The following is a 143404-nucleotide window of genomic DNA, read 5'->3' as shown; positions in this document are numbered from 1 at the left end:
GAAATGTAGCGCTCCTCGAGGGACGGCCAGTGTGTAGCCCATCGCGCGGCACGCACAGAGGGCCTCCGGGGGTGGGGGAGTGGGGTCAACCAATGGGCCTCGAAGTTGCTCAGCCGCCCCACAGGGGTCTGGAGGTACTCGCTGAACTTGGAGGGCAAGTGATGCATACCCGAGAGGCCTAGGAGTCCTCCAAAGTGTACTACTTCCTTTAAAATAAAGCCTCTAAGCAACTGAGAACTCATGGAGACAGCTGCCTGCCTCCCTTTCTGCACGGCTACTAGGGGCCTACGCTGGAGGCAACTTGTCACGTTGAGGTTCCCTCTAGCTCTAGAGCTTGTCAGGCGGACCAGAGCCGCGGCCATGGAAGCACCTGGTTTAGACAGAGCAGACTCATAACGTTCCCCGAAGCACTCTGACAGGGCTAACAGGCCTGTCGAGAGCAGGGAATGTCAGGTAGCTTCAAGGCAGCATGAACGCAGCCTTCCAAACGGGAAAGCAAGGCTACTTGCAGCAGGCCCCCGTTTCCGTGGGCGCACTCAGCAGACATCCCCGTGGTTTCTAACAAGCCCAAAGAGACACAGGTCACCCTGAGTTTCCTTCCCTGAATCAACTTCTCGAAGTAGGGTGTTCTGCATCAAGCGAACTGCCTCAACCAAGGAATGCCGTAGCTGCTCCTCTGGGCCTGTGGCGATTCAAAGCCTGCAGTGCCACGGGAGGAAGGGGACTTACATGGCAGTAAGAACACAAGCCGACTCTCTCTGGGAGGCACGGTGACTTCAGGCAGGAGGTCCTAGGTGGAATGCGAAGCCGAGGGTTTCTCTGAGTTCAGCTCAGCCTCGGGTAATGCGTAAGACTTGGACGCCATGTGGGACGTGCCAGAACGGTGTCCGTGAACGTGTGCGAGTGTTGAGGACCTTAAGCTGCTCCCAAGGAGAGTGCAGCGCGTTTCCCTACGCTCGGCATACACAGAGGGGCTCTAAAGGGCTACGGGCCTGGATGTTGCTTAGCAGACCCAGGTGGGCCTGGCGGTACTCAGTGTTCCTGCCGGGAACAGGGGGCCCGCGCCAGCCTCCTAGGTGTCCAGAATACCCTGCTGCCGTTGAAGGTGCCCAGAGCCGAGGCCGCCGCCTCCTGGAAACCGCTGCACGCCTCCGCTTCTGCACGGCCACTCGGGGTCTTACTTCCAGGACTGTGTTCGTGCTGGGCGTGCCGTTAGCGACACGGCATGGTAACATGCTGGCTTTCTCCTCGGGCAGAGTGACTTCAGGTACGAGGTCCTCGAAGTATTCAAAGCACTGTGTTTTCCCATGGCAGCTCACACAAGGGCCATGACAAAGTCGGACTCACCCGAAATGCTGTCCTGAGGCTGTTCGAGGGCTCTGGAAATGTAGCGCTCCTCGAGGGACGGCCAGTGTGTAGCCCATCGCGCGGCACGCACAGAGGGCCTCCGGGGGTGGGGGAGTGGGGTCAACCAATGGGCCTCGAAGTTGCTCAGCCGCCCCACAGGGGTCTGGAGGTACTCGCTGAACTTGGAGGGCAAGTGATGCATACCCGAGAGGCCTAGGAGTCCTCCAAAGTGTACTACTTCCTTTAAAATAAAGCCTCTAAGCGACTGAGAACTCATGGAGACAGCTGCCTGCCTCCCTTTCTGCACGGCTACTAGGGGCCTACGCTGGAGGCAACTTGTCACGTTGAGGTTCCCTCTAGCTCTAGAGCTTGTCAGGCGGACCAGAGCCGCGGCCATGGAAGCACCTGGTTTAGACAGAGCAGACTCATAACGTTCCCCGAAGCACTCTGACAGGGCTAACAGGCCTGTCGAGAGCAGGGAATGTCAGGTAGCTTCAAGGCAGCATGAACGCAGCCTTCCAAACGGGAAAGCAAGGCTACTTGCAGCAGGCCCCCGTTTCCGTGGGCGCACTCAGCAGACATCCCCGTGGTTTCTAACAAGCCCAAAGAGACACAGGTCACCCTGAGTTTCCTTCCCTGAATCAACTTCTCGAAGTAGGGTGTTCTGCATCAAGCGAACTGCCTCAACCAAGGAACGCCGTAGCTGCTCCTCTGGGCCTGTGGCGATTCAAAGCCTGCAGTGCCACGGGAGGAAGGGGACTTACATGGCAGTAAGAACACAAGCCGACTCTCTCTGGGAGGCACGGTGACTTCAGGCAGGAGGTCCTAGGTGGAATGCGAAGCCGAGGGTTTCTCTGAGTTCAGCTCAGCCTCGGGTAATGCGTAAGACTTGGACGCCATGTGGGACGTGCCAGAACGGTGTCCGTGAACGTGTGCGAGTGCTGAGGACCTTAAGCTGCTCCCAAGGAGAGTGCAGCGCGTTTCCCTACGCTCGGCATACACAGAGGGGCTCTAAAGGGCTACGGGCCTGGATGTTGCTTAGCAGACCCAGGTGGGCCTGGCGGTACTCAGTGTTCCTGCCGGGAACAGGGGGCCCGCGCCAGCCTCCTAGGTGTCCAGAATACCCTGCTGCCGTTGAAGGTGCCCAGAGCCGAGGCCGCCGCCTCCTGGAAACCGCTGCACGCCTCCGCTTCTGCACGGCCACTCGGGGTCTTACTTCCAGGACTGTGTTCGTGCTGGGCGTGCCGTTAGCGACACGGCATGGTAACATGCTGGCTTTCTCCTCGGGCAGAGTGACTTCAGGTACGAGGTCCTCGAAGTATTCAAAGCACAGTGTTTTCCCATGGCAGCTCACACAAGGGCCATGACAAAGTCGGACTCACCCGAAATGCTGTCCTGAGGCTGTTCGAGGGCTCTGGAAATGCAGCGCTCCTCGAGGGACGTCCAGTGTGTAGCCCATCGCGCGGCACGCACAGAGGGCCTCCGGGGGTGGGGGAGTGGGGTCAACCAATGGGCCTCGAAGTTGCTCAGCCGCCCCACAGGGGTCTGGAGGTACTCGCTGAACTTGGAGGGCAAGTGATGCATACCCGAGAGGCCTAGGAGTCCTCCAAAGTGTACTACTTCCTTTAAAATAAAGCCTCTAAGCGACTGAGAACTCATGGAGACAGCTGCCTGCCTCCCTTTCTGCACGGCTACTAGGGGCCTACGCTGGAGGCAACTTGTCACGTTGAGGTTCCCTCTAGCTCTAGAGCTTGTCAGGCGGACCAGAGCCGCGGCCATGGAAGCACCTGGTTTAGACAGAGCAGACCCATAACGTTCCCCGAAGCACTCTGACAGGGCTAACAGGCCTGTCGAGAGCAGGGAATGTCAGGTAGCTTCAAGGCAGCATGAACGCAGCCTTCCAAACGGGAAAGCAAGGCTACTTGCAGCAGGCCCCCGTTTCCGTGGGCGCACTCAGCAGACATCCCCGTGGTTTCTAACAAGCCCAAAGAGACACAGGTCACCCTGAGTTTCCTTCCCTGAATCAACTTCTCGAAGTAGGGTGTTCTGCATCAAGCGAACTGCCTCAACCAAGGAACGCCGTAGCTGCTCCTCTGGGCCTGTGGCGATTCAAAGCCTGCAGTGCCACGGGAGGAAGGGGACTTACATGGCAGTAAGAACACAAGCCGACTCTCTCTGGGAGGCACGGTGACTTCAGGCAGGAGGTCCTAGGTGGAATGCGAAGCCGAGGGTTTCTCTGAGTTCAGCTCAGCCTCGGGTAATGCGTAAGACTTGGACGCCATGTGGGACGTGCCAGAACGGTGTCCGTGAACGTGCGCGAGTGCTGAGGACCTTAAGCTGCTCCCAAGGAGAGTGCAGCGCGTTTCCCTACGCTCGGCATACACAGAGGGGCTCTAAAGGGCTACGGGCCTGGATGTTGCTTAGCAGACCCAGGTGGGCCTGGCGGTACTCAGTGTTCCTGCCGGGAACAGGGGGCCCGCGCCAGCCTCCTAGGTGTCCAGAATACCCTGCTGCCGTTGAAGGTGCCCAGAGCCGAGGCCGCCGCCTCCTGGAAACCGCTGCACGCCTCCGCTTCTGCACTACCCCTCGGGGTCTTACTTCCAGGCCTGTGTTCGTGCTGGGCGTGCCGTTAGCGACACGGCATGGTAAGATGCTGACTTTCTCCTCGGGCAGAGTGACTTCAGGTACGAGGTCCTCGAAGTATTCAAAGCACAGTGTTTTCCCATGGCAGCTGACACAAGGGCCATGACAAAGTCGGACTCACCCGAAATGCTGTCCTGAGGCTGTTCGAGGGCTCTGGAAATGTAGCGCTCCTCGAGGGACGGCCAGTGTGTAGCCCATCGCGCGGCACGCACAGAGGGCCTCCGGGGGTGGGGGAGTGGGGTCAACCAATGGGCCTCGAAGTTGCTCAGCCGCCCCACAGGGGTCTGGAGGTACTCGCTGAACTTGGAGGGCAAGTGATGCATACCCGAGAGGCCTAGGAGTCCTCCAAAGTGTACTACTTCCTTTAAAATAAAGCCTCTAAGCGACTGAGAACTCATGGAGACAGCTGCCTGCCTCCCTTTCTGCACGGCTACTAGGGGCCTACGCTGGAGGCAACTTGTCACGTTGAGGTTCCCTCTAGCTCTAGAGCTTGTCAGGCGGACCAGAGCCGCGGCCATGGAAGCACCTGGTTTAGACAGAGCAGACTCATAACGTTCCCCGAAGCACTCTGACAGGGCTAACAGGCCTGTCGAGAGCAGGGAATGTCAGGTAGCTTCAAGGCAGCATGAACGCAGCCTTCCAAACGGGAAAGCAAGGCTACTTGCAGCAGGCCCCCGTTTCCGTGGGCGCACTCAGCAGACATCCCCGTGGTTTCTAACAAGCCCAAAGAGACACAGGTCACCCTGAGTTTCCTTCCCTGAATCAACTTCTCGAAGTAGGGTGTTCTGCATCAAGCGAACTGCCTCAACCAAGGAATGCCGTAGCTGCTCCTCTGGGCCTGTGGCGATTCAAAGCCTGCAGTGCCACGGGAGGAAGGGGACTTACATGGCAGTAAGAACACAAGCCGACTCTCTCTGGGAGGCACGGTGACTTCAGGCAGGAGGTCCTAGGTGGAATGCGAAGCCGAGGGTTTCTCTGAGTTCAGCTCAGCCTCGGGTAATGCGTAAGACTTGGACGCCATGTGGGACGTGCCAGAACGGTGTCCGTGAACGTGTGCGAGTGTTGAGGACCTTAAGCTGCTCCCAAGGAGAGTGCAGCGCGTTTCCCTACGCTCGGCATACACAGAGGGGCTCTAAAGGGCTACGGGCCTGGATGTTGCTTAGCAGACCCAGGTGGGCCTGGCGGTACTCAGTGTTCCTGCCGGGAACAGGGGGCCCGCGCCAGCCTCCTAGGTGTCCAGAATACCCTGCTGCCGTTGAAGGTGCCCAGAGCCGAGGCCGCCGCCTCCTGGAAACCGCTGCACGCCTCCGCTTCTGCACGGCCACTCGGGGTCTTACTTCCAGGACTGTGTTCGTGCTGGGCGTGCCGTTAGCGACACGGCATGGTAACATGCTGGCTTTCTCCTCGGGCAGAGTGACTTCAGGTACGAGGTCCTCGAAGTATTCAAAGCACAGTGTTTTCCCATGGCAGCTGACACAAGGGCCATGACAAAGTCGGACTCACCCGAAATGCTGTCCTGAGGCTGTTCGAGGGCTCTGGAAATGTAGCGCTCCTCGAGGGACGGCCAGTGTGTAGCCCATCGCGCGGCACGCACAGAGGGCCTCCGGGGGTGGGGGAGTGGGGTCAACCAATGGGCCTCGAAGTTGCTCAGCCGCCCCACAGGGGTCTGGAGGTACTCGCTGAACTTGGAGGGCAAGTGATGCATACCCGAGAGGCCTAGGAGTCCTCCAAAGTGTACTACTTCCTTTAAAATAAAGCCTCTAAGCGACTGAGAACTCATGGAGACAGCTGCCTGCCTCCCTTTCTGCACGGCTACTAGGGGCCTACGCTGGAGGCAACTTGTCACGTTGAGGTTCCCTCTAGCTCTAGAGCTTGTCAGGCGGACCAGAGCCGCGGCCATGGAAGCACCTGGTTTAGACAGAGCAGACTCATAACGTTCCCCGAAGCACTCTGACAGGGCTAACAGGCCTGTCGAGAGCAGGGAATGTCAGGTAGCTTCAAGGCAGCATGAACGCAGCCTTCCAAACGGGAAAGCAAGGCTACTTGCAGCAGGCCCCCGTTTCCGTGGGCGCACTCAGCAGACATCCCCGTGGTTTCTAACAAGCCCAAAGAGACACAGGTCACCCTGAGTTTCCTTCCCTGAATCAACTTCTCGAAGTAAGGTGTTCTGCATCAAGCGAACTGCCTCAACCAAGGAATGCCGTAGCTGCTCCTCTGGGCCTGTGGCTATTCAAAGCCTGCAGTGCCACAGGAGGAAGGGGACTTACATGGCAGTAAGAACGCAAGCCGACTCTCTCTGGGAGGCACGGTGACTTCAGGCAGGAGGTCCTAGGTGGAATGCGAAGCCGAGGGTTTCTCTGAGTTCAGCTCAGCCTCGGGTAATGCGTAAGACTTGGACGCCATGTGGGACGTGCCAGAACGGTGTCCGTGAACGTGTGCGAGTGCTGAGGTCCTTCCGCGGCTCCCAAGGAGAGTGCAGCGCTTTTCCCTACGCTCGGCATACACAGAGGGGCTCTAAAGGGCTACGGGCCTGGATGTTGCTTAGCAGACCCAGGTGGGCCTGGCGGTACTCAGTGTTCCTGCCGGGAACAGGGGGCCCGCGCCAGCCTCCTAGGTGTCCAGAATACCCTGCTGCCGTTGAAGGTGCCCAGAGCCGAGGCCGCCGCCTCCTGGAAACCGCTGCACGCCTCCGCTTCTGCACGGCCACTCGGGGTCTTACTTCCAGGACTGTGTTCGTGCTGGGCGTGCCGTTAGCGACACGGCATGGTAACATGCTGGCTTTCTCCTCGGGCAGAGTGACTTCAGGTACGAGGTCCTCGAAGTATTCAAAGCACTGTGTTTTCCCATGGCAGCTCACACAAGGGCCATGACAAAGTCGGACTCACCCGAAATGCTGTCCTGAGGCTGTTCGAGGGCTCTGGAAATGTAGCGCTCCTCGAGGGACGGCCAGTGTGTAGCCCATCGCGCGGCACGCACAGAGGGCCTCCGGGGGTGGGGGAGTGGGGTCAACCAATGGGCCTCGAAGTTGCTCAGCCGCCCCACAGGGGTCTGGAGGTACTCGCTGAACTTGGAGGGCAAGTGATGCATACCCGAGAGGCCTAGGAGTCCTCCAAAGTGTACTACTTCCTTTAAAATAAAGCCTCTAAGCGACTGAGAACTCATGGAGACAGCTGCCTGCCTCCCTTTCTGCACGGCTACTAGGGGCCTACGCTGGAGGCAACTTGTCACGTTGAGGTTCCCTCTAGCTCTAGAGCTTGTCAGGCGGACCAGAGCCGCGGCCATGGAAGCACCTGGTTTAGACAGAGCAGACTCATAACGTTCCCCGAAGCACTCTGACAGGGCTAACAGGCCTGTCGAGAGCAGGGAATGTCAGGTAGCTTCAAGGCAGCATGAACGCAGCCTTCCAAACGGGAAAGCAAGGCTACTTGCAGCAGGCCCCCGTTTCCGTGGGCGCACTCAGCAGACATCCCCGTGGTTTCTAACAAGCCCAAAGAGACACAGGTCACCCTGAGTTTCCTTCCCTGAATCAACTTCTCGAAGTAAGGTGTTCTGCATCAAGCGAACTGCCTCAACCAAGGAATGCCGTAGCTGCTCCTCTGGGCCTGTGGCTATTCAAAGCCTGCAGTGCCACGGGAGGAAGGGGACTTACATGGCAGTAAGAACGCAAGCCGACTCTCTCTGGGAGGCACGGTGACTTCAGGCAGGAGGTCCTAGGTGGAATGGGAAACCGAGGGTTTCTCTGAGTTCAGCTCAGCCTCGGGTAATGCGTAAGACTTGGACGCCATGTGGGACGTGCCAGAACGGTGTCCGTGAACGTGTGCGAGTGCTGAGGACCTTAAGCTGCTCCCAAGGAGAGTGCAGCGCGTTTCCCTACGCTCGGCATACACAGAGGGGCTCTAAAGGGCTACGGGCCTGGATGTTGCTTAGCAGACCCAGGTGGGCCTGGCGGTACTCAGTGTTCCTGCCGGGAACAGGGGGCCCGCGCCAGCCTCCTAGGTGTCCAGAATACCCTGCTGCCGTTGAAGGTGCCCAGAGCCGAGGCCGCCGCCTCCTGGAAACCGCTGCACGCCTCCGCTTCTGCACGGCCACTCGGGGTCTTACTTCCAGGACTGTGTTCGTGCTGGGCGTGCCGTTAGCGACACGGCATGGTAACATGCTGGCTTTCTCCTCGGGCAGAGTGACTTCAGGTACGAGGTCCTCGAAGTATTCAAAGCACAGTGTTTTCCCATGGCAGCTCACACAAGGGCCATGACAAAGTCGGACTCACCCGAAATGCTGTCCTGAGGCTGTTCGAGGGCTCTGGAAATGTAGCGCTCCTCGAGGGACGGCCAGTGTGTAGCCCATCGCGCGGCACGCACAGAGGGCCTCCGGGGGTGGGGGAGTGGGGTCAACCAATGGGCCTCGAAGTTGCTCAGCCGCCCCACAGGGGTCTGGAGGTACTCGCTGAACTTGGAGGGCAAGTGATGCATACCCGAGAGGCCTAGGAGTCCTCCAAAGTGTACTACTTCCTTTAAAATAAAGCCTCTAAGCGACTGAGAACTCATGGAGACAGCTGCCTGCCTCCCTTTCTGCACGGCTACTAGGGGCCTACGCTGGAGGCAACTTGTCACGTTGAGGTTCCCTCTAGCTCTAGAGCTTGTCAGGCGGACCAGAGCCGCGGCCATGGAAGCACCTGGTTTAGACAGAGCAGACTCATAACGTTCCCCGAAGCACTCTGACAGGGCTAACAGGCCTGTCGAGAGCAGGGAATGTCAGGTAGCTTCAAGGCAGCATGAACGCAGCCTTCCAAACGGGAAAGCAAGGCTACTTGCAGCAGGCCCCCGTTTCCGTGGGCGCACTCAGCAGACATCCCCGTGGTTTCTAACAAGCCCAAAGAGACACAGGTCACCCTGAGTTTCCTTCCCTGAATCAACTTCTCGAAGTAGGGTGTTCTGCATCAAGCGAACTGCCTCAACCAAGGAACGCCGTAGCTGCTCCTCTGGGCCTGTGGCGATTCAAAGCCTGCAGTGCCACGGGAGGAAGGGGACTTACATGGCAGTAAGAACACAAGCCGACTCTCTCTGGGAGGCACGGTGACTTCAGGCAGGAGGTCCTAGGTGGAATGCGAAGCCGAGGGTTTCTCTGAGTTCAGCTCAGCCTCGGGTAATGCGTAAGACTTGGACGCCATGTGGGACGTGCCAGAACGGTGTCCGTGAACGTGTGCGAGTGTTGAGGACCTTAAGCTGCTCCCAAGGAGAGTGCAGCGCGTTTCCCTACGCTCGGCATACACAGAGGGGCTCTAAAGGGCTACGGGCCTGGATGTTGCTTAGCAGACCCAGGTGGGCCTGGCGGTACTCAGTGTTCCTGCCGGGAACAGGGGGCCCGCGCCAGCCTCCTAGGTGTCCAGAATACCCTGCTGCCGTTGAAGGTGCCCAGAGCCGAGGCCGCCGCCTCCTGGAAACCGCTGCACGCCTCCGCTTCTGCACGGCCACTCGGGGTCTTACTTCCAGGACTGTGTTCGTGCTGGGCGTGCCGTTAGCGACACGGCATGGTAACATGCTGGCTTTCTCCTCGGGCAGAGTGACTTCAGGTACGAGGTCCTCGAAGTATTCAAAGCACAGTGTTTTCCCATGGCAGCTCACACAAGGGCCATGACAAAGTCGGACTCACCCGAAATGCTGTCCTGAGGCTGTTCGAGGGCTCTGGAAATGTAGCGCTCCTCGAGGGACGGCCAGTGTGTAGCCCATCGCGCGGCACGCACAGAGGGCCTCCGGGGGTGGGGGAGTGGGGTCAACCAATGGGCCTCGAAGTTGCTCAGCCGCCCCACAGGGGTCTGGAGGTACTCGCTGAACTTGGAGGGCAAGTGATGCATACCCGAGAGGCCTAGGAGTCCTCCAAAGTGTACTACTTCCTTTAAAATAAAGCCTCTAAGCGACTGAGAACTCATGGAGACAGCTGCCTGCCTCCCTTTCTGCACGGCTACTAGGGGCCTACGCTGGAGGCAACTTGTCACGTTGAGGTTCCCTCTAGCTCTAGAGCTTGTCAGGCGGACCAGAGCCGCGGCCATGGAAGCACCTGGTTTAGACAGAGCAGACTCATAACGTTCCCCGAAGCACTCTGACAGGGCTAACAGGCCTGTCGAGAGCAGGGAATGTCAGGTAGCTTCAAGGCAGCATGAACGCAGCCTTCCAAACGGGAAAGCAAGGCTACTTGCAGCAGGCCCCCGTTTCCGTGGGCGCACTCAGCAGACATCCCCGTGGTTTCTAACAAGCCCAAAGAGACACAGGTCACCCTGAGTTTCCTTCCTGAATCAACTTCTCGAAGTAAGGTGTTCTGCATCAAGCGAACTGCCTCAACCAAGGAATGCCGTAGCTGCTCCTCTGGGCCTGTGGCTATTGAAAGCCTGCAGTGCCACAGGAGGAAGGGGACTTACATTGCCGTAAGAACGCAAGCCGACTCTCTCTGGGAGGCACGGTGACTTCAGGCAGGAGGTCCTAGGTGGAATGGGAAACCGAGGGTTTCTCTGAGTTCAGCTCAGCCTCGGGTAATGCGTAAGACTTGGACGCCATGTGGGACGTGCCAGAACGGTGTCCGTGAACGTGTGCGAGTGCTGAGGACCTTAAGCTGCTCCCAAGGAGAGTGCAGCGCGTTTCCCTACGCTCGGCATACACAGAGGGGCTCTAAAGGGCTACGGGCCTGGATGTTGCTTAGCAGACCCAGGTGGGCCTGGCGGTACTCAGTGTTCCTGCCGGGAACAGGGGGCCCGCGCCAGCCTCCTAGGTGTCCAGAATACCCTGCTGCCGTTGAAGGTGCCCAGAGCCGAGGCCGCCGCCTCCTGGAAACCGCTGCACGCCTCCGCTTCTGCACGGCCACTCGGGGTCTTACTTCCAGGACTGTGTTCGTGCTGGGCGTGCCGTTAGCGACACGGCATGGTAACATGCTGGCTTTCTCCTCGGGCAGAGTGACTTCAGGTACGAGGTCCTCGAAGTATTCAAAGCACAGTGTTTTCCCATGGCAGCTCACACAAGGGCCATGACAAAGTCGGACTCACCCGAAATGCTGTCCTGAGGCTGTTCGAGGGCTCTGGAAATGTAGCGCTCCTCGAGGGACGGCCAGTGTGTAGCCCATCGCGCGGCACGCACAGAGGGCCTCCGGGGGTGGGGGAGTGGGGTCAACCAATGGGCCTCGAAGTTGCTCAGCCGCCCCACAGGGGTCTGGAGGTACTCGCTGAACTTGGAGGGCAAGTGATGCATACCCGAGAGGCCTAGGAGTCCTCCAAAGTGTACTACTTCCTTTAAAATAAAGCCTCTAAGCGACTGAGAACTCATGGAGACAGCTGCCTGCCTCCCTTTCTGCACGGCTACTAGGGGCCTACGCTGGAGGCAACTTGTCACGTTGAGGTTCCCTCTAGCTCTAGAGCTTGTCAGGCGGACCAGAGCCGCGGCCATGGAAGCACCTGGTTTAGACAGAGCAGACTCATAACGTTCCCCGAAGCACTCTGACAGGGCTAACAGGCCTGTCGAGAGCAGGGAATGTCAGGTAGCTTCAAGGCAGCATGAACGCAGCCTTCCAAACGGGAAAGCAAGGCTACTTGCAGCAGGCCCCCGTTTCCGTGGGCGCACTCAGCAGACATCCCCGTGGTTTCTAACAAGCCCAAAGAGACACAGGTCACCCTGAGTTTCCTTCCCTGAATCAACTTCTCGAAGTAGGGTGTTCTGCATCAAGCGAACTGCCTCAACCAAGGAACGCCGTAGCTGCTCCTCTGGGCCTGTGGCGATTCAAAGCCTGCAGTGCCACGGGAGGAAGGGGACTTACATGGCAGTAAGAACACAAGCCGACTCTCTCTGGGAGGCACGGTGACTTCAGGCAGGAGGTCCTAGGTGGAATGCGAAGCCGAGGGTTTCTCTGAGTTCAGCTCAGCCTCGGGTAATGCGTAAGACTTGGACGCCATGTGGGACGTGCCAGAACGGTGTCCGTGAACGTGTGCGAGTGTTGAGGACCTTAAGCTGCTCCCAAGGAGAGTGCAGCGCGTTTCCCTACGCTCGGCATACACAGAGGGGCTCTAAAGGGCTACGGGCCTGGATGTTGCTTAGCAGACCCAGGTGGGCCTGGCGGTACTCAGTGTTCCTGCCGGGAACAGGGGGCCCGCGCCAGCCTCCTAGGTGTCCAGAATACCCTGCTGCCGTTGAAGGTGCCCAGAGCCGAGGCCGCCGCCTCCTGGAAACCGCTGCACGCCTCCGCTTCTGCACGGCCACTCGGGGTCTTACTTCCAGGACTGTGTTCGTGCTGGGCGTGCCGTTAGCGACACGGCATGGTAACATGCTGGCTTTCTCCTCGGGCAGAGTGACTTCAGGTACGAGGTCCTCGAAGTATTCAAAGCACAGTGTTTTCCCATGGCAGCTCACACAAGGGCCATGACAAAGTCGGACTCACCCGAAATGCTGTCCTGAGGCTGTTCGAGGGCTCTGGAAATGTAGCGCTCCTCGAGGGACGGCCAGTGTGTAGCCCATCGCGCGGCACGCACAGAGGGCCTCCGGGGGTGGGGGAGTGGGGTCAACCAATGGGCCTCGAAGTTGCTCAGCCGCCCCACAGGGGTCTGGAGGTACTCGCTGAACTTGGAGGGCAAGTGATGCATACCCGAGAGGCCTAGGAGTCCTCCAAAGTGTACTACTTCCTTTAAAATAAAGCCTCTAAGCGACTGAGAACTCATGGAGACAGCTGCCTGCCTCCCTTTCTGCACGGCTACTAGGGGCCTACGCTGGAGGCAACTTGTCACGTTGAGGTTCCCTCTAGCTCTAGAGCTTGTCAGGCGGACCAGAGCCGCGGCCATGGAAGCACCTGGTTTAGACAGAGCAGACTCATAACGTTCCCCGAAGCACTCTGACAGGGCTAACAGGCCTGTCGAGAGCAGGGAATGTCAGGTAGCTTCAAGGCAGCATGAACGCAGCCTTCCAAACGGGAAAGCAAGGCTACTTGCAGCAGGCCCCCGTTTCCGTGGGCGCACTCAGCAGACATCCCCGTGGTTTCTAACAAGCCCAAAGAGACACAGGTCACCCTGAGTTTCCTTCCCTGAATCAACTTCTCGAAGTAAGGTGTTCTGCATCAAGCGAACTGCCTCAACCAAGGAATGCCGTAGCTGCTCCTCTGGGCCTGTGGCTATTCAAAGCCTGCAGTGCCACAGGAGGAAGGGGACTTACATTGCTGTAAGAACGCAAGCCGACTCTCTCTGGGAGGCACGGTGACTTCAGGCAGGAGGTCCTAGGTGGAATGGGAAACCGAGGGTTTCTCTGAGTTCAGCTCAGCCTCGGGTAATGCGTAAGACTTGGACGCCATGTGGGACGTGCCAGAACGGTGTCCGTGAACGTGTGCGAGTGCTGAGGACCTTAAGCTGCTCCCAAGGAGAGTGCAGCGCGTTTCCCTACGCTCGGCATACACAGAGGGGCTCTAAAGGGCTACGGGCCTGGATGTTGCTTAGCAGACCCAGGTGGGCCTGGCGGTACTCAGTGTTCCTGCCGGGAACAGGGGGCCCGCGCCAGCCTCCTAGGTGTCCAGAATACCCTGCTGCCGTTGAAGGTGCCCAGAGCCGAGGCCGCCGCCTCCTGGAAACCGCTGCACGCCTCCGCTTCTGCACGGCCACTCGGGGTCTTACTTCCAGGACTGTGTTCGTGCTGGGCGTGCCGTTAGCGACACGGCATGGTAACATGCTGGCTTTCTCCTCGGGCAGAGTGACTTCAGGTACGAGGTCCTCGAAGTATTCAAAGCACTGTGTTTTCCCATGGCAGCTCACACAAGGGCCATGACAAAGTCGGACTCACCCGAAATGCTGTCCTGAGGCTGTTCGAGGGCTCTGGAAATGTAGCGCTCCTCGAGGGACGGCCAGTGTGTAGCCCATCGCGCGGCACGCACAGAGGGCCTCCGGGGGTGGGGGAGTGGGGTCAACCAATGGGCCTCGAAGTTGCTCAGCCGCCCCACAGGGGTCTGGAGGTACTCGCTGAACTTGGAGGGAAAGTGATGCATACCCGAGAGGCCTAGGAGTCCTCCAAAGTGTACTACTTCCTTTAAAATAAAGCCTCTAAGCGACTGAGAACTCATGGAGACAGCTGCCTGCCTCCCTTTCTGCACGGCTACTAGGGGCCTACGCTGGAGGCAACTTGTCACGTTGAGGTTCCCTCTAGCTCTAGAGCTTGTCAGGCGGACCAGAGCCGCGGCCATGGAAGCACCTGGTTTAGACAGAGCAGACTCATAACGTTCCCCGAAGCACTCTGACAGGGCTAACAGGCCTGTCGAGAGCAGGGAATGTCAGGTAGCTTCAAGGCAGCATGAACGCAGCCTTCCAAACGGGAAAGCAAGGCTACTTGCAGCAGGCCCCCGTTTCCGTGGGCGCACTCAGCAGACATCCCCGTGGTTTCTAACAAGCCCAAAGAGACACAGGTCACCCTGAGTTTCCTTCCCTGAATCAACTTCTCGAAGTAGGGTGTTCTGCATCAAGCGAACTGCCTCAACCAAGGAACGCCGTAGCTGCTCCTCTGGGCCTGTGGCGATTCAAAGCCTGCAGTGCCACGGGAGGAAGGGGACTTACATGGCAGTAAGAACACAAGCCGACTCTCTCTGGGAGGCACGGTGACTTCAGGCAGGAGGTCCTAGGTGGAATGCGAAGCCGAGGGTTTCTCTGAGTTCAGCTCAGCCTCGGGTAATGCGTAAGACTTGGACGCCATGTGGGACGTGCCAGAACGGTGTCCGTGAACGTGTGCGAGTGCTGAGGACCTTAAGCTGCTCCCAAGGAGAGTGCAGCGCGTTTCCCTACGCTCGGCATACACAGAGGGGCTCTAAAGGGCTACGGGCCTGGATGTTGCTTAGCAGACCCAGGTGGGCCTGGCGGTACTCAGTGTTCCTGCCGGGAACAGGGGGCCCGCGCCAGCCTCCTAGGTGTCCAGAATACCCTGCTGCCGTTGAAGGTGCCCAGAGCCGAGGCCGCCGCCTCCTGGAAACCGCTGCACGCCTCCGCTTCTGCACGGCCACTCGGGGTCTTACTTCCAGGACTGTGTTCGTGCTGGGCGTGCCGTTAGCGACACGGCATGGCAAGATGCTGACTTTCTCCTCGGGCAGAGTGACTTCAGGTACGAGGTCCTCGAAGTATTCAAAGCACAGTGTTTTCCCATGGCAGCTCACACAAGGGCCATGACAAAGTCGGACTCACCCGAAATGCTGTCCTGAGGCTGTTCGAGGGCTCTGGAAATGTAGCGCTCCTCGAGGGACGGCCAGTGTGTAGCCCATCGCGCGGCACGCACAGAGGGCCTCCGGGGGTGGGGGAGTGGGGTCAACCAATGGGCCTCGAAGTTGCTCAGCCGCCCCACAGGGGTCTGGAGGTACTCGCTGAACTTGGAGGGCAAGTGATGCATACCCGAGAGGCCTAGGAGTCCTCCAAAGTGTACTACTTCCTTTAAAATAAAGCCTCTAAGCGACTGAGAACTCATGGAGACAGCTGCCTGCCTCCCTTTCTGCACGGCTACTAGGGGCCTACGCTGGAGGCAACTTGTCACGTTGAGGTTCCCTCTAGCTCTAGAGCTTGTCAGGCGGACCAGAGCCGCGGCCATGGAAGCACCTGGTTTAGACAGAGCAGACTCATAACGTTCCCCGAAGCACTCTGACAGGGCTAACAGGCCTGTCGAGAGCAGGGAATGTCAGGTAGCTTCAAGGCAGCATGAACGCAGCCTTCCAAACGGGAAAGCAAGGCTACTTGCAGCAGGCCCCCGTTTCCGTGGGCGCACTCAGCAGACATCCCCGTGGTTTCTAACAAGCCCAAAGAGACACAGGTCACCCTGAGTTTCCTTCCCTGAATCAACTTCTCGAAGTAAGGTGTTCTGCATCAAGCGAACTGCCTCAACCAAGGAATGCCGTAGCTGCTCCTCTGGGCCTGTGGCTATTCAAAGCCTGCAGTGCCACAGGAGGAAGGGGACTTACATTGCTGTAAGAACGCAAGCCGACTCTCTCTGGGAGGCACGGTGACTTCAGGCAGGAGGTCCTAGGTGGAATGGGAAACCGAGGGTTTCTCTGAGTTCAGCTCAGCCTCGGGTAATGCGTAAGACTTCGACGCCATGTGGGACGTGCCAGAACGGTGTCCGTGAACGTGTGCGAGTGCTGAGGACCTTAAGCTGCTCCCAAGGAGAGTGCAGCGCGTTTCCCTACGCTCGGCATACACAGAGGGGCTCTAAAGGGCTACGGGCCTGGATGTTGCTTAGCAGACCCAGGTGGGCCTGGCGGTACTCAGTGTTCCTGCCGGGAACAGGGGGCCCGCGCCAGCCTCCTAGGTGTCCAGAATACCCTGCTGCCGTTGAAGGTGCCCAGAGCCGAGGCCGCCGCCTCCTGGAAACCGCTGCACGCCTCCGCTTCTGCACGGCCACTCGGGGTCTTACTTCCAGGACTGTGTTCGTGCTGGGCGTGCCGTTAGCGACACGGCATGGTAACATGCTGGCTTTCTCCTCGGGCAGAGTGACTTCAGGTACGAGGTCCTCGAAGTATTCAAAGCACAGTGTTTTCCCATGGCAGCTCACACAAGGGCCATGACAAAGTCGGACTCACCCGAAATGCTGTCCTGAGGCTGTTCGAGGGCTCTGGAAATGTAGCGCTCCTCGAGGGACGGCCAGTGTGTAGCCCATCGCGCGGCACGCACAGAGGGCCTCCGGGGGTGGGGGAGTGGGGTCAACCAATGGGCCTCGAAGTTGCTCAGCCGCCCCACAGGGGTCTGGAGGTACTCGCTGAACTTGGAGGGCAAGTGATGCATACCCGAGAGGCCTAGGAGTCCTCCAAAGTGTACTACTTCCTTTAAAATAAAGCCTCTAAGCGACTGAGAACTCATGGAGACAGCTGCCTGCCTCCCTTTCTGCACGGCTACTAGGGGCCTACGCTGGAGGCAACTTGTCACGTTGAGGTTCCCTCTAGCTCTAGAGCTTGTCAGGCGGACCAGAGCCGCGGCCATGGAAGCACCTGGTTTAGACAGAGCAGACTCATAACGTTCCCCGAAGCACTCTGACAGGGCTAACAGGCCTGTCGAGAGCAGGGAATGTCAGGTAGCTTCAAGGCAGCATGAACGCAGCCTTCCAAACGGGAAAGCAAGGCTACTTGCAGCAGGCCCCCGTTTCCGTGGGCGCACTCAGCAGACATCCCCGTGGTTTCTAACAAGCCCAAAGAGACACAGGTCACCCTGAGTTTCCTTCCCTGAATCAACTTCTCGAAGTAGGGTGTTCTGCATCAAGCGAACTGCCTCAACCAAGGAACGCCGTAGCTGCTCCTCTGGGCCTGTGGCGATTCAAAGCCTGCAGTGCCACGGGAGGAAGGGGACTTACATGGCAGTAAGAACACAAGCCGACTCTCTCTGGGAGGCACGGTGACTTCAGGCAGGAGGTCCTAGGTGGAATGCGAAGCCGAGGGTTTCTCTGAGTTCAGCTCAGCCTCGGGTAATGCGTAAGACTTGGACGCCATGTGGGACGTGCCAGAACGGTGTCCGTGAACGTGTGCGAGTGCTGAGGACCTTAAGCTGCTCCAAAGGAGAGTGCAGCGCGTTTCCCTACGCTCGGCATACACAGAGGGGCTCTAAAGGGCTACGGGCCTGGATGTTGCTTAGCAGACCCAGGTGGGCCTGGCGGTACTCAGTGTTCCTGCCGGGAACAGGGGGCCCGCGCCAGCCTCCTAGGTGTCCAGAATACCCTGCTGCCGTTGAAGGTGCCCAGAGCCGAGGCCGCCGCCTCCTGGAAACCGCTGCACGCCTCCGCTTCTGCACGGCCACTCGGGGTCTTACTTCCAGGCCTGTGTTCGTGCTGGGCGTGCCGTTAGCGACACGGCATGGTAAGATGCTGACTTTCTCCTCGGGCAGAGTGACTTCAGGTACGAGGTCCTCGAAGTATTCAAAGCACAGTGTTTTCCCATGGCAGCTGACACAAGGGCCATGACAAAGTCGGACTCACCCGAAATGCTGTCCTGAGGCTGTTCGAGGGCTCTGGAAATGTAGCGCTCCTCGAGGGACGGCCAGTGTGTAGCCCATCGCGCGGCACGCACAGAGGGCCTCCGGGGGTGGGGGAGTGGGGTCAACCAATGGGCCTCGAAGTTGCTCAGCCGCCCCACAGGGGTCTGGAAGTACTCGCTGAACTTGGAGGGCAAGTGATGCATACCCGAGAGGCCTAGGAGTCCTCCAAAGTGTACTACTTCCTTTAAAATAAAGCCTCTAAGCGACTGAGAACTCATGGAGACAGCTGCCTGCCTCCCTTTCTGCACGGCTACTAGGGGCCTACGCTGGAGGCAACTTGTCACGTTGAGGTTCCCTCTAGCTCTAGAGCTTGTCAGGCGGACCAGAGCCGCGGCCATGGAAGCACCTGGTTTAGACAGAGCAGACTCATAACGTTCCCCGAAGCACTCTGACAGGGCTAACAGGCCTGTCGAGAGCAGGGAATGTCAGGTAGCTTCAAGGCAGCATGAACGCAGCCTTCCAAACGGGAAAGCAAGGCTACTTGCAGCAGGCCCCCGTTTCCGTGGGCGCACTCAGCAGACATCCCCGTGGTTTCTAACAAGCCCAAAGAGACACAGGTCACCCTGAGTTTCCTTCCCTGAATCAACTTCTCGAAGTAAGGTGTTCTGCATCAAGCGAACTGCCTCAACCAAGGAACGCCGTAGCTGCTCCTCTGGGCCTGTGGCGATTCAAAGCCTGCAGTGCCACGGGAGGAAGGGGACTTACATGGCAGTAAGAACACAAGCCGACTCTCTCTGGGAGGCACGGTGACTTCAGGCAGGAGGTCCTAGGTGGAATGCGAAGCCGAGGGTTTCTCTGAGTTCAGCTCAGCCTCGGGTAATGCGTAAGACTTGGACGCCATGTGGGACGTGCCAGAACGGTGTCCGTGAACGTGTGCGAGTGCTGAGGACCTTAAGCTGCTCCCAAGGAGAGTGCAGCGCGTTTCCCTACGCTCGGCATACACAGAGGGGCTCTAAAGGGCTACGGGCCTGGATGTTGCTTAGCAGACCCAGGTGGGCCTGGCGGTACTCAGTGTTCCTGCCGGGAACAGGGGGCCCGCGCCAGCCTCCTAGGTGTCCAGAATACCCTGCTGCCGTTGAAGGTGCCCAGAGCCGAGGCCGCCGCCTCCTGGAAACCGCTAGACGCCTCCGCTTCTGCACGGCCACTCGGGGTCTTACTTCCAGGACTGTGTTCGTGCTGGGCGTGCCGTTAGCGACACGGCATGGTAACATGCTGGCTTTCTCCTCGGGCAGAGTGACTTCAGGTACGAGGTCCTCGAAGTATTCAAAGCACAGTGTTTTCCCATGGCAGCTCACACAAGGGCCATGACAAAGTCGGACGCACCCGAAATGCTGTCCTGAGGCTGTTCGAGGGCTCTGGAAATGTAGCGCTCCTCGAGGGACGGCCAGTGTGTAGCCCATCGCGCGGCACGCACAGAGGGCCTCCGGGGGTGGGGGAGTGGGGTCAACCAATGGGCCTCGAAGTTGCTCAGCCGCCCCACAGGGGTCTGGAGGTACTCGCTGAACTTGGAGGGCAAGTGATGCATACCCGAGAGGCCTAGGAGTCCTCCAAAGTGTACTACTTCCTTTAAAATAAAGCCTCTAAGCGACTGAGAACTCATGGAGACAGCTGCCTGCCTCCCTTTCTGCACGGCTACTAGGGGCCTACGCTGGAGGCAACTTGTCACGTTGAGGTTCCCTCTAGCTCTAGAGCTTGTCAGGCGGACCAGAGCCGCGGCCATGGAAGCACCTGGTTTAGACAGAGCAGACTCATAACGTTCCCCGAAGCACTCTGACAGGGCTAACAGGCCTGTCGAGAGCAGGGAATGTCAGGTAGCTTCAAGGCAGCATGAACGCAGCCTTCCAAACGGGAAAGCAAGGCTACTTGCAGCAGGCCCCCGTTTCCGTGGGCGCACTCAGCAGACATCCCCGTGGTTTCTAACAAGCCCAAAGAGACACAGGTCACCCTGAGTTTCCTTCCCTGAATCAACTTCTCGAAGTAAGGTGTTCTGCATCAAGCGAACTGCCTCAACCAAGGAACGCCGTAGCTGCTCCTCTGGGCCTGTGGCGATTCAAAGCCTGCAGTGCCACGGGAGGAAGGGGACTTACATGGCAGTAAGAACACAAGCCGACTCTCTCTGGGAGGCACGGTGACTTCAGGCAGGAGGTCCTAGGTGGAATGCGAAGCCGAGGGTTTCTCTGAGTTCAGCTCAGCCTCGGGTAATGCGTAAGACTTGGACGCCATGTGGGACGTGCCAGAACGGTGTCCGTGAACGTGTGCGAGTGCTGAGGACCTTAAGCTGCTCCCAAGGAGAGTGCAGCGCGTTTCCCTACGCTCGGCATACACAGAGGGGCTCTAAAGGGCTACGGGCCTGGATGTTGCTTAGCAGACCCAGGTGGGCCTGGCGGTACTCAGTGTTCCTGCCGGGAACAGGGGGCCCGCGCCAGCCTCCTAGGTGTCCAGAATACCCTGCTGCCGTTGAAGGTGCCCAGAGCCGAGGCCGCCGCCTCCTGGAAACCGCTGCACGCCTCCGCTTCTGCACTACCCCTCGGGGTCTTACTTCCAGGCCTGTGTTCGTGCTGGGCGTGCCGTTAGCGACACGGCATGGTAAGATGCTGACTTTCTCCTCGGGCAGAGTGACTTCAGGTACGAGGTCCTCGAAGTATTCAAAGCACAGTGTTTTCCCATGGCAGCTGACACAAGGACCATGACAAAGTCGGACTCACCCGAAATGGTGTCCTGAGGCTGTTCGAGGGCTCTGGAAATGTAGCGCTCCTCGAGGGACGGCCAGTGTGTAGCCCATCGCGCGGCACGCACAGAGGGCCTCCGGGGGTGGGGGAGTGGGGTCAACCAATGGGCCTCGAAGTTGCTCAGCCGCCCCACAGGGGTCTGGAAGTACTCGCTGAACTTGGAGGGCAAGTGATGCATACCCGAGAGGCCTAGGAGTCCTCCAAAGTGTACTACTTCCTTTAAAATAAAGCCTCTAAGCGACTGAGAACTCATGGAGACAGCTGCCTGCCTCCCTTTCTGCACGGCTACTAGGGGCCTACGCTGGAGGCAACTTGTCACGTTGAGGTTCCCTCTAGCTCTAGAGCTTGTCAGGCGGACCAGAGCCACGGCCATGGAAGCACCTGGTTTAGACAGAGCAGACTCATAACGTTCCCCGAAGCACTCTGACAGGGCTAACAGGCCTGTCGAGAGCAGGGAATGTCAGGTAGCTTCAAGGCAGCATGAACGCAGCCTTCCAAACGGGAAAGCAAGGCTACTTGCAGCAGGCCCCCGTTTCCGTGGGCGCACTCAGCAGACATCCCCGTGGTTTCTAACAAGCCCAAAGAGACACAGGTCACCCTGAGTTTCCTTCCCTGAATCAACTTCTCGAAGTAAGGTGTTCTGCATCAAGCGAACTGCCTCAACCAAGGAACGCCGTAGCTGCTCCTCTGGGCCTGTGGCGATTCAAAGCCTGCAGTGCCACGGGAGGAAGGGGACTTACATGGCAGTAAGAACACAAGCCGACTCTCTCTGGGAGGCACGGTGACTTCAGGCAGGAGGTCCTAGGTGGAATGCGAAGCCGAGGGTTTCTCTGAGTTCAGCTCAGCCTCGGGTAATGCGTAAGACTTGGACGCCATGTGGGACGTGCCAGAACGGTGTCCGTGAACGTGTGCGAGTGCTGAGGACCTTAAGCTGCTCCCAAGGAGAGTGCAGCGCGTTTCCCTACGCTCGGCATACACAGAGGGGCTCTAAAGGGCTACGGGCCTGGATGTTGCTTAGCAGACCCAGGTGGGCCTGGCGGTACTCAGTGTTCCTGCCGGGAACAGGGGGCCCGCGCCAGCCTCCTAGGTGTCCAGAATACCCTGCTGCCGTTGAAGGTGCCCAGAGCCGAGGCCGCCGCCTCCTGGAAACCGCTGCACGCCTCCGCTTCTGCACGGCCACTCGGGGTCTTACTTCCAGGACTGTGTTCGTGCTGGGCGTGCCGTTAGCGACACGGCATGGTAACATGCTGGCTTTCTCCTCGGGCAGAGTGACTTCAGGTACGAGGTCCTCGAAGTATTCAAAGCACAGTGTTTTCCCATGGCAGCTCACACAAGGGCCATGACAAAGTCGGACTCACCCGAAATGCTGTCCTGAGGCTGTTCGAGGGCTCTGGAAATGTAGCGCTCCTCGAGGGACGGCCAGTGTGTAGCCCATCGCGCGGCACGCACAGAGGGCCTCCGGGGGTGGGGGAGTGGGGTCAACCAATGGGCCTCGAAGTTGCTCAGCCGCCCCACAGGGGTCTGGAGGTACTCGCTGAACTTGGAGGGCAAGTGATGCATACCCGAGAGGCCTAGGAGTCCTCCAAAGTGTACTACTTCCTTTAAAATAAAGCCTCTAAGCGACTGAGAACTCATGGAGACAGCTGCCTGCCTCCCTTTCTGCACGGCTACTAGGGGCCTACGCTGGAGGCAACTTGTCACGTTGAGGTTCCCTCTAGCTCTAGAGCTTGTCAGGCGGACCAGAGCCGCGGCCATGGAAGCACCTGGTTTAGACAGAGCAGACTCATAACGTTCCCCGAAGCACTCTGACAGGGCTAACAGGCCTGTCGAGAGCAGGGAATGTCAGGTAGCTTCAAGGCAGCATGAACGCAGCCTTCCAAACGGGAAAGCAAGGCTACTTGCAGCAGGCCCCCGTTTCCGTGGGCGCACTCAGCAGACATCCCCGTGCTTTCTAACAAGCCCAAAGAGACACAGGTCACCCTGAGTTTCCTTCCCTGAATCAACTTCTCGAAGTAGGGTGTTCTGCATCAAGCGAACTGCCTCAACCAAGGAACGCCGTAGCTGCTCCTCTGGGCCTGTGGCGATTCAAAGCCTGCAGTGCCACGGGAGGAAGGGGACTTACATTGCAGTAAGAACGCAAGCCGACTCTCTCTGGGAGGCACGGTGACTTCAGGCAGGAGGTCCTAGGTGGAATGCGAAGCCGAGGGTTTCTCTGAGTTCAGCTCAGCCTCGGGTAATGCGTAAGACTTGGACGCCATGTGGGACGTGCCAGAACGGTGTCCGTGAACGTGTGCGAGTGCTGAGGACCTTAAGCTGCTCCCAAGGAGAGTGCAGCGCGTTTCCCTACGCTCGGCATACACAGAGGGGCTCTAAAGGGCTACGGGCCTGGATGTTGCTTAGCAGACCCAGGTGGGCCTGGCGGTACTCAGTGTTCCTGCCGGGAACAGGGGGCCCGCGCCAGCCTCCTAGGTGTCCAGAATACCCTGCTGCCGTTGAAGGTGCCCAGAGCCGAGGCCGCCGCCTCCTGGAAACCGCTGCACGCCTCCGCTTCTGCACGGCCACTCGGGGTCTTACTTCCAGGCCTGTGTTCGTGCTGGGCGTGCCGTTAGCGACACGGCATGGTAACATGCTGGCTTTCTCCTCGGGCAGAGTGACTTCAGGTACGAGGTCCTCGAAGTATTCAAAGCACAGTGTTTTCCCATGGCAGCTCACACAAGGGCCATGACAAAGTCGGACTCACCCGAAATGCTGTCCTGAGGCTGTTCGAGGGCTCTGGAAATGTAGCGCTCCTCGAGGGACGGCCAGTGTGTAGCCCATCGCGCGGCACGCACAGAGGGCCTCCGGGGGTGGGGGAGTGGGGTCAACCAATGGGCCTCGAAGTTGCTCAGCCGCCCCACAGGGGTCTGGAGGTACTCGCTGAACTTGGAGGGCAAGTGATGCATACCCGAGAGGCCTAGGAGTCCTCCAAAGTGTACTACTTCCTTTAAAATAAAGCCTCTAAGCGACTGAGAACTCATGGAGACAGCTGCCTGCCTCCCTTTCTGCACGGCTACTAGGGGCCTACGCTGGAGGCAACTTGTCACGTTGAGGTTCCCTCTAGCTCTAGAGCTTGTCAGGCGGACCAGAGCCGCGGCCATGGAAGCACCTGGTTTAGACAGAGCAGACTCATAATGTTCCCCGAAGCACTCTGACAGGGCTAACAGGCCTGTCGAGAGCAGGGAATGTCAGGTAGCTTCAAGGCAGCATGAACGCAGCCTTCCAAACGGGAAAGCAAGGCTACTTGCAGCAGGCCCCCGTTTCCGTGGGCGCACTCAGCAGACATCCCCGTGGTTTCTAACAAGCCCAAAGAGACACAGGTCACCCTGAGTTTCCTTCCCTGAATCAACTTCTCGAAGTAGGGTGTTCTGCATCAAGCGAACTGCCTCAACCAAGGAATGCCGTAGCTGCTCCTCTGGGCCTGTGGCGATTCAAAGCCTGCAGTGCCACAGGAGGAAGGGGACTTACATTGCCGTAAGAACGCAAGCCGACTCTCTCTGGGAGGCACGGTGACTTCAGGCAGGAGGTCCTAGGTGGAATGCGAAGCCGAGGGTTTCTCTGAGTTCAGCTCAGCCTCGGGTAATGCGTAAGACTTGGACGCCATGTGGGACGTGCCAGAACGGTGTCCGTGAACGTGTGCGAGTGCTGAGGTCCTTCCGCGGCTCCCAAGGAGAGTGCAGCGCTTTTCCCTACGCTTGGCATACACAGAGGGGCTCTAAAGGGCTACGGGCCTGGATGTTGCTTAGCAGACCCAGGTGGGCCTGGCGGTACTCAGTGTTCCTGCCGGGAACAGGGGGCCCGCGCCAGCCTCCTAGGTGTCCAGAATACCCTGCTGCCGTTGAAGGTGCCCAGAGCCGAGGCCGCTGCCTCCTGGAAACCGCTGCACGCCTCCGCATCTGCACTACCCCTCGGGGTCTTACTTCCAGGCCTGTGTTCATGCTGGGCGTGCCGTTAGCGACACGGCATGGTAAGATGCTGACTTTCTCCTCGGGCAGAGTGACTTCAGGTACGAGGTCCTCGAAGTATTCAAAGCACAGTGTTTTCCCATGGCAGCTGACACAAGGGCCATGACAAAGTCGGACTCACCCGAAATGCTGTCCTGAGGCTGTTCGAGGGCTCTGGAAATGTAGCGCTCCTCGAGGGACGGCCAGTGTGTAGCCCATCGCGCGGCACGCACAGAGGGCCTCCCGGGGTGGGGGAGTGGCGTCAACCAATGGGCCTCGAAGTTGCTCAGCCGCCCCACAGGGGTCTGGAAGTACTCGCTGAACTTGGAGGGCAAGTGATGCATACCCGAGAGGCCTAGGAGTCCTCCAAAGTGTACTACTTCCTTTAAAATAAAGCCTCTAAGCGACTGAGAACTCATGGAGACAGCTGCCTGCCTCCCTTTCTGCACGGCTACTAGGGGCCTACGCTGGAGGCAACTTGTCACGTTGAGGTTCCCTCTAGCTCTAGAGCTTGTCAGGCGGACCAGAGCCGCGGCCATGGAAGCACCTGGTTTAGACAGAGCAGACTCATAACGTTCCCCGAAGCACTCTGACAGGGCTAACAGGCCTGTCGAGAGCAGGGAATGTCAGGTAGCTTCAAGGCAGCATGAACGCAGCCTTCCAAACGGGAAAGCAAGGCTACTTGCAGCAGGCCCCCGTTTCCGTGGGCGCACTCAGCAGACATCCCCGTGGTTTCTAACAAGCCCAAAGAGACACAGGTCACCCTGAGTTTCCTTCCCTGAATCAACTTCTCGAAGTAGGGTGTTCTGCATCAAGCGAACTGCCTCAACCAAGGAACGCCGTAGCTGCTCCTCTGGGCCTGTGGCGATTCAAAGCCTGCAGTGCCACGGGAGGAAGGGGACTTACATGGCAGTAAGAACGCAAGCCGACTCTCTCTGGGAGGCACGGTGACTTCAGGCAGGAGGTCCTAGGTGGAATGCGAAGCCGAGGGTTTCTCTGAGTTCAGCTCAGCCTCGGGTAATGCGTAAGACTTCGACGCCATGTGGGACGTGCCAGAACGGTGTCCGTGAACGTGTGCGAGTGCTGAGGACCTTAAGCTGCTCCCAAGGAGAGTGCAGCGCGTTTCCCTATGCTCGGCATACACAGAGGGGCTCTAAAGGGCTACGGGCCTGGATGTTGCTTAGCAGACCCAGGTGGGCCTGGCGGTACTCAGTGTTCCTGCCGGGAACAGGGGGCCCGCGCCAGCCTCCTAGGTGTCCAGAAAACCCTGCTGCCGTTGAAGGTGCCCAGAGCCGAGGCCGCCGCCTCCTGGAAACCGCTGCACGCCTCCGCTTCTGCACGGCCACTCGGGGTCTTACTTCCAGGACTGTGTTCGTGCTGGGCGTGCCGTTAGCGACACGGCATGGTAACATGCTGGCTTTCTCCTCGGGCAGAGTGACTTCAGGTACGAGGTCCTCGAAGTATTCAAAGCACAGTGTTTTCCCATGGCAGCTGACACAAGGGCCATGACAAAGTCGGACGCACCCGAAATGGTGTCCTGAGGCTGTTCGAGGGCTCTGGAAATGTAGCGCTCCTCGAGGGACGGCCAGTGTGTAGCCCATCGCGCGGCACGCACAGAGGGCCTCCGGGGGTGGGGGAGTGGGGTCAACCAATGGGCCTCGAAGTTGCTCAGCCGCCCCACAGGGGTCTGGAGGTACTCGCTGAACTTGGAGGGAAAGTGATGCATACCCGAGAGGCCTAGGAGTCCTCCAAAGTGTACTACTTCCTTTAAAATAAAGCCTCTAAGCGACTGAGAACTCATGGAGACAGCTGCCTGCCTCCCTTTCTGCACGGCTACTAGGGGCCTACGCTGGAGGCAACTTGTCACGTTGAGGTTCCCTCTAGCTCTAGAGCTTGTCAGGCGGACCAGAGCCGCGGCCATGGAAGCACCTGGTTTAGACAGAGCAGACTCATAATGTTCCCCGAAGCACTCTGACAGGGCTAACAGGCCTGTCGAGAGCAGGGAATGTCAGGTAGCTTCAAGGCAGCATGAACGCAGCCTTCCAAACGGGAAAGCAAGGCTACTTGCAGCAGGCCCCCGTTTCCGTGGGCGCACTCAGCAGACATCCCCGTGGTTTCTAACAAGCCCAAAGAGACACAGGTCACCCTGAGTTTCCTTCCCTGAATCAACTTCTCGAAGTAGGGTGTTCTGCATCAAGCGAACTGCCTCAACCAAGGAATGCCGTAGCTGCTCCTCTGGGCCTGTGGCGATTCAAAGCCTGCAGTGCCACAGGAGGAAGGGGACTTACATTGCCGTAAGAACGCAAGCCGACTCTCTCTGGGAGGCACGGTGACTTCAGGCAGGAGGTCCTAGGTGGAATGCGAAGCCGAGGGTTTCTCTGAGTTCAGCTCAGCCTCGGGTAATGCGTAAGACTTGGACGCCATGTGGGACGTGCCAGAACGGTGTCCGTGAACGTGTGCGAGTGCTGAGGTCCTTCCGCGGCTCCCAAGGAGAGTGCAGCGCTTTTCCCTACGCTTGGCATACACAGAGGGGCTCTAAAGGGCTACGGGCCTGGATGTTGCTTAGCAGACCCAGGTGGGCCTGGCGGTACTCAGTGTTCCTGCCGGGAACAGGGGGCCCGCGCCAGCCTCCTAGGTGTCCAGAATACCCTGCTGCCGTTGAAGGTGCCCAGAGCCGAGGCCGCTGCCTCCTGGAAACCGCTGCACGCCTCCGCATCTGCACTACCCCTCGGGGTCTTACTTCCAGGCCTGTGTTCATGCTGGGCGTGCCGTTAGCGACACGGCATGGTAAGATGCTGACTTTCTCCTCGGGCAGAGTGACTTCAGGTACGAGGTCCTCGAAGTATTCAAAGCACAGTGTTTTCCCATGGCAGCTGACACAAGGGCCATGACAAAGTCGGACTCACCCGAAATGCTGTCCTGAGGCTGTTCGAGGGCTCTGGAAATGTAGCGCTCCTCGAGGGACGTCCAGTGTGTAGCCCATCGCGCGGCACGCACAGAGGGCCTCCGGGGGTGGGGGAGTGGCGTCAACCAATGGGCCTCGAAGTTGCTCAGCCGCCCCACAGGGGTCTGGAAGTACTCGCTGAACTTGGAGGGCAAGTGATGCATACCCGAGAGGCCTAGGAGTCCTCCAAAGTGTACTACTTCCTTTAAAATAAAGCCTCTAAGCGACTGAGAACTCATGGAGACAGCTGCCTGCCTCCCTTTCTGCACGGCTACTAGGGGCCTACGCTGGAGGCAACTTGTCACGTTGAGGTTCCCTCTAGCTCTAGAGCTTGTCAGGCGGACCAGAGCCGCGGCCATGGAAGCACCTGGTTTAGACAGAGCAGACTCATAACGTTCCCCGAAGCACTCTGACAGGGCTAACAGGCCTGTCGAGAGCAGGGAATGTCAGGTAGCTTCAAGGCAGCATGAACGCAGCCTTCCAAACGGGAAAGCAAGGCTACTTGCAGCAGGCCCCCGTTTCCGTGGGCGCACTCAGCAGACATCCCCGTGGTTTCTAACAAGCCCAAAGAGACACAGGTCACCCTGAGTTTCCTTCCCTGAATCAACTTCTCGAAGTAGGGTGTTCTGCATCAAGCGAACTGCCTCAACCAAGGAACGCCGTAGCTGCTCCTCTGGGCCTGTGGCGATTCAAAGCCTGCAGTGCCACGGGAGGAAGGGGACTTACATGGCAGTAAGAACGCAAGCCGACTCTCTCTGGGAGGCACGGTGACTTCAGGCAGGAGGTCCTAGGTGGAATGCGAAGCCGAGGGTTTCTCTGAGTTCAGCTCAGCCTCGGGTAATGCGTAAGACTTGGACGCCATGTGGGACGTGCCAGAACGGTGTCCGTGAACGTGTGCGAGTGCTGAGGACCTTAAGCTGCTCCCAAGGAGAGTGCAGCGCGTTTCCCTATGCTCGGCATACACAGAGGGGCTCTAAAGGGCTACGGGCCTGGATGTTGCTTAGCAGACCCAGGTGGGCCTGGCGGTACTCAGTGTTCCTGCCGGGAACAGGGGGCCCGCGCCAGCCTCCTAGGTGTCCAGAAAACCCTGCTGCCGTTGAAGGTGCCCAGAGCCGAGGCCGCCGCCTCCTGGAAACCGCTACACGCCTCCGCTTCTGCACGGCCACTCGGGGTCTTACTTGCAGGACTGTGTTCGTGCTGGGCGTGCCGTTAGCGACACGGCATGGTAACATGCTGGCTTTCTCCTCGGGCAGAGTGACTTCAGGTACGAGGTCCTCGAAGTATTCAAAGCACAGTGTTTTCCCATGGCAGCTGACACAAGGGCCATGACAAAGTCGGACGCACCCGAAATGGTGTCCTGAGGCTGTTCGAGGGCTCTGGAAATGTAGCGCTCCTCGAGGGACGTCCAGTGTGTAGCCCATCGCGCGGCACGCACAGAGGGCCTCCGGGGGTGGGGGAGTGGGGTCAACCAATGGGCCTCGAAGTTGCTCAGCCGCCCCACAGGGGTCTGAAGGTACTCGCTGAACTTGGAGGGCAAGTGATGCATACCCGAGAGGCCTAGGAGTCCTCCAAAGTGTACTACTTCCTTTAAAATAAAGCCTCTAAGCGACTGAGAACTCATGGAGACAGCTGCCTGCCTCCCTTTCTGCACGGCTACTAGGGGCCTACGCTGGAGGCAACTTGTCACGTTGAGGTTCCCTCTAGCTCTAGAGCTTGTCAGGCGGACCAGAGCCGCGGCCATGGAAGCACCTGGTTTAGACAGAGCAGACTCATAACGTTCCCCGAAGCACTCTGACAGGGCTAACAGGCCTGTCGAGAGCAGGGAATGTCAGGTAGCTTCAAGGCAGCATGAACGCAGCCTTCCAAACGGGAAAGCAAGGCTACTTGCAGCAGGCCCCCGTTTCCGTGGGCGCACTCAGCAGACATCCCCGTGGTTTCTAACAAGCCCAAAGAGACACAGGTCACCCTGAGTTTCCTTCCCTGAATCAACTTCTCGAAGTAAGGTGTTCTGCATCAAGCGAACTGCCTCAACCAAGGAATGCCGTAGCTGCTCCTCTGGGCCTGTGGCTATTCAAAGCCTGCAGTGCCACAGGAGGAAGGGGACTTACATGGCAGTAAGAACGCAAGCCGACTCTCTCTGGGAGGCACGGTGACTTCAGGCAGGAGGTTCTAGGTGGAATGCGAAGCCGAGGGTTTCTCTGAGTTCAGCTCAGCCTCGGGTAATGAGTAAGACTTCGACGCCATGTGGGACGTGCCAGAACGGTGTCCGTGAACGTGTGCGAGTGCTGAGGTCCTTCCGCGGCTCCCAAGGAGAGTGCAGCGCTTTTCCCTACGCTCGGCATACACAGAGGGGCTCTAAAGGGCTACGGGCCTGGATGTTGCTTAGCAGACCCAGGTGGGCCTGGCGGTACTCAGTGTTCCTGCCGGGAACAGGGGGCCCGCGCCAGCCTCCTAGGTGTCCAGAAAACCCTGCTGCCGTTGAAGGTGCCCAGAGCCGAGGCCGCCGCCTCCTGGAAACTGCTGCACGCCACCGCTTCTGCACGGCCACTCGGGGTCTTACTTCCAGGCCTGTGTTCGTGCTGGGCGTGCCGTTAGCGACACGGCATGGTAAGATGCTGACTTTCTCCTCGGGCAGAGTGACTTCAGGTACGAGGTCCTCGAAGTATTCAAAGCACAGTGTTTTCCCATGGCAGCTCACACAAGGGCCATGACAAAGTCGGACGCACCCGAAATGCTGTCCTGAGGCTGTTCGAGGGCTCTGGAAATGTAGCGCTCCTCGAGGGACGGCCAGTGTGTAGCCCATCGCGCGGCACGCACAGAGGGCCTCCGGGGGTGGGGGAGTGGGGTCAACCAATGGGCCTCGAAGTTGCTCAGCCGCCCCACAGGGGTCTGGAAGTACTCGCTGAACTTGGAGGGCAAGTGATGCATACCCGAGAGGCCTAGGAGTCCTCCAAAGTGTACTACTTCCTTTAAAATAAAGCCTCTAAGCGACTGAGAACTCATGGAGACAGCTGCCTGCCTCCCTTTCTGCACGGCTACTAGGGGCCTACGCTGGAGGCAACTTGTCACGTTGAGGTTCCCTCTAGCTCTAGAGCTTGTCAGGCGGACCAGAGCCACGGCCATGGAAGCACCTGGTTTAGACAGAGCAGACTCATAATGTTCCCCGAAGCACTCTGACAGGGCTAACAGGCCTGTCGAGAGCAGGGAATGTCAGGTAGCTTCAAGGCAGCATGAACGCAGCCTTCCAAATGGGAAAGCAAGGCTACTTGCAGCAGGCCCCCGTTTCCGTGGGCGCACTCAGCAGACATCCCCGTGCTTTCTAACAAGCCCAAAGAGACACAGGTCACCCTGAGTTTCCTTCCCTGAATCAACTTCTCGAAGTAGGGTGTTCTGCATCAAGCGAACTGCCTCAACCAAGGAACGCCGTAGCTGCTCCTCTGGGCCTGTGGCTATTCAAAGCCTGCAGTGCCACGGGAGGAAGGGGACTTACATGGCAGTAAGAACGCAAGCCGACTCTCTCTGGGAGGCACGGTGACTTCAGGCAGGAGGTCCTAGGTGGAATGCGAAGCCGAGGGTTTCTCTGAGTTCAGCTCAGCCTCGGGTAATGCGTAAGACTTGGACGCCATGTGGGACGTGCCAGAACGGTGTCCGTGAACGTGTGCGAGTGCTGAGGACCTTAAGCTGCTCCCAAGGAGAGTGCAGCGCGTTTCCCTACGCTCGGCATACACAGAGGGGCTCTAAAGGGCTACGGGCCTGGATATTGCTTAGCAGACCCAGGTGGGCCTGGCGGTACTCAGTGTTCCTGCCGGGAACAGGGGGCCCGCGCCAGCCTCCTAGGTGTCCAGAAAACCCTGCTGCCGTTGAAGGTGCCCAGAGCCGAGGCCGCCGCCTCCTGGAAACTGCTGCACGCCTCCGCTTCTGCACCGAAACTCGGTGCCTTACTTCCAGGCCTGTGTTCGTGCTGGGCGTGCCGTTAGCGACACGGCATGGTAAGATGCTGGCTTTCTCCTCGGGCAGAGTGACTTCAGGTACGAGGTCCTCGAAGTATTCAAAGCACAGTGTTTTCCCATGGCAGCTCACACAAGGGCCATGACAAAGTCGGACTCACTCGAAATGCTGTCCTGAGGCTGTTCGAGGGCTCTGGAAATGTAGCGCTCCTCGAGGGACGTCCAGTGTGTAGCCCATCGCGCGGCACGCACAGAGGGCCTCCGGGGGTGGGGGAGTGGGGTCAACCAATGGGCCTCGAAGTTTCTCAGCCGCCCCTCAGGGGTCTGGAGGTACTCGCTGAACTTGGAGGGAAAGTGATGCATACCCGAGAGGCCTAGGAGTCCTCCAAAGTGTACTACTTCCTTTAAAATAAAGCCTCTAAGCGACTGAGAACTCATGGAGACAGCTGCCTGCCTCCCTTTCTGCACGGCTACTAGGGGCCTACGCTGGAGGCAACTTGTCACGTTGAGGTTCCCTCTAGCTCTAGAGCTTGTCAGGCGGACCAGAGCCGCGGCCATGGAAGCACCTGGTTTAGACAGAGCAGACTCATAACGTTCCCCGAAGCACTCTGACAGGGCTAACAGGCCTGTCGAGAGCAGGGAATGTCAGGTAGCTTCAAGGCAGCATGAACGCAGCCTTCCAAACGGGAAAGCAAGGCTACTTGCAGCAGGCCCCCGTTTCCGTGGGCGCACTCAGCAGACATCCCCGTGGTTTCTAACAAGCCCAAAGAGACACAGGTCACCCTGAGTTTCCTTCCCTGAATCAACTTCTCGAAGTAAGGTGTTCTGCATCAAGCGAACTGCCTCAACCAAGGAATGCCGTAGCTGCTCCTCTGGGCCTGTGGCTATTCAAAGCCTGCAGTGCCACGGGAGGAAGGGGACTTACATGGCAGTAAGAACGCAAGCCGACTCTCTCTGGGAGGCACGGTGACTTCAGGCAGGAGGTCCTAGGTGGAATGCGAAGCCGAGGGTTTCTCTGAGTTCAGCTCAGCCTCGGGTAATGCGTAAGACTTCGACGCCATGTGGGACGTGCCAGAACGGTGTCCGTGAACGTGTGCGAGTGCTGAGGTCCTTCCGCGGCTCCCAAGGAGAGTGCAGCGCGTTTCCCTACGCTCGGCATACACAGAGGGGCTCTAAAGGGCTACGGGCCTGGATGTTGCTTAGCAGACCCAGGTGGGCCTGGCGGTACTCAGTGTTCCTGCCGGGAACAGGGGGCCCGCGCCAGCCTCCTAGGTGTCCAGAAAACCCTGCTGCCGTTGAAGGTGCCCAGAGCCGAGGCCGCCGCCTCATGGAAACTGCTGCACGCCTCCGCTTCTGCACCGCCACTCGGGGCCTTCCTTCCAGGCCTGTGTTCGTGCTGGGCGTGCCGTTAGCGACACGGCATGGTAAGATGCTGACTTTCTCCTCGGGCAGAGTGACTTCAGGTACGAGGTCCTCGAAGTATTCAAAGCACAGTGTTTTCCCATGGCAGCTCACACAGGGCCATGACAAAGTCGGACTCACCCGAAATGCTGTCCTGAGGCTGTTCGAGGGCTCTGGAAATGTAGCGCTCCTCGAGGGACGTCCAGTGTGTAGCCCATCGCGCGGCACGCACAGAGGGCCTGCGGGGGGGGGTGGGGTCAACCAATGGGCCTCGAAGTTGCTCAGCCGCCCCACAGGGGTCTGGAGGTACTCGCTGAACTTGGAGGGCAAGTGATGCATACCCGAGAGGCCTAGGAGTCCTCCAAAGTGTACTACTTCCTTTAAAATAAAGCCTCTAAGCGACTGAGAACTCATGGAGACAGCTGCCTGCCTCCCTTTCTGCACGGCTACTAGGGGCCTACGCTGGAGGCAACTTGTCACGTTGAGGTTCCCTCTAGCTCTAGAGCTTGTCAGGCGGACCAGAGCCGCGGCCATGGAAGCACCTGGTTTAGACAGAGCAGACTCATAACGTTCCCCGAAGCACTCTGACAGGGCTAACAGGCCTGTCGAGAGCAGGGAATGTCAGGTAGCTTCAAGGCAGCATGAACGCAGCCTTCCAAACGGGAAAGCAAGGCTACTTGCAGCAGGCCCCCGTTTCCGTGGGCGCACTCAGCAGACATCCCCGTGGTTTCTAACAAGCCCAAAGAGACACAGGTCACCCTGAGTTTCCTTCCCTGAATCAACTTCTCGAAGTAGGGTGTTCTGCATCAAGCGAACTGCCTCAACCAAGGAACGCCGTAGCTGCTCCTCTGGGCCTGTGGCGATTCAAAGCCTGCAGTGCCACGGGAGGAAGGGGACTTACATGGCAGTAAGAACGCAAGCCGACTCTCTCTGGGAGGCACGGTGACTTCAGGCAGGAGGTCCTAGGTGGAATGCGAAGCCGAGGGTTTCTCTGAGTTCAGCTCAGCCTCGGGTAATGCGTAAGACTTGGACGCCATGTGGGACGTGCCAGAACGGTGTCCGTGAACGTGTGCGAGTGCTGAGGACCTTAAGCTGCTCCCAAGGAGAGTGCAGCGCGTTTCCCTATGCTCGGCATACACAGAGGGGCTCTAAAGGGCTACGGGCCTGGATGTTGCTTAGCAGACCCAGGTGGGCCTGGCGGTACTCAGTGTTCCTGCCGGGAACAGGGGGCCCGCGCCAGCCTCCTAGGTGTCCAGAAAACCCTGCTGCCGTTGAAGGTGCCCAGAGCCGAGGCCGCCGCCTCCTGGAAACCGCTACACGCCTCCGCTTCTGCACGGCCACTCGGGGTCTTACTTGCAGGACTGTGTTCGTGCTGGGCGTGCCGTTAGCGACACGGCATGGTAACATGCTGGCTTTCTCCTCGGGCAGAGTGACTTCAGGTACGAGGTCCTCGAAGTATTCAAAGCACAGTGTTTTCCCATGGCAGCTGACACAAGGGCCATGACAAAGTCGGACGCACCCGAAATGGTGTCCTGAGGCTGTTCGAGGGCTCTGGAAATGTAGCGCTCCTCGAGGGACGTCCAGTGTGTAGCCCATCGCGCGGCACGCACAGAGGGCCTCCGGGGGTGGGGGAGTGGGGTCAACCAATGGGCCTCGAAGTTGCTCAGCCGCCCCACAGGGGTCTGAAGGTACTCGCTGAACTTGGAGGGCAAGTGATGCATACCCGAGAGGCCTAGGAGTCCTCCAAAGTGTACTACTTCCTTTAAAATAAAGCCTCTAAGCGACTGAGAACTCATGGAGACAGCTGCCTGCCTCCCTTTCTGCACGGCTACTAGGGGCCTACGCTGGAGGCAACTTGTCACGTTGAGGTTCCCTCTAGCTCTAGAGCTTGTCAGGCGGACCAGAGCCGCGGCCATGGAAGCACCTGGTTTAGACAGAGCAGACTCATAACGTTCCCCGAAGCACTCTGACAGGGCTAACAGGCCTGTCGAGAGCAGGGAATGTCAGGTAGCTTCAAGGCAGCATGAACGCAGCCTTCCAAACGGGAAAGCAAGGCTACTTGCAGCAGGCCCCCGTTTCCGTGGGCGCACTCAGCAGACATCCCCGTGGTTTCTAACAAGCCCAAAGAGACACAGGTCACCCTGAGTTTCCTTCCCTGAATCAACTTCTCGAAGTAAGGTGTTCTGCATCAAGCGAACTGCCTCAACCAAGGAATGCCGTAGCTGCTCCTCTGGGCCTGTGGCTATTCAAAGCCTGCAGTGCCACAGGAGGAAGGGGACTTACATGGCAGTAAGAACGCAAGCCGACTCTCTCTGGGAGGCACGGTGACTTCAGGCAGGAGGTTCTAGGTGGAATGCGAAGCCGAGGGTTTCTCTGAGTTCAGCTCAGCCTCGGGTAATGAGTAAGACTTCGACGCCATGTGGGACGTGCCAGAACGGTGTCCGTGAACGTGTGCGAGTGCTGAGGTCCTTCCGCGGCTCCCAAGGAGAGTGCAGCGCTTTTCCCTACGCTCGGCATACACAGAGGGGCTCTAAAGGGCTACGGGCCTGGATGTTGCTTAGCAGACCCAGGTGGGCCTGGCGGTACTCAGTGTTCCTGCCGGGAACAGGGGGCCCGCGCCAGCCTCCTAGGTGTCCAGAAAACCCTGCTGCCGTTGAAGGTGCCCAGAGCCGAGGCCGCCGCCTCCTGGAAACTGCTGCACGCCACCGCTTCTGCACGGCCACTCGGGGTCTTACTTCCAGGCCTGTGTTCGTGCTGGGCGTGCCGTTAGCGACACGGCATGGTAAGATGCTGACTTTCTCCTCGGGCAGAGTGACTTCAGGTACGAGGTCCTCGAAGTATTCAAAGCACAGTGTTTTCCCATGGCAGCTCACACAAGGGCCATGACAAAGTCGGACGCACCCGAAATGCTGTCCTGAGGCTGTTCGAGGGCTCTGGAAATGTAGCGCTCCTCGAGGGACGGCCAGTGTGTAGCCCATCGCGCGGCACGCACAGAGGGCCTCCGGGGGTGGGGGAGTGGGGTCAACCAATGGGCCTCGAAGTTGCTCAGCCGCCCCACAGGGGTCTGGAAGTACTCGCTGAACTTGGAGGGCAAGTGATGCATACCCGAGAGGCCTAGGAGTCCTCCAAAGTGTACTACTTCCTTTAAAATAAAGCCTCTAAGCGACTGAGAACTCATGGAGACAGCTGCCTGCCTCCCTTTCTGCACGGCTACTAGGGGCCTACGCTGGAGGCAACTTGTCACGTTGAGGTTCCCTCTAGCTCTAGAGCTTGTCAGGCGGACCAGAGCCACGGCCATGGAAGCACCTGGTTTAGACAGAGCAGACTCATAATGTTCCCCGAAGCACTCTGACAGGGCTAACAGGCCTGTCGAGAGCAGGGAATGTCAGGTAGCTTCAAGGCAGCATGAACGCAGCCTTCCAAATGGGAAAGCAAGGCTACTTGCAGCAGGCCCCCGTTTCCGTGGGCGCACTCAGCAGACATCCCCGTGCTTTCTAACAAGCCCAAAGAGACACAGGTCACCCTGAGTTTCCTTCCCTGAATCAACTTCTCGAAGTAGGGTGTTCTGCATCAAGCGAACTGCCTCAACCAAGGAACGCCGTAGCTGCTCCTCTGGGCCTGTGGCTATTCAAAGCCTGCAGTGCCACGGGAGGAAGGGGACTTACATGGCAGTAAGAACGCAAGCCGACTCTCTCTGGGAGGCACGGTGACTTCAGGCAGGAGGTCCTAGGTGGAATGCGAAGCCGAGGGTTTCTCTGAGTTCAGCTCAGCCTCGGGTAATGCGTAAGACTTGGACGCCATGTGGGACGTGCCAGAACGGTGTCCGTGAACGTGTGCGAGTGCTGAGGACCTTAAGCTGCTCCCAAGGAGAGTGCAGCGCGTTTCCCTACGCTCGGCATACACAGAGGGGCTCTAAAGGGCTACGGGCCTGGATATTGCTTAGCAGACCCAGGTGGGCCTGGCGGTACTCAGTGTTCCTGCCGGGAACAGGGGGCCCGCGCCAGCCTCCTAGGTGTCCAGAAAACCCTGCTGCCGTTGAAGGTGCCCAGAGCCGAGGCCGCCGCCTCCTGGAAACTGCTGCACGCCTCCGCTTCTGCACCGAAACTCGGTGCCTTACTTCCAGGCCTGTGTTCGTGCTGGGCGTGCCGTTAGCGACACGGCATGGTAAGATGCTGGCTTTCTCCTCGGGCAGAGTGACTTCAGGTACGAGGTCCTCGAAGTATTCAAAGCACAGTGTTTTCCCATGGCAGCTCACACAAGGGCCATGACAAAGTCGGACTCACTCGAAATGCTGTCCTGAGGCTGTTCGAGGGCTCTGGAAATGTAGCGCTCCTCGAGGGACGTCCAGTGTGTAGCCCATCGCGCGGCACGCACAGAGGGCCTCCGGGGGTGGGGGAGTGGGGTCAACCAATGGGCCTCGAAGTTTCTCAGCCGCCCCTCAGGGGTCTGGAGGTACTCGCTGAACTTGGAGGGAAAGTGATGCATACCCGAGAGGCCTAGGAGTCCTCCAAAGTGTACTACTTCCTTTAAAATAAAGCCTCTAAGCGACTGAGAACTCATGGAGACAGCTGCCTGCCTCCCTTTCTGCACGGCTACTAGGGGCCTACGCTGGAGGCAACTTGTCACGTTGAGGTTCCCTCTAGCTCTAGAGCTTGTCAGGCGGACCAGAGCCGCGGCCATGGAAGCACCTGGTTTAGACAGAGCAGACTCATAACGTTCCCCGAAGCACTCTGACAGGGCTAACAGGCCTGTCGAGAGCAGGGAATGTCAGGTAGCTTCAAGGCAGCATGAACGCAGCCTTCCAAACGGGAAAGCAAGGCTACTTGCAGCAGGCCCCCGTTTCCGTGGGCGCACTCAGCAGACATCCCCGTGGTTTCTAACAAGCCCAAAGAGACACAGGTCACCCTGAGTTTCCTTCCCTGAATCAACTTCTCGAAGTAAGGTGTTCTGCATCAAGCGAACTGCCTCAACCAAGGAATGCCGTAGCTGCTCCTCTGGGCCTGTGGCTATTCAAAGCCTGCAGTGCCACGGGAGGAAGGGGACTTACATGGCAGTAAGAACGCAAGCCGACTCTCTCTGGGAGGCACGGTGACTTCAGGCAGGAGGTCCTAGGTGGAATGCGAAGCCGAGGGTTTCTCTGAGTTCAGCTCAGCCTCGGGTAATGCGTAAGACTTCGACGCCATGTGGGACGTGCCAGAACGGTGTCCGTGAACGTGTGCGAGTGCTGAGGTCCTTCCGCGGCTCCCAAGGAGAGTGCAGCGCGTTTCCCTACGCTCGGCATACACAGAGGGGCTCTAAAGGGCTACGGGCCTGGATGTTGCTTAGCAGACCCAGGTGGGCCTGGCGGTACTCAGTGTTCCTGCCGGGAACAGGGGGCCCGCGCCAGCCTCCTAGGTGTCCAGAAAACCCTGCTGCCGTTGAAGGTGCCCAGAGCCGAGGCCGCCGCCTCATGGAAACTGCTGCACGCCTCCGCTTCTGCACCGCCACTCGGGGCCTTCCTTCCAGGCCTGTGTTCGTGCTGGGCGTGCCGTTAGCGACACGGCATGGTAAGATGCTGACTTTCTCCTCGGGCAGAGTGACTTCAGGTACGAGGTCCTCGAAGTATTCAAAGCACAGTGTTTTCCCATGGCAGCTCACACAGGGCCATGACAAAGTCGGACTCACCCGAAATGCTGTCCTGAGGCTGTTCGAGGGCTCTGGAAATGTAGCGCTCCTCGAGGGACGTCCAGTGTGTAGCCCATCGCGCGGCACGCACAGAGGGCCTGCGGGGGGGGGTGGGGTCAACCAATGGGCCTCGAAGTTGCTCAGCCGCCCCACAGGGGTCTGGAGGTACTCGCTGAACTTGGAGGGCAAGTGATGCATACCCGAGAGGCCTAGGAGTCCTCCAAAGTGTACTACTTCCTTTAAAATAAAGCCTCTAAGCGACTGAGAACTCATGGAGACAGCTGCCTGCCTCCCTTTCTGCACGGCTACTAGGGGCCTACGCTGGAGGCAACTTGTCACGTTGAGGTTCCCTCTAGCTCTAGAGCTTGTCAGGCGGACCAGAGCCGCGGCCATGGAAGCACCTGGTTTAGACAGAGCAGACTCATAACGTTCCCCGAAGCACTCTGACAGGGCTAACAGGCCTGTCGAGAGCAGGGAATGTCAGGTAGCTTCAAGGCAGCATGAACGCAGCCTTCCAAACGGGAAAGCAAGGCTACTTGCAGCAGGCCCCCGTTTCCGTGGGCGCACTCAGCAGACATCCCCGTGGTTTCTAACAAGCCCAAAGAGACACAGGTCACCCTGAGTTTCCTTCCCTGAATCAACTTCTCGAAGTAGGGTGTTCTGCATCAAGCGAACTGCCTCAACCAAGGAACGCCGTAGCTGCTCCTCTGGGCCTGTGGCTATTCAAAGCCTGCAGTGCCACGGGAGGAAGGGGACTTACATGGCAGTAAGAACGCAAGCCGACTCTCTCAGGGAGGCACGGTGACTTCAGGCAGGAGGTCCTAGGTGGAATGCGAAGCCGAGGGTTTCTCTGAGTTCAGCTCAGCCTCGGGTAATGCGTAAGACTTGGACGCCATGTGGGACGTGCCAGAACGGTGTCCGTGAACGTGTGCGAGTGCTGAGGACCTTAAGCTGCTCCCAAGGAGAGTGCAGCGCGTTTCCCTACGCTCGGCATACACAGAGGGGCTCTAAAGGGCTACGGGCCTGGATGTTGCTTAGCAGACCCAGGTGGGCCTGGCGGTACTCAGTGTTCCTGCCGGGAACAGGGGGCCCGCGCCAGCCTCCTAGGTGTCCAGAAAACCCTGCTGCCGTTGAAGGTGCCCAGAGCCGAGGCCGCCGCCTCCTGGAAACTGCTGCACGCCTCCGCTTCTGCACCGAAACTCGGTGCCTTACTTCCAGGCCTGTGTTCGTGCTGGGCGTGCCGTTAGCGACACGGCATGGTAAGATGCTGGCTTTCTCCTCGGGCAGAGTGACTTCAGGTACGAGGTCCTCGAAGTATTCAAAGCACAGTGTTTTCCCATGGCAGCTCACACAAGGGCCATGACAAAGTCGGACTCACTCGAAATGCTGTCCTGAGGCTGTTCGAGGGCTCTGGAAATGTAGCGCTCCTCGAGGGACGTCCAGTGTGTAGCCCATCGCGCGGCACGCACAGAGGGCCTCCGGGGGTGGGGGAGTGGGGTCAACCAATGGGCCTCGAAGTTGCTCAGCCGCCCCTCAGGGGTCTGGAGGTACTCGCTGAACTTGGAGGGAAAGTGATGCATACCCGAGAGGCCTAGGAGTCCTCCAAAGTGTACTACTTCCTTTAAAATAAAGCCTCTAAGCGACTGAGAACTCATGGAGACAGCTGCCTGCCTCCCTTTCTGCACGGCTACTAGGGGCCTACGCTGGAGGCAACTTGTCACGTTGAGGTTCCCTCTAGCTCTAGAGCTTGTCAGGCGGACCAGAGCCGCGGCCATGGAAGCACCTGGTTTAGACAGAGCAGACTCATAACGTTCCCCGAAGCACTGTGACAGGGCTAACAGGCCTGTCGAGAGCAGGGAATGTCAGGTAGCTTCAAGGCAGCATGAACGCAGCCTTCCAAACGGGAAAGCAAGGCTACTTGCAGCAGGCCCCCGTTTCCGTGGGCGCACTCAGCAGACATCCCCGTGGTTTCTAACAAGCCCAAAGAGACACAGGTCACCCTGAGTTTCCTTCCCTGAATCAACTTCTCGAAGTAAGGTGTTCTGCATCAAGCGAACTGCCTCAACCAAGGAATGCCGTAGCTGCTCCTCTGGGCCTGTGGCTATTCAAAGCCTGCAGTGCCACGGGAGGAAGGGGACTTACATGGCAGTAAGAACGCAAGCCGACTCTCTCTGGGAGGCACGGTGACTTCAGGCAGGAGGTCCTAGGTGGAATGCGAAGCCGAGGGTTTCTCTGAGTTCAGCTCAGCCTCGGGTAATGCGTAAGACTTCGACGCCATGTGGGACGTGCCAGAACGGTGTCCGTGAACGTGTGCGAGTGCTGAGGTCCTTCCGCGGCTCCCAAGGAGAGTGCAGCGCGTTTCCCTACGCTCGGCATACACAGAGGGGCTCTAAAGGGCTACGGGCCTGGATGTTGCTTAGCAGACCCAGGTGGGCCTGGCGGTACTCAGTGTTCCTGCCGGGAACAGGGGGCCCGCGCCAGCCTCCTAGGTGTCCAGAAAACCCTGCTGCCGTTGAAGGTGCCCAGAGCCGAGGCCGCCGCCTCATGGAAACTGCTGCACGCCTCCGCTTCTGCACCGCCACTCGGGGCCTTCCTTCCAGGCCTGTGTTCGTGCTGGGCGTGCCGTTAGCGACACGGCATGGTAAGATGCTGACTTTCTCCTCGGGCAGAGTGACTTCAGGTACGAGGTCCTCGAAGTATTCAAAGCACAGTGTTTTCCCATGGCAGCTCACACAGGGCCATGACAAAGTCGGACTCACCCGAAATGCTGTCCTGAGGCTGTTCGAGGGCTCTGGAAATGTAGCGCTCCTCGAGGGACGTCCAGTGTGTAGCCCATCGCGCGGCACGCACAGAGGGCCTGCGGGGGGGGGTGGGGTCAACCAATGGGCCTCGAAGTTGCTCAGCCGCCCCACAGGGGTCTGGAGGTACTCGCTGAACTTGGAGGGCAAGTGATGCATACCCGAGAGGCCTAGGAGTCCTCCAAAGTGTACTACTTCCTTTAAAATAAAGCCTCTAAGCGACTGAGAACTCATGGAGACAGCTGCCTGCCTCCCTTTCTGCACGGCTACTAGGGGCCTACGCTGGAGGCAACTTGTCACGTTGAGGTTCCCTCTAGCTCTAGAGCTTGTCAGGCGGACCAGAGCCGCGGCCATGGAAGCACCTGGTTTAGACAGAGCAGACTCATAACGTTCCCCGAAGCACTCTGACAGGGCTAACAGGCCTGTCGAGAGCAGGGAATGTCAGGTAGCTTCAAGGCAGCATGAACGCAGCCTTCCAAACGGGAAAGCAAGGCTACTTGCAGCAGGCCCCCGTTTCCGTGGGCGCACTCAGCAGACATCCCCGTGGTTTCTAACAAGCCCAAAGAGACACAGGTCACCCTGAGTTTCCTTCCCTGAATCAACTTCTCGAAGTAGGGTGTTCTGCATCAAGCGAACTGCCTCAACCAAGGAACGCCGTAGCTGCTCCTCTGGGCCTGTGGCTATTCAAAGCCTGCAGTGCCACGGGAGGAAGGGGACTTACATGGCAGTAAGAACGCAAGCCGACTCTCTCAGGGAGGCACGGTGACTTCAGGCAGGAGGTCCTAGGTGGATGCGAAGCCGAGGGTTTCTCTGAGTTCAGCTCAGCCTAGGGTAATGCGTAAGACTTCGACGCCATGTGGGACGTGCCAGAACGGTGTCCGTGAACGTGTGCGAGTGCTGAGGACCTTAAGCTGCTCCCAAAGAGAGTGCAGATGCAAAGCTCAGGGATAAGGGCTGACTGTATTTATCCAGTACTTACTGGTTAATTTGCATCATCAATTTCTTATTTTATTATTAATATTACTACAACCAATAATAATTAGAGTTAATATTTGTTGAGTCTTTGCTATAGTAAAGATGCCTTTCTTAATCCTTTACATATGTTATTTCAGTTACTTTTTATAACAATCTTATGAAATATGTATGACCACGGTTACATGGCTGGAAAGGGGGCTATGTAAAGTTCTTAATCTGAATGTGAGACTTTGAAACTTTGTCAGTGCCTTCAGTGTTTGGCCTTGGTCTAGCTGTGTAACTTTGGCACGTCATTCTGACTGTCAAATTTGCAGTTTCCTCATCTGTCATACAAAGATAGATCAAAATTACATGGGGATTGGGAGATTGGGATTGACATATATACACTATTGATACTATGTATAAAATAGATACCTAATGAGAACCTACTGTATAGCACAGGGAACTCAGTGCTCTGTGGTGATCTAAATGGAAAGGAAATCCAAAAAAGAGGGGATATATGTATAGGTATAGCTGATTCACTTTGCTGTACAGTAGAAACTAACACAGCATTGTAAAGCAACTATACTCCAATAAAAGTTTTTTAAAAATTACATGGGGGATTGTTTTGAACATTAAATGAGATAGTAAATGTGAAACTGCTTTGTAAATAATAATATGATATATAAATGTTTATTGTTCCCACTATTACCATGATTATTCTATGGTTGAATTAGGAAGAGGGAAACCTTTTTGATAAATTTGTAGTCAGAGAAGGCCTCTGACTATCATGATCAATGATGCTGATTTACAATCATGAGAGACATATCAGCCAGGCCTCTATTAGAGAAACAGAACCCTTGTGATTTATTATAGGGGTCTGACCTTATGCAATCATGGGACGTTGTTAAATAGGTTATGTAGTGTCTTCCCTGGTGGTCCAGTGGTTAAGATTCTGAACTTCCACTCTAGGGGGCATGGGTTCAATCCCTCGTCAGGGAACTAAGATCCTGCATACTGCAAGGCCAAAAGACAAAAGAAAAGCTAAAATCCATTGTGCAGGGAAAAAAGTAAAATGAGATGGGATGGAGAGAAGGAAAAAAAAAACATTTAGAAAAACTGTCTTAAAATAAAAAATAGGGCTTCCCTTGTGGCGCAGTGGTTGAGAGTCCGCCTGCCGATGGCAGGGGGGGTGGGGTGGGCGTGGGTTCATGTCCCGGTCCGGGAGGATCCCACGTGCCGGCGGAGCAGCTGGGCCCATGAGCCATGGCCACTGGGCCTGCGCATCCGGAGGCTGTGCTCCACAATGGGAGGGGCCACAGTGGTGAGAGGCCCGCGTACCACAAAAAAAAAAAAAACTTATGTATAAGTATGTCTCTTAGCTCAGTTTCAGGGGCTGCAGACAGAAGTCACTGGGGTTGGTGATCAGGGAGAGTCTGGGAGAGCTAACTGAAACCCAAGAAGATGAGGTGCAACCCATGAGGACAGGCTGGAACCTACATTGGTCACTCACTAACAATTTCAAGCGGTAGTATGAGTCACCACAGCCATACATGAACCTCGTACAGGATTTGGAGAAGCTACAGGAGGAGATGTAGTAGGATCTGGGAGAGCTGCAGTTCTGGCTGCTGTCCTGTCCAACAAAGTGAGCCAACAGACCAGCTAGTGAGCTGAACAGTGCTTGATCCAACACCTTTCAAATGTAAACATAGATGCTGGGTATTTCAGCCTTGTAAATCTCAGGCAGATTTCTCTATTGCCAAACCCTGACTCTGAAACATGCAGAAAAAGGAATTCTGGGAATTGTAGTTCCAATTTAGCTAAACTGACATAATACAAAGCTCCCACAATAGACTTATAGCAAAGGTAGAAAAATCAAATGCCAAGGGTCAAGTCATTAAAACTAATGGATGAAACAGGCTGGATTTAGGAAAGAAAGCACATGCTCCATCAAAAGGAAGCAGACTCTTTTTGAGGGCCGGGGCTCAGTAATTGATGTTTTTCTTGTTGGACCAAACGGGATTTGTGTCAGGTATGTAAGGCTGGTTCAACACTTGAAAATTAATTAATATAATCCAACCAAGACAAATAAAGGGAAAAAAAACATATAAACACATGTGGAAGAAGCATTTGACAAAATCCAGAGTGCACTCATGAGAAAAACTCTCAGTAAACTAGGAATAGAGAGGGACTTTCTTAACTTGATAAATACGATCTACAAAAAAACAATAGCTAACATCACACTTACTGGAGAGAAACTCAATGCTTTCCCACTAAGATTAAGCACAAGGCAAGGATGTCCGCCTTTATTAGAACTTTTCAATATTGTGCTGCAAGTCTTTGCTAATGCAAAAAGGCAAGAAAAGGAAATAAAAGGTGTACAGATTGAGAACGAAGACATAAACCTGTCTTTGTTCACAGGTGACAGGATCATCTATGTAGAAAATCTTAAAGAGTTGACCCCAAACTCCTGTAACTAATAAGTGATTACAGCAAGGTTGCAGGATCCAAGGTTAATATACAAAAGGCAATTGCTTTCCTATATACCAATAATGAACAAGTGGAATAGGTTTAAAAAAAAACCGACACTATTTACATTAGCATTGCCAAAAATGTAATACTTCTGTATAAATCTAATAAAATATGTACAACCTCTATAGGAGGAAAACTACAAAACCGTGATGAATGAAGTCAAAGAATAACTAAATAAATGGAGAGATATTGCATGTTCATGAATAGGAAGACTCAGTATTATCAAAATGTCAGTTCTTTCCGACTTAATCTATAGAAATTCAGTGCAATCCCAATCAAAATCCCAGCAAGTTATTTTATGGCTATTGGCAAACTGATTCTAAAGTCCATATGAAGAGGCAAGAGACCCAGAATAGCTATCACCTCATTGAAGGACAAAGTTGAAGGAATGACACTACCCAGCTTGAAGACTTATTATGAAGGTGCAGTAATCAAAGGGTGATATTGGTGAAAGAACAAACAGATCAATGGAACAAAGAGAATAAAAAGCCCCAAAATAGACCCACATAAATACAATCACCTGATCTTTGGCAGAAGAACAAAGACAATACAATGGAGGAAAGATAGTCTTTTCATCAAATAGTGCTGAAACAACTGGATGTCCATAGTAAAAAAAAAAAAAAAAAAAATCGAGACACACACTTTATATCCTTCATAAAAATTAACTCAAAATGAACCACAGACCTAAATGTAAAACACAAAACTGTAAAACTCCCAGAAGATAACATAGGAGAAAGCCTAGATGACCTTGGCTATGGCAATGACTTTTAAAATATAATACCAAAGGCACACTCCATGAAAGAATTGATAAGCTAGACTTCATTAAAATAGAAAATTTCTGCTCTGTGAAAATCACTATCAAGATAATGAAAAGACAAGCCACAGAGTGGGAGAAAACATTTGTAAAAGACGCATCTTGTTAGGGTAAAGTGGCAACTTGCAAGCTTCTTACATGTGTAACTGGTGTAATTTATTTTGGTATGTAGTGTGAGGTACAGACTTTAGTTTTAAATGGGTGTGTAGTTTTCTAGGCATCAATTTTAAAGATTATAACTTGACTTTATCACAATCAAACTTCCCAGACGTACTAAGAACTATTTGTGGATATTCTTTTCTGTTTAATTTGTACATGTGTTCATTCATGTAGTAATGCTACACACAATGTTTGAATTGTAGTGGCTTTATAGTTAAATTATATAGCTGCCTGCTAATTAACAGATACTCAACTTCTAATAAAATTTAGGGCTTGTACCTGAATGCCCCCAGACTATGTTCTTCATTCAGACTCTTTACTATTCACTCAATATAAATTCAGAGCTGATATACATTAAAACTGAACTAAAGTGGCTACCATTTTTCAGTTTTCATCTATATTCCTAGATTTAAAATATGAGAAAGTAATAGAATGCAACATTTCTTAAAACCTCTAATGACTCACATTTTCTATCTCTAATTAAAACAGAATACCCTGTGGAATATCTTTGCATCATTTACCCGGTTTCATTAATTCTGGCTGCTGATGTTAATTTAAATTCACTCTGGTAAAATGAGAGCTCAGTATAATGTTTTAGCATACTCAATGAGACTTACAAATAGTCATCTGCTAGGTGGTAAACAGTAAACAGTCTTGTTTATTGCAAATAATCTTAGCCAATAAATGTTATTTATGCTCCATTTAAGAATAAAGATGTTAATCTGAGATCACAGAAGGATCTTTTTGTTAAAGCTAAAAGCAATTCGCTTTGATTAGTTGCAAATGCAAATATTACCCAACTTCTTTCTCCTTCTTTGATAGTTGTATAGAAATAAAACTAAATATAAGAATGTCAGCCAAACCCACTACAAATAAAACTGCACTACAGACCCACTATCTTCAGTGATTTCTACATGATTTCTATGCTCAAACCTTCATTCTATCCTCTCTTCCTAAACAGAATTGTTTTGTGTTTTTTTTGGTTTTCAGTAACTTTTATTACACAAGAGATTCATATTTTTATAGAGAAATCATATAATCAAATAATCCAAAAATAGATTAAAAAGCAGCCATAATTCCACCTCTCAGATATATTATCACTGTATCTATTTTATAGTATAGCTTTCTTATATTTTTAACATCTTTATTGCAGTATAATTGATTTACAATGTTGTGTTAGTCTCTGCTGTATAACAGTGCATCAGCTATACGTATGTATATATCCCCATATCCCCTCCTTTTTGCGTCTCCCTCCCACCCTCCCTATCCCACCCCTCTAGGTAGTCACAAAGCCCCGAGCTGATCTCCCCGTGCTATTTGGCTGCTTCCCACTAGCTATTTTACATTTGGTAGTGTCTATATGTCCATGCCACTCTCTCACTTCATCCCAGTTTACCCTTTCCCCTCCCTATGTCCCTAAACAGAATTTTAAGAAGTTAGCCAAGATAAAATGAGAAACTGATTTAGCCTTAGGTCCCAAATTTACAGTTCAATGATTTAGGAAAATCCCTTGACAGCTATACTGAGCCTCAGTTTTCACATTTGTGAAAGGGTGAGGATTAAAAAAACTGATACTTCTGGAAATGCCTGTCATTCTGATTGGATATTTTTAAAATATTAACTGAAATTTAAATGTATAAATTATAAAAAGAAGATGCCAGAAAGGACTATTATCATTTTATTACCCAGATAAACCCTGGTGGCCCACTGATAGGAGAAGGGGCTTCTCTAAGTAGTTTTCTTCATCCTGATTTCTGGACACTCCCTTCTTTAATCTGCTTTTGGAGGCACTGGGTGACATTTTGGCAAGTTTTATTCAATTTCTTTATGCCTTGATTTTAGGAAAGAAGAATAGTAGCTGTGCTGAGCTGTGCCAGGTCAGATAGAATTTTTGGAGTATTCTTTCTCTCTCTTGTAGACAGCCACTGTCATTTGGTAAGCCATAAGCCTTCCTTTGCTTTGACTGTGGTTAGTGTGTTTGCTGGATTTCTAAAATATATTTTTAGTGTTTACTTGTTTAGATTGAAAAGATTGGGCTATATTTTTAAAAGTTTACCCCTCCATTTTGGAAGGTCTTTTAAGTTGTGATATTACATGCAAGAGAGCTAACGGAATTCTGGACTCCATATTTTCGTTTTTACCTTTTTTTTTTTCTCAAACTTTGAACCAACAATGGCTAAGAATGAGAGGAACTCAGACCCGAATATTTTTTCCCTTGTCAAGCACAGAGAATATGGGAAAAAATGAAATTGGGAAATTGTTTTGCTCATCTTCCTTTCCTCCTTTTTGGTCAGTTACCTTAGTCGTCCACCTCACTTTGTATTTCTAGTCTGGCTTCAGAAAGACCTGAATTTGATGAACTAGACACTGTTGTAGTAGTAGATTGCTAGAAGGAACCAAGACCTTAAATGGTGGCTTCATGGAATTATATTCAAGGATGGTCCAGCTAATTTCCTCACTTCCATTGTGAAAGGAGTTCCCTATTCCTAAGAAAATGGACCTATTCCGACTGACACAGAAGAGGGAGATTTATCCCAGTGCATTTATATATGTATATATATTAAAATTATGTATATATATATATATATATATATATAAAATGCCTAATGCAAATATCTCAGATGTTCTATTTTGTGTTTTTTCTTTAATTTTACTAATAAAATTGTGACCATTTTTTTACTCAAAAGAGGAGAACCTTAAAAATTAATTAAAAACACATTCTCAGTAGTCTAAGGTTCAGCGTGACTTGGCAGAGAATATTGCTGAATGGTTAGATAACAGTGCTGGTAGGCTTGGCTATTGTAACACTTTACATTTGAGCTTCTCTTCCTTGAAATTACAAGAACTATATGACTCAAGAGAAAGACTGATAATTAGGAGTATTCTGCTTGCTTTTTATATAGCCCATTGAAGAACATTTTGATTAATTATTTGGAGGTCATAGGAAGGTACCTTCATGATCTAACTTTTGAAAAAGTAGTGTTGCAACAAAAAGCCATGACTTAAAATTAAAAAGGAAATTTGAAATGACCTATTTCTTTTGGCATCTCAAGCCAGATATCTGTCAGTAAAATGAGTCACTTTTCAGTCAAATGGGTGGTCAGCAATATAAATTTTATTGGGAAGCTGAAAGACACCATTGCCAAACAGAACATCTGCAGCGTTCACATCTATATTTGAGCATCTTTCGTTTACCCAAGGGGTGCAGATGAGAAGAAGGAAGGCAGAGAAATGCACTTGCATAAAGCTTTTCAAGATGGATAGAAGAGACAGCATTCCCAGAGGCAGGTCAAGTTCAACCCAAGAACAGCTCTCTCAGTGCTTTCACAACTGGTTAAAATACAAGATCAGTAGTAACTCAGCTCTCAAATCAGTGCTGAAATCAAGCAGAAGTTTGTTAATATTCATACGGTTAACATACATCAAATAGGATTACTGAATTTTCTGAATCTAAAAGTTCTCCACAGTGTTGACATTTCCTTACTGAACTCCCAGGGTCGTTTGTTTTCAAAGGCTGTTGGGCTCAAGACGCATTTGGTTTTAAACAATCCTTCATAAAATATTCAACTTTCAGTCTAATATGATTGAAACCCAGCTTGAGTGTGTTTTATAATGCACTGAACTGGAAAGGCTATGGGCATTGAATTATTCAAAACATGGTAGGTGAAGGAGTGATATGTGGGGAGGAGTTGATCAAAGAAATCAGTGAGACTTGGTATGTCTTGTTATCTCATTTTATTTACCTTTTAGAATAGAACTCTTCCAAATACTAGAGGAAAGAAATCAATATCAATTTTCACCTGTCACGTTCCACACTTCAATTATTAATGAATGTCAAATTTGACCACAGTTTTCTGTACCACCTGCTCTGCAATAATATTTGAGCCTTTATTAAAAATGTAAAATTGTCATTGAATTTCCAAATATGATTTGCCAGTGGCTAATTCAGCTTGTTTTATTAATAAGCAAGTTCTGATGAGTAATACTAATTTAATACACCAGCATGTAAGGTTAAAGTGTGAATTATTCCTGCCAAAGGTGAGGAGATATGACTGCGATGTGGTGGTAGGGCACTCACCTTCCTGAACGAACCCTGCGAGCACACAGTTCCTGGGAGAAAGCAGAACTTCATATTGTAGCAAATCTGATATTATTTTGCATGTCTCCTGTAGCAGTGGAATGCACACACACAAACATCATGGGTGAAAAAACACACATGTGCACCTTAGATGCTTACATTAATTTCTGAATATAGTTCTCCAGAAAGAAAAAGCTTTAGTGATGATTTTTATTTTTATAGTTTATTATTTTATCCATACTAAAACACTTCATGAAATCACTTCCTATTTTGTTGTCCATGGAATGCTTTCAATTTTGAGATGCTAAATACAAATGGAAATGATGATTATAGTCCTTGGCCATTAAAGACTAAGTTACAGAGAACCCGGTGACTGGAGGTCAGAGCTGCCACGGAATTATTCTCTGCTCCACAACCATTAGAATATCACTGTGTACCCACTTAAGGATAGAATGCTGCTATTGAGAAACTAGCTCTTTTATTTTTACTAAAAGGAGAGAACAGTAGGGGACCTTGGCTGCCTGAGTGTATGAGACTTTCTCTGTTTTGTACAATAAGCCAAAAACAATACATGAAATAGCCTCGGGTCTTTTGTCTTTTGTACCCAGCTCCTTCCTGTATTGCTCCTGATCAATTACACTTAAATCAACAAGAGTTGCTTGAACATTTTGACAGTTATGCTCCCCATTCCCTGAAGCATTTTTAAAGGGTTACTGAGATAAAGCTATTTCAAAAAATACTCCCTCCAAATTTTTTCAGGGTGGCATCAATGAAAGTAACTTAGAGGAAAAATACTCCACCTTGAGTTCATGGCCTATCACGCTAAGGCCAGGCAAGCATAAACCTTCATAGCAAAACCTAAGTTTGCTCCAAGTTGAGAATTTGGTTTCCATGCTCTTATATAAAATGTATATGGAGAATTTAATTCCCTATAAGCCCTTTCCAAAGAGAGAATACAGTTCATCATTCATAAGAGATGATGAAAATTACAATTTTGTTGAATAGGTGGAATATATATTACATATAATATATATATTTATTTTTAATATATATATATAAAATATATAAAGTTACTATTCAGAGTCCTAAAAAATGGATTTTTCTTACTTACCAAGAATGAACAGTAACTTGATCTCTAAACAATAAAGCACCTGGTCATAAGAGAATCATAAAAAATATTTGATATCAGAATGAATTCACTGTTCAGGTGTAAAGAGGGAATAGCTTCAGTTTTCCTCTTTTGTGCACCCCATTATTGCATCCTGGACAGAGGGGATTTTCTTGATTTTAATCTAAAGGAGAAATGTTCACTTTTGTTGAGATGGAAATTGACAACCTCAGTAGGCAGAGGCACTGTTTTTATCTGGCTGAATTCATTTCTAGTGATAATTCAAGGTGTAATAGGGTTTTCTATGCCACTCCAAAATCTGAAAATGATAAGCATCTCACCAGAGTTTCAGGATGGCCCATTACCTATTCTGTGGAAAGGATATTCAAAATACCATGCTTCATCAATGTCTTCTTTGACTTATTAATCAATGGACAACTACTGAGTTAAGACAGTGTCTTATCCTTGCTTCAAAAAAATAAAAACAGGGCTTCCCTGGTGGCGCAGTGGTTGAGAGTCTGCCTGCCGATGCAGGGGACACGGGTTCGTGCCCCGGTCCGGGAAGATCCCACATGCCGCGAAGCGGCTGGGCCTGTGAGCCATGGCTGCTGAGCCTGTGTGTCCGGAGCCTGTGCTCCGCGACGGGAGAGGCCACGGCAGTGAGAGGCCCGCGTACCACAAAAAAAAATAAAATAAAAAAAATAAAAATAAAAAAATAAAAATAAAAACAAAAAAATCCCACAAACACAAAAAAACTGTTAACGATGAAAACTTATTATGCCAGGCCTTAGTATGGCCTGACTTGGAAATTTAGTTTCAGAGGCTTTTGTGAATATACCAAGGAAAGAGGACCTAGGTGTATCTTATTCCCACAGGCCGCCAAAAAATATTTGCTTAATGGAGAAAAAATTAATATAGGAGAGTATAGGAGAGAACCTGACAGATGCTTAACATTATTGAGTGACAGCAATGCCCAAACTCACCTGTGATCAAACACTATGAAAGTATCCTCCTAAGGATAAACTTACTACAAATAAGAAGTGAAAATTCAATTATGGAGATACTTTCCATTTCAGCTCTGATATGCAAAAACTTGGAAGTTGTCACTGTATCTTGTCCTTACAAGATAATGGGGTACAAAATGAAAATCAATGACTTTTCTCAGATGTGATTAATAAAACATGTAACTATGAAAGAATTTTAAAACTGTAATTATGTATGTGTATATATGTGTCTCTGAAAAATCTGTGTCAAAGAAAACTGAGGGTATCAGTAGAAACTCATTTAACTTCTATCTCTTCTTACCTTTATTTCCTCCCAAACTTACCAGTATCCAACCAACTCGAAGGATACAAGTGACTTTTATATACTGTGCAAGGTTTTTTTCTTATTCATATGTCCATGTTTCCCCAATTCTCTAAATTATTATCTACATCTTCAGGATCTCCTTTATCCGTTCCTTCATTTCAACATATAAGTCCTTCTCATTCTAAAAAAATCTTTTTTGCTAATTATTTTCTCTTTTCATCCAAACTCCTTCAGAGTAGCCTATTCCCAGTGTCTTCACTAGCCCCGCCTGGCCCCCACAGGCAGCCCTACACCCTCAATTTATTGCCATCTGGCTTTTTGTCCACCACTTCACTGAACTGCTCTAAGGTCACTGGGGACCTAACTGCCCAAATCCAATGGACACTCACATTCTCTGAAGGATGACACTGTCATCTACTTCCTCCTTCTTGAAACTTTATCACCTCACTCCTTCCCAGAATTCTTTCTCTGCTTATTACTTAAACGTTGTCAGTACTCACAATTCTCTGAAATCTCATCCATTTTCATGATTTTAATGACTGCTGATATGTGCTGATGACATTCAAATTTTTATCTTTCCATGTCTTCACGTGCATGTCCAGTTATCTACCAGTCTGTCTCCTGAATTCTACAGGTGCTTTACAATTCAACATGTCCAGAACTAAAGTCTTTTCCCAATTCAGTTCTTTATCCCCTATTCCCAAACTCAATGATACCACCACCCAACCTTAGTCACACAGATGGGGGTTCAGCCTCCGCCTCCTACTTCTTCCTTACTTCCCAAGATCAAGTCTTGCTTGTAATTTCCTAAATACAATTAGAACTTATTTCCTCCCTTCAACTATACCTTATTTCAGACCCCTTTCTTCTTGCTATTACCTGGTCTAGAAGTTACCAAATTGCTGTTTTGGTGGAACCAGCTGTTAGACACTTCTGTTAAAAAAGGACTCTAGAGTCAAATAGCTTTGAGGATGGCTGTGTACCATACACCTGCTTTGACGATCCAGAATGAACACTAGCCTACAGTAGCCCTGAGAAGCTGTACAGTAAAGAAACCTGATTAACTTTACTTAAGCCAGGTTCTCCCTTCTGCCGGCCTATAAACCTTTCAGTAGGGACTGGAGAGGAGGTGGCAGCGTGAAAGTCCCACTTGAAAATAAAAAACACTGCTCCTCAGAAGAGTGGGGCATAATTGTCTCCAGGCTTCTTCAAATTCCTCATCCATACTGACGTCAGTGGTCTAAAATGCCACCTGAACTTGTCCTTTCCATACTTAGCTGTTTTCTGAGGAAACCAGCTCCACGCACATGGGTGGTTAAGACCCGCTCTCCTCCTCCTCACGGCCTCCTTTAGGGGCACTTGCCACTGCCTGGTGACACTGCACTGATCCTCCAGAGCCTGTGCCTGTGGCTCCGTAACACACCCCTCGCACACTCACGGCTCTGGACTTCCGCTGTCCTCTCTGCCTTGAGTGTCCTTTCCCTTCACCGGCTGACTCACCAGTTTTTCACGAGTCCTTTAAGACTTAGCTTAGGGACTGCCTCTTTCGATGACTTTTCTTTGCCTCACAGCTCCCCCTCTTCTTCCACAAACACTGACCAAATGCCCTGAATATGCCCGTCACAGCATGTCATGTGCAGGATGAGACATCTGCTGTGCGTCTTCCCCTCTCACCCCACTGCTAAAGGGCCAACGCTACATCTTGCTCATTGTTTCACTGCTCTAACACCCAATCCATGACTAATGAACTAACTACTACTGTAGTAGCCCTCTTTGTAACAATCAGGCAGGAACTTCTAGAAGAAATCTGACACTCCAGCTGTTCTCTGCTCTCACCTTTCAGTCTGAATGAACTAAAGACTTATCTGTACATGTTTTACCAGGGAGACATAATTTAATCCAGAGATGTGTCATCACATACTCTTACATACTCTGCCGTTCAAAAATTCTGCTCACGATGGGGGAAGGAGACAGGTGTGCTTTCTGACAGTCCCACTGTTTTGCAGTTCTAGTGCTCACTGCCTTCTCTCTCAGTGCATTCCTTAAACCCTTCCTCTCTTAACAAGGAAACAGGATAACAAAGTAATTAAGAGCCTGGGTTCTGCCTATCTGTGAAACAGAAACATAACCAAGGACATAGAGAATAGACTGGTGGTTACCAAGGGGGAGGGGGTGGGAGAGGGTTGGATTGGGAGTTTGGGATTAGCAGATGCAAATTGGTGTATATACAGGATGGATAAACAAAAAGGTCCTACATGGGACTTCCCTGGTGGCGCAGTGTTTAAGAATACGCCTGCCAATGCAGGGGACACGGGTTCGAGCCCTGGTCCGGGAAGATCCCACATGCCAGAGAGCAACTAAGCCCGATGCCACAACTACTTAAGACCATGCACCTAGAGCCCGTGCTCTGCAACAAGAAAAGCCACCACAATGAGAAGCCCACACACCGCAACTAGAGAAAGCCTGTGTGTGGCAACGAAGGCCCAACGCAGCCAAAAATTAAAAAATAAATACATTTATTTTTAAAAAAGTGGATGTATTTTAAAAAACCTAAAAGGTCCTACTGTAGAGCACAGCAAACTATATATCCTGTGATAAACCGTAACGGAAAAGAATATGAAAAAGAATGTATATAAATGTGTAACTGAGTAACTTTCCTGTACAGCAGTAATTAACACAACACTGTAATTCAACTATACGTCAATAAAAAAATAAAATTTAAAAAAATTGCCATAAAAATAGTCACATAAGGGGGACTTCCGCGGTGGTCCAGTGGTTAAGACTTCGCCTTCCAATGGAGGGGGTGAGGGTTCGATCCCTGGTGGGGGAGCTAAGATCCCACATGCCTTGCGGCCAAAAAACCAAAATATAAAACAGAAGCAATACTGTAACAAATGCAATAAACACTTTAAAAATGGTCGACATCAGAAAAAAATCTTTAAAGAAGAAATTCACATAAATCAGAAACAAATGAAACATAATAAAGTCCATACATTAAAATAAATTCCATACATTAAAAAAAAAAATAGAGCATGGGTTCGGGTCACATCGCAGCTTCCCACTTACTTACAGCTGTGTAATTCTGGGCAACTCACATAATGTCTCCTCAGACTCCTCATCTATAAACGGGGATGGTAACAGTTCCCTACCTCAGAGCGTTGCTGTAGTCCATAAACACGGTAAGTGCCTTGGTAAATGTTTGAGGCTCTCTGGTTATTGTGAATTAAAATACCTCAATGGCTTCTGGCCATGTGATTTATAATAGTTTGATGTTTAACCAAATGGTAAAACTATTCCATTTATTATTCCCATATCTTTTTAACCCTTACACCCTGCTTTGTTGTTTATGTTTTCTCCCAACATAGAGTGCTAGTTCCAGGAGAGTAAAGGCTTTATTTTGTTCACTGCTGAAAGCAATAGCACCCAGAAAAGTACTGTACATATGAAGCCCTCAGTAAACACTAGCTGAATGAATGGTGCAAAGTGTCACAAGGAAAAGTACACCAAAACTTTCATTATAATAAAAAAGTATAGATAAATCTTTCTCTAATGGCTTCCAGTCAAGTAACTGAAACCACCATATGCTATAATAAAAACGTAATTTATTAAAATTTGAAGGCAAAAACATAATTTTAAATGATTTAGACCTATGTTAGGCGTGATAGAGTATGGATGCTTTCTTGAAATTCACAATCAGATCCAGGAGTATCACCTTCAGAATGTTCTAGTAGATTGAGTTTACTTTTAGTTGTCTTTGATGAAACAGTCACTATTCTACTCTCTTTAACAGAAATGTGTTTTTTTGAAGACTCACTTTTAATTGGTTTATTAACCAAAGAATTATTTTGCCCAATTCCTTTGCTTTTATGCTTTACAGGTGAGTCAGAGCAGGAATGCAGGTCCTTCCCAGGTTGTCTCCTAGCAGAGAATTTTTTGGTATATTCACGTGCTTTGCTCATTCTCTCTGAAGACGACCTGCTATTTCTAGATAATTCCTCTTCTTTGCTTTGACTTTCAGTTCCAGAAATGATGTCTGCTGAAGGGAGAACATGTTCTAGCAATGAACTCTTCAAAAGACTCCTGCCGCTGCTCTGTGACTGGGACCCCCAGGTTGTCTTTGGAAGTTTCTAAGGCCTCCTGAGTAGACACTGGGACATGGAAGGAGTCGAGAGGCAAAGGAATCCTAGCATCACCTGTAATTTTCTGAAACTGGACGGAAAAACAAAAGACAAGACAAAAATTCAGTGATGAACAAAGCCAACCATTAAAAAGTAGAGTTCAAAACTTCAGTGTTACTCTGTGACCTTATTATTAACACAGTCAATATTCAGAAGATTTCAGAGCCAGTTTTTTTCTAATTATATCTTGCCAAGTGATTCTCAGCTTAACCTAGCTATATCCAAGGCTATGTCCGCTACATTTTCAGACTTTGGTGACTGGGGTAGTTATTACCCATTTCCTTTCCCTCACTAAAAATAAAACCCTATTCTGTAAGATAATTAATTTCTTTCCTATCCTCCAGGCACATGCAAACAGTATATAGTTTGTGACCAAACTCTGTTCTCAAGCTGTCAGTTCCCAAGACCAGTCTGAGATTGGTTGATGGGGGCTCCAAGTAAGGCTAGAGGAAAAGCTGATAGGTTTTCCCCTCCCATTCCCAAAACCAGGTGATTCACTGTAATATGTTACCTATTAGCTATGTCTGGATTACTTATTTTAAAAATTATATCAGTATGTGTACCTTCATTAGTGTTCCTTCACTGTAAGCTGACTGCATACAAATAGAAACCTAGATAAAATATGAATAGAATAGACATTTATACAATTTAAAATCTGGAATATTTTCTCTAATGTTTTCTTTCTTCACTAAGGATAGTTTGCTTTAACTCATAAATTTTCTAAAGAACTTCCAGTCTCCTTATTTACAATAATACAGTATCATGAAATGGGCACACATTTACTAATCTCAGATTTGGAAAGGATTCCAGAATCTTATAGGTTCTGAGCATGTGAACTATTAGAGACTGATCGTTATTGTTTTCTCCCTGACTTGGTCATTTCCTTTTTGCTAATCACTCTTAGAATCATTAAGTGCTGTTCTGTCCACTTACTTGGATATTTTTCATTTGTCCTGGGGCACCCTGTTTTGATTCTGATTTTTCTTCTTCAAGTGCCTTCTTTTCTTCTTTACGTGGACTACTAACAGTAGAATTCATCTGGGGACGACCTAGTAAATGAAAATCTGACTGATCTATACCAGCCATTGTGGCCAGCTGCCCAAGCCTGGACCAGAGGAGGAAAGGAGAAAAGACAAAGGTTATTATAATCACATAAGAGCAGTTTAGATTTCCCCAGACCTACAATCATGAAATACTTCTAAAATCTTAAAAGCCAACATCCTACGCCAGACTACAAGCCTCTCTCTCCCCCAAATTCTCAGCCCTTTCCAGATTCATCCTCTAGGACACATCCCATCTCCTTACCTATTACCGCTCCATTTTAAACACTGTCTGACTAGCAGCTTCACATCTACCACGCACCTCGTCCACTACCTCTCACACCTCTATTCCCACACTTCTTTACCACATTTCCTCCAGTTTCCAAGAATGTGTTTGTTCCTTCCTTCCCAACACCAACACCAATTCATTCACTGACAAAACACCACTCCATCAACTATCAATCTCCACTTCCCTCTTCCAGCAAAATTGCTCCCAGTTGAGAACCACTGACCTATCTCCCCTGCAGATTAATAATAATTTTTATGTCTAAGGCAAAAATAACTTTAATTCACTTATCAAACAAGCAAAATAAGTGAAAGATAGGAAAATTCTTATGCATTCCCGAATATTTTCAATGAAAACTGCCTTCAATTTAGTCTTTACAAAAAACTACACCTACTAATTACTCTATCTACAGGTTACTCTTTTATAATGAGCTCCGCACTCTACCAAAGCACGCTTTCCTATTTGCATTTCTTAAAAAATTTAATTCCTCATTTTAAATAGTCAACTATATTACCTATAATTACACTAAATATGGCCACGGAAGTGATGAAAATTGCTCCAGTTCCTCAGCAAACTACCATCACAGTCGCAAAGAGAAGAATGCCATGAAGAGAAATGAACTAACCCAGCATCTTTAAGGAGATCCAAGAAAGCATGGAACTTCTGAAAAGAATTCTCAATGCTGCCCAAAACACCTGCATCATCCAGGATCATGCTTGTCAATGAGTGGGCATGAAGGGCTTCAGACGAAGAGAAATTCATATTTCTTAAGTGGGCATTTTCATGTTCCAGCTATAAAAGAAGACTAAAAATGTCTGACATGATTTTTTCTCATTGTCATCAAAAGTAGTCTTCCCTATTTTCAAGGAACAAAACTAAAACACTCAAAATGTAATTAATTTGTAATTAACCTAACTCTCCACCAGTAAAGACAGAGACCATATCACATAGTAACCAAAACCCACAGGCACCCAACAAAGTTTCCTATATAACACTTAGGTGGTACATAAAAAAACCAAAGTTACCGTTTTATTAATGATCTTTCACAAAAGATCACATTTCTAACTAGTTCAATTCAAAATGGAGCCTTATTCCACATTAGAAAATTACCTGCTTTAAGTTTCTCTTAAATTAGAAAATGAAATATAGAATCTGATTTGAATAAAACATATTACAACTCTGCTGAATGTTAAGAATTAACTTTAGTAAGCAAAATATCTAATGCTTACGTTTAAAAGTCCTAAATCATACCCAACCCAATCTATTAAATGTACAATCACCAATATTTTCTTTGGCTTCTTGAAAATATTCCCCCCATGCACTCTTCCCCTTCCGCTCATCATCTATGCACTTAAAACCCCCTGTAAGCTCAACTCTAGTATTTCTCAGAAAGGCCATTAATGTTCATGATGCCCCTTTTGCCTTACATGAGCAGGTGGCTCAACATTTATTGAATGAGTGTCCGCCAATCCAACGGATGCACTTTCAAAAATTCCTCCCTACACTCATGCTGTGATAAATTATATTTAGATAGAACTTTTTAGATTATGCCCTGCTTTCATGCACATTACCTAATGTAATTCTCATAGTATATATTTTTATCTTTCATTGCATTCTTAGAAGTTTTCCAATATCTTAAATTTATTTAAATGATTCACTTTCCTAATTCATTGCCAGGAGAGTCTCATCGTGTCTTTTATATTACTGTATATACAGTATATGCACAAAAGTGCCTTCTTGAATCAAAGAATCATGAACAGGAAATAAGCTAATGTCATATAAAAGCGCACACGCGCAAGCACACACACACACACACACACATACACATACACAAAACCAGATTTTCACATTTTTAAAAACATGCTTTCTGGAATATAGATCATATGATCACTAAATACCAGTAAATGCAAAAGTCCACTTGATACAACAAATTTGCAACATATTACAGTTTTAAATCTTACAAATTATGTGTATATGGCTTAAAATCAAATCAAAATAAAACTAAAACACTCTCTAAAGCAGAAGAAGAAACTTGTTTACCTCACTGACTCGTTTATCAGCCTTCAGTCTTATTACTCTTTCCTCCTTTAACTGCTTTAGGCACTCCTCCAGGTTTTCCTAAACAGAGTCAATATTATAACTAATTCATAGTATAATATCCCAAAGCCTTTCCAGCTATTGGTCTCATCAGGATTTAGTGGCAGAGCCAGAAGTGAACTCAGATTTTAGTCTGCTACTGGTAATATCATACCATGCTAGTGAAATGAATTATCAAAACCTATCAAGTTAGCATAGGTAAGATTTATTTAAATTCCACTCTTTCCAACATAAATTTGTGGTAGCCCACCATAAAAGGCATATGCGTATAAATAACATAGTAAGTCAGAAATAAGAAGTTAAGACCCAGAAAGAAAAATTCTATTTTTATTTGTGGGTCTCCTTATAGTAGGAAGTCCTATTAATGAACATGCTTAACATACCTGAATTGCCTAATTGCAGATTCAAAAGCATGTTTTTAAGAAGTACTCACTTTTAAAGCAATTCACAGTCAAGCACTGTTCCTGGAGTTCCCTGGGTATGAAATAATCTAATCATCAAAACCCTAAAAGGGGGCTTCCCTGCTGGCACAGTGGTTAAGAATCTGCCTGCCAGTGCAGGGGACACGGGTTCGAGCCCTAGTCCAGGAAGAACCCACATGCCGTGGACCAACTAAGCCCATGCACCACGACTACTGAGCCTACGCTCTAGAACCCACGTGCCACAACTACTGAAGCCTGCACGCCTAGCGCCTGTGCCCCGCAATGAGAAGCCACCACGCTGCAACGAAGAGTAGCCCCCCGCTCGACGCAACTGGAGAAAGCCCGCGAGCAGCAACGAAGACCCAACGCAGCCAAAAATAAATAAATAAATGTATAAAAAAAAAACCTACGAGGAAAGAACGATCACTAACTCCATGGTTTTTTTTTGTTTGTTTGTTTTTTTGCGTTATGTAGGCCTCTCACTGTTGTGGCCTCTCCCATTGCGGAGCACAGGCTCCGGACAAGCAGGCTCAGCGGCCATGGCTCTCGGGCCTAGACGCTCTGTGGCACGTGGGATCCTCCCGGACCGGGGCACGAACCTGTGTCCCCTGCATCGGCAGGCGGACTCTCAACCACTGCGCCACCAGGGAAGTGCTATTTTACAGATGAGGGAAACAGAGGCAGAGAAGTAGAATAAGTAGAGCAGCACAGCCAAGGTCACACCACTAAGTAGCAGAGCCACACTGTGGACTCAGGAAGCTGGGTGCCATTCCTGTTCACGGAGGTGGTAGTCTTCCCATTCACCAAGGTCACTGAAATAAAATGAACACTGATAAACTCTCTTAGGAGTTTTAGGAACTAAGACACTTCGGTCCTTGAAGTGGGGACACTGCTTTCAATAGGCAGAATTCTAACAGAGGCCCCAAGATTCCTACTTACTGAAGTACACAAACCTTCCACTTATCCAATCAAACTCTAAATCTAGGTGCTGTAGTGAAGGGATTTTGCAGATGGAACTAAGGTTCAAAATCAGTTGATTTTTTAAGATAGGGAGATTATTCTATGTGGATGTGACCTACTCAGGCACCCCATGAAAAGGACCTGAACTCTTCCTGAATTGAAGTACAAAAGGGACAAGAGGGAGACTCTCCGTTGCTGGCTCTGAAGAAGTCCAATGCTGCGGCAGGGAAGGCAAGCGAGAGGCCTCTAGGACCTGAGACTGTCCCCCGACTGACAGCCAGCAAGGAAATGGGGACCTCTGTCCTGCAACTGCAGAATCTGAATTATGCCAACAAGCCGAAGAAGCTTGGAGGCATTCTTTCCCAGAGCCTCGGGATGCTAACACAGCCAGACTGAAATCTTAATTTCAGCTCTGTGACCCACACAAACTATGGTGAACATCCAACGTTTGGGACTCAATGTCTTACACTTAAATTTCACGTGCTTTAACACTCTCGGGAGGGAACCCACATGTTCCCGTGTGTATCTGAGCAGGAAACCCAGTCACGCTGTGCCTGGACTTCTGACCTACAGAACTGTGAGCTAGTCAAATAGGTATTGTTTTCAGTCAGTAAGAGTGTACTAAAAGAATTAATATTCTACTCAACCTCCAGGCTCATGAACAAAATAAACGATTTTCATTGTTTTAAGCCACAGTTTCAGGGTGGTTTCCTATGCAGCGATAAACAATCAGAATACCTACACTTATGAAAACAGTAAGGTATATTTATACATTTTAGCTGCTTTGAACAATCACTTAAAGAATGAGGAACTCTATTATATGCCATCATTGGCAGAGGAGCTGGTATCACTTTCTGGAGAGTAGCTCTTGGTACCTAACAACAATCCTACATCAGGGGTTTACCCTAAGGAAATCAAAGATGTGGGCAGAGATTTATCTACCAACATGATGTCTTAAGATTGTTTATAACCAAACCCTAGAAGAAGGCTAAGAGCCTCCAAATTGGGATTGGTTTAAACAAAAACAGATCACCGAATGAAGGAATGCGCTATGAAGCCACTAAGAAAATAATGACAACAGGTCTCAACCAGAGTTAATGAATGGGCTTCAGGAGTTCTACATTCAAAATATATCTGTGCGTTTTTCCTGGGAGATGGTGCATAAGCTTAATCAAATTCTCTGATGTAGAAGAGTATTTAGTGGTAAGACAAAATATTTTTCATACTTTTTTCAGACAAAAGAGCAGATCAGGTGTGTGTACATGCAGAGGTGGCTTTTATTTCCTTCAATGAGTTGTTCATTGTTTTCAAAAATTTACTCAATGAACATATATTTTTATATTCAGATCATGTTTAAAAAACTGACAGTCTAAGAACTTCAAATTCTTTAATGTTTCATTACTAAAGCCGGCCAAGTTTTCAATGGGGAAAAAGGGGGAAAAATTGCAAACTTCCTCTACTTTCAATATAATGGTTTAATAAATCTTCTAAAACCGATTTCAAAGAATTTCTAAACAAATAAGCAAATAAACAAAAAAGCTCTCACCACAGTCAGAGGAAAGTAGAGTAAAACTTCCTGACTGGTTCTAAATAGCACATCAAAGTGAAATTACATGAAATAGTTTCTTCCTCTAGTGGAGGAAATTAGAACACAGTGTTAAATTTTTGTGGAAAAGTGTACCCTCCTCCCACAAAGTATTAATAATTCATGTCCCTTACATGGAAATATGGAACCAAAAAAGTTAGAAAGTAAAATTGCTTGATATTCTGTTACTTAAGTAAGACTAATGATAAGGCTTTGGAATAATTTTCCTTCCTGTCATCTGCTCTCCCTTCCTCCCTCTGTACACTGGCTAGGGTGATTTTTCTGGGACAAAGCTCCCATCACATTGGATATCAAATTTTATGTTCACCTTTTCTCCATTTAACATTGAAATCAATCATTTCTCATATAATCAGGGGATTCATAACCTTGATTTTTTGTGTGTGGGCTACAAAATATTCCACTGAGTGGGTTTACTGGTTAACCACTTTACACATTTAAATTCTTTCCAACTTTTCAATATTATAAGACAAAATAACCGTTTTTATGCATGAAGGCTTTTTTCCATATTGAGAATAACGTTCTTGCAATAAATCCATAAAAATGAGTTTGAGGTCAAAGCAAATGAACATTTTTAAGGCTCTGAGGTACCTATCTCCAAACTTCTTTCCAAAAGATTTATGAGATTTTATACTGCCATCAGCGATGTATCACTTGGTATATAACCTCTACTACAACTGTTGGCTTATTTCCTCACGTAGAGTGCAAGTTATTTGAAGATAGGGGGTGTATTTTATTAAGTGTTTATCCCCAGCACCTGTGCCTAGCACAACGTGGGCGGTCAATATATAATTGCTTAATAAGGAAAATCCCTGCCAATACAAGATGTACGTGTGTGAAAGACAGACTGTGTGTTTTTCTCTAACTGCATAGATGAAAACTTGTCATCTTCTTTAATGTGTAATTTTTTTTCTTATAATTAGCAATTTAATTTCTCTTTTAGATTATATTGTAAAAATTCAGATTCTCTGAGGCAAATGGACCTGGCACTACCCATTAGCTATATAACCTTGGACAAGTTCTATAACTCTAGGCCTCAACTTCCTCATCTATAAAATGGAGATAAGCTCCCATATCACAGAGCTCTCGTGAGGATTACATGAGTTAAAACACATATAAAATTAGAAGAGTGCTTGGTACACAGCATATGTTCAATTAATGCTGAATGAATAACATGTGAATGCAAACAGTGAAGGGCTTAAAATGAAATAGTCTCATCCCACTCCCACATTCGGCACTCAAGAAGTGACCAATTCTTTACTCAGGTTTTTAATTGTAAAATACGATATGCGTACTGAGAAGTGCACAGAACAAAACTGTCAATGTGACAAATAAAAAGAGAATACTTACATAACCAGTACTCGAATCTGAAAGTATTGATACTTGTCAGCATCTCAAAAACCCCCCCATATCCTTTTCCCATCACAATCTCCTTCCCTCTTCCCAGTTAAACACCGTCCTCATTTCTTGACAATCCTTTTCTTTAACCTGCATGCATCCCTAACAAAAGAGTTTAGTTTTGTCAACATCTAACTTTATGTAGAGGATCATAGTATATGAAGTCTTTTCTATCGTATTTCTTTCGCTCAACATTGGTTTAAAAAATTCATCCACATTGCAGCCTGTAGCTCTAGTTCATTCAGTTTTATTGCTTGATAGTTTTCCCACTGTACGAATACACATAATTTATTTAATTTTTGACTCTTAATGGACATTTAGTTTGTTTTCAGTTTGTGCTAATGCAAATCATGGACAGGAATCCTGCTGTACCGGTTATTCTGGTGCATTTACACAGGGCGAGGGTGAGGGCTGCTGGGTCACAGGCTATTTATATACCTTCAGTTGATGGAGAGTGCTAAATGCTTTCCAAAGTAGTTGTGTCGATTTATACTCCAGTATAAGTAGGGTAGAAGATTCCCATAGTACTCTAGGTCTACAATACCTGATACTACCACACTTTATTTATGTATTTGTCAAACTGATTGGCATGTAGTATCATTGGTTTTCACTCACTTTTCTCTTATTACTTAATGAAGTCCTACATTTTTCTGTGTTTACTGGCTGTTTGGATTTCCTTTTTTATGAGGTTTACGTCAACTATTGTTATTTTTTATTATTATTATTTATTTATTTTTGGCTGAGTTGGGTCTTCGTTACTGCGTGCAGGCTTTCTCTAGTTGCTGTGAGCGGGGGCTACTCTTCATTGCAGTGGCTTCTCTTGTCGTGAAGCACAGGATCTAGGCGGGTGGGCTTCGGTAGTTGCGGCACGTGGGCTCAGTAGTTGCGACTCACAGGCTCTAGAGCGCAGGCTCCGTAGTTGTGGTGCACAGGCTTCGTTGCTCCGCAGCATGTGGGATCTTCCTGGATCAGGGCTCAAGCGCGTGTCCCCTGCCTTGGCAGGCAGATTATTAACAACTGCGACACCAGGGAGGTCCAACTATTGTTATTTTGAATTCTTCTCCGAGTAATACTCTTACATGACCATTTTCTGACTAAATTGGAGGCATTATCTGTTCACTTTCTATTTTACTAAGTAAGGGTTTAGTTCATTTACACTCTTCCTATGTCCACACTGCTCAGTAAAGTTATGTCATCATTAGTTACTCCACTGCTCATGATCTCTTTGATTGGTAGTGATATACTTAAAAACCTACACTGTTGATCAACTATAAACTCTCTCAACGTCACGCTTTGTAAAATGAGGACATTCATACCATCTTCCCTTTTTTCTACCTCCTGTCTACCTTCCAAACCTAGCTTTTACATTGTCAAAGTTGAAATTTATATTCTGTTCTATGTGCAGTTAAGTCTTCTGTTATTTGACAGTCAGTAAGGAGTAAGGTTTAAGACAACAGGCAGAGAGCCTAAACTCAAAGCCTCGATCCAACCCTAAATTAGGTACAGCCTGGGCAAGTTCCTTCCCTGTCTTAGCTTCCTTTTCACAAAAGTGGGAATGATATTAGCACCAACCTCATAAGGCTATTCAGAGGATTAAATGAGTTAATATATGCAAAAACACTTAGAGCCTAATATATACTAAGTACATACTAGTACATTTCAGTACATACCAAGTTAATGCAAATACATACTAAGTATAGTTTAGGTTAGTTATTTGTTATTACATGCAAGTTGACAATAAAAGCTGCAAACCAAGACAGTATTGCCATTATTACAATGAAATTAATATTGCCCACTGCAGATGTACTGTCTCTGTGTATAGACTACACCTCGTTCCATACTGTGTCAGTGTCACTGCCCTTGTGCAGGCTGACCACATACCCCAAGCCGCCTTGGGCTGTTCCAGTTTATACCTGTTGTCCTGATGTTACAGCATTAGAGCGCCTCCTTACACTATTGAAGTGTAAGGAGTTTGGACAAGTTCTGGTTTGAACAACAAATTAGATAGGTGGTCATTACCCCCGTGTGTCGCTGAAAAGGGGGACATCTATAGTGTCAAGTGTAAGTGGATTCTTCTCTTCCTCACCAATAGTAGGTTAAAAATCAACCATAGCTTAGTTTCCTTCAGGTTTATGTCAGTATAGCCTTTTTTCCTCTGGAGTTCAAGTTCCTTCTCCTCTTCCTCTCCCTCTTCCCTTCCAACAGTGCCTAATACCTAGTAAGTACGATATGCCTCAAGGTGTTTCTAAGCTCTCAATCACACAATCAATAGAAGCCTCTTCAATCTAGACTAGCTGCTCTCTGCACTGAATCCCCTATTACCTTCCTTCTTGGTTTATTGCCTCATTTTGCTGGATTATTTCTATAAAAAGCTTAAGGTGTAGCACAGGAGGTCAATTTTTCAAATTTCTTTCTGTATAAAATATCTTCTTCAGCCTCCACTTATGACTGATAGTTTGGCTGGATACAAACCCCTAGGGTGAAAATTATGTGCCTGAAAAACTTCGGAGGTATCTTTCTAATGCCTTCCAGGATCCATGGTGCTGATGACAAGTATGATAAAGTCAGATTTTAACTTTTTTTTTTTTAGGTGACCAGTATTTTTCTCTCTGGAATGGATGTATCCTGTCAGTATTTTATTCTATGTTAATTTATTTTTTCAGTATTTTAAAGTTTCATAATGAAGGGTGCCTAGGTATGAGTCTATTCTTGTTCATCTTGCTCAAAACTTGAGTAACTATTTTCAATCAGAGGCCTGATGTCTACTTTCAGCTGTGGGGAATTTTGTTGCCCTTTGACAGCTTCCCTCCATTTCTTTTCTGGGTCTGGAGTTTCTAATAGTTACATGTTGCATCTCCCAGATGCAGCCTCTCTAACATATTGCTATCACATTTTCCATTGTGTCTTTCTTTTTTATATAATGAGAAATTTTTTTAATTCCTACTGAAGTTATTTCAGCAACCATATTTTCATTTCCAAGAGACCTCTCTTGCTTTCTGACCATTCTCTTTTTAATTAACACCCTAGTCTTATTTTATAGTTGCTAGCCCTTTTTAAATCTCCCTCAGAATACTAATTAGGGTTTTTTCTTAAATTATTTTGTTCCCTAAATTGTCCCCAGTCCTACCAGGATATGTTTTCACACTTTGTCCCCCTCTCTCATGTTGTAAGCTTTACTCAACTATCAGGCAAATGACAGTTATTTTCTATTTAAGAATGAGTGCAGAAAGCTCCCTGAAGTCAACGATTGATTGGTTTCTTATGCAGGAAGAAGCGGGGAGTAACTGTAATAGGATCTCCCGCAAACACAATTTTCTAGGGTGTGAAAACTCACACTAGCTGCCCTAGTTCTCGCCAGTTTCACTGTTTTCAAAATGAAAGCATCTCATTTCAGGAGCGTGAGGGCAGGGCTGGGAGTCCACTCCTCCAAACACAACCCTTCAATGAGCTCCCCTATTTCAGTCACACTTTTAACTAACTCCACCCTCTCTCCTACATGCGCATCTGAGCATGGGGCTACTTCTGCAGGTGGGGTCAGAATCCTCCTCAGTTGCAGGTGGTCCCTGTGCATATTCTAGTTGATGCTTTTCCTCTGTTCTACTGCCTCAGTTTCACACTCTTCCACTTGTCTTCCGTCTTTCAAAACTGTGTTGAAATCTCTTGATTGTTGTGGGCTTATATACTTAAACACTTTGATACCATCCTTGTAGTGTCTTGTCAAAACGGAGAAGAGCTGAAAGGGTTCTCAGTGCATTTTGAATCTGCTATTCTGTGGTCCCAGTGTGTAAACTTCTTGGTCTTCCCCAGTGTCTATCATTACTATTAGAAATACAATCTCTACTCATGGTCTACTCATGAAGGAAATGAATACAACACACCTAAAATGACAAGGAATGCGGATTAGATGCTCTAGGGTCTTGTCGTACTCTGCCATTTACTAATAAGCCACTTACGTGCTACAAATTGTAGGTGCTCATTTATAAAATGAAAGAGGGTAACTCTACATGAACTATAGATTTCTCCTACTCTAACATTTCATAATTTTCTAAGTTTTTTCTTAAAATTTCTCTATATTATCATTAATTTTAATTAAAAAAATAAAAATCTAACTTTCTCTTTTGAAAATCAAAGAGTTAATTCCCATAGTCCTACAATAATGGGATAATTAGTTCTGAAACCAGTCATGTTTCATACGAAAAGAAAATCATATTAAATGATTTTTAAAAATTAAACATGGACTTTGTAGCACAAAGACAAGTTCCCCCCCAAATGGTGTTCCTTTATTTACTAGAAATGTTCAGCTCTTCATTAAAGTTGAAATAAAATAAATATATTATTTTTGAGGTGCAAAAATTTCTTATGAAAATCAATTTTTCTTTTCTGTCCATACAAACAAAATTATGGAATGACATTAGAGGTCAGGTTTATTTGGTAATAGAATGTAGCTTCTTGATATTTTTTATTTTAGGAAAGGAGAATATCAACATCAAAACTTTTTTCAACTTTATTTTTATTTAAAATGAGAACATATTTTCCTCTTGTAAAAAAGTTCAACTAGAACTGTCAATTTTCTCATCTGTAAAACAAGATCTTGATGTAAATACATCACCAGTTAAACCCAGTTAATACAACTATTGCTATTATGTACAGTATCCATACAGAATTGTGTATAAAAAAAATAAGCTCAAAAGAAGGACCTGGAAGGCTCTGCTATGGAGAAAACTGAACAGAATTCAGCTGACTAGCTTGGTAATAACTCTCTGAACTGCTGAGAGGCCCCTTCAGTTCCTATGTTCAGGATGGTTGAAATTTCACTCTCACTTCTGTAAATGGTGATATTAATCGTTCTCTAATTTACCACTCTGTGTGACGAGGATGGACCTGAGGTTAAGTGTCTCAGGAAGAAGATAGAAAACCACAGAGTTGTTAAACTCAAGTGCAAAGATTGGGGATTCAACACTATTCTTTATGCAACAGCAATTCACATTACCATTTGGTCAGATTCTTTCAACAAAACAGAAGATGCACTCACATGTATTAAAAGACAGAAATTAACTGCCATCTGTATCAATATGTTAATGTGCTTCAATCACATGTTTTCATGAAAGTTTAAACATAAAATCACCTTTAAGATCTAGGCCATGTGATCTGCTCCCTGTCATGTCAGATTATACCCTGTGAAGTTTACTGTCTTAAGAGTGACAGAGTTCTTTATACCTTGACAAATAACTAAAAGGAAAATAAAAACACACACACACAATAAGATGAAGAGCCTATACATTTGTCAATCTTGATTTATTTGCTTTTCTTCAGTCAATTGGAGGTTTATAGCCACATTCTTAAAATCATTAACTGCAATCTTCCCAAACAGGTAATTGATGAACTGATGCATTCTAAAACTTGTCAGTAACAAAGTGTTATTCCAGTTTACAGCAACAGTTTAATTCTATTTAGGTACTAAAATTGAATACACTGAATACTGCAAACTTTATTCCCAACCACTCAGTAAAGTACTACATATTTTTGAGACAAAGGGGAAAAAAAAGAAAAACCTAAAAAGCATAAGACTCTTCTGATTTTCATTTCCAATGATACATGCCAATCTTGATGATCAATCAGCGACTTAAATGTCAACTATAAACCCAGTATTTTATTAGCTGCTATGCAGTATACTAGAGCAATAGAAGAGAGAGGACCTCAAACCCTCTCTTCCCTCAAATTGAAAGGCAGGCTTCCTGACCCCTCCAGACCACTACTGGACACAGGGAACACACACTGTTTCAGGACCCCAATCAAGAGTCACCTGCTTTGTGATTACTTCCATGACACACCCTCACCAACACCACTGAATTTGCTGCTCCTACAGGACATTACATATATTTACTATTTTAACACATACCACAGTGCATTATAATTATGATTGCAGATACATGTTCTAACAATTTAAAGATCATGATGACTTTTTTGCTCTTTATATCTTGCTATTTCCCTTCCCGTAATATTTCTTGAAGAGAAACCATAAAAATATAAACAAACACAAAAAACAGAAAATATACAAAACATGTGGTTTGTGGCTTAACACAAACTTAATATTAATTCTGACAATATCCAGCATGACATGTATCCATGGTACATGTATCCATACCAGTATCCATGGTACAAATGAGAATGGACCAAGGTTTGAGCAGGTACAGGAGACAATCCAGGCATGAACAACACCAAGAAAAGGTAGACAGGAAGTAACATGGTGTGTAGGAAATCACGAGACCAGTCTGATGGGAAGAGACTTAAACAAGACTGAAACTCACTTTCTAAACCTCCATCTCCAGTTGGACAATTCACAAGACACAGGTGCCCCAAAGTGGCCGATTTAGTCAATCCCTTTAACGGGGAGGAACAGTCTAAAATTTTACCCCTTTAGTTTGCCCCAAAAGCAACTATCAAATGTTGGCAGGACACAATGAAGGCTTACCTTTGTTAACATAGTTACGTCTCTCTCTCTCACAACCAGCCCACTTAGCTCCAGGTTCCTTAGCGCACCTGACGCACTTACACAGCGTCTAAGAGCTTTACACAACTGGAAGGTCACATCTTTATTTCTTATTGCAGGAACACAACTTCTGGAAACTTTATTTCTGTCAAAACCTAAAGCAAAATTATTGTAAAATGAGTGATTTAAACCATACATTTTATCACCGTTAAAAAGCATCTAAAAAGAAAAAAAAAGCATCTGCTCTGTGCTAAGGATTAGAAACGACTCCTACCCTTAAAGCCTCATTAAGGAGGGACATGTATAAACTCAAAATTTCAATCACATGAGATAAAGAACCATAACCTTTATGCACAGAGGTTCCTATGGAGGCAAAAAGTTATGTCTAAGTGACAGCTTCATGATAACCCTGAAGTACAATCGAGAAAGATGAGGCTATGCAGAGTTGGAGGAGGAGGTGCATCAACTGCAGAGGGAGCACCTGTGCAAAGACACTCAAGCCTGACTCCTGCTGGGCACTGTAAATACTGCAGGTGGGGATGACTAAAGGCCAGGGGTCCAAGTGTGAGAAGGGACAGAAAATAGAGACGTTGGTCGAATCAAGCCTGGGAGAGAGCATGGCTTGTATCCCACAGGTGATGAGGCCCGGGGCTACCACTGGCTGAGTAAGGGTGCCTCCGCTGATTAGCAAAAGGCACCCTGCTGCTGAAGGACCAGTTAGATAAAGGGAGTGATCACAAAAAGCTCCCCTTCCTCAGGGCCAAAGAGCCCCAGGAGGCTTGGTAGAGCACAGTTCAGACTACACGCCTCTGGGCAGAGCACACGCTGGGCGGCTAGTATGCACTAACTCTGTGTGGGCAAGCCATTAGCAGCATTATTTTAGGCGTATCTTTTCATGTTAGAAGATCACTCAACCACAGTAGGCAGATGAACTTAGAGGAACTGAGTCCAGGGGCCGCGAAACCACCCAGGAGCTTCTGCCATAGTCTGGGCAAAATGCAATGTGGATGAAGAAGCAAATTTAGGAGCGGGCCAAAATCTACAAGCTAGCCCCACTGGATGCAAGACATGAAGAAAGTTCAGTGAAGGAACTCTGAAGAGAATGGGCTCTGCAATAAATTTTTCTTACAATCAATGTAAAATATTAGGCAAAATTAAGTACAGTGGCCTTTAAGGTCCCTTCCAGCTCTAATTTCTTTTGATTTCTAACTTATTACTCTGGTTAAGTAAAGTCCCTTCAGAGGTACGGAACAGTTCCTACACCTGAATGGGATGCAAAGAAAAATCTGATTTCTCTTCACCAGGGGATGAGTTGAACTGTCCTTGCAGAAGAGATAACACATGGTGTGAACCCCAGATCCTAGAAAAGGGCCAGGCTCACGATAAGTATTCAGCTTTTTGAAAACAAATGAACAATCATTTTCTCTCCTAGATCTTAACACCCTTTCTCTGCTGGCTACTTTCTTTCAGCTTATAAACATCCTCCATATACCCACTTAAAAAGCCCTCAGACCTATGATTCTTTGGATCTTCTTGTGGGTAACCTAAGTATCTCCAATGCCTTCAAATACCTGTCCTCCCAAAAAGCCCAGATCTGTACCTTGGGCCCAGACCCGTCTACCAGGCCCCTCTAAAGCACTGAAGATGAAGTAAGATCCTCTCCCCACCCCCAATCCCTTCCTACTGTGCTCTGTATCTCACAAAAAGATGCAGCTGTAAACTGTCACCCACACTTGCTGCCCTTCCTTTTCTAACTGGTCACCAGGCCCCACCCATTCTCTCTCGGATCTGCAAAATCCAGTTCAAGCTTTTATAACTTAAGTGGGACCCTTAGATTACAACTCATCCTGCACCCAATCAAGTGCCTTCCACATGGAGGTCTGAGTGAGTCTCTAAGCCAGAAGTCCATCTCACTGTTCTTTAGGGTTTCCCACGGCCTTCAGGGTAAACATCTAAACTTCTGACAGGACAAACAAGGCCCCTTTCTGTTGGGCCCCACTAGGTTTCCAGTATCAACTCTCATTTCTTTCCTAAACCCTGAGTTCCAGTCCTGTATCTTAGTTTTGCCATATTTTCTTATATTTCTCCAACTCTGACACACACTGCTCCCTCCTGCCACCCCAGGAGCTTCTACATATCCTTAGAAAGGATGGCACCTCCTCCAAAAAGCCTACCCTGAACTTTCCCTTCCAAGATTCTGTGCTCTGCAAAGGGGAAAGGTAGTGGGGAGGGATACATTAGGAGTTTGGGATTAACATATACACACGACTCTATATAAAATAAATAATCAACAAGGACCTACTGCATAGCACAAGGAACTCTACTCCATATCCTGTAACAACCTGTATGGGAAAAGAATCTGAAAAAGAATGGATATATGTATAACGGAATCACTTTGCTGTACACCTGAAACTAACACAATATTGTAAATCAACTATGCTCCAATATAAAATAAAAATTAAATTTAAAAAAACAAGATTCTGTGCTCTGTAGCACCAGAACCCACTTCTTCCAGAGCACAGACTACTGTGTTTATGTTTACTTGCCGCCCAGTAGAAGGGGAGATTACCTAGGGCAGAAGCATCCTCTCCAGCAGCCCTTGGTTCTGACCACTCATTCAAGTGCCAGGATACTTTACACACATAACCTGCGTAATTAATTCTAAGAACCCACAGAAAGGGTGGTTTTTAATGTCATTTTATAAGTGTGGGGATTGTAGTGCAAAAGAAACCTTCCCAGGCCACAGAGAGCATAAACTCTGGAATTCAAACCCTAAGCTGCCTTCACACCAGTGCTCTTTCCACTATATGATAGGACTATTGAAAAAAATTTTTTTTTTTCCTGAGCCCTGTTTTAATGAAAAGGAAATGAAGCTGGTATATATCAATTTCCTAATCGCTTTGGCGTGTACCAGGCAAAGTCATTCAACAGACCAGGTAATATCTGTGGAACAATGAACGATGCTCCAAACTGTGCTAAGTATTCTACATTGTAGAGTCTACAAGCATTAACAGAGTGTGACCTTGTAACCGCCACAGAGTGAGTCCTGTTAAGCCCATGCTACAGTTGAGAACACTGAGACCTAGAAGCCTTAAGGCACTCGGCCGGGGTCACCGAGCCGGCAGGAGTCGTAGGCCGCACGCCCCGTCTAGTGCACGCACACCCGGGCACTGGTTCTAGTGCCCACCCTCCACCTTGTACCATCTAAAACTCCGCTTTGCAGCGCCGACACGAGAGCCCCTGGAAGCGGAAAGTACAAACCCACCTCGCCAAGCCATGGCTCGAAGAAGCTCTGGATACAGATCGGGGGCAGAGGGTGCTCAGGGGCAGCGCCCCGTCCACCCCGCGCAGGCGGTGGCCGTTGAAGTCCAGCAAGCCCTCCCGCAGGGAGGCGCCCACGGCAGGCAGAGGCACCGAATCCTGCAATGCACACAGGTCCTCACAGAGCCAGAAGAAAGTCGGCCGCGCTGTCACGGCGCACCTTCACTCAGTGATGATGAGCCGAGCGAGGCCTCGGGGATGCTGGCTGCACACAGGATGCCCACACATGCCTGGAAGCCCCGGCTGGCCTCCCAGCCCCTCGGGCGGCCATCACAGTCCAGGGAGTGGTAATCAGGATCAAAGTGGTAAAGGTCCTGCATTCTTCTTCTTGCATTATTTCAAAACCGGCATCGCTGGCGTCAGGCAGTCCGGTAACTGGGTCCCGCGGACCGGTAATTGGGTTCATTTGCCTCTGCCTTATCTGCCTGCCATCTGCTCCCTGAAATGCAAACAGCTACACAGGGTGACTTGCTACAAGACAGTGCAGGGAGCTTAAGCACCAGATGCAGGATGTAATTTACATTGACAGCTAGGGAGTGATAGGAACAGGATGTAATTTAGCTTTGTGAAACATACATCTAGTTACAGACACTACAGATTAGTAACAGTTTAAATAAAACTAGGATCTATTAACTCTTTCAGGCCAGTTTATGTCTCTTCTCTAGCCTGTTCACTGTCCCCTTTACTTTCCTTATTTTCAGGAGAGGAAAAACTTCATTTCTATTTTTGCTGCAACACTATTATGCTTAGTGAAATAAGTCAAACAGAGAAAGACAAATACGGTATGTTATCACTTGCATGTGGAAAGTAAAAAATAAACAATAAATGTAACAGAAAGGAAATGAACGCACAGATGTAGACATCAAAGCAGTGGTTACCAGTGGGTAGAGGGAAGGTGGGAGGGGCAAGATAGGGGGAGGGGAGGGGATGAGGAGGCACAAACTACTATGCATAAAATAAATAAGCTATAAGGATAGCCAATGTTTTATAATAACTTTAAATGGAGTATAATCTATAAAAAAATTGAATCACTGGGTTCTAATATATTGTTATTACAATATAATACTGTAAATCAACTATACTTCAATTTTAAAAATGATCACCACAGTACGTCTAGTTAACATCCATTACCATACATGGTAGAAATCTGTTTTTCTTATGATGAGGACTTTTAAGATCTACTCTCTTAGCAAATTTTAAATATGCAATACGGTATTATTAACTATAGTCACATCCCCAGGACTTATTTATCACTGGCAGTTTGTACATATTGACCACCTTTACCCATTTCACCCACCCTCCACGTCCTGCCTCTATGAGCTTTTTAAAAAATTCCATATAAAGTGAGATCATACAGGATTTTTCTTTCTCTGTCTGACATATTTTACCTAGCATAACACCCTGACGGTCCATTCATGTTGTCACAAATGGCAGGATTTGCTTCTTTCTCATGGCTGAATTATATATATATATAAATATATATAAAAATAATTTGGCATATATATATGCCAAATGTCCTTTATCCATTTATCCATCGATGAACACAGGGTTTTCCAAGTTGTAAATAATGCTGCAATGAATATGGGGGTTTCATTTTGATTTCATTTTGAATAGTTTCTGTTTCCTTCATAAAAATACCAACTAGTGGAATTGCTGGATCGTATGATAGTTCTATTTTTAAATTTTTGAGGACCTCCATACTGTTTTCCATACTGGATGCAACAATTTACATTCCTACCAACAGAGTCCAAGGCTTCCCTTTCCTCCACACCCTTGCCAACACTTGTTAGTTCCTGTCTGTTTTTTTTTTTAACATCTTTATTGGAATATAATTGCTTTACAATGGTGTGTTAGTTTCTGCTTTATAACAAAGTGACTCAGTTATACATATACATATGTTCCCATATCTCTTCCCTCTTGAGTCTCCCACCCTCCCACCCTCCCTATCCCACCCCTCTAGGTGGTCACAAAGCACCGAGCTGATCTCCCTGTGCTATGCGGCTGCACGAATTTGCGTGTCATCCTTGCGCAGGGGCCACGCTAATCTTCTCTGTATCGTTCCAATTTTAGTGTATGTGCTGCCGAAGCGAGCACGTTCCCATCTTTTTGATATTAGCCATTCCAACATGAATGAGGTGACATCTCTTTGTGGTTTGATTTCTCTGCTGATTAGTGATTTTAGGTGCCTTTTTAACTATCTCTGTATCTTCTTTGTAAAAATGTCTATTCAGATCCTCTGCCCATTTTTTTGCTGGATATTTTTTCTATTTTTTTGTATGAGTTCTTCATATAATTTGAATACTAACCCCTTATAGGATATATGATTGGTAAAAATTTTCTCCCATTTGGTAGGCTGCGTTTTCATTTTGTTGTTGGTTTCCTTTGTTGTGCTTTTTAGTTGGATGTAGCCCCACTTGTTTACTTTTGCTTTTGTTGCCTTTACTTGGATCAACGTCTTTGCATAAGTTCTGGAAACAACTCTTTCATAGTTTCCATGGATCGTTTTTAGGGGAGAGGGTGAGTTGAGATGAACTACTAGTGAAAGGAGGGTCAATGGGTCGAACTATAGCTTCTGTTACTGTAGGTGGCCTCAAGGCCACAACTGATAGTCATTGTCTCCCTCCTGTGCTATCCATTCTCAATCCCCCTCATCCTTGGATAATATCTCTGCTAAAATGGATGGCTTACTTCGTGGGGTGACCCTCACGCTCGTCCCTGAGTGAGTGTTCTGAGCTCTGGTCATCATTTCTTTCTCAAACCATGGCTGCTGTACTTGATCATTTACTGTGTACTTGACCATTTATTGTCAAAATTGGGAAAGGCAGTAACAAGAAATGCCCCACAGACTTGTTTTTAATCAATCATTTTCCAATTAAAATTTTTTTTCCCCCAGACATTTTTATCATCCCAAAAGGAAACTCTGGACCCATTGAGAAGATACTACTTCGCTCTCTCTACCAGGCCCTGGAGACCACCAATCTGCTTTCTTTCTCTTATGGATTTACTTATTCTGGATATTTCAGATAAATGGAATCATACAGTGTATGACCTTTGTATCTGGCATCTTCAACTTAGCATGATGTTCGTGAGAGTCACCCACACTGTAATATATATTAGTATTGCATTCCTTAAAAAAATGTTTTTGGCCGTGTAACTGATATTTAATGGCTCCATTCCTTTTTATGACTGAATTACTATTCCACTGTATGTATATACCACAATTTGTTTATTCATTCATCCAATGATGGGCATTTGGGTTATTTCCATGATTTTTCTATTGTGAATAGTGCTGCTATAAACATGTGTACGTAGATTTGAATGTTTGTTTTCAATGATTTAGGAGTGGAATTGCTGAGTCATATGGTAATTCTATGTTTATCCCCAAAAACACACCCCAAAAAACTTCCTGAAAGTCTGTCCTTGTCTCAGAAGCAGCTTTTCAGGAAACATGATGGGCAACACTATGGACAGGGTCCCATGAGAGCGTATTTGTGATGCCTGGGGGTCTGGAGTTGGAAAGGGCTTCCCTTAGGAAGTGGCAGCTAAACTGAGGGCAAATTCAATGATTTTTCCTTCCTTCCTTCCTTCTTCCCTTCCTTTCTTCCCTCCTTCTTTCCTTCAGAGGGATGACATAGATGTTTTACATAGTATATCCTTTTAAAACTTTTGCATTTGAACACTGAACTTATTCATAACACGAATGAATATTTTAAGCAAGGTATTAGGGCTCAAATTATTAATATCATAGAACCATTACAGTGACAACCTGGATTGGAAACAATTTATTAGGAAAAAATATGGAAGCTTTTTTAATAAAAATTTTGATAAATAAAAAAGTTGACAAATCAGTGTATAGAGAGAATATTGGTTATTTGGGAAATTGTATCATAAAACGGATGGGCTCCACAAATTCTTCGATGTACTTGAAGAAAAGAGTGCTAAGTCAGTTTGGGCTGCTGTCACAAAGTACCATAAACGGGGCGGGGTGGGGGCTTGTAAACAACAAAAATGTATTTCTCAGTCCTGGAGGCTGGAAGTCTGAGATCTAGGTGCCAGGATCATCGCCTTCTGGTGAGGACTCTCTTCCGGGTTGCAGACTGTCCACTTCTCATTGTGTCCTCACAGGGCAGAGAGCAGAGAGAAAAAGCCAGCTCTCTCATGCCTCTCACAAAGATAAGAATCTCATCATGAGGGCTCCATCCCGATGAGCTCATCAAATCCCAAAAGATCCACCTTCTAATATCGTCACATTGGAGGTAGGGTGTCAACATGTGAATGCTGGGGGACCCAAATATTCAGTCTATAACAAGTATTAATGGGGAAATGAGAGCTTCTCTTGAGGATGTTAAGGGCTGTTACAAAGCTCAACGGTACATGTGTTTCCAGAGAGAACTACAATATAGAATAAGTTCTATAAGGCGTTCACAGAATAGATTCATCTTTCTTCCCGAAAACAGTCTGTGGTAACCAGGGACCCATTCCTGGAAATTCACTCTTGCTCAAGGAAATCCATCCTCTCATTTAAAAAAAAAAATCTTACGAAGCTACATGAATGACACAAAGGACTTTTCCCAGCTCTAAGATTCTGTGTGTAAAACCTGTTAGTCTAAATTTATTTCCAAAAGATAGACCCTCCACGGGGTCTGCTCCTGCGGGGAAAGTGGGACCCCCGCTTGTGTCCTGGCCCCCAGGTGTGGCTTCCTCAAGTTTGGGGTGAAGCCCCCAGCCCCCTTGGGCTCTGCAGCGGGGCGGTGGGCTCAGGGGAAGGAGCATGGTCTCTGGGGGTTTCTCAGCAGGAGATGCTGGGCGGGGCTGCCACACAGGAACCCAGCGGCCCTGGGTGGGGCGCAGACTCCCCAGGCCTGGGTGTCCCTGCTGCGCACGGCTTGTGAGAACAGGGTCCGCGATAAAGCTCTGCCTGGCAAACGGGGACTGTGGGCGGCTCCATCCTCCCCTTCCGTCGGCACAGCCCCATCGCAGCCCTCCCTTCCAACAGGCAAAGCCTGTGACCTGCGGCCGGACAGCTCCACACCCTCATGCCCCAGTGCTCGCCCCACGCCGGGAACAGGCACAAGCCCTGGGCCGGCCTCTCTGGACGGCTCGAGCGGGATGGCTTCTTCGGCGTGCCCGTCACCCACCCCGAGCCCAGGGGCCGACAGGGAGGTCTGAAGGCCGCTCGGTCCCAGGCAGGGCGGAGGCACGGGCTTCGCGGCTGGGCCGGCCCTCCTCGCCGCCTCCTGCCTCTGCGCCCCGGCCGGCCCGGGGTGGGCTTCCCGTGGCCCCGTCTCCTTCCCACCCCCGTCGCGCCTCTTGCCCCCACCCCCACCCCGGCCGCGGGCTCCACCCGGAGCAGCACCGAGTCGTGAGGGTGCGGGAGGGCACCCGCCTCGGGGCTTCCCCGACACCTACCCCCTGAGGAGGGTCCGACCGGAACCACACACGAAGCGGCCCTGGCGGGAGGGAGACCAGGGGGTCGGGGGTCGGTGGGGAGCTTGACTCGCAGTTACTTCCGAGGGAAAGCTGAGCCCCCAGGGCTGGGGGCTGACCAGCCTCAGCACTCCCACGAGGGGGTGGTCAGGAAGGAGGGACCCTGTCCCTGGGGCCCAGGGCGCTCCCGCAGAGTCGCCAAGTGTGTCGGGTGCCCTGGACAGCTGAGGCACATTTTGCCCAAAGGTAAGTTCCAGTGCATCGCAGAGAGCAGACGAAATATACACATGGTGTTGCTAAGGGTTGAAACGAACCAATAATTCCTCTCTTTTCTCAGGATGTTCCGTTTGGCTGTTAATGAAATGTATTTCCAAGGAACGCAGGCATGTGGCTAAAAAGGCCAGCAGTGCCTGGGGGGGTCACAGCGAGACCCTCCCATCTCGCCCCCCTGGGCCATCCTGTGCTCTGGGAGCAGAGCTCTCAGCCAGAAGTGAAACACAGTAGCTTCCATATCCGGAAGTCTAAGATTTTCTAAAGCCCTTTAAAGGCCCCCTTCTCTGAGTGGTGCTTGACCTGCTGGTGTTTGGGGCGGGAGGGTGAGCTGGGTGGAGGGTCTGGGTGCCATCGCGAGGGAAGGGCTTTGGAGGCCTGTGTGAGCCTGAGACCAGGGACCCAGTGCCCATGGCCGAGGGGAGGCTAGCGCTGACTCCAGCCATGCCGAGCCAGACGTCGCCCTCCTTCCCGACAACCCAGCAAAGCCTGTCGCTCACATTCCTGGCTGTGCTGCTTACACTTGCCCTCTGAGAAGGCCAGCCTGGCAGAGCTCTGTTCCTGCCCTCTGGGCTGCTGGGAACTGAGTACCTAGCCTGGGTGCTGGAGGGGAGGAGCCATAGATGGTGGAGGCCCAGTCCCCGCCCAGGGTGCTGCCCCTCTGCTGAGCTGAAACTTCTAAGCAACGTCTTAATAAAACCAAAAGGGACGTGATATTGTTCTACCACCTGTGCCCGACCAATGTTAGCCCTTTGTCATATGGGGCAGTGCTGTCTAATGGTAAAGCTTCCACTATCAGATCCCCAATCCCTTCTCCTACCCCCTCCCATGGGGGTTCAGTGGGTACATCTGTATTTCATAGAACCTGAAACTCTGATTTTACAAAAGAGCTGGAGGTCTGGGGAAAGAACTGGTCTGATCTCAGTTAAGAATGCAACTTTATACCTGGACGATACTAGAGCACTTTAGCACCTCCTGTGTTTGAAAATGAGATCTTCACAAAGACCTCATGGGCAGGAGACAGGCAGGAGAGGGGACAGACTGAAGCTCTGTGACTGACTGATCAAGTAGCAGAGGTCCAGCTGACCTCCAGGCCTACCGCTGATTTACTATCACCAGAGCCACGTAACACACCTTCCACATAGAGAACCAGCAGAAAAATGAGTTTGAAGAGCATTTTAGCTAAATCCAAGGTCATTTTGATCATTAGTGAAAGTCATTCTCTTCCTACACACTGCCCACACCCTGAGCCCCCTTCCTAGAACCAAATGGGTTCTGAGATTAAAGTGCAAGTGACAAACCTGGGGGTGACCAGACTTTACTTTATCATCTCTTTCTTCTTTTTCCACGTGTGTTCCTGGTCTTACTCTTCCCGGTTCTTCTGCAGGGAGCGGTCCAGCAACCCTGTCAAGTAAAATCACACACCCTAAGGATGACTTTCACAGACTCCTCCCGTGGAGGCAGTTTTCAAAAGGTCTTCCTTCCTACCTACACCCACCCCCCCAAAAAAAAATCAATCTTCATCTCAGGAGCCCTAAAAGGCACATCTTACCTCGAGATTTAATATTTAATACAACCTTTAGATCTAGTTCTGATAACTGCCAGTTGCCCCCAATTCACTCTTTGCAAGAGAATTCTACCTGAATCACAAGGTTAATAACCTGACTGCAAGCCCAGCATCCTTAAGCTATCTATGGTCACCCTGGCAACTCACTATAAAGTTCTTCTTTTTAAAAGATTTCAGAAAAGTAATTTCAGGCATCAAGATTACATATTGCACAGAACAAAAAGCTTTATTATTCTTACCGTTCTCTGGATGTAACTCTACGTCTCTTTTCCTCCTATGTGGAGAGAAGGGAAAAAGAGAAAAACAGTATTTCAAAAGAAGATCAAAACCAAAAGCAAAGGGCTTCCCTGGTGGCGCAGTGGTTGACAGTCCACATGCTGATGCAGAGGACGCGGGTTCGTGCCCCGGTCTGGGAAGATCCCACATCCTGCAGAGTGGCTAGACCCGTGAGCCATGGCTGCTGAGCCTGCACGTCCGGAGCCTGTACTCCGCAATGGGAGAGGCCACCATAGTGAGAGGCCCGTGTACCACAAAAAAAAAAAAAAAAAAAAAAAGCGTGAGTCAAAGTATTAAATAAATACATTTGATGTGGTTAAAAACAGGGGTTGGGGGTTAATCTCGGTTTGGGGGAGATCTGGGCAACCTTCAGTCTGGTGTTGATGTCCCACCACCCTCAAAACAAAGAGAGGCCCAGGAGCTGGCCCGGCACACGTCTGCGCACTACAGGTCATCTAGTGATGCTACGTAAAGTCAAAGATCCACCTCATGTCAGGGATTTGTTAACACTAGAAAAAAACCAAAGGAGTAATTTGGGATTCACATCAGGAAGTGATGATGACAACCTAGACTGGACACCAGCTCTTCTCTGATGAATACCTTAGTACACTACTTCCCTAAGTTCACAACACTTGCCATCTCCAGGATATCTGTATTTATGTATTTAAGAGGGATAAAAATATTGTTGTGATGAAACCGATCTATGTCTTGTCTGAGGTGGAGGTTACAAGAATGCATGCGTGCATACGCGTGACCACACATGCACAGTGAATAAAGTCTGTAGATTATGCTGATGTCCATTTTCTGGTTTTGCTATTACGGTTATGTGCGACGTCACCATTGGAGAAAGTTGGGTAAACTACACAGGACCCCTCTGTACTATATTATATGAAATTAATCTGTATGTGTATATATAAAATTCTGCCTCCAGACTGCCTTTAGACTTGAGCTACAACATCAACTCTTCCCTGGGTCTGCCTCTCTTGGCCTGTCCTGCATATTTCAGACTGGCCAGCCTGAAGTCGTGTGACTCAGCTGCTTAAATTAATCTCATATACACAGACATCACTGGGTCTGTTTCTCTGGAGAACCCTACGATAGATTTTATACTAATATACTACTGTAATATATACATACATATAATCTGAAACAATACAGAAGAAACTGATACATGCTTGCTTCTCGCAGGAAGAACAGGACGGAGAGGGGGGAGCACGACCCTTACGTACCAAACAGCCTTTTGTGCTGCTGCCAGCCCGGCCGCCCCAGGTCCAAGCAGATATAATGGTGTGTGGCCCAGGCAGTGGCTACACAGCTAAGGATTTTAAGGCACAATGCAGCGAGATGCCAGGGCCACAGTCACACATGTGGAACATTCTAAAGCCAAGAGCGGTCACAGGATTCTGCGCATGGGCCCCCGAGGGCACTCTGGAGGCCGTCGCAGACCCTCAGGTCCCACGTGAGGAGACAGCCTGCTAGAACACAGCAGGCGGCCCTCCTCCCAGATCTCGCCTGGGTCAGCCTCCCCGGCACCCGGCCTCCTCTGCACAGCACTGGGCAGGCTCACAGAGGGAAGAGCGGCCCAAACCCAAAGGTCACACCAAACCCCACGGGAGAAGAGTAAACCAAGGTGATGAGGGGAGAGGGGAGGGGTCCCTCGGGAAGCTGGCCACTCAGGATTTCCAGCCTCTTCCACAGGAAGCCAGCTCACGAAGCACCAAGACCTGTCCTGGGTCACACTCAGAGGACTTGACCCCTGACCCCACAGCCCCGCTTCCCAAGCCTCCTCGATGCTGACAATGCTGACGCAGATCAGCATGGAGGAATGGGGGACTGCACGGCTGGGGGGCTGTTGGGAACTCAGAACTGGCCCACCCCGAGGCCCTGCGCCAGCAGGCGCCACACTCACTGGATGGTCTCATTGATTTCGTGAGCGGCATCGTGGGGTTTAAACATCCTGAAAGACAACGGGACAGGTTTCAGAGCTGTCCCTCCCCGCTCAGGTGACGGGGGCGACCAGGGGAGGCGGGTGCTGCAGCCCCCGGGACTCCCCGACACGCGGGACCTACCAGAGAGCTCCACCTACAGCGCTGGGGCCCTGTCCTGCCACGTGGGACACGCTGGCTCCGGGAGCGCCTGTTCCTGCAGCGCCCTGCCGCCCAGCGGGCTGCGGGGAAGGGACCGGGACGGACTTGAAGCCTCCGACCCTCCTGCCCCAGGACCTCCCCCGGGTGCTCCTGCAGCCTGGAAGCCACAGGTCTGCCTCTGAGTCCCTGAACCGCCGCAGGCCTCGGTCTCCATCTGTAAAATGGGGAAACACCACTCGTGCAACCACCATGAGCGGGCAAGCAGCGTTCCTCCCTCCCGCCCACGGCGGCACTCTCCGGGCCTCACTGCACCCGCGGGCTGGCCTCGCCGCTTTCCCCGAGGAGCACGTCGGGGGTTGCTCTGGCCTTTCGCCGGGGTCTTGGCGGCCAGCTAACCCAAGACCCCGCAGAAACCAAGTGAGGACAACGCATCGTGTGGACAGTCTGTAACTCTAGACTGCACCTCCGCCCCGCCGGTGAAGGTTCCTATCGCGGTGAGGAGGGGCCTCGAAGAGGATGCACAGCGAGAGGAGGGCCCCCGAAGAGCACGGGCTGAAGCTGGAGGTGAGATGGTCAGGCCCAGAGCTGCCAGCCCTGCCCCAGGACAGCAACTGCCCCTCTCAGACCAGGCCACCATTTCCACGCTTCACAGTGGAGGACGGCAACGCAGGCAGAGCCCCTACGGGCCAGGGCACGGATGCCCGGAAGGTCCCAGGACAGGGGCCCCCACGGCGCAGCGGTCCTAACAGGTCAAACAACTCCAGAAACACCCTTTGTGTCCTAAGCCTCATCTTTGCAACAGCAGCCCTACTGAGCTATAATTCACACAGAATGGGCCCCCGCTTCAAGTATACACTTCAGTGGGTTTTAATACATTCAGAGCTGGGCAACCATCCCCTCTATCTAGTTCCAGAACATCCCATCACCCCATTAGCAGACGCGCCCCAATCCCCTCCCCAACCCCTGACAACACTAGTCCATTCTCTGTTTCTGTGGATTTGCCCGTTCTGGACGTTTGTAAATAGAATTACGGTATGTGACCTTTTGCCCAGAATCTTATTTTTTAAGGAAAAGGAAAAAAACAATCTTCTATCGTTCTTAATAATATCCTCCAACTTACCAAGGACGGAGCAGTAAATATCCATTGAACTCATATTACTTAGACAAGGCCGGGGCGGGAGATGGAGCATGTGCCGTCCATTCGGTCCAGCACAGGACAGCCCTGCAGACCAGTGGTTCCCGACACGGGGGAACCGACCCGCAGCTTCAGCACCACTGCTGACCCAGAAACCCTGGGGAAGAACCACTGATGGGAACAATCGGCCCCAAGGCCTCCTGGCAAATGGCAGAAAACAGTGAGGACAGCTGGGTTTGGAAAACAGTCTGGCAGCTCCTCAAAGGTTAAACAGTTAGCAAATGACCCAGCAATTCCTCTCCTGGGTGTCTGCCCAAGAGAAATGAGAATATTCGTCCACACAAAACCCTGAACGTTGGGCTTCCCTGGTGGGGCAGTGGCTATGAATCCGTCTACCAGTGCAGGGGACACAGGTTCGAGCCCTGGTCCAGGAAGATCCCACATGCCGCGGAGCAATGAAGCCCGTGCGCCACAACTACAGAGCCCGCGTGCTGCAACTACTGAAGCCCGCGTGCCTAGAGCCTGTGCTCCGCAACAAGAGAAGCCACTGCAACGAGAAGCCCGCACACTGCAACAAAGACTAGAGCCCACTCACCACAACTAGAGAAAGCCCGCGCATAGCAACGAAGACCCAAGGCAGCCAGAAAAAAAAAACACACCCAAAACCCGAACATTAGTGTTCACAGAGGCGTGATTCACAACCGCCAAAAGGTGGAAACCACCTAAATGTCCATCAACAGATGAACGGATAAACAAATGTGTCCCTCCACACACAGAAATATTATCCATCCACGAAAAAGAGTGAAGCACTGACACTCGCTACAACGTGGATGGACCCTGAGAACACAATGCTCAGTGAGAGAAGCCAGACGGAGGACACACAGTGTGTGTGATTCCACTGATGGGAAACGTCCAGAACAGGCAAGTGCACAGAGACAGAGAGTGGGTTCCTGGTTGTCAGAGGCTGGGGAGGGGGACAGGAGGGATGCTAATGGGGATGGGGTTTCCTCTCGGGGTGATGGAACGTTCTAAAATTGGTAGTAGTGACGACTACACTCAATGAATACACTACAAAGCAGGGAACGGCACGCTTTAGGTGGATGAGGTGAAGAGTGTGGGAATTACACCTCAAAACAGCTATCAACAACAGCAACAGGGACTTCCCTGGCGGTCCAGTGGTTAGGACTCTGTGCTTTCACTGCCGAGGGTCCAGGTTCAATCCCTGGTTGGGGAACTAAGATCCCACGAGCTGCACGGCGTGGCAAAAAACAAACAAAAAACCACAACACAATCTATAGGAGGAAATGTGAGGCAGTGTTAAAAGCACCTCCACCTCAGTAGGAAAATACCGAGCATCTAAGACACTCATGTGGCCGACGGACTCTGTTCCTGGTCCACAACATTCAGTGATTCCAGACAGACAGCCCTGGCAGCCCTGAATTCCCTGGGCTCCTGTACCCACTGAAAGCAGAGAAGACGCCACACTTCCCGCAGGGTCTGCTCAGAGACAAAAGCACACAGCACAGTGTACAAGGCACTGAGGTAGCCACAGGATGAGGAGGAGGGTCTAGAACTTTCCACCAATGCTCTCCCGCATCACACTCCTCCTGAGGGGAGCCGGCCCCCGTGCACTGAGGAGCCTCAGCAGCCCTGCGGGGCCCACGTGCAGAGGAGCCACGGGTGGGGCCTCCTGGAAGCCAGGCATCCCGCCCGGTCCAGCCTTCGGATGGGGCAGCCACGGCTGAAGCCCCTACTGCAGCCTCCTGAGGGACCCTCGGCCAGAATCCCCTGGCCTGCCTGCTCTGAATCCTGGCCCTCAGAAACCACGGGAGGTTATCAGTGTGCGTTGTCTCAAGCTGCTAAATTCATGTCTGCGTTTAGGCCGATACCTTACACCCTGTGAGCACGGCCCGTAAGAACAAGTCTTAGAGCCACGGGAGGACGTGACAGTACCCAGAAGAGTCTCATTCCGGTCACCACTGTGGAGTTACAAAACAGCGTGCGCGCTCTGAAAGGACCCTGTGAGCATGCGCATGTGCCTGAGCGTGCGCCGCGTGGCAGTCCCGTGCCAGCTCGGACTGCGCTCCCTCCCTCGGCCCCCTCAGGAGGCTGGACGTGCCCCAGAGACGCTCCTCCTGCAGGGGCGGCAGGGACCCTCATGGCACGTGGGCCGCAGCCCTGGCCGAGCCACCGCATCTCAGGCCGCATCACACAGACCTGGGAAGACAGGGGCCTGGAATGTGGTCTCATCCGTGATGAGAAGAACTCAAGCTTTCCCAAGCTTTAAAACCAGACCAAAAGGAAGGAAACAGTTTACGATGTGCCTCCTACAGTCTCAGGATGCTGCTTTAGGAACTGGCCAGCTTCCAGCGACCATCCTGAGTCGTATGATTTAAGATGCCCTGATCACCATCAATGATTCAGAAGCTCTCACAGCTTCTCGGCTGTGGCCTCTTCTTCTGCTTCACAGGCCTTCAGAACAGAGCGACACCAGAAGCTGACCCAGAAACGTCCGACTGAGAACAGCCCTGAGGAAGCCCGTGCTTAGGAGCACCCACACCTCCTCCTCTGGGGGAGCCCTGGAACTCCGGAGTTTGAGGCCAGCCCTGGTCTCGCTGCACAGGATGCCCGGCCTCCCAGTCCCAGCCACAGCCCCGGCCCGCTGCTGGCTGCTTGCTGAGTCACTGACTAACCCAGGCTCTTCTCACTGACAGCCTCAGAGCCTCCGCAGGAAGCCACGCAGAGGCTTAGCGGAATGCTGCTCATCACAGAGCCAGCGGCCTTACTCCGGGGTCCTGGGAAAACAGCTGCAATAAGCACAACCATTCCCACCTGAAAAAGCACGCTGTGCACAAGCCGGGGGCTGTCATCAGGCCTGAGCCGCCACTAAGCCCGTCCCGTCTGCTCCCCGCCCCTGCCCAGCTCAGGTGAGGGCGGGAGCCGCCCACGGGGCTGGGGAGCCTGGCTGTCCCACTCGGCAGGCCCCTGCCTCGTCCTTGACTGTGAGGACAGGTGTGGGAACAGGAACTCCACCCGGACTCCCGCAGGTCTGGCTCTGCCCCTGCTCGTCCCCGCAGGCCCTGCGCCCGGTGTGAGGAGCCTGGACAGGAGGCCTCCTGGGTGCTCGCTGCCAGGGCACAGCCCACCCCTGAGCACGCAGGCTGGTTCACGGTGACAGGGGCACGACATCTGGAGACATCGTCCCTGGAGGACCCGGCGAGAGGCAGGGGGCAGAGACTAGGGAGGAGATAAGACGTGGACTCCGTCCTCCTCTTCCCACTTGCAGCAGGAAGACGCCGGGACCCAGGGGGCCTCCGAGGCAGGGGCATCACACCAGGACGAGCATCAGAATCCCTGGTCAGAATGCAGTTCTGGGGCCCACCCGCAAAGTTTCAGAATCAGCAGGTCTGGACCCCAGGAACCCGCATTCCTAACCAGTTCCGGCTGGTGGGGAGGCTGCTGGCCCAGGGCCCTGCTCAGAGAACCACCGGCCTGAAGCAAGCAGGGACTCTTGCTCTATCACCGTCTGCTGAGGGCACGAGTGTCCAGCAGGTGCTGAGGGGTAGCACCCTGGGACTCTGCCCGTGGTCCCCACTCCCCAGCAGGCTGCAGGGGGCACTGCCTGTGGGCTGGGGGTCGCTGCCTTCTTCCCCGAGGCTCTGCACACCTCCGGAGCCCTGGGGTGGGGGCCAAGGCAAGTGGGACAGAGCGGCCAGGGTGGGATGCACGCACTACTTCCCAAAGTGGAGAAGCACAGCGGGAGGAGTCAAAGGCAGGGGAGGTGGAACACGGTGGGTGGTCCGCCGGCTGTCTCTCTGCCTCTCCCAGTGGCCAGGCTTTGAGAGCAGAGATCTGGCTGGAGGAGTGGAAAATCCACAGAAGTCTCTCCGTCTGGGAGGCAAGCCAAGTGGGTGAGCAGAGGGCCCCGAGGCCCAGCAAAGGCGCTCAGCCTCACCTCTCAGCCTGCGGCCCCGCTGGGGAGCATCTCTCAGCCTGCAGCCCCGCTGGGGAGCAGCCACTCACCAGGGAGAGGGAGCATGGGGTGAAGGGGGAGGGGGAGGGTCAGCACCTGCGGTGGGCCTGAGTACTCAAGAAGTGAACAGGTTTTCACTTGAAAATGAGTGCATTTCACACAGGGGTGGGGGTGGCAGATAGACTGGCTGTGGAGCATCACACGGGTCTCGTCCACAGTCAGCCCCGGACGTCCGCAGGCCCCCAGCAAGGGGGTGTTGCCTGGTCCCAGGACCGTACCTGAGGACAAGGCAGGCCAAGGATGGGAACCACCTGGTAAAGCGATGCAAAGGAGAGAACCAGGAAGGAGGCTCTCCTCCCACCGCGCACCCGGCCCGCTCCCCACAGGGCCAGGCTGACAAACCAGGCTGGTCTCGGGACTGAGCCGCGTCGCAAAACCCTGCCCGCGAGACCGGCACTGCAATAACAGTCAACATGGGAAAACAGGAAGGGGCTGCTGGGACCGCATGAGGCCAAAGTCCAGCTGGAGGAGGAAGAGAGAAGAGGGAGCGGGCCCGTGGCTCCCGGGCCACAGACACGGTGGACCCGCGGCCCTGACCAGGGTGTGCAGGACCCACTGTGCACACAGGGGCCCCGATGACCAGGGTCCAAGGAAGGAGCCGCCACGAGGGAGAGGGGTCTAGAGCCTCACTGTGCCCACAGCGGCCCCTGGCCACCTGGACGAGGGGCAATGGTGCGCGCTGGTGCCACTCCAGTGAGCACAAGATGCACGCGGATTTCTAAGACAGGGTGCGCGCGCACACACAAAGTAAAACTGCCCTTCAGTAATTCTTTAAATGGCACGTTGAAAACGTCGTGTCTGGGCTATACTCGGTTATGTATAATGCTATGAAAACGTACCTCGCCTCCTCCTTCTGACTCGTCACCTGGCTCCCACGAGGGCATGCGTGTGGCTCGTGTGCCCCCTCACCTACCGCTCCACCTGCGGGAGCGTTTCCAGACCTGACCCTGAGCCTGAGCTCCACGCCTGGGTCCGCAGCTCACGGAAGCCAGTCTGCACAGAGCCAGGACCGGCTGGGACGTCCTGCTGTCCGGGCAGCCGTCCTTCTGCAGGACGGGCGTGGATGTGTCCACAGGAGGACGGGGCACCACGGGGGCTCCAGGGGTGACAAGACCATTTCAGTTGCTTCAATCCAAACTAGCCCACCTGTAACAGGCCGCCCAGCCACCCAAGGAGCCGCTGCAAGTGCTGAGTGCCTGATGCCGGGCGTGTGCGTGGAGGGGCCGTCGTGGAGTGACCCCGGTGGGATGGGGGAACGCGACGACCAAAAGTTCACCACCAGAACTTTTCTCGCCCTCACCAAAGAAAATGCTTTACTGCCACAGAGCAGTCCGGCCTGAGGCCGAGGCCGTGACTGCAAGGGAGGGAAAGCCCAGGGATGGAGGAAGCCCTTCCGAGGGGGCACAGCTGGAGAGGGACTCGCCCGCGCTACCCGAGCGACAAGCGGCAGCACGGCCTCCACCCAGCGGTCTCAAAGGCCAAGGCGAGCCGCGCCCCCAGCCTTCCAACTGTCTCCCACTCCAGCAAGGGATCCTGTTAGCACCGTATCAGTGCCACTGGCGTCACCTCACCCCAGGACCAAGCCAAACGAACGCCTCTCCAGGGGCCTCAAGACCCCACGACCTGGGCCACGCACACGGGAGCATCACTCAGCTATGCAAAGGGGTGAAGCCCTGACACTCACAACAATGTGGACAGACCCTGAGAACACGATGCTCAGTGAGAGAAGCCAGACACAGAAGGACACACAGTGTGTGATTCCATTGATGGGAAACGTCCAGAACAGGCAGATCCACAAACACAGAGTGTCAGGGGCTAGAGCAGGGGACTGCCGGCCCTTTGCGCTGATGGAATGTTCTGGAATTAGAGGTGAAGGCTGCACAGCTCTGTGAATATAGTAAAAGCCATTAAATTGTACACTTCATATGTGTGAGTTCTGTGGTGTGAGAATGCTATCTCGACAAAGCTGTTATTTAAAAAGACACAAAACCCACAAGACCCAGCGCGGCTCCTCCTCCCCTTCTCCCGCCCCTTCACCTGGTGTCTGTCCCAGACCAGGTGTGGGCCCAGTGTGTCCTGCGGCCCCAGCACCTGCTGAGTGGGAGCCTCACTCAGCCTGCAGGGTGAGCACAGAGCAGACGCCAGGGAGCCACCTGCACACCAGGGGAAACGTGAGCCACCACCACCACGGGACGTGCAAATCCTTCCCTAGATCTCCCTGCCCCAAGCCCCATGACTCCCGCCATCCCAGTGGGCACCACCCCGTGGTGGTCCCTTCCCCCCTCCCCCCCCCCCGACCCCCGGGCACACAGCCTGCAGAGACCCCTTCCCCACCCAGGAAAAGACGCGTCAGGTTTTTAAAGGACCAGCGTTCTCAGAGGTAACCTCTCTCACACACCGGCTGCCCGTACACCTGTTGTGAGTCTGATGCGCTTTCCCGACATCGGCCGCGCACCCCATGACTAACTAAGGGGATTCAAACGGAAGCCCCTCAGAGATGAGGAGGCATCGTCATCCAAGGTCAATACTCAGTGAAGCACACAGCCTCCGAACTCCCAACTGCAGCTCACGGGAACCTGTGACTCGGCAGCCCTGCCAGGCGCCCTGGACAGGAAGAGGGCCCGGTCTGAAACAGGGGTGCCGAGGAACAGAGCCCCGGGCTAGGCACCGCGACAGTGGCCGTGGGTGGGGAGAGAGAGTCTGGGAAGGAACAAGAAAGGCGGGCGGTGAGGGAGGTAGTACAGAGCCATGCATGAGCTGCGGATGACCGTGGACAGGCACCCGGCATGTCCTCTGTTAATACCCTTGGGACTGCTCGACGCCACGGGCATGGCAGGAGACCCGGCTGGTGGGAACGGCAGGGACAGCTTGAGGGGACAGAGAAGATGCCTCCAGGCAGCACCCTGAGTGGGAGGAAGGAAACAGGACTGTCATCCCACAGCCAGGGAGAGAAGGCGCACGTACTGGGGAAGAGTGCCAGGACCACGAGAGGAGGACATGGCAGAAAGAAAGAGGGAGGAGAGGGGCTTCCTGGGAGACGTGCGCCGGGCCCGGGACCCAGGGATGCGCAGACACAGCCAGTCCCACCCTACAGCTCCCCGAATCCAAAAAGGACACCAAACACTCTGTATCTTGACTGTATCAATGCCAATAAAATCATTACATCAGTGCGTAGCTTTGTAAGATGCCACCATCAGGAGAAACTGAGTAAAGAGAACGTGGGATGTGTCAGACCTATTTCTGACGGCTGTGCAAGAATCTACGATAATCTCAAAATAAAAAGTTTAATTTAATTAAGGAAAAAAGGACACAGCTCCTAGAAGAAGGCTGGGGGCGGGTCCCCTGCAGCTCCCAGCAGCCTCCTGCCTAGTGAATATCCAAAGGGCCGGCTGGCTGCCTCTGTCTCCTCCCACCAGGAACAGAGCATACAGGCGGCATTTGGATGTTAGGGACCAAAGTATGAAAGCTAACAGCCACATGCATACGGAATACCAGGCTTTTCCCGGTGATCCCTTCCTCTTTAAAGAGGCTACTTCACCCACGGAAAGTCCTCAAAGGGTTAACCTGCCTTCCATCTGAGCTCAGATTAGGCAGGACTCACACCAGCAGAGGTCAGATCAGAAAATGTTTTCTGAGTCAGGGGGAGGGATGGCTCACTCAGCCGCCCACTTCAGCTACTACCCACTGTGGAGTGAAGGGCGTGACTGCTCAGCGGGTATTCATCAGAGACTCATGGGCTCTCAGGAGGAAGCCAGAAGCAGGCGGGGACACTCACGCTGGGGCCACTCCACGCCCACAGCCTCAGTGAGTCACGGAGGGGAAGGACCACTGCACGCCCTCGCTGGCTCCTGCCCTGCCATCAGGCAGCCAAAGATACCACCTGCTTCCTCCTGAGCTGAGACCCGGTTTTCCCACCAAAAGGACCATCCTGCTTTAGAAATGCCACCGTGAGCTATAAGTAGATATCTGGGAACTCTCAGTCACAGAAGGAACAAAACTCATCCTGCACCCCGCCCTCCTTTTTGTCAATTGCGCAAAAGCCCATCTTGGAGGCTGGACATTTCCGCGTACAGGCGGTTGTGGCTGTTTGCACTTCCTCTTGCGGGTGCCCCCTCCTCAGAGAAGCCACGCATACCTCCCCCAGGGCAAATCTGGCAGCCCCACTCTCTGGGACCTCAGCTGATCCCATATACGGGGCACTACACCTCAGCTGAACTTCTGTGTTTATAGATCACCTACCGTCCTCAGTTCATAAGTTTTGAGAATAAGAATACTGTCACCCACAGAATGGGAGAAAATATTTGCAAACGAATCAACGGACAAAGGATTAATCTCCAAAATATATAAACACATCACGCAACTCAATACAAAAGAAACAAACAACCCAATCCAAAATGGGCAGAAGACCTAAATAACCATTTCTCTAAAGACATACAGATGGCCAAGAAGCACGTGAAAATCTGCTCAACGTCACCAATTATTAGAGAAATGCAAATCAAAACTACAATGAGTTATCACCTCACACCAGTTAGAAGGGGCATCATCAGAAAATCTACAAACAACAAATGCTGGTGAGGGCGTGGAGAAAAGGAACCCTCTTGCACTGCTGGTGGGAATGTAAACTGATACAGCCACTATGGAGAACAGTATGGAGGTTCTTTAAAAAACCAAAAATAGAATTACCATATGATCCAGCAATCCCACTACTGGGCATATACCCAGAGAAAACCATAATTCAAAAAGACACACGCACCCCAATGTTCACTGCAGCACTATTTACAATAGCCAGGTCATGGAAGCAACCTAAATGCCCATCGACAGACGAATAGAAAAAGAAGTGGTGGTACATATACACAATGGAATATTACTCAGCCATAAAAAGGAACGAAATTGAGTCATTTGTTGAGACGTGGATGCATCTAGAGACTGTCATACAGAGTGAAGTAAGTCAGAAAGAGAAAAACAAATATCATACGTTAATGCATGTATGTGGAACTTAGAAAAATGGTACAGATGAACCGGTTTGCAGGGCAGAAGTTGAGACACAGATGTAGAGAACAAACGTATGGACACCAAGTGGGGAAAGCCACGGGGGTGGGGTGGGGTGGGGATGGTGGTGTGCTGAACTGGGCGAGTCGGATTGACATGTATACACTGATGTGTATAAAACTGATCACTAATAAGAATGTGCTGTATAAAAAAATAAATTAAATTAAATTCAAAAATCAAAAAAAAAATACTGTCTACTGTCCTCCGCGCCCCCTGGAACACTCACTCTAAATATCCAGGAGGTGCTTGCAGAATGAATGAATCAATGAACAAACAAGCTCACTCATTTCAAACGTGCGGTCACACGAGTAATCTGACCTTCTAAGAAGTTAAGCTTCTGGAAGGAGCCCATTTTCTTAACGTATTCAGCATCGAGTCATCACAAAATATGAATTCTTATAAAGTAATGCCCCCTCAATTCCCATGAGAAAGCAAAATTCCTCAGCAGGGAAATGGGAGGGTAGCAGACATTACCCGCAAAGCTTTGAGAAGGCTGCGGCTCGCTGAGCACTTCACTAGGGCCCCTGACCGCCTGCCTGGTAGTAGGACAGACACACCAGGAACGGCTGCTGACCGGCAGAAAGAGCGCCCGGCCAGGCAGGCAGCACACCCCGCACCCTGCCAAGCGAGGTCCGGCCAGCAAGGGAAAGACGCTCTCTCCACTTCAGCACCGCCCACCACTAGAAAGCCAGGTCCTGCCAGGGCCTGGACACACAAAGCCTTCCTTACAAGGGAGGCTCTGCCTCGAATAAAAGACAGAGACGGGGACAACGTGACCATCTCCAGATGAACTTTCAACTTCGTTTCAAGTGCCTGGGTGCTGGGTCACAGTGCATTTCTAAACTCTTCCAATACTCAAAAATACCAATTTCTAAGATGCAGAAGGGTTGTTAAACATACACTTAGCACAGATCCCAGTCCCACTCCTGAGCATTTTCTCAAGTGAGGTAAAAACCCAAGTTCACATGGAAACCTGCCCTGGGATGTTTACAGCAGCTTTATTCCTGATCCCCTCAAAACTGGAAACATCCCACAAGTCCTGCCACCCGCAGGCAAATGGACAAACGGAACATGGAATACAACACAGCCAGAAAAAGGAGTGGCTTCTCATACCCGCAACAACAGGGATGACGGACTTCCCTGGTGGTCCAGTGGCTAAGACTTTGTGCTCCCAATGCAGGGGGCCCGGGGTCCATCCCTGCTCAGGGAACTAGATCCCGCACGCTGCAACGAAAACATACTGCACGCGCCAATGAAGATCCCATGTGCCGCAACTAAGACCCAGCACAGCCAAGTAAATAACTAACTAAATCAATGTTTAAAACAACAACAACAAAAAACAAACGCGGGATGAATCTCGCATAGGTTTTGCTGAGCTAAAGCAGCCAGAATCAAAAAGCTACATGCTGTTGTTCCGTTTATCTGGCTTTCTGGAAAAGCCAAAACCTTAGGGACAGAGAGGAGATTAGAGGCCAAGAAGCTAGAGGCGCGCTGGCGCCAAAGGGCAGCAAATGGCATGACAGGATTGCTCTGCCGCCTGACGGCGATCATCTGTCAAAACTCCTACAGCTGTGCACTACAAGTGCACAGAACTATGCTTCACGGCTACTAAGGATAAACAAATGATTACATTTTGAAAAATGCGCCGGCCAGCCAACCCGTGCATGACAAGTGCAGTAAGAGGGGCGGGGAGGCGAGGCAAGTGCATCAGCTGGACTTCTGAAGGTTCTCCCCACTTTCAGTTTCCCTCCCCTGGGATGTCTCCCCGCCCTGCCCACTGCTCAGGCCGCCCACCAGGGCCACCCGGAGTTACCCAACCGGAAAAGCCAGAGCCCAGGCTCAGCCGCGCCTCCGGGCACAGGAAGGGCAAAAAATAGAAAGCGCCAGTGCGCGGTGGCGGGCTGGAAACCCTCGGACCTCAGATAACTGCGGAGAACCGGGGCCCGGGAGTCAACATCGGCTCCCAGGCGGTCCCAGCGTCCCGACCCCGACCCCGGCCGCGACACACTTTCCACACACTGACACACACGGAGCCCGCGCGAAGGCCGGGTCGCCTGGAGGATGGTCCCCCGCAAGCCGAGCGCACGAAAGGGCGCCCCAAAGGCGCCGGCCCAAGGCACCCGCTGCGCTTTCCCTCCGGAAGGTGGGCTGGCGGGGCCCAAGCGTAAACCCTGAGACAAGGAACACGCGCACCACGCCGCCACGGGGGACGGGAGGCCGGGCGCCCACCTAGCCGGACACCCTGCATTTCTGGAATCACCGGACGCCTGTGTACATTTCCGTCTGGCCTGTCATTTTCCAAAGGTCACTCCAGGTCAGGGGACAGAACGCCTCCTCTCCAAGTGTCCTGCCAGCCCACCCACTCAAGATCAGAGGGATAAAATGCGTAACTAAAACAAAACAAAATAGAAACACAGAAAAAACTGGAGAGAGGGAGAAAAGGGTGACCTGAAAAAAAAAAAAACTAAGCACGTTGACAGCGCTAAGAATAAACTACCAGGAAAATGAAACCCTACATGTCAGATCCTAAAGTACAGAAGGGCAAGCCCGCCGGCAGTCCAGGCCCGGGGGCACCGGGGTCCCCAGCCCTGCAGAGCCAACCGCAGACCGGCTCAGGCGCTCCTCGGAAGCGCGGGGTCCCCGCGGCCGCGTCTGTGCCCCCCGGCCGGCGCCGGCTCCCCTCTGCCCACCCTGCGCGCGGGGGCTGGAAACTACCGCGGAAGAAACACAGCGGGGCGGGAAGGGGGGCTCCAAAGAGGGTCTGGCGACTCGAGTCGCTCCGTTTCTCGGTGGGCTCAACGTGCGCCGTGGGGGAAGAGGGGCGGGGGTCCGGGAGGAGGGGACGGGCGGCACTTACGTAGACCGGCAGCGGCCACGGGCAGACGGCGGGCTCGGTCCCCAAGAGCGACTCCAGCCTCAGCTCCAGCTTCTCCCTCACGTCTTCGCGCGCGGCCCCCGCACCGCGCTAGTCTGGCGATTGGGGGAGGGGCGCGGCGCCGCCGGCGGGGGTGGGGCAGACGGGCAGGCGGGAGGCTGAAGGGAGGGGCCTGGCCTGGGCCTCAGCTGCCGCCTCCGCGCTCCCGTCCGGCCCCAGGCTCCCTCTTTGTGCTCACAGGCCCGGGGCCCCCAGCGCTGCTGCGAACTCGGGCCGGCGTGAGGCGAGCACAATGAGCCGGGGGCCAGACTGAAACACTCCCGGCGCGCGCGGCCCGCCTCATGGACTCGCACGCTCTCACGCACGCACGCTACCACGCACGCACGCACGTCCGCACGCACGTCCGCACGTCATCGGCTGCCCCTGGCCACACCCACCGGCCCGAAGTGGGGACCCGGGAAAACCTCTCAGGGCAAGCGGTGGCGGGTTCGACTCCCGATCTCGACGTGTGACACAACTCCCCCCCCGCCCCCCAATAATAAGACTATAATTCCTATTAAATATAACAGGTGGAATCCCGGCTTCTGTTCACAAAAATGCCGTGTATTTAGCCTATGCTAGGCACCAGACCGCGGACGCTCAGTACTGGCAAAAAAGGAAATGCCCTGCCCTCATAGCACTGCCATTTTAATTGGAATAGTAGTGACAATGGTCAAGGGAGAAAATAAAGTGTCATCATCGCCACGGGGATGGTTAATCTCATGTGCGCACTGCGTGGGGCCTCGGCAACCACAAACATTATTCCAGATGTGGCCAGGAAGGTATTTTTCAGAAGAGATTAACACTGAAATGGGTCCACTTTGCGTAAAGGAGATTGTCAATGCCGCGGCGTGGGTGGGCCTCGTCCATCAGTTGAAGGACTGGAGAGAAAAATGAGGTGCCCTAGAAAGAGGGAAGTGTTCCTCCAATGGACTTGGGACATCAGCTCTTCCCTGTGTCTCCAGCCCAGAGTCCTGCCCTGACTTGCCTGCCTCACGGTCACATGAGTCAACTCCTTAAAACGAAACTATATATGTAAAAATATTGAATATATACAAGCCTATTAATTTGTATATGTGTGTATACACATATATATATGTATACACATGTTTATATGTGCATGCATTTGTAGTATATGTGTAAGTACTATATACAGTGTACATACAAGCCTATATATTTGTGTGTATGTATTGTATACATGTATGTATGTGTATATATATATAGTATACATATTATAAAGGTGAACATGCTGTATATATTGATATATGGGTGTGTATATGTACAGTATATGTACACCGTATGTATGTATGTATACAGTGTATATTTATATATCGGTGTGTATATATGCTGCATACCTGTATGTGTATATGTTGTATAGGTATTATATGTATGTATATGCTATATATATATATACACACACTTGCGTATGTATTTATATGTGTATGTACATGCACATATTTACAAATAGGTGTGTATGTGTGTGTATACATTGTATATATGTATCATATATGTTATGTGTATGTATATATACGACGAATTTATATATGCAGTACATATATATTTTTATTCTACATGCTTTTATATGTAGGTGTATATGTGTGTCTATATGTATGTACGTGTATGTATTGCATATATTATGTGTATGTATGTATACTGTATATATACACACCTAAATATCTTTGTATGTGTGTATATATGTATGATATAGACGTACCTAGGTGTGTATGTTGCATATGTTATACGTATGTGTACATACTGTATATATACAAACTGTGCATTTCATATGTGTGTATGTATAGTGTACATGTATGTCTGTTGTATATATTATGTGTATATGTGTGTATACATACTGTATACATACAAACTATGCATTATATATATGTGTGTATACATGTATTTGCGTATTGTATATATTATATGTGTATATGTCTGTATGCGTACTGTATATATACACAGCTGTATATTTTTGTATGCGTGTACATATGTACGTGTGTGTGTATATACACACATCCCCTATGGATTCTGTTTGTCTGGAGAACCCTCACTGATACGGACACTTATGACAATCGAGCACCTGCTCTTTGCCAGCCAGGGAACCAAACGCTTGTCCTTTCTGTGTCTCCCTTAAGTGTCACAGGTCCCGGGAGGGAAGGTGATGCCGCTCCTACCAGTTGAGGTGCCTCAGAGTCAGAGAGGTGCACAGGGCGGGGGGCTGGAGCCTGGTGGAGCCCAGGTGGAGTTCTAGCAGCAGTACAGCCTAGCAGTCCCACTTCCCCCGGTGCCTCTCACAAAGACGCCAAGGGAGAGACGGGGTCTGAAGGAGGGGATGAGGAAGCTTCCGTGGGTCTGCAAGCCCATACCAAGGCTGACTCGTCAAGGGTGTTAGAGGTCAGGACTCTGGTTACCCTGGGGATGGGGTTACACAGAGCCATTCCCATTCTGAAAAAGTATCCATTCTGCTCTTGTTTGTATGTTTACCCCCCTCCCCCAAATCTTTTAAAAACAGATTCTCTTGGTTGCTGGGAGCACACACGGGGAAGTTGTGTGTGAGGGGGTGTGATCCAGGGGACAGGGAAGCCCCCCACTCGTACGGCCAGGAGTGGCTCAGCTTTGTGAGCTAAGGATGGCCCGCGAGGTCCCAGAGAGAAGGGTCCCTGCTTCGTCCCTGCTCCGTGCACGCCATTCCCAGCCTGAGAAGTCCAGAGGCCCGCCCCCCGCACACACACACCAGGGAGGAGAGCCAGTCACCCTGGCTCCCAGGCTCCGGCTCCAAGGCTCCCGGCACTAGGAGCTATTTTCAGCTTTCATGCCCTAGGACAAGGCCAGAGCTAGTGTCTCCGGAAACTCTCTGTCTGTCTCTCGCCCGCCCGCCATCCCTCCCTCCCTCCCCCGCCTCTTCCCCTCCCGCTCCAGCTGTCCTGCCCTCCACCCTGCATTTCTACACAGGATGGCTCACAGACAGCTGCTCCCCGTGCCCACCCGCCACCATTCGATGGATGTCAAAGCAAGCCCTGGGGACTTCCCTGGAGGTCCAGCGATTAAGACTCTGAGCTTCCACTGCAAGGGGTGAGGGTTCGATCCCTGGTCAGGGAAATAAGATCCCACATGCCGCCCGGCACGGCCAAAGAAATAAATGAATAAAAAATAAAGTTATAGTGATGAAACAGCCCTAGTGGTGCAAGGATGGGACGTATAGCTCTATGGTAGAGAATAAAGGTCCAGAAACAGATAGATGAGAACTTGATATGACAGAAAGTGGGGAAATTAAGGAGTTTTCAATAAATGGCATTAGGACAATTGCATATCCATGTGGGAAAAAGTAAATCAGAAAAAAAGAAAAAAAGCAAGCCCTGGTCAGGTGTGACCTTGGGCCCAGGGCCATTGGCACACCTTGTCGTGTGGGATGTTCTTCCTTAGACTCCTCCCTCCCTCCTGTGTCACTGTCACTTCCTCCAGAACCTTCCTGGACTCCCCTACACAAGCCCGGGGTGTGCCCTCACCCACCCACCCTGGATCACCGGAATTCCAATCCTGGCCCACCCTTCCTCGCCAGGTAAAGAACTGTGCCTGGTCAATAAGACCGTAGAGGTCCTTGGCCATTGCTATTGCAGTTGGAATTGTTACTGTGTTTACACAGGGTGACCAACACCCGCCCCCAGTTTGCCCAGGACCGCTCAGGTTTGAGCGCTGGAACTGTGGGGAAACCCTCATTTCTGGGGAACCCCAGAAGGCTGGCCAGCCTATTTAGGATGGATCTTTCACTTGATATCCCAACCCCCGAGAGCCAGAAAGGGAATCTCCCCCCTCCTTCCATGGTAACCTTCATTCATTCATCCACTCATCCCTTTATTCAACTCCTTTATTCAGCAAGTATTTATGAAGCATCTACTACATAGCAGACACTCTTCTAGGTGCTGGGGACAGTAAACTGAGGTGGTGTGATTTATTACATGGGGATGATGTCTCGGAGACCACTGCAGGGCATGGGAGGTGGGAGAGGGAAGGGGCAGTTCTAAACGCAGGCTCTGACGGGATTGGGGCAGACCTTGCCCTAAGCCAGGCTGGTTGCTTCAACACAGCTGTCCTCACCCAGGGCCATCCTGCTTCCGCCTCACCCAGTTCTTCGGTGATGTCTGGGGAAAATCTGTGGTTGTCACAACTGGGGGGGAGGGGCCCCTGGAATCAAATGGGTGGGGACAGGGATGCTGCTGAACCCCACACAGTGCCCAGCAGGGGCCCCCAGCAGAGAATGACCCGCCCCAAATAACCCCAGTGCCATGGGGGAGACCCTGCACTAATATTATTCAGACCCACTGGTGCCCCTAGATTCCTGCACAGCCAGGGACTCTAACCGGGTCACCTCTGTATCCCGAGGTGACCTAGAGTGGAGCAGCCAGGAGGGCTGAGTATCAGGGATGAGATGACAAATCTCTGTGCCCACTCTCCCCGCCGCACCCCAGGGTCGATGGCCTCTATCTCCTCCCTGTGCAGGTAGCTTTTCCCTGAGCCATTTCTTCTTGTCAAGGTCCCTGTCGCAGGTTGGGTTCCCCGAAGACGACATTGAGAGCAAGGATTGGAGTGCAGGTGGTTGACGTGAGACGTGCAGAGAACAGATACAGCTGCCATAGGGTCCCGCAATTCCACTCCTGGGCATAGATCTGGAGAAAACTCTAATTCAAAAATATACATACACCCCTGGGATTTCCCTGGTGGTCTAGTGGTTAAGACTCTGTGCTTCCAGTGCAGGGAGCATGGGTTCCATCTCTGGCCAGGGAACTAAGATCCCACATGCTGTGTGACAAAAAAATAAAGAAAGAAAGAGAGAAAGAAAGAAAGAAAAAGAAAGAAAGAAAAGATACATGCACCCCAATGTTCATTGCATCACTATTTATAATAGGCAAGATGTGGAAGCTACCTAAATGTCCACTGATGGATGAATGGATAAAGAAGATGTGGTACGTATATACAATGGAATATCTTCAGCCATAAAAAGAATGAAATAATGCTATTTGCAGCAACGTCGTGGATGGACCTAGAGATTATCATACTAAGTGAAGTAAGTCAGAAGAGAAAGACACATATATGATCTCTCTTATATGTGAAATCTAAAATATGACACAAATGAACTTGTCTACGAAACAAAAACAGACTCACAGACATAGAGAACAGACTTGTGGTCGCCAAGGGGGAGAAAGAGTGAGGGAGGGTTGGATTGGGAGTTTGGGGTTAGCAGACGCAAACTATTAAATATAGGATGGATAAGCTACAAGGCCCTACTGTCTAGCACAGGGAACTATATTCAATATCCTGTGATAAGCCATAATGGAAAAGAAAAAGAGTTTTATTTATAGGTTCCATCCCTGAGCTGGCCCATCCCCTCCCATGGTTCTAAGTGCAGCCCGAGGCTGCAGACTTCCCACCATGGTCTTCAGCTCCAGAGCAAGCCACCTGCAAACCAGCCACATCTTCCCAGGGGCTGGCAACTCTCCTTTGCTACTGATTCCAAGACACATCCAGATAGCACAAATGTGACCATGAAAACAAACTCAGGCATGTTCAAATCAGGGAAATAACATTCTTATCTCTGTTTAGTAGTTGCTTAATTTTAGAATAGCTTAGAGTTACAAAGAAGTTGCAAAGATCTGTACAGAGTGTACAGAGTGCTGTGGACCCCCCGACCCAGTACCCCTATTTCCAACACGTTAGTACTTTAGTACGTTAGTACGACATGCTTATCCAACTAAGGAACCGAGATGGATACGTTATTATTAACTAAAGTCCACACTTCATTAGAATTTCTCTAGCTTTCCCCTAACATCCTTTTTCTGTCCCAGTCTCCTCTGGGCTGTGACATTTCTCAGACGTCCCTGGGTTTTGATACCTTGAAAGTTTTGAGGAGGACTGGTCAGGTATTTTGTCCCTCAATTTGTTTTGTCTGTTGGTTTTCTGATGTTTTTCTTATGGTTGGGCTGGAGTTATGGGGTTTGGGGCGGAAGATCCAAACACAGATAAAAATGTCATTCTCCTCAGGTCAATCATCAAGGATACACACCATCAAGGATACACACATCAAGGATACACACCATCAACGGGGCTTGTGACAAACAATTTTACCCTTGATCACCTGGCCAGTATAGTCTTTTTTTTTTTTTTTTTTTTTGCTGCGTTGGGTCTTCGTTGCTGCACACGGGCTTTCTCTAGTTGCGGCGAGCAGGGGCTCCTCTTTGTTGCGGGCACGTGCTTCTCATTACAGTGGCTTCTTTTGTTTCGGAGCACGGGCTCTAGATGTGTTGGCTTCTGTAGTTGTGGCATGGGGGCTCAGTAGTTGTGGCTCCCAGGATCTAGAGCGCAGGCTCAATAGTTGTGGCCCACGGCTTAGTTGATCTGCGGCACATGGGATCTTCCCGGACCAGGGCTCGAACCAGTGTCTGCTGCATTGGCAGGTGGATCCTTTTTTTTTTTTCCTTTGTTCCTTTTGGAACCAAAACTTTAATCCCAAGGATTCTCACAAAACATATTACAAATGACAGCATGAAAAAAAATATTGCACAGTAACTCAAAGTTCAGCTCTACAATATACTCTTAATCTGGCAGGACACTGGTACCTTGATAATCTCAACTTCCTAAAAACATTACAAAGAGCTATGTATTCATGTACAGCAATCACAGAGGGGACTTATGACCTAACTCAAAGGTAAACTAACTTCCTTGAAAATTCTTAGATTCTAAACTCACTGGACAACCTCTTGTCCAGTGTGAAGACTAGTGGAATTCTTAAACCTCTAACCTAGGGTAAGGGTGCGGCTTTCATTTCTACCTGCTGGCTTGTGTTCACAACACGTTTTAAAGACTGCTTGCTTAACTACAGCTGCATACCATATCCCAGCTACAGAAAGTCTTTTCAATGTTTGCCAGTGTTGCTTCCATAATAATAAACATCACACTTTAGGTGGGCAGGAGTTAGAGTTTTATTATCAGTCTAGGCAAGACCAAAAATTCAAAGCAAATTCAATTTTGCTTAAGAGAACATTGTAAAGAAACAATTCTTCATATTACATGCCTCATATGACCCATTTCAAACCATAGAGAATGACACCTTTATGTGTCACTGTCCCAAGAGACAAACAAATGTGAACAGCTAAAACATTTAAAAAGTGCATCAAGCTTCGGAAGTCTCAAACGAAACCTGAATTTTCTGTACATACTCCTGTCAAATGAAGTTATTTCCTGTGCACCACTCCTCTTGCAAAGTGGTCTGCTATTTCCTTTCATTTGACCTGGATCGGCTAGGAGACCTAGAGAAAGATCGGGAGGGCTTGCGATTTCTCTCCTGGGACAGTGATCTCTCTCTTCTCCTATATCTACTAAAGGGACCTGCTCCGGCTGCGGGAGAAGCTTCTCCGTCTTGGAGATCTGTGGTGAGGGGGAGGACTCCTCCTCCGATAATCATCTCGAGGGCGACGACCCCAAGAAGGAGGCGGCCACGATTTCGACTTCTCCTTTCCCCATTCGACAGGTCCACTCTTACTCGGCAGCCACAGAGCGTTCTCCCGTCTAGTTCTCAGACAGCATCCGCTGCATCTCGGGGATCTTCATTTTCAACAAGAGCGAAGCCGGGAGGGTTTTTAGCAACCCACACACTTCGCAGTGGTCCATAATATCCTAAAGCTCGTTCGAATTCAGTCTTGTTACCACTGTTTCCAAGATTCCTTACATAAACGTTACAGTCCAACGGACAGGAATCCCGATGCAAGACCCTCCTGGCTCCTGGGTTTCATGGGCCACAGGCTGATCCCGGGCCTCTAGAATCTCGCAGCTGAATCGGCTCGCACAAGCTGTCCTGTGGGGATGCTTTTCCCCCTATGTGTCCAGCCCGGGGCCCTGCTGTCTAGGCCCGACCTCCAGGGTGACAGGGTGAACCCCAGGTCCCAGGAGCAAACACTCAGAGCCCTGGTGACCAGACTCAGGGGGCTGGGGCGGCAGCTGGACATGTGTGGCCACCCTGGTGGTGTTTGGCCCCATCTGCAGTTCCAGTTCCAGCTGAGAAAGAGTCTCGCTGTGTTATTTTCTCCTGGTTGTGTAAGGATCCCCGGTGTCATTTGACAGAAATGTAGATGGTGTGTTCTTTCTCTCCTTTCTCCCTGCTTCCTCTCGACCCTCTCACCCTCCCTCTCCCTCTCTCCCTTCCTCTCTCTCTTCCCTCTCCCTCTTTCCTCTGCGTCTCTCTTTCTCTCTCTCCCTCCTCCCTCTCCCCCTCCCTCTCCCCCTCCCCGTCCCTCTCCCCGTCCCTCTCCCAACTCCCTCTCCACCTCCGTCTCCCCCTCGCTCTCCCCCATCCCTCTCCCTCTCCCCTCCTCCTCCCTCTCCCCCGTCTCTCTCCCGCCTCCCCCCTCCCTCTTCCCGCCTCCCCCATCCCTCTTCCCTCTCCCTCTCTCCCTTCCTCTCTCCCTGTCCCTGTTTCCCTGTTCCGCACGCTCTCTCTCTACCTCTTTCCCTCTAGAGGGAAAGAGAGCAGGAGAGGGAGGGGGGGAGAGGGAGAGAGGGATAGAGGGAGGGAGCGAAAGACGTCTCTCCCTCCCTCCCTCTCTCCCTCCCTCCCTCTCTCCCTCCCTCCCTCTCTCCCTCCCTCCCTCTCTCCCTCCCTCCATCCCTCTCTCCCTCCCTCCCTCTATCCCCCTCTCCTCCCTCTCCCTCTCTCCCTCTCCCTCCCTCTCTCCCTCTCCCTCCCTCCTTCTCCTCCCTCTCCCTCTCCCTCCCTCTCTCCCTCTCCCTCCCTCCTTCTCCTCCCTCTCCCTCTCCCTCCAACTCTCCCGCTGCCTCCGTCTCTCCATCTCCCTCACTCCCTCCCAGAGAGGGAGAGATGGAAAGGCAGAGACAAGGGAGAGGGAGAGAGGGAGAGGGAGAGATGGAGGGAGAGGGAGAGGAAGGGAGAGGAAGAGAGGGAGAGAGATATGGAGAGGAGGGGGGGAGAGGGAGAAGGAAAGAGGTCTCTTCCTCCCCCCCCCCTCCTCCTTATCTCCCTCTCCCTCCGTCTCTCCCTGTCCCTGTTTCCCTGTTCCGCTTTCCCTCTCCCTCTCCCTCCACCTCCTTCCCTCTCCAGAGAGGAAGGAGGTGGAGGGAGAGGGAGAGAGAGCAGGAGAGAGGCAGGGAGAGGGAGAGAGAGGGGGGAAAGGGAGAGAGGGATAGAGGGAGGGAGCGAAGACGTCTCTCCCTCTCTCCCTCTACACCTCTCTCCCTCCCTCTCTCTACACCTCTCTCCCTCCCTCTCTCCTTCTCCTCCCTCTCCCTCTCCCACCAACTCTCCCTCTCCCTCCATGTCTCCATCTCCCTCACTCCTTCCCAGATAGGGAGAGATGGAGGGAGAGGCAGAGATAAGGGAGAGGGAGAGAGGGAGAGGGAGAGATGGAGGGAGAGGGAGAGAGGAAGAGAGAGAGGGACAGAGGGAGAGAGAGATAAGAGAGGGAGAGAGAGAGGGAGAGCGGGAGAGGGAAAATGGTCTCTTCTTCCCTCCCCCTCCCTCTCTCCTCCGTCTCTCCCTCTCCTTCCCTCACCCTTTCCCTTCCTCTCTCCCTCTCCCTCCCTCTGTCACTCCCTCTCCCTCCATCTCTCCCTCGCCCTCACTCCCTCTCACAGAGGGAGAGATGGAGGGAGAGGCAGAGACAAGGGAGAGGGAGAGAGGGAGAGGGAGACTGCAACAGGGAAACAGGGACAGGGAGAGAGAGAGGGAGAGGGAGAGAGGGAGAGAAGGAGAGAGGGAGAGGGAGGGAGGAAGAGACCTCTTTCCCTCTCCCTCTCTCCCTCTCTCTCTCCCTCTCTCCCTTTCTCTCTCACTCTCACTCTCCCTCCCTCTCCCTCTCTCTCTCCCTCTCTCCCTTTCTCTCTCCCTCCCTCTCCCTCCCCCTCTCTCCCTCTGCCTTACCTCTGCCTCTCTGGAAGGGAGTGAGGGAGATGGAGAGACGGAGGGAGAGGGAGAGTTGGAGCGAGAGGGAGAGGGAGGAGAAGGAGGGAGGGGGAGGGAGAGGGAGAGAGGGAGGGAGGGAGGGAGGGAGAAACGTCTTTCGCTCCCTCCCTCTATCAGTCTCCCCTCTCCACCCTCTCTCTCCCTCTCCCCCTCCCTCTCCATCTCTCTCTCCCTCTCCCCCCTCCCTCTCCATCTCTCTCTCCCTCTCCCTCCACCTCCTTCCCTCTCCAGAGAGGGAAGGAGGTGGAGGGAGAGGGAGAGGGAAAGAGGTAGAGCTAGAGCGTGTGGAACAGGGAAACAGGGACAGGGAGAGAGGAGGGGAGAGAGGGAGAGGGGGAGAGGGAGAGAGAAAGGGGGAGAGGGAGAGGGGGAGGGAAAGAGGGAGAGAGAGAGAGGGACAGGGAAAGAGGGACAGGGAGAGAGGGAGGGAGAGAGGCAGAGGGAGAGATGGAGGGAGAGGGAGAGTGAGAGGCAGCGAGGGAGAGGGAGAGGAGAAACGGGGAGAGAGAGAGAGGGAGAGCTGTAGAAGTGCTGAGGAGGCGGGCTCCCTCCCACTCCCACTCCCATCCTCTCCCTACTGCTTTCTCTTTTTTCTGCTTCAACAAACACCAGGCGCCTTTTAGATCAGCCCTGAAGTCAACGTTGATGCTTGGAGAGCCTGACCTCCCCGCTGACTTCCAGCCCAGGACCGCCGCTGGGAGATGAAGTCTGCGGGGCCCTGGGCACAGGCTGCACAGGCACCTCCTCTGATGCCCAATCTCTCCTCGTTTACGAGGCAGCCGACACTCCCCTCCCTGACTCCCCAAGATTTGGGGCCTTTTTAATATGTGTCGATAATGCCATGAGCTACTATTTAACTCTTCCACGAAGACCCATCTCCCAAAATGCAGTGGTTTTCAGCCTTGGCTGCACTAGAGAACCCCCAGGGAAGGGAGAGACGTCTCTCCCTCCCTCTCTCTTTCTCTCCCTCTGTACTTCTGTCTACCTCTCTCCCTCTCCCTCTCCCTCTGGGGTTATGCCCGATGAGCTCAGAATCGCAGATGGCCCCCCCCATCCCCTCTCTGTGGCTTGCATGGGGGATGCACCTTCTCACTGTGGCCCGGGCATGGCCCTGACATTCAGACATCGGGTCCTGCATGGACACTTGTGTTTGTTCCATAGCGCATGTGGCTGCAGTCTGTGCTTCTGTGGATGGGGACTCTGCATGAGCCCTTCATCTTCCCCGCAGACACCACTGGTGCTCGCTCGGCCTCGCGGGTGATGCGGGGGGCACGGGGGACAGTCTTGTGTCCCCACCTTCTTGGGCTACAGACAGGCTACGCTGGTCCTGTGGTGACTGGGGGCTCCCAGGAGAACCCCACTGCAGACCGGAGAGGTGGCCCCAGAGAAGGTGGCGTACGCCTGGGGCCGGGCCTCATCAGTGAGCCACGGGCCACCTGCAGCAACAGGTGTCTCACCGTCCAGGGGCTGGGTGTTTGGGCGCCGTGGGGTTGAGCTACTGTCTGCACGGCAGCCGTGTTTGTCTTCTTGAGCCCGGGGAGGCCCCTTGGTGGCTCCTGGAGAGGCTGGCCGCATTTCTTCCTGCCCTTGGCCTTAGAGCCCATCACGTTCATGCCGTTTCCGGCTCCAAAAGGACCCGTGTTAATAAAGACCACGTGTTAGGACAGCACCAAAGTGTCTAGAAATCCGGGCCAGGAGGAGGAGGGAGGGGGATTGGCTGTGCCCGCCAGTGGCCTGGGAGCCCTGCCCGCCTGCAGAGACCTGGCCCGGGGCCCGCAGGGAGGGCGTGGCCCTCGGTCCCCAGCACCTTCCGTCTCCTGGGTTCCAGGAGAACTGCGTGATCCTCAGGGAGCTGGTGAGGCTGCAGGCCCTGAAGTCCCGCCTGCTGGGGTTCCGCACGCATGCCGACTCCGTGCTGGAGATGAACATGGACAAGACCAGCCAGGTGGTGGCCACTGTCCTAGGTAACACCGCCTCCCCCTGAGTCCCAGTGGGGACGGGGTCAGGCGGACCTTGACCGGACGTGGTGCTGCCTGAGACCCCACTGTGTCAGCCCTTGGGGGTCACCTTCCCAGACCCTTCATTTTGCCTCGAGAGGTGCGGGGTCGGGGGTGGCTGGGGGGCCGCCCCAGGGACGTAGCCGAGCCTCTCCCCTCCGCCCGCAGGTGAGCTGGCCCAGAAGCTGAAGCCCCTCGGGGAGCAGGAACAGCCGTGATCCTGGAGCTAAAGGAGCCCGAGTGCCAGAGGCGGGGCCTGCACTTTGACGGCCCCATCAACGCCTGGGACCTGCGCTACTACATGAACCAGGGGGAGGAGATGCGCTACCACGTGGACCAGTACCTGCTCAATGAGTCCTTCCCCATGCAGGCGCTCACACGCGGGCCGCTGGGCATCTCCCAGGAGCTGCTGGGGCTGACCTTCGACCTGGAGGAGGGCACCAACATGTGTCACGAAGATGTGAGGCTCTAAACGGTCTGGGACGCGGCCTCGGGTAAGGTCATCCATTGGCAAGTTCTACCTGATCTCTATCCTCGGTGCGTGCGTGGGGGAACCTGTCGGCCGTGGGCCAGGGCTCCTCTGTGCAAGCGGGGCCCCATCCACGTCCCTCCACAGGGTGGGGAAGTCCGGGCACGCGGCCTGCTTCGGCCTGCAGCCGGGCTGCCTACAGCACGATGGGAGCTGTCAGATCGCCATCGCGGCCATGGTGGCCAACGTCACCAAGCCTACGCCCAACCTGCCCTCCCTGCTGCAGCATGATGAGCGGGAGACCAACTTCCACGACGTCGGGCACGCGATGCACCAGCTCCGCTCCCAGGCGCAGGGCTGCAGGCAGGGGGCGGGGAGGGCCCGGGCATGCGTGGTCCTCAGGCAGGCCCTCGCCATGGGATTCTTTCACTGACATCACCCCGCACGTGGTGACGCCCTCGGTGTCAGCTTCCATCATCAAACCCCAGGCACTGGGCACGTAAATAACGGAAATGGAAGCCCTCAAGGCTCTAGAGGCTGGAAGACCCAGATCAAGGAGTCAGGGCTGGTTCCCTGCATGTTAAATACGTGTACTCAAAAGTTGCCTTGAAAAAAGACAAAAGAAAAGAAAGGAACGTTGCCTGCAAGTCTGCTGACAGCCGGTGACGAGAACCAGAGGGAAGGCTCTGGGGCCGGGGGCGCAGTGCCCTGTGAGCTCGGGGGCTGCTGCCAGTCTCCGTGGAGGCTCAGCAAGTCCCAGTGATTTCCCCACGTGGGGGGCGCCAGCTGAGCGTCTGGGCCCAGGACCCACTGCTCGTTCAGTCTTCCTGTGGTCAGCCCTTCAGCCTGAGAGCGATGCTCTCACAGGCTGCACCGGGGCGTGTGGGGACAGTTTACTGAGCTGTACAGACGTCACTACTGCTTTGGACCATTTCCGTCACCCCGAAAATGTCCCTCACGCCCTTAGCTATCACTCCGTCCCCTCGCCAGCCCCTGGCAACCAGGAACCCACTCGCTGACTCTGTGGATCTACCTGCTCTGGACGTTTCTCCTCAGTGGGGTCACGCCCTGTGTGTCCTTCTGTGTATGACTTCTCTCGCTGAGCATCGTGTTCTCAGGGTGTATCGATGTGGCAGCGAGCGTCAGGGCTTCACCGCATTGCGTGGCTGAGGGACGTAAAGAAGACAAGAGAAAAGAAAAGAACGTTGCATGCAAGTCTGGTGACAGCCGGTGATGAGAACCAGAGGGAAGGCTCTGGGGCCGGGGGCGCCGTGCCCTGTGAGGCCCTGGCGCTGCTGCCAGTCTTGGTGGGGCACGGGCAGCACCGTCCCTCAGGAGCTGCTGGACAAGCTCGTCAAGTCCCGGGAGGCCAACCCAGATGCGGCCGGACCGAGGGAAGGGAAGGGGGCTTCCAGTCTGCCCGGCTGGAAAGCGCGGCCTGGACACGGTGCCAGCCCCCCGTCTCCTTCCTCCCGCCCCCCAGGCCTCTTCAACCTGTGCCAGATCGTCCTGGCCAAGGTGGTTCAGGCCCTGCACACGCAGACGCCCGCGGACCCGGCCCAGGAGAATGCCCGCCTCTGCCAGGAGATCCTGGGGTTCCCAGCCATGCCAGGTAGCCAAGCGCGCACCGGGCTCACCTCAGCGGTCGGTTGGCGGCTACTGCCCAGATCAAGAGGATCGTCTGGCGGTGTGTGAATGGGGACCGACTGACGGGCTCCGGCCGAGGCCCGCTGACCTCTGGCCTCTTGCTGCCACGGTTCCTTGGCTGGTCCCTCCAGCTGTGGCCCGCGGAGTCCGAGGGTGGGGTGGGAGGCTCTGCACATGCTTTCTAGAGAGCCTGGAAGAGGCAGGAGAGGGCTTCATACCCCGGACAGAAGGCATCGGCGAGGTTTACCCATGCGTGTCGGTGCAGACACGCGGTTCACTCCCTCGTGAGCGCTTTAACCAGCGATCTCCCCGTGGTGGAGGGCGAGCCCTGACTCATCTCTCGCAGCCTCGGCAGCTGACCTTGTAAGAGGCTTAGGAGTGAACCCTCGTGAGCTTCAGCAGAAAGTTGGCAAAGATTTATTTGTGTCCCTGCACTGAACTGCCAGCAAGGTCCCCATTTTCTACAAGTGTTGGGCCAATACTCTCTCTAGTGGCAGGGGACTCAGACAAGGCTGCTTTGAGGCCCCCACCCCCGCTCTGGGGCAGGGGCACTGAGTGGCCAGGCGGCCGAGCAGGAGCCCCTCCGCGTGTGTCCCAGTGACCCACCTGCCTGCGACCTTCGGCCGCCTGGCAGGAAGCTACGACACCCAGTCCTATGGTCAGTCATTCCTGCAAGAAACACTGGAACCAGTTTCTGCCAACCCACCAAAAAAAACGACTTAAAAGGCAACGTGGTGTCACAGGAAGGGCTTGTTTCTGTGTTTCTTTGTTTTTAGTTCATTAGGCCTCACTTAAAATTCGGATTCCACAATGCACTTGCTTTGGGATCTTGAACAATACTCATAACCTCTGCAAGTTTCAGTATAGTAAGTTTATGTGATTACCTTCATCTGTAATATCCCTGTGTTGCAAGCTTAATTAATTCAGATTAATTCATCTTAATCTTAATCTCAAGTTCAGATCAAAGACTAGTTCCTCTGTGACTTCTCGTCTGAACTGATTCAAAAGCCTCCTCTCCCGTCCTCATTTGGCTTCTCTTCTCTTCTCTTCTGGAATCTCATAAGAACTTCTATGACCTCTTTGGTTTTTTGTTGTTGCTGTTGTCTGATTGTTTGTTTTTTAATTGAAATATAGTTGATTTACAATGTCGTGTCTGTTTCAGGTGTACAGCACAGTGATTCCATTTTCAGATTCTTTTCCCTTATAAGTTATTACAAAATATTGAGTACAGTTCCCTGTGCCATAGAGGAGATCCTTGTTGTAGCAATTCTATGCCTTCTTTGAATGACCGTAGCACTTGTTGTCTGTATCATTTTTATGTCTGTTGTGGCTTTGTGACTGAAAATGAAAATTTTCTATTTGTTCATGTCCTGGCCCTTCCTTAAAAATGTGTTCATTTACCTATTTCATATTTATTGACTACATCTTAGACACCGTGTTAGCTGCTTGTTCTAGATGTTAGTAAAACATAGACCTTCCTGCTCAAAGGGTCACAGTATTTGTGGGAAAACAAAAAAACGAACAACTTACGTCTCAAATAGCTTTGTACTTCCCAAAGAGAGCACACCTCGTAGGTACAATAAATATATGTATTATACATAAATGTATAAATAGTTAATGGCATTAAAAACTTGAGATAACTGCTCTTCTATTCTGAGGAAATGATGATAATATCTCACCAGGAGCTCAACACCACTCTGAGAATGAGGGCTTAACCCCCGACCTGGCTCACTGCATCACTTTCTTATATGAAAATAGACAAGTCTGTACACGCTCTCTACAAAAAGGCTTATCTGGCATGAATTTCAGATAGCAAGAAGAAAAATTCAAGAGGTTCAGAGAAGCATCCAGAAGCTCAGATGATTGTCTGGCACTAACACAACTTGCTTGACAGGAAAATAGAGCTGTAAATCTCACAAAATTAGATTATCTTCTAAGAATTTCAAAACCGCCTGCTATTAATTAGAAATCCTAGAAGAACCGCTTCTTTTAAAGCATACTGATAATATGCTTTACAGCTTAATATTCAGAAGCCTATGTTTTGGCTAAGTGAGCTTCAGGAATGAAGGAAACTTGTGGTTCAGTTCCATCTACTCTGGAACCTCTGGTCAAAACACCTACTTCTGTGCTCAGCCATCTTATCATCTGTAAAATGGAGGCAACTCTAAGAAAACATAGTTACAGAGATGTTGCACAGCTTCCTGTGTCACTGTCTTCATTTGTTTCAGAAAACCAATAACGTCTAAGCTACTACTGCAAAGAGTGCAGTGTTACTTGGGGTCATCTAGTGCAGCTCTGTCAAAGTAAAGAAAAGGAAAGGGGCCTAGAATAACTATAATTTTCCCAAGAGGACACTATTATTTGATGGCAAATCTGAGTCAAGAACCCTGATCTCTTTGATGCCATTCCATTGTTCTTTCGTTGGGTTCTCAACAACCCAGAGAAAGAAAGAGAAATAAAACTCCTATGTGCTGTGTCACTGGTACAGGACGTGGCAAGATTGGAATTGGAGAACTACATATTAACAGGTATTTGGGAAATTCTTCAAACTAATTAAGATATATACCAGGTACATAAAAAACAGTTATGTTTTCCCAAGATGATTCTGTGGAATGAACAGAACTGGTAACTGAAGGTGCCTGTGTGCTGCAGTTCCAAACAGGATGGGTGAATGCTTGTTTTCTGGCACCTTTAAGACTCCACCCCAATATACACATTAAAATAAAATTAACATTTCAACTGGGTCATATTTAATTCTGCATGCTCTTGTAAGTCAGCAAAATAGTCCATATATCATTTAAGTTGTCACTCACTTTCTTTTCTTTTCTTTTCTTTTTTTTGCGGTACACGGGCCTCTCACTGCTGTGGCCTCTCCCGTTGCGGAGCACAGGCTCCGGACGCGCAGGCTCAGCGGCCATGGTTCACGGGCCTAGCCGCTCCATGGCATGTGGGATCTTCCCGGACCGGGGGCACGAACCCGTGTCCCCTGCATCGGCAGGTGGACTCTCAACCACTGAGCCACCAGGGAAGCCCGTCACTCACTTTTTAACTTGAGTTTTAATTTCTAAAAGTCTTTCCAGACACAAAACAGAGGTGGGAAAATGGTATATGGGAAGCTGCAGAGATGAAATAAGCTTACTTCATTCGGCATAAAGATGAATACCCAAAAACTTCTGCATAGCTGGAAGTGTCCAAATCTACTATCTTCGTTTTGTAGTCAAGGCTTCCGGAAAAATATGCTAACAGATTCCTAATTACCCAAATGCCCCATATCTGTTTCAGTAAGTATCATTATATATTATGGAAATTTTTCTCAGTGACAGAGAAAGACATCCTGGCCGAGCATGCCCCTGCCCATGACACAGAGATGATGGTCTCAAGCTACCTTGAAGGCGTTGAAGCCCACTTTACCCATTACTAATATTAATGGAGGACAAAACTTCATATTCTGTTTGCTCTGTGTTTGTTAAATCACTTCTTTCCTTCACTAAAATAGATGACACATAATTGAGTCTGTAGTGTGTGTATCACTGGAAACTGAACACATTTTTGTTGGTTTTATTAATGTCATAGGTTTCTAGGGGGGGTCTACTAAATAACCAAGTCTAGTTTCACAGTTACGAATAAATTATGATGTAATTTTGAATAAATTAAGCTCATCATAAAGGAAGGATACTGATAGTTGCTACTACCCCTTCCTTGAGGGGCTCTTGTAAAGCACTAAATAAAATAACAGAGGTTTATATGCATGCATATATTTTCAATGATATTTGAACACACTTGAAAAGAACTCTACAGAATGCATTATAAAACCTCGATGCTGTGTGTCCCTAGTTCCCAGCTCTCTCATTAAAACTATTTAAATGAACAAAATGTTATCTATTAGGATAACTATCAGAGTACTCCAACTACTACTTCTTGCAGTACCCTGTCCCAACCATTTGCCTTCCTCTTCCCATTAGTCCTTAATTCAGAAACCCCAGAGATTTGTTCATTAATTTATGAACACATTTCTTCATTCAGCCAAGAAAATTGATGGGTCCCTTACCAAATTTCAGGCACCCTTCTTCAGTATGTTTTCTAGGCATGTTCAGGAAACACAACAGTGATTAACACAGATGAATACAGCCTCTCTCGAGCTGAGGGGAGAGACAAAAGTAAAGAAGCAAATATAAAATCGTAAGTGTAAATACGTAAATAAAAATTGAATAAATGAGTAGAATAACTAGTATATCAGGTAAGTGCTGGAGAAAAACAGCAAGCAGGGAAGGGGGATGGAGATTGTTAGCTGGTAGGAGGAGGCTGCGATCTGAAACTAAGTGATCACTGAGGGCTTTCTGGGGAAGATAAAATTTACGAGGGAACCTAAGGTTGTGAGAGGGAGCAAGGTGCATATCTGGGAAGTGAATAGTACAAGCAGAGGGAACAGTCAGATGGAAAGGCAATGAGGCAAGAGTGGGCTTGGAGTATCCAAGGAGCAGAAAGGATGTCAGTGTGTGGAAAACAGAGGGAGCAAAGTGGAGAGGAGAAGGAAACAGTCAGAGAGGAAACAGAGGCCCAGATTTCTAAGGCTGTAGAGGCACTTTGAGGACTTTGCTTTTCCTGTGAAGAAGCCATTGAAGAGACTTGAGTGACATGATCTGACTTATGTTTTAACAGGATCTCTCTGGATGCCATGTTGATTAGAGACAGCAGGAGAATAAGGACAAGCCCCAGAAGACCAATAGTTGATTCAAATGTCAAGAAACATTTATGCCTTCACCCTTAAACTTCACAAATGATGCCATTTCCATTGAGCTATTGAAAAATATAATCTGGCTTTCAAAACAATAAACCAGAAGGCATTTTCTCACATAAGCAAGGTCACAAACAACTGTCAGCTGAAGTTGAAATAGCAACAAATCAAATAATAACAAAAAACGTTTTTTACAGATTTTAAAACCTTACAAAGCATTTTCTTGTCCATTATCTAAGTTAATCCTCAAATCAACGCCATGAGATAGTTATTATTTTCCCATTAGAAGTGATCACATATTAAATCCTTAGTGATTGCTCAAGAAAAGCTGAAATCTTGAGTGTACATCTATTAATGCCAAGGTTGGGTTTTTTACCCATGGGAACATTGGATGCTAAAATCCACAGGGATTTTCAGCTCAAGATGGCAGACTAGGAAATATATTTACTTTCTGGTCCTCCTGAAACCATGTTTAAATAAAACTGTAGAAATACCAAAATTAATCAACCAATAAAAACCAAGACATTGTGGAAGTCATCAACCACAGAAAGATTTCAACACATATCGAGAAGGCAAACAATGAAACGGAGGGGCCATGAATAAAATAATGAAGAAAAGACTACCCTAAGTAGGGTCTGCACAAAGCCAGTCAGCTTTTGCTGAGCCCTGGTTATAGTAAAGGACAGAGGAAAGAAGAGGGGCTGAAAATAAGGAGACAAAAGTAATTTTAGGAAAAAACGTTCACTTAATGAGCTCCAGGGAACACTCAGCCTGCTGCCATACTCACTCATGTATTACAGTGGATTGTTGGTAAGCAAGACAAGAAAACAGGGAACCAACAAACAAAAATCAAGACACTGTTTCTTACTGAACTCTTCTCAAATGAGATCAAGAAATTAGGGTTCAGTGCCATAGCTGTAAATCATTTCTGCTCCTGGAGGGGTTAGAAAGGGCTTATAATAGTTACCCTTTTTTTTCAGACAGAATTTAGGTCTGAGCAAAAGCTTTTGTGTCCTCCAACCTCAAAGTTTATTGGGGATGGAAGTCCAAATTTGCTTTGACATACCATAAAAAGAATCTCATGAGCAGAGGGTCAAACTACTTTTGGAATATATGAATTATGCCCAGTGTGATTTTAAATAAACAAAAATATATCAATTTTTACTGATCTATATGATTCTGGGTTCTGAAACTTCTACATGTTACATGCCTGATATATAACACACAATGTCAGTCCCAGGAGAGAGAAAACACTCCAATGAAGCAAGCCAAAGAAACAAGATTCGAACAAGGTAAAGTGATGTGTAGACCAAGACCAGGATTTTTCAATTCTTTCCTGTCATGCTGTAGCTTCCAGCTCCTGAATAAAAACACACGTTTCCCTTGTCCTAGACACACAAGAGTATGTCTCCTCTATGGGGCGTAAGAAGCTCTAGAGTTACATATGTGTAGTAAAGAGTGGACCCAGCCGGCATATTCACAATGACCAAATTGTGTTGATCGTACTTTATTTTAAACCAATACATCGCTCCATGCTGAAGTTGCAATAAATGATATATTTGCTTTCTAGACATGAATGAGATGCCTTACTGGATATACTCCAGGAAAGCCAGAGAAACTGGCTTCTAATCCATACAGAATAATTCACTGATGAATTCCTTTCAGGATAGCCCCTGATTTATCTAGAATATAAGCTTTACATACCTGGATCCTTCAAACTAGACCAAAGGGAAAAATCTAGGCTGCAAGCCTCAATTAGAAATGTGGGATGGTTCTATGCTGACAACTGGTGGTCCCTGACCTATCTTCTGAGATTAGAACCCAGTGTGGTGGATGACCAATTCACGCGCTGAACAAAAAGAACACCTCCTACAGGGCAGTGTATGTGTTCATTACAGGTATGGCACTTAGGGCTAAGTATCATAAGGACTTCAAGAAAAAAAAGAAAAAGTAACACATGAAGCATATATGACAAGGAGGCACCAGAGTCCAGAGCACGAGCTCTGGAATCACACAGGCTTGCTTCGAATCCCGGCTAAGCCACTACCACCTGTATACCCTGAAGAACAGTCGAAGGTTTAAATGTTCTTTTACCAAATTTCGAAAAACAAGTGAAGAAAGAACCTACCTGCCAGGAAGGGACATCGTGGGGTGCAGCATCCAGTCGCGTCAGGGCTCTGCATCCCCTGCTCAGAAACCTTCACCGCCTGGCTCATGGTGATGCTGGCAGATCAGCAGCCCTGGAGAAGGCGCTCCTGTCTCCAGGGCTCACGGACAAGCTGGGGAGGTCCACGGAGGAGGCGGGCCACAGCCTGGCAAGCTCTGGGTGCCTCCTCCACTCAGCTCTGGGCAGGCTCTGGCCTCTGGACCCCGTTGCGGGGAAGGGCTGGCCGATACATACCCAGGGCTGAGGGGTCTGCAGAGCTGGTGCCCAGGCAGGGTGAGCTCTGGAGGAGACGGCTTCCACAGTCCCCAACAGTCTCCGCATGGTGGCCCATCCGGTGCCAAACACCTGCCACCCACAGCGACAAGTCCCAGCCGCTAGAAAGTCCAGAAGGGGTCGGGCTCTTTGCCCTCGGGCCGGGTTTCTCCAGGGGCTGGGCTTGTGTGGGGCCCCCAGCCCACCCCCTGACCCGCCTGCCCTTGCTCTGTGACACGTACAATGCAATGTCAACACCCAGGCTGAGCCGGCCAGTGTTCAGTGCGTGCTAGACCTTGAGAAGAGTTAGCAGCTAGGGAGAAGCTCTCCCACTTTCACTCGCTTTTCTCAGATCACGCAGGCAGCCCATCTCACCCCAAAGCTATGGACACCACACCTCCTTCCCAGGCTATCGTTTTCCGTTCTGTCCCTGTTTTCCCTTTCCATTCTGCCCCTCTTTTCCCCAGCACCCCATTTACGGCTTCGGGTGTCATCGGTGCTGCAGCAGGCAGCACCTCTGACCCCGAAGCTATGGACACCACACCTCCTTCCCAGGCTATCGTTTTCCGTTCTGCCCCTGTTATCCCTTTCCATTCTGCCCCTCTTTTCCCCAGCACCCCATTCACGGCTTCGGGTGTCATCGGTGCTGCAGCAGGCAGCACCTCTGACCCCGAAGCTATGGACACCACACCTCCTTCCCAGGCTATCGTTTTCCGTTCTGCCCCTGTTGTCCCTTTCCATTCTGCCCCCCTTTTCCCCAGCACCCCATTCACGGCTTCGGGTGTCATCGGTGCTGCAGCAGGCAGCACCTCTGACCCCGAAGCTATGGACACCACACCTCCTTCCCAGGCTATCGTTTTCCGTTCTGCCCCTGTTGTCCCTTTCCATTCTGCCCCCCTTTTCCCCAGCACCCCATTCACGGCTTCGGGTGTCATCGGTGCTGCAGCAGGCAGCACCTCTGACCCCGAAGCTATGGACACCACACCTCCTTCCCAGGCTATCGTTTTCCGTTCTGCCCCTGTTGTCCCTTTCCATTCTGCCCCCCTTTTCCCCAGCACCCCATTTACGGCTTCGGGTGTCATCGGTGCTGCAGCAGGCAGCACCTCTGACCCCGAAGCTATGGACACCACACCTCCTTCCCAGGCTATCGTTTTCCGTTCTGCCCCTGTTGTCCCTTTCCATTCTGCCCCCCTTTTCCCCAGCACCCCATTCACGGCTTCGGGTGTCATCGGTGCTGCAGCAGGCAGCACCTCTGACCCCGAAGCTATGGACACCACACCTCCTTCCCAGGCTATCGTTTTCCGTTCTGCCCCTGTTATCCCTTTCCATTCTGCCCCTCTTTTCCCCAGCACCCCATTTACGGCTTCGGGTGTCATCGGTGCTGCAGCAGGCAGCACCTCTGACCCCGAAGCTATGGACACCACACCACCTTCCCAGGCTTTCGTTTTCCGTTCTGCCCCTGTTTTCCCTTTCCATTCTGCCCCCCTTTTCCCCAGCACCCCATTTACGGCTTCGGGTGTCATCGGTGCTGCAGCAGGCAGCACCTCTGACCCCGAAGCTATGGACACCACACCTCCTCCCTAGGCTATCTTTCTCCGTTCTGCCCCTGTTTTCCCTTTCCATTATGCCCCTGTTTTCCCCAGCCCCCCCCCCCCCATTTACGGCTTAGGCCGGCATCGGTGCTTCAGCAGGCAGCAGCTCTGACACCAAACCTATGTACATCACACCTCCTTCCCAGGGCTGTCATTTTCCAGTCTGCCCCGTCTCCAAGTAGAATCACTACCTATTTCACACGGCTCTTCCTAGTTCTGGGAACACACCACTCACTGGTAGCAATGCCTCAGCCCATGCCGCGACTCATTTACCTGCAATGCTGGCCAACAGATAGACCAACATTTCAAAGTTATGACAGAAAGTTGAGTAAGTTATACACTTGGAATTGCATTTATTATTATTAACAAGCACAACTGTAGTGCTTAGACTATAACAAGTAATATTCTAAGTTCTTAGCAAATATTAACTCACTTAATCCTCATAATGGCAACCCTATAGGTAGGTAATGTTCATAATATTCACCTTTTTGGGGGGAAACTGAAGTCCAGAGGGGTTGAATAGCTTGTCTAATGCCACACAGTAAGTAGCGGGCAGAAACCCAGGATGAAAACCAGACCGTTGAGACTTTCATCACTTCGCTATGTCACCTTAATAGATGTTGTGGTTAGGGAAGGGACTAAACTGACAAGACTCTGAACTTGAGAAGGGAGAAATTAGGAAGTGACTGATCCTAGAAACTAGAGAGGATTTCAGCTCAGAAATTTCTGGTGATGAGACCCGGAAGAACAAGAACATGGTTGGAATATTAACTTGGGGTAGTATCTGAATCCATTGAGAAATGGTTTTGTCTTGTGTTTTTTTTTTTTTAACTTAGAAAGGCCTGTTGGATGAAGATTAATGAAAAAAAAAAGCAGAAAGGAAAAGAGGAAGGTGCCTGAAGTGAGACATAACCTCTTCCCTGTAAGTACTAGGGGTGGGTGTCCTGTGGGAAAGGATGGAGCTCTCAATACAGGTTTGTCACCAGGATGAACAAGGAGAAACATGGCAACCATTGTACTGGTTTTGATGATTCCTCAAAAACCAAGGCTTTAGTTTCCAAGAACTACCCACAGTAGCATACCTACCGTGTGTCAGACATGCCACCAAGTGTGTTTCCAGTCACACATTTTAATTGGAGAAATAGTTCCTATGAGGTACACATTAGTTCCCTATGGCTGCTGTAACAAATTACTACCAATGAGCTTGTGTAAAACAAAACGCACTCATTCTCTTATGGTTCTGGAAGACAGAGGTCCAAAACCAGTTTCCCTGGGCTGGAACCAGGAGTTGACAAGGCCGTCCATTCACCTTCTAGAGGCTCTAAGGGAGAATCTGTTTCCTTGACAGCATTCCTTGACTTCTGGCCACATCAATCCAACCCCAACTTCATCATCACATTCTCTTTGGAGTAAAAACTCCCTCTGCCTCTCTCTTACGAGAACACCAGTGGTTACATCTGGGTCCATCCAGGTAGTCCAGAAGAATCTCCCCATCTCAAAACCCTTACTTTCATCCCATTGGCAAAGTCCCTTCTGCCATTTAAGGTGACATTCACAGGTTCTGGGGATTAGAAGGTGGACATTTGGGGGCAATGGTACTATTCAGTCTACTACAAGGTAGATACTATTATCTTTCTCAGATGTAGGAAATGAAGTTTAGGGAAGTAATTTGTCTCAGGTCTACAATTTCCAGAGTAGAGATTTAAATTCTGCCAGTGAGACTTTAGGACACACTCTAAACAACTTTAACCTGTGTCCTTAATTACTGCATAATCCTTGGTTAAGAGTCACACTTAGGTATCAAGACCCAACTGAATATAACACAAGTACTGTCTCCTCTTTCACTATGTTTGCCTGGTGTATTTATGAATCTTGCCCAGAGCAGAAGAGTTCAGAAAATTGTTATGCACCTTTACTAGGAGAAAGCAGTTACTGTTTGATGTGCACGGAGTAATGGAAGGCTATTTAAAATAAAATAAAATAAAATAAAATATGCCACCAAATCGTCAAGTGTCACAACAGAGGTAACCCCGTGGGAGTCTTGAGGAGACTAAAATTATCTCCAATTGTGCAGGTGAGAAAAGTGTCACTAAAGGCAGTTGTAGTTCAGCCAAGCCCTACGGCACAGAAGTAGGAATTTGGATATGTACGAATGGGAAAAAAGACATTTTAGGCATGGGAAACAGTTTAATGCTGAATGGATGAGAAATATACATTAGACCTTTCTAAATCAACTGGCTTATTAACTCAGTAAATCAGATTTGGTCAGTCAAACTAGCTTTAGCTGATTGCTTATCCAGGGCATAGCTGTTGAGAGTAATTTTTGTCATAGAACAGTAAATAAAATTCTTGAACTATAACTTTAGGCTTGCTAAGTGAAATAGATTGCTCTAGCTGATGTTCAAGTGACTTACTTGGTACTATTCACGAAATTGGGGGTTAACAACTGCTTAAGACAACATAGAGAATTGATCTTAAATAGTACTTGCAGTAGTTACTGTGTAAAGTATCTGTTCAGTAGCTCATGGTAAATGGATGTTTATAATCCCCACTGGACAACCAACTGCTTTTTTGCAAATGGTAATGTGAATTGCTGTTGCATAAACTATAGTAATGACCACCTATCTAATTTGTGGTCCAAACCAGAAATCTTCTAACAATACTGGTCTCCTAATAAAAGGAATTATGAAGTTAACACACACTGGGTGTCTCCCGTGTGCCTGTGCATGCATCTATATCTCACTGAACCCCCATAACAGCCCCCAAGAGAGGGACTCTGAGTGTCCCCATGCTGCTGGTGGAGAAACAGGCACAGGAAGGTTCAATAGTCTATCTACCTAAGATAACACAGAGGGTGGGAGAGCCTGTTTTTAAACCATCTGCCTCCAATTCCAGGTGCCAGGAGCCAGATTCAGCCTACAGGCCTCTTCTGCTCATCTGGAGGTGAAACCATGTGTAAGGATTAGTCAAATCCTGTCTTCACTCCTCAAGGTAGCTTGAACACTTGCACGTCCTCCAAATAGCATGTAGCATAAGCAATAAGATGTTTGCCCCGGGTATTGTCCAGGAACTTGGAATCAGCTGTGTCTAGTTAGGCTGAGCTGGTTAAGACTGGAGAGGACCACCGATCTTCCACCTGGGCCAGTGCCTTTTGACCTCCTGCCATCAGAGGGCCAAAAACTACAGCCTGAGAATGTGCTGAGCCCCGTAGCCTAGTTACGCCAGCTCAGAACAATGATGAGCACACCTTTTTCCAATCACCTTTCCTCATGCTCCCCATGCCTCATACTGCCCTGCTTCTTTATTCTTTATCCCCTAGATACCCCAAGCCCCTTGCCTTTGGGGAGGCGGATTTGAGACCTATTGTCACGTCACTTCCTCGCTTGGCTGCCTTGTGAATAAACCTCCTCTTTGCTGCAAACCTCAGCATGTCAGTGTTTTGGCTTGCTGCGCCTCAGACAAAATGGTAGGGAGCAGTGGTAAAGGTCCCTTGCCTGTGAGGGAAGCTGGTTACTAGTAGTCACGTTGCGGATGTTTTCTCCTCCCGGGGGGGCAGACGTCCTGCTCTTCCAGAAAGAAGGGAGAAAGGCAGGAGCTGGACCCTTGCTCTCAGGGTCACCGTCACCTAGGAGCTCGTTAGAAGCACAGAATCCAGGCCCCACCCAGAACTACTGAATTACAGCCTGCATTTAACAAAATCCACAAGAAAGGCATACCCATATTAAAGTTGGAGAGGCACCAAGCTGGAGTCCACGTAGCAGAGAAGCAGACAGGATTCTAGACCACGCAGAGTGTTAAAGGCCAACAGTTTGTTTTCTATTCTCAAAACAATGTTTTTGAGCCATGTTTATGAGCAATGTCCCAACTTGCTTTTAAGGTTTCTTGGGTGAAGAATGGATTGGAAGGAAACAAGATATATGGACACTGGTTAGGACCTCATTGCAACAGACAGGCAAGTTCAGTATTAGGATGTTGAGGAAGAGTTGACAGATTCAGAAGAAATTCAGGAGATAAACTGAAGCGGGCTTAATGGGGTATGAGATGGAGGAAAGGAAGGTCTTAGGGAATTAAAGGGTTTACTACACGTATGAGCAAGCCCTCAAAATTAATCCTTTGAACGTACAGAGGTAGAGCTCTCAAAGGACACTGGTTAGGAAGCAACAGTACGCCCTTTATAATTCCAAGAGACAACACAGATCAACTGTTTCGATGGAAAATTCGGCGGTACCGGTGCGTTTTTTCACTCAAACTTAGTTCCAGTGACTATTACTCACATTTTCTGTGCCTAAACAACACAGCTTGAGGAACTGAAGGGGATTCCATCCTGGTAATTAAGGAGGGTCCCCAACACTGACAGTCCCATCTTAAAAAGCAGTCCCCCTGCATTTTACCCGAGGAGCAATGGCCAGAGCCTCCCTTTTAAAACGATGGGGAGAAATCAGAACATCACACACTGTCCCTTTCAGCTACTGTGAACTGAGCCGCGAGACGACCAGTACCCCCTAGCACAGCGCGGACGGGCCAGCGCGCGGGGGCCACTGTGACAGGCGACAGCACAAGAGACGAAGCCCAGGCCCAGGGGCTCTGAGCTCCACCGGCAACGCCCAGGGGCCAAGGCGTATTACCTTTCCGGGATGTGCTTTCCGCCCTTCCTCTGGCCGACGAACTGGCTCACGTCACCCCCAAGATACCGCCCACCCAACGCCAGGAGTGCCGAAGTCGCCAACCCGGCGTCCCCGGTGCCAGCACAAGGCCACGAACCTACATCATCCACCTCCCTCCTTTGCCCTGCCAGCCTCCCCTGATCTCATTCTCTACTGCCCTGCCCTCACTCACTTTCCCCTGTCCAGCCACACTGGCTTCCTTACTAGTCCTCAAACATGCCAAGCACAGTCGTGCCTCAGGGACTTTGCACCTACTATTCCTTCTGCTTCAGAACACACCCTCCCACCCCATCTCCACTCTCCCAGATAGCCAATGGCTTGTTTCTCACTTCAAGGCTCTGCTCAATCCACATCTTAATAGAGGGGACTTCCCTGATCACCTACCACATTCCCTCACCTCTTCATCTTCTTTTGTTATTCTCCAAAGCACTTACCACCGCTTGACACTCCATATATTGACTTATTTATTCGTCTCTCTCCCCCACTAGAATGGAAAGTACGTAAGGGCAAGAACTTTGTTCTCTTCCTACTTCCTAGAACAGTGCCTTCAACTTAGAAGGTGTTATACAAATATTTGCTGAAAATCAATGTATGACTTCTTTGCCCTTTCACACTATCCTCTAGTCACACCAGAGGCTGCCCCTCCAGAGCACAAGTTCAAGCCCTGTGCCTTCTGTACCTGTCCCCAATACCTGGGCTGTCCTTTCCTCATTCCGGCAAAATCCTCTTCCCCCAAGCCCAGATCAAACGCTGTCTCCTCAGTCAGGCCTTCCTCAATTTCTCCTCTATATTCCTGTTGCACTTGATTCTTTTATCATAATTAACCCACTTATACTCACTACATGTTTCTCTTCCTAGATAACTGTAAGTTGCTACTGAACAAAGACTTCTACTCACCTCTGTATCCCCGTGCCCTAACAACAAACCTATAAGGCTCTCGGTGTTTACTGAAACAATTTATTTTCTGAGTCTCTACCAATTCTAGGGAGTGCATAGTATAGTCTCCTCCTCCTTATCAGTGAGCCTGGCACCTATGGGAGGGCCTTACAGCAGAGGAAAGTCACCAATGGATCATAACTAAGGTCCTGAGACTGCAATGGCAGACAGCATGGTGAAGTTAGCCCACTGCATGCAGAAGACCCACAGAGGAGTCAGCATATGCAATGGACTACACTTGGTATAACATGTGAACAATCAAGGTTTACAAACGTGTTCTCATGCACTTGTAAGGATCTTCTAGCCCACGCGGAACAGACAGAACACACACAAAGGAGCCTGGAGGAAGTGAGTAGGCCGGCAGCTGCGCCCTAACGTCTTAAGAGGTAACATTTCTGTGACTACAGTTTAAACAAATCAGATAATTTGCCTCCTTTCTAGACACCCTGGTTATGACAGGACAGGCCAAGCCTCTCAAGTTTTAAAGCTAAAGTACACGGAAGATCTGTGAATAGGGCTTAAGATATTTAAGAGCTAGTACCTGCATTAAGCAACCAGGTTATAGAATGAAAATTTATCTTGAAATTCCCGTCTCTCCCTCTCTCTCTCGCCTCCTATCCCCTATCTTCCCACCTCCATCTCTATTCCTTCTCCCCTACTCCCTGTTTTATGTATATACGTGCATCATTTTATATATACACAGAATATTTACTGTCTGTTACGTTTATTTAATAAAGTGCTAAATTTAGAAAGAGGACAAAATGAACACTTTCACATGGGCGTCAGTGGTGTTCCAAAGACAAAAGATTCCTCAGTCTTAAAATAAGGCAAACACCACGTTCCTTCTGATAGTTAGATGCTAGAAAAAGGCAAGTGGATCCTTAAAATTCACACGCTATTAAGACCTACTATCAACAGAGTAGATCTTAAAGTGGAAACAAGAAAACACCAGCCTTTTAAGTTCTTCCTGTCTGAAGATAAGAATAAGAGGTGGTAGTGTTCTTCCTCACTTGCACCGAAGTGTAAAAGCGGCAAAAATATCTTAAACACATATATGATGAGGAAGCCGCTCTTCTGGTCCACTCTGTTTTGTTTTGCTTCTAGGGATCTGTCTCACTCCGAACCTTTGCTTTTTGTTTTCTCTTTTATGTACGCTAAGAACCCGAGAGTCTTAACCTTTTCTTCCACCTCCCAACCAATAAATAGGACAAAAGAACATTTTTATGTTTTTATGTATTTTCCATTCAAATTTTTAAAAAAGAGATAAGTAAGCTAGCTCAGTTCATATTTCTCACAAAAATCACTTTCCAAACTAAACTAAATTGTTTGTGACCATAAACAGGAAAAGCACCGTACTCTACTAGCACCATCTGACATTTCCACCTTAATGTTACCAAACACAACTTGACACTAATGTCAGAACTATTAAAAATGTTAAAAATCCCCAACCCCACTCAAAATGCATACCAAAGTTCAGGTAAAGGAAAAACAAAAACAAAAACAAAAACAAAAGCAACTCACCGTTATCTTTATGTTCTTTCAGAAACCCATTAACAGCACACTGGAATTTAAAACTAGCGTCGTCATCTGACACCTGATGCCCAATTGTACAAATTTTTAAATAAGGAATAGTTTCTGGTAAGTCCTATAAGGCAAAACCATGAAAATATGTATTATTTCCTTTGTAGGGAAAGAATAAAAAATTAATTAGAGAAGGCAGACTATAAACCAGGAGAGTACATTAAACTTTGTATGTCAGTCATTCTGATGAGAGCCATTTTTTCCAAAGCTGCTTTAACCAGTAATTATCACTTGATTTTCATTAAAACTGCAGAACGGACAGTTACCAGGCATGCAAAAGGAAAAGCAAATCTATGTGAATGAATGCACATGTAACTCAAAATGATATAAACAGTTCTACCTACATTTATTTTCTATCTTACATTTCAAGGGCCATAAAGCGGCTGTGATTTAAGGAGAGGAGTAGAATAGAGTCAGAAGAACTTGGATTCGAATTAGGAAATAGAGGCAATTTCAGGCATTGTTGAGAACTGGTATTCTTGAGGTGGGAGAAAGTAGACTATCAATAGAAGACAGAAAAGGGTAAGTGAAAATTCTCTAGTTCTGAATTTAAATGGAAAGTAGCAGCAGGAACCTATGACATATTTTAAAAATATTAAAAACAAACATACATATTTCCTAGCTCTGACCACTGAAAAAGTCTAGAAACAACTGATGTCATGTCAAAAGGACTCAGGAGTCACCGAGAAGCTCCAACTGGCCAAAGACAGGGCCTCAGTTAGAATAACTGTAACGGAGTCCACGGTGATAGGAATAAATAAACTTTTACAAAACTGGTCACCACTGGAGGATATTTGTGAATCAATTCATTATTCTGAAAACTGTTAAATAAAAGAAGAGAATCATGCCTCTACAACTGGGCAACCAAACAGTTGATGAGGGGAATCTTCTCCTCGTACAAATATACCCAGCTAATAAGTGAAAAAAAGAACAACAGAATTCACCATTCTTTGAAGCCTCAACTGAATTAATGGATGTAGGTGTGAATCATCAGTGACTGCTAATACCACAGAAAGACACAATTATATATGTCTCCATGGAAGAACACATCATCACCTATGAAACTGTCTTGCCAAAACAAAACATGCAAGCTTCATTCGGATCAACTACCAATTTACAGGAAATAAAAGGACTGAAGAATATGTTACCAACACATGGAATGTAATCATCGACATCTAGATGGGAAAAATTACCTGGTTTCTTTAAAAACAAAATTCAAGGAGGAAAAAAAAAGTGAGAGAGACAAGGAGGGAGAACCTATAGATTAAACAAGACTTCCGAGACCTAACAATCCACGGCAAAGTGTGGACCTTATTTGGATCTAATTCAAAATTCTTATAAACAATTTTTTATGACGTTTAGGAGACAACTGCAAATTTGAGCACTCCCTGGGTATTTAATATTAAAAAATGATATTAAGGAATAAAAGTCCTGTATTTTAAATGCACGTACCAAAAACGTACAGGTGTAATTACATGCTGTCTCGGAGCTGCTTCAAGATAATATGGAATGGGGTGAAATAGGTGGGGGTACAGATAAAACATGACAGCCATCAGTTGGTAAATAAGAAAGCTGGATGAGTTCATGGGTATACAAGGAACACTCACAGTATTTTTATACTTTGCTTAAAATTTGTGATAATTGTTTAAAAACAAGACGACACTGTAGAAAACAGTTTGGCACTTTCTCAAAGGTTAAGTGTAGAGCTACCGTATGATCCAACAACTCTGCTACTACCTACGCTGCACATCTAACAGAACTGAAAGCAGGGATTTGAACAAATATCTGTACACCAATGATCATAGCAGCATGATTCACAATACCTACAAGGTGGAAAACAACCAAGTGTTCATCAACCGTTGAATAACAAACTATGGTTTATATACACACAATGGGATTTTCTAGGTCAAAAAAGAAAACGGCATTTCGTTACGTGCTATAACATGGATAAACCTTGAAAACATGATGTTTAGTGCAATAAGCCAGACACAGAAGGACAAATACTGCAGATTCCACTTACACGAGGTACCTAGAATAGGCCAATTCACAGAGACAGAAAATAGAATAGAGGTTACCAAGGGCTGGTGGGAGGGAAAATAGGGTTGTTACTGTTTGATGGTTACAGAGTTTTTGTTGAGGATGATGAAAAAGTTTTGGTTATAGACAGCGGTGATGGTTACACAACACTGTGACTGTACTTAATGTCACTGAACTGCATATTTATAAATGGTTAAAATAAATATGATTTCTCTATATTTTACCACAATAAAAAAAAGGAATAACAGAGCTGAAATTTCAATTCTTCCTTTTCCCAGAGTCAGTTTCATCGTCTGTAAAATTAGTAATTGTAGTTGTCTATCCTCTGAGCTTAGTGCAGGGTAAGCACTCAGTAGGAGATATCAGTACTACTTCCACTTCAAGAGCAAAGGATTGCTGTGAAGATTAACTAAGTCAATGGATATGAAAGAACTTTCTAAATGGCAAACTGCTCTACAAATATTAAAAGACATTAGGTGTTACTGTCTCCCAAGGCCATGGAACAGGTCAGAAGAAGGATAATTCTTTTGCACTGGAATGTCCTACATGGGCCAAGAGAATATATGGGTTTCTGTACTATATCAGAAGGCATTAGGAAAAGGAAGCATAAAACTTAGAGAACAATTGTCTTTTACAGTGATGCTTAAACACGCTCAGGCAACTGCTTAAAATAAGTGCTAAAGACATAATGGACATACCTTTCTTTCTTTTTAGGATACTACTGTAACTACTAAAAGTTTACTTCATTTTCAAAATATAGAACACGGAAGCTTATAGAATTTCTTAAGCATATGTAGAGCCTACTGCCAAATACTATAGTTCAATTCATATCTTTAATCTCATTTTGAAACAGCAATTACAAACGTGTATTTAAGGAAACCACTAGCTTTCCTTTTTGAACCCACGAGAGAAGGCCAGGATTCACCTTAGCATAAGATGATAACTACTGAACTACTATGAATTATTACAGTATCAGAAAGAAGGTCATTTTCAATTACAGCTTCCATTTACCTCTGGCTTGTAATAGCGGCGAGTATTTGTTAAGTCAATAATCAGCCCAAGTTCTTCATTCTGTTCTTGGATTTTGTTAAGAGATCCAAAGGGGAGAAACGTTCTTCTGGAGCAAGATTCTTTTCAAAACTCTGTCAGAAAGAATAAAATAAGGAAGAACATATGTTTAAAATCCTTTACTATATTATCCATTTATTCAAACCCCGTGATGCTAACATATGAGATTCAAAGTAAAGTTTCCTCCTCTGGACTTTACAAGCGATATTACAATCCTTTCTTCCAGAGAGATTAGATGGAAGAAAATAAGTTCACTTCTATATAGTTATTTCTATGTTTGTTTATTTCATGTTGGTCTCCTAACCTGACTCTAAACTCCCAGAAGGCAGGGACCACATCAATTTTGCCTACCACTGTATTGCCAGCTCCAAGCAGAGTGCCTGAAAATAGACACAGAAATAAATACTTCTTGAGTATCTACATATAGGAAGGATGGCTTTCACTGCTAAATATTCTTTCATGTATTTGGCTTATACATGTACCCTGTTCCATTGATCTCTTTGGTTATTCAAGTGTCAGCAACACACACTTTTTATTAAATTAGTAGACTAGTTTTAGAGCAGTTTGAGATTCACAGCAAAACTGAGCAAAATGTACACAGTTCCCACTTATACCCTCTCTCCTTCATCCCACACAGCCTTCCCCATTATCAACATGCCATACCAGTGTGCTTCATTTGTTAGAATCCATGAACCAACACTGACACATCATTATCAATCAAAGTCCATAGTTTATTGCATTCATGGTACAAGTAACTGACTATTTCTTTATTTCTAGTATAGTCATCCCCAAACATTTACATACTGAGATACATATTACTTTCTTATAAATTACTTTATTCTTTATTTATAGTTAGGGCATTGCATTGTTTTTTTTTGTTTTTTAATTAAGTACAAAAGTTGGTTGTATTTGTCTATGAATCCCATTTCTGGATAGTAAAAGAGGTATTAAAAAGCATTTGCTATAAAAAGGGAAAATGGAGTACGACGGGGTTGAGAGCCAGGGCTCTATATGGTGAATTCAGATTTCTGGAAGAATACGGTATTAACTTTTGCTCACCTTTTTTAAAGGAACTTTGAAAGCAATGAAACGAGTCCCAGGCATCCGCTGTTCAACTGAGAGATAGTCTTTCCACCTGTTAATATATTTTTTGTTAGGCAAATTTTATGTTAGGCTGTCTCCCTGCATGGAATGAATGCGCCTTGAAAATGGAAATCATATCCCTGTACATCGGCTCCCAGGCGGTCCCAGCGTCCCGACCCCGACCCCGGCCGCGACACACTTTCCACAAACTGACACACACGGAGCCCGCGCGAAGGCCGGGTCGCGCGGGCTTCCCCGCCGGGTCGCCTGGAGGCTGGTCCCCCGCAAGCCGAGCGCACGAAAGGGCGCCCCAAAGGCGCCGGCCCAAGGCGCCCGCTGCGCTTTCCCTCCGGAAGGTGGGCTGCGGGGCCCAAGCGTAAACCCTGAGACAAGGAACACGCGCACCACGCCGCCACGGGGGACGAGAGGCCGGGCGCCCACCTAGCCGGACACCCTGCATTTCTGGAATCACCGGACGCCTGTGTACATTTCCGTCTGGCCTGTCATTTTCCAAAGGCCACTCAAGGTCAGGGGACAGAACGCCTCCTCTCCAAGTGTCCTGCCAGCCCACCCACTCAAGATCAGAGGGACAAAATGCCTAACTAAAACAAAACAAAACAGAAACACAAAAAAACTGGAGAGAGGGAGGAAAGGGTGCCCTGAAAATTAAAAAAAAAAAAAGCACGTTGACAGCGCTAAGAATAAACCACCAGGAAAAAGAAACCCTACGTGTCAGATCCTAAAGTACAGAACGGTAAGCCCGCCGGCAGTCCAGACCCGGGGGGACCGGGGTCCCCAGCCCTGCAGAGCCAACCGCAGACCAGCTCGGGCGCCCCTCGAAAGTGCGGGGTCCCCGCGGCCGAGTCTGTGCCCCCCGGCCGGCGCCGGCTCCCCTCTGCCCACCCTGCGCGCGGGGGCTGGAAACGGCCGCGGAGAACCACGGCGGGGCGGGAAGGGGGGCTCCAAAGAGGGTCTGGCGACTCGAGTCGCTCCGTCTGTCGGTGGGCTCAGCACGCGCCGTGGGGGAAGAGGGGCGGGGGTCCGGGAGGAGGGGACGGGCGGCACTTACGTAGACCGGCAGCGGCCACGGGCAGACGGCGGGCTCGGTCCCCAAGAGCGACTCCAGCCTCAGCTCCAGCTTCTCCCCCATGTTTTCACGCGCGGTCCCCGCACCGCGCTAGTCTGGCGCTTGGGGGAGGGGCGCGGCGCCGCCGGCGGGGGCGGGGCAGACGGGCAGGCGGGAGGCTGAGAGGAGGGGCCTGGCCTGGGCCTCAGGGCCGCCGCCGCGCTCCCGTCCGGCCCCCGGCTCCCGCTTTGTGGTCACCGGCCCGGGGCCTCCAGTGCTAGCTGCGAACTCGGGCCGGCGTGAGGCGAGCACAATGAGCTGGGGGCCGGGCTGATACACTCCTGGCGCGCGCGGCCCGCCCCGGGACTCTCACGCTCTCACGCACGCACGCTACCACGCACGCACGTACGCACGCACGTACGACGTCATCGGCTGCCCCCTGGCCACACCCACCGGCCCGAAGTGGGGACCCGGGAAAACCTCTCAGGGCCAGTGGTGGCGGGTTCGACTCCCGACCTCGACGTACCCTGACCACACCCCCCCCGCCCCCCCAATAATAAGACTATAATTCCTATTAAATATAACAGGTGGAATCCCGGCTTCTGTTCACAAAAATGCCGTGTATTTAGCCCATGCTAGGCACCAGACTGCGGACGCTCAGTACTGGCAAAAAAGGAAATGCCCTGCCCTCATAGCACTGCCATTTTAATTGGAATAGTAGTGACAATGGTCAAGGGAGAAAATAAAGTGTCATCATCGCCACGGGGATGGTTAATCTCATGTGCGCACTGCGTGGGGCCTCGGCAACCACAAACATTATTCCAGATGTGGCCAGGAAGGTATTTTTCAGAAGAGATTAACACTGAAATGGGTCCACTTTGCGTAAAGGAGATTGTCAATGCCGCGGCGTGGGTGGGCCTCGTCCATCAGTTGAAGGACTGGAGAGAAAAATGAGGTGCCCTAGAAAGAGGGAAGTGTTCCTCCAATGGACTTGGGACATCAGCTCTTCCCTGCGTCTCCAGCCCAGAGTCCTGCCCTGACTTGCCTGCCTCACGGTCACATGAGTCAACTCCTTAAAACAAAACTATATATGTAAAAATATTGAATATATACAAGCCTATTAATTTGTATATGTGTGTATACATATTATATATATATGTATACACATATGTTTATATGTGCATGCGTTTGTAGTATATGTGTAAGTACTATATACAGTATACATACAAGCCTATATATTTGTGTGTATATATTGTATACATGTATGTATGTGTATATATACAGTATACATATTATAAAGGTGAACATGCTGTTTCATAGAGATAGTGATAAAAAGAAGAAAAAAGTAACATATCAAAATGATAAAATCATTAGAGTTTGCTTAAACATCAACTCATTACTCTCAAAAGAGATAATGGTAAGGAAATACACATTTTACTATCTTTATGGTAGGAACTGTATTTTAGATAGTCAAATAGCTCTGAGGGTCACTGTTCTTAAAAATGAATTCTATCTCAAAAATGGAGAAGAAATGATCAAATTTAAATATCTTTTTGCAATCTATATTGAAATAATGGATTTAGGCAACAGTCATGATGGCTGTTATATTGTACTAAGGTGGAATTCTAATGGGAAGAATTATAAAGAAGGAGTTATGTCATGACTGGAATGCAGTAATCAATTCTTAGTATCAGAAGCAGGTTACCATGAAGGTAATTAAGCTTCAGCTTCAGGTTCCCTTATTTGCATATGTCACTTCCAAGCTCTGGGAGGGGCCAGAACAGTGCATGATGTTTGAAGAAATTAGTTAGGTTTTATGAATTTTAATTTTTGTGTCTGTAATTTCTTTACTATTCTAACTAAACTTTTACATTTGTCACTTTTTTTGTAATTCTGTAGCCTTTTTGTTAAAGAAGAGACTTCAAATTGTAAAAGTTTCAGGCCTTAACTAATCTAGACTTATTCCTGATTAGAATCACTAGTCCTGAGACAAACAAACATACTATGCTTCTCCATGTTATGCAATTGAATCACCCAAAATTATGTACACAGTATTCTTTTTTTAAAAAAAATATTTATTTATTTATTTATTTTTGGCTGTGTTGAGTCTTCGTTTCTGTGCGAGGGCTTTCTCCAGTTGCGGCAAGCAGGGACCACTCTTCATCGCGGTGTGCGCGCCTCTCACTGTCACCGCCTCTCTTGTTGTGGAGCACAGGCTCTAGACACGCAGACTCAGTAGTTGTGGCTCACGGGCCTAGCTGCTCCGCAGCATGTGGGATCTTCCCAGACCAGGGCTTGAACCCGTGTCCCCTGCATTGGCAGGCAGATTCTCAACCACTGCGCCACCAGGGAAGCCCTACACAGTATTCTTGACAAAAATTTTGAAGTTTAATATATTCAAACCTTTATATCTAACTAAAATACTGAGAAAATATGGAGAACAGGGGAAAAGTTAAACTACCTCATAAGGAAGCAATCAATAAAATCCAAAATTTGGAGTGTACTATAGAATAATTGCCTATATATCTTTAAAATTTTAATAGAATTGAAAAAAATTAAATTGGAGGATTTTGTGTGATTTTTTAAAATTCTGATGTGATCAAAAACTGTGAAAATACATTTTTTAGAAGGTAAAGGAAATTGATTATGAATTGAATATTATTACATGACATTAATAAATAATTAAATTTGTAACAAGTGCTAATGTGATTGTGTTTATGTAAGAAATATTTTTATTACTATTTTTGAGATTCATATTAACTTTAAAGTTGTTTGGTTTAAAGAACAAATATTAGGGGATAGATTTAAAACATGGTTTTTTTTAAGCTAGATGATGAATTCATAAGATTTATTGACCTTTCTTCTTTTGTAAATATTTGAAAATTTTTATAATTTAAAAATATTTGTTAAATTTCCCCATAAACATTCTGTTTACTTACACCATGACCAAGTGGGATTTATTCCTGGAATGCAAGGGTGGTTCAGCATATGAAAATCAATCAATGTAATATTCATACATCACATTAGCAGAAAAAACAAACCAAGCCAGAACAAAACACATGATCATCTCAATGGATTAAGGAAGAGCATTTGACAAAATTTAACACATTTCATGATAAAGACAGTCTAAAAACTAGGAATAGAAGAAAATCACCTCAACATAATAAAGGCCGTATATGAAAAACTCATAGCTAACTTCATACTCAATGATAAAAGATTGAAAATATTGTCTCTTAATGTCAAGAACAAAACAAGAATGTTCTTTTTCAACACTTATATTCAACATAGTCCTGGAAGTCAACCTGGGCAGTTAGACAAGAAAAAGAAAGTTAAACGTTCCAAATCAGAAAGGAAGAATTAATCTTATCTCTGTTCACAGATGACATGACATTATATGTAGAAAACCAAAACAATTACATCCCCAAAAAGAGAAAAAACAGAACTAATAAATGAACTCAGCAAAGTTATAGGATACAAAATCAATAACGAAAATTAGTTGCATTTCTGTATGCTAACGATGAACAATCAAAAAGGAAATTAAGAAAACCATTCAATTTACAATAGCGTCAAAAAGAATAAAATACTTAGGAATAAACTTAACCAACTAGAAAAAATATTTACACTGAAATTAAAGAAACAAATTTCAAAAAGACACAAATAAATGGCGAGATGTCCCATATTCATTGATTGGGATATTCAATATTGCTAAAATGTCAACACTACCCAGAGTAAACTACAGATTCAATGCAATACCGATTAAAATCACAATGATTTTTTTTTTTTTGCAGAAATAGAAAAACCCATCCTAATGTTAACATGGAATTTAAAGGGACTTGAAGCAGTCAACTGGTTTTTAACAAGGATGCCAAGACTATTCAATGGGGAAAGAAACATCTTTTCAACAAGTGGTTTTGGGAGAAGTAGATGATCTACATGCATTAAGAAAGGAAGTTATGCTCTTAACATGTATAAAAGTTAACTGAAAATGGATCAAAGACCTAAATGTAAAAGCTAAAACTATCAAACTCTTAGAAGAAAACATGGCAAAATTTCATGACATTGGATTTGATCATGCTTTATTGGATATGACACCGAAAGCTCAGGCACCAAGAGAAAAAATAGATAAGTTGGACTTCATCAAAATTTAAAACTTTTGTGCATCCAAGGACACTATCAACAGAGTGAAGATGTAATCTACAGAATGGGAGAAAATATTTGCAAATCATATACTGCATAAGGGATTGATACCCAGAATAACAAAAGATGTCTTACACCTCAGCAATAAAAAGACAGGGCAGTCCAATTAAATATAAGGGAATTGAGTGGACATTTCTCCAAAGAGGATGTATGGGTAGTGCATGAGCATATGAGAGGATATTAAATATCATTAATCTTTAGGGAAATTCAGACTGAGAGCAGGATGGCATGTCACCTCACACACTTGGGATGGCTGTTGTTGAAACAAAACACAATGGCAGGTGTTGGGAAAGGTACGCAGAAATTGGAGTCTTTGTGCTTTGCTGATGGGAATATGAAATGGTGCAGTGGCTCTGGAGGACTGTCTAGCCCTCAAAAATTGTACACCGATTGCCATGTCATCCAGCAGTTCCACTTCTGGGTATATACCCAAAAGAGGTTGGAGTAGGGACTTGAACAGCCACTTGTACACCTATGTTCTGGCAGCATTTTTAACAGCAGCCAGGAGGTGGGGGTAACCTAGGTGTCTATCCAAGGAAGAAAGGATAAACAGAATGTAGTTTATGCATACTGTTGACTATTGTTCAGACTTGAAAGAGAAGGAAATCCTGGCATGTGCTACAGCAAGGATGAACCTTGAAGATGTTATGCTAGAAGTAGGCCAGTCACAGAAGGATAAATGTTGCAACATCCCACTTGTGTGGGAATAGCTAGGGTGCTTAGGTTCATGGAGACAGATACTGTTACTTGGGGCTGTGGGGAGGAGGAAATTGGGAGTTGGTATCTAACGGGTATAGAATTTCAGTTGGGGAGCATGGAGAGGTTCTAGAGATGGATGGTGGTGATGGTTGCACAGCAATGTGGGTACGCTTAATGCCACAGAGCTGAAGTGATAAGAATTGTGGATTTTGCCACAATAGAAAAAAATGAAAAAGTAACTATTAATGAAATATTTTTTAATTAAAAATACACAAAAGATATATTAAAATACTGTGTTTACCAAAAGGCATGCATAACTTCATATTTATCCTTTCACAGTTACAAACTCAACCTTTCTCAGTAATTTCTGGTGGTAAATATGGATTGATGCTTTTCACATTCATTAATCAATAATGTAGACTCCTGTGGGGACCTCCTTGAATTTTCACATGTACAGTATTACATCAGAAACAAGCACTACTGAAAGAAAAAATGAGGAAGAAACAAAAATAAAATCTTTATCATCTGTCATGTATGCACTTACACTGGTAGCCAGCAAATTTTTCTTTAAAACTCCAAAGTGTAAATATTTTAGACTTTTCAGACCATACAGAGTTTTTTGTAACTACATAATTCTTCTGTTGTTGTATAAAGGCAGCCATAAAGGAGTGGGCATGGCTGATTCCAAGAAAACTTTACCTACAGGAACAGTCATGGGCCAGCCCTGGGTAATTTGCTGACTGTAATCTTTACCATGTAGTAGTTTGATTGCCAAGAGCTCCAGCTTTTCTTTGGGCACTCAGCTGAAGCTAATGGCTAGAATAAATTTAACATAGGTATGCCTGTGAAGTGCACTGGGAGGCCTCCTCAATAATTGCAGCACTTATGATTGGTGTTGGAATCATCCCAGGTTTATTCCTCTTCCATTATCTTTAAATTAAGAATTGCCATGTGATTTGCTTTGGCCAGTGAAATGTGAACAGAGCATTATGTGGATTTCCAATTGGAAAAATTGAATACAGGTGCAACTTGCCATCTAACCTTTTGCCTACTGCAATGGTTGTAGAATTACGTGTCCAGAATGAGTCTGTATCACCCTAGATTCCTGAGTGACAGTTATAAGCAGAAAGCCCCTGCAGTACCACAATAGATATGCTTAATTGGCAAGAAATAAACTGTGACTGTGTTAATCCAGTGAGATTTTGTGATTGTAAATTATCACATCATAATTTAATCCATCCTGCTTGATAGTACACTATTTGATTAATAATTGTGTAATTTTAAATTTTCATTAATTGTAAATCATGATTTGCCAATATCTGAAGCAGCGATTAAAGGAGTTTTATGTGAAAGGGCATCGACAGACTTGTATCTGCTTTGTAATTAGGGATTACAATGCATATTTTATAGTGCTGAAGAATTCTGGAAATCTATGTCTTTCTGAAGCTGACCTAAGCAGTATGACATAGGCTCTTTTAGCTCACAGCCCATATTTGATGTTTATTTGGAGTACCATAAATCTATATCAGTGCAATTTTTATAACTTCTGTTAAATCTTGACTATCAGTATGAAAATTAGAGATTACCATGAATATTTTATAATGCTGATTTTAATACTGAGGCATGTCAAAATAAAGTGATTTTCCTTTACACACAGAAGAAAATAAAGATGTCAGTCACATTCCTTCCCTCTGCCTATTGAGAAAGCCCTCCCAATTACAAAACATCATGCTTTTTTATTATAGCTCTGTTTAACTGTATTTAAATAGAAAAACTCTAATGTATAAATTGATAAACATAACATGAATTCTAAAAATCAGGATCAAAGAATAAGTTGTATTGTGCATATTGCTAATTCATGTAGTTCATTTCATTATAATGTATACCTGACTATATAATATTGAACTTATAACCCTTTATCATGAACATTTTAAAAATAAAATCCAAATATCTACAGCATGCCAGTTGGGTCTCTGAATTTTATGTACCTGATCATTCTGATACACAGCATTTGTCACCTTAGTTTAATGTGCAAACAGCGCTGAGAGCATCTTATTCCATATTCCTTGCCACAGGTATAGACAAATGATGACAAGCTGTGAATCTAAAAACTGTCTTCAACGGTCTACTAGAACAGGTTGAATATTGAGAGTGAAAACATTTACTGATAAAATTTCTAACTCATGCCGTATTGGGGAATGGATGACAGAGGGAACGGACTCCTGGCAATCAGCATACACTAGAGAAAACATAAACACTGAATGTCTTTGCAACCTTTGTCACCTCCTATTTGCTTTACATTTGTCATTGGTTTTAGTGAATAGGAGCTGGGTTCCAAGAAATCTCTGCAGGTTTCTTCAACTTCTCTCGTCTCTGAGCTTCTGCAACCAACACGTCTGCTTGAACCCAACAGCTGTGGTAAGTGTACATTTAGAGTCTTAAGGGAATCTGCAACTTGAGTGCAGGCAGCACCAAAGTAAAGATCCCACATGGCTTTAATACATTTATACATTTTTAAAATCCCATTTTAGGTAAATTTGTCCCTGAGATCAGTGTATGTGAAATCTCAAGTAAAGCCTTAAACATGTGCTTGAGACACTGGTGTTTCACAGACTTCAAAAGCAACAGATGTGACAATCCAGGGTGAGTCATTCAGTGCCAATTTAGTCAGAGACTGGGAATATCAATGATGTTATGCTTTAATTCAAGTAAATATATTATCTGAGTTATTTTTTCTTAGCAAAGTGTCTGTTCATTAATTTTTTACAGCGCTTTTATATAGTTTACTTTGGCTTTCATTTTACAGCCTGCACTCAGTTCCAGTTACTTAGGTCAACACCATTTTCCCCAAAACTTCTTAAGTGAAGTTATTTCATACTTGTAATACAGTTAGATGTTTTGTCACATTCTGTGTTCCATTGTGGATTCTCCAGAATATCTAAATGAATGTTTTTTTTAAATTATGTATATTAAGGTTCACTCTTCGTGCTGTAAATTTCTGTGGGTTTTAACAGATGCACAGTATCATGTATCCACCACTACAGTATCATACAGGGTAGTTTCACTGCCCTAAACAATTCTCTGTACTTCACCTATTTAACACTTCTCAGTCTCCAAACACCTGGCAACCACTGACTTTTTAAAATTATCTCTATAGATTTGCCTTTTCCAGAGTGTCATACAATTTTTCATGATTCTTTTCAGACTGGCTCCTTTCACTTAGCAATATGCATTTATAATTTATCCATATCTTTTCATGTTTGGTACCACATTTCTTTTTCTCATGGAATGACATCTCATTGTTGGGATGTACCACAACTGTTTATTCACACCTGTTAAAAGGAGAACTTGGTTGCTTCTGATTTTTGACAATTATGAGTAAAGCTGCTACAAATATTTGCATGAAGGTGTCTTTTAGGATCTTTATCTTTGATTTTCTATAGTTTGAAAATGATACGCCTACATGTAATCTTTTGATATTTATTCTGTTGGATGTTCTCTGAGCTTCCTGGATCTGTGATTTGGTGACTGACACTAATTTGGGGGAAATTCTCAGTCATTATTGTTTAAAATATTTCTTCTGTTATTTTCTATTGTCTCCTTGTGGTATTCTTATATGTGTATGTTACACCTTTTGTAGCTGTCCCACAGACCTTGGATATTCTAGAGATTCTTTCTTCTGTCATGTCTAGTCTACCAATAATCCCATCAAAGGCTTTCTTCCCATCTCTGTTGCAGTGTTTTGCACTTCTAGTGTTTCTTTTGGGTTCTTTCTTAGGATTTCCATCTCTTTGCTGACATTATCCATCTGTTTTTGCATGCTGTTTATCCATTAGAGCTCTTAACATATTAATTATAGTTCTTTCAAAATCCTGGTATGATCATTCCCAATCCCTGTGATGTGTGGTTCCTTCTATCTCTTGTGTTTTCTTTGCCTTTTACTATGCCTTGTAATTTTTCTTGACAGCCAGATTTGAACAAAGAACTGCTGTAACCAGGCCATTAGTAATGTGGTGGTAAGGTGTGGGGGGAGGGGAGGTGTTTTATAATTCTGTAATCTCTAATAACTAGCTCTCAGTTGTTTAGTGGGCCAGTGCCTCTGGAACTTCACGAGTGTTTTTCAGTTTTTGTCTCTCTCCTTAGGTGAATGAGGATGGCTCAAGTGGGCTAGAGCTGTGTATTCCCCCTCTCCTATGTGGAAGGCTACAGCTGACTAGAGTTGGGTATTTCCCTTCTCCCAGGTGAGCTAGGCTCTGCTAATATCGCAGCCAATTAGACTCCGGTTAATTAATTTCTCCTGAGCGCTGGCCTTGTTAAGTAGAACAGCCTGCTCACTAGCATATTTCAAAATGGTTCCTCTTCCCTTCCTGCTGCTGACAGCACAAGGGGATTTTTCTCTGACACTTACTGTGAGAATCCAGTTGAGCTCCTGGAGGTAAAACTCACTAAAGTGTGGGAGCCCCACTATGACTGGGCTCCCCTGGAGTTTTTAAACGTCAGGATTGTCCACACTGAGCCTCCAGCAATTAGACAATTCCAGTTCAGGTTTTCCTGCTCCAGCACTGGTTCCCTTGACAGTTTCTGCCCGCCAGACTCTGCTCAGGTGAGTCATGACTCTCTGTATTCACTTGTCTGACTTTCCAGTACTGGAGACAGCAGTTTGCACTGTGTCCTCCCCCTCTGTTATGAATTCAAGAAGAGTTGTTGATTTTCCAGTCTGTTCAGCGTTTTACTGGTTGTTAGGACAGAGTGGTGACTTCCAAGCTTCTTTCATGTAAATCAAAAACCTGAAGTCTGCAGGGGTTTTGTGAATATGTTTTAAAATAAGTTGAGTAAACATCTAGGAGCATGGCTGCTGGATTGTGTGGTAAGAGTATGTTTAGCTTTGTAAGCAATTGCCAACTGTCTTCCAAAGTGGCTGAACCTTTTGCATTCTCGCTGTCAGTGAATGAGAGTTCCTGTTGCTCTGCATCCATGTCAGCAATTGGTATTGTTAAAATTTTGGATTTAAAATCTTTCTACTGGTTGTGTAGTGATACCCCTTTGTTGTTTTAATTTGCAGTTCCCTAATGACAAATAATTTTCAGCATATTCCCGTTTATTTGCCATCTGTATGTCCTTTTTGGTGAGGTATCCAGATATTTTGCCTTAATTTTTTTTTTATTGTTGAGTTTTAAAATTTCTTTCTGTATTTTGCATACAATACCTTTATCAGACATGGGTTTTCCAAATAGCTTATCCCAATCTATGGCTTGTCTTTCTATTCCCTTAAAAGTTTACTTCAGAGCTTAGAAATTTTTAATTTTAAAAATCCAAACTACCAAGTTTTTCTTTCATGGAATGTGCTTTTGGTATTGCGTCTAAAAATGTGTCACCAAGTTCAAGGTCACATAGATTGTTCCTTACTTTACTTTCATACTGGTACACTTCAGCATCTTCTTACTTGCAAACTTCCTTTTTAAGCATTGCAATTCAGTAAAAGCCCCCAAACCTGAAGATTTTTAAGCTCCTAATTATCTAATCTTTAATTATTGGTTTTTCAGTCTGAACATGATGTAATCCAAATATAAAGGACTTTCTACCACAATAGTTCTATGTTTTTAAACACACTTAAGTTGTTTATAAAGCTTCTCTTCAAAGGCTTAAATATTGATATTTGAAGAGAGGTAGCAAAGAGAAAATTCACACTGCCATGTGGGAACTTTTATTTCATTATTTTGCTGTTCTAGTTTCCCATTAGTAAATTTCACTTTGGTAAATTTTTAAAACCACCACTTATTTTCTTTTTGAGTTTTATTAAGAAATAATTGACATATATTACTGTATAAGTTTAAGGCACACAGCATGATGGTCTGAGTTACATGTATTCTGAAATGATTATCACAGTGGTTTCAGCTGATATCCATCATCTCATATAGCTACAATAAAAAGAAAAGAAATAAGAAAAACATATTCTCATTGTGATAAGAACTCTTAGAATTTACTCTTTTAACAACTCTCTGATATATCATACAGCAGTGTTAACTGCTATTAATTTTTTAATAAACATCTCTGTTAATTGAGATAAAGTTTAACACATTCCTGGACACAAGGTGCTGACACAACTTGGAATCCATGTGTCTTTTACATTACTTTCGTTTCCAAAGGAATTTAACATACGAAAATTCTTATACATTTTGGGTTTGATGTTTTTTAATACATTATAGATAAATAGACATAATAGATAAGTTTTGATAAAAATTGAAGAATCAAAGAAACCAGTGTATTCAGTACCCTAGAAACCTCAAACCCAAAG

At 49.1% G+C, this 143404-nt stretch overlaps 2 protein-coding genes and 1 pseudogene across 6 annotated transcripts; all 3 read right to left on the bottom strand.

The window, feature by feature from the left end:
• Window positions 1–58565: 58565 nt before the first annotated feature.
• Window positions 58566–97262, bottom strand: LOC307177185 (uncharacterized protein; the record flags this gene model as incomplete). The annotated part of the gene is made up of 7 exons (XM_079904085.1): window positions 58566–58701; window positions 70862–71034; window positions 74145–74299; window positions 81199–81301; window positions 81704–81738; window positions 96902–97009; window positions 97158–97262. 6 exons carry the CDS (start codon window positions 97260–97262, stop codon window positions 71028–71030), a joined length of 513 nt encoding a protein of 170 aa, XP_079760211.1. The 3' UTR covers window positions 58566–58701; window positions 70862–71027.
• A 6646-nt stretch (window positions 97263–103908) lies between these two features.
• Window positions 103909–104732, bottom strand: LOC307177126 (serine/arginine-rich splicing factor 3-like; annotated as a pseudogene). Its single transcript has one exon. The product of its transcript is annotated as a serine/arginine-rich splicing factor 3-like (transcript).
• Window positions 104733–107220: 2488 nt separating this feature from the next.
• Window positions 107221–132722, bottom strand: LOC307198376 (uncharacterized protein). Of its 4 annotated transcripts, none has more exons than XR_013831617.1 (10): window positions 132217–132722; window positions 131124–131199; window positions 130008–130138; window positions 126900–127023; window positions 115081–115171; window positions 111023–111222; window positions 110419–110551; window positions 109438–109876; window positions 109260–109343; window positions 107221–108834 (listed from the first exon to the last, which is right to left on the bottom strand). XR_013831617.1 is itself a non-coding variant. In XM_079945244.1 (10 exons), the coding sequence occupies exons 7-10, from the start codon at window positions 110490–110492 to the stop codon at window positions 108561–108563; spliced, it is 576 nt and encodes a 191-aa protein (XP_079801370.1). In that variant the 5' UTR covers window positions 110493–110551; window positions 111023–111222; window positions 115081–115171; window positions 126900–127023; window positions 130008–130138; window positions 131124–131199; window positions 132217–132722; the 3' UTR covers window positions 107221–108560. The 4 variants fall into 4 exon arrangements, 2 of the variants coding, with proteins under 2 accessions (XP_079801370.1, XP_079801371.1); XM_079945244.1 differs by having other exon boundaries at window positions 109438–109581; XR_013831618.1 differs by lacking the exon at window positions 109438–109876.
• Window positions 132723–143404: the final 10682 nt, after the last annotated feature.

The sequence above is a fragment of the Stenella coeruleoalba genome (assembly GCF_951394435.1).
Source record: "Stenella coeruleoalba genome assembly, chromosome: 1".
Lineage (NCBI taxonomy): Eukaryota > Metazoa > Chordata > Mammalia > Artiodactyla > Delphinidae > Stenella > Stenella coeruleoalba.
This window is presented reverse-complemented; position numbering and strand designations above follow the sequence as displayed.

What these genes read in the sequence shown, in the direction of transcription:
- LOC307198376 (XM_079945245.1), bottom strand. Translation starts at nt 110,492, where the DNA reads ATGCTCAGCGAGAGAAGTCATACACAGAAGGACACACAGGGCGTGACC. An exon ending in AGGAGAAACGTCCAGAGCAG is followed by an intron (nt 109,582 to 110,418) that starts GTAGATCCACAG and finishes ATCGTGCTGTAG; the next exon opens with GCAGCCCGGCTGCAGGCCGA. An exon ending in GCACCGAGGATAGAGATCAG is followed by an intron (nt 109,344 to 109,437) that starts GTAGAACTTGCC and finishes GCCCTCCTCCAG; the next exon opens with GTCGAAGGTCAGCCCCAGCA.